This window comes from Macaca fascicularis, chromosome X, assembly GCF_037993035.2.
Source record: "Macaca fascicularis isolate 582-1 chromosome X, T2T-MFA8v1.1".
Lineage (NCBI taxonomy): Eukaryota > Metazoa > Chordata > Mammalia > Primates > Cercopithecidae > Macaca > Macaca fascicularis.
In genome coordinates this window covers 134,300,351-134,444,529 of record NC_088395.1, presented here as the reverse complement: position 1 = coordinate 134,444,529, position 144,179 = coordinate 134,300,351, and the positions used below count along the sequence as shown (strand labels likewise).

At 36.0% G+C, this 144,179-nt stretch overlaps 1 long non-coding RNA gene and 1 pseudogene across 1 annotated transcript; one reads left to right on the top strand and one right to left on the bottom strand.

Annotated features, from left to right (window-relative positions):
- Nucleotides 1–43,944: 43,944 nt before the first annotated feature.
- LOC135969148 (uncharacterized) lies at nucleotides 43,945–94,174 on the bottom strand. The gene is made up of 3 exons (XR_010584214.1): nucleotides 94,080–94,174; nucleotides 93,853–93,986; nucleotides 43,945–44,798 (listed from the first exon to the last, which is right to left on the bottom strand). It is a non-coding gene; the product is annotated as an uncharacterized lncRNA (long non-coding RNA).
- LOC102139762 (actin-related protein T1-like) lies at nucleotides 46,914–50,221 on the top strand (annotated as a pseudogene).
- Nucleotides 94,175–144,179: the final 50,005 nt, after the last annotated feature.

Below are 144,179 nucleotides of genomic sequence, written 5' to 3'. Positions count from 1 at the left end.
CCTTCTGGCTGTAAGAGATAAGAGTCTTCTTCTGCCTGTAATCCCAGCACTTTGGGAGGCCGAGAGGGCGGATCACGAGGTCAGGAGATCGAAACCATCCTGGCTAGCACGGTGAAACCCCATCTCTACTAAAAAATACAAAAAACTAGCGGGGCGAGGTGGCGGGTGCCTGTAGTCCCAGCTACTCGGGAGGCTGAGGCCGGAGAATGGCGTAAACCTGGGAGGCTGAGCTTGCAGTGAGCTGAGATCCGGCCACTGCACCCCAGCCTGGGCGACAGATTGAGACTCCGTCTCAAAAAAAAAAAAAAAAAAAGTCTTCCTCTATGCTACCAAAAAGGCCATGACTTTTGCCCTCTACCTTATACTGTTTATTAATCATGTTTCATTGTCTTTTTCCAATGCAATAATGTCACTCAGCAAGAGTCATCAAATTCCATTGTCCTTGTAATTACAACTGTTTCAAGCCTCTGAAATACAGCACTTACCAATGTATTCTTTCTCACTAGTGTATCTGTTTGCAGCTCAATATTGGTAAACTTTTTTAACAATTACACCTCTAGAGAAGTCTAGGTGCTATGTATTGGGTCTTCCTTGGCATTGCCACCTGGCTAGTGAATGATTTTGATCAGAATCCCATTTTGCATTCTGCTTCCTCAGACCACTTCTGGGACCAAACATTTTATGTTATGTTCCCTGGGAGACTGGAAGACAGACATTAAGACAGATATTTGCATGCAGAGAATATGTTAATGAGTGCTATTTGCAGCAATAGCTGGGAGGAAGTGAGAAAAGTAAAATTAGGCAGAGCCATAAGTGTAACTGTGGTACATTTGCATAACGGGCCTCAGCTACATGGCGATCCCTGGACCTGGAATGGGTCTTCAGAATTGTTGCAAATTGAATCAATGAGGCCAGGACAATGGAATCCCTCTTTAGGTGCCACTGGGTTCCTGACATTGGGTGTGGACTGTCCCTGGGGAAGCAGAACAACTTTTGGCAAGTTGGTTCCCTTTAGCTGAAAAAACTCCTGGGGAAAGCCTTAGCTGGGAGTCATCAGCAAGCAACACTCCTGCAAAGTGTAGGTGAATACATTGGTGCTGAAGGATGAGATCTGGACAACACAACATAGTATCCACTACAATACTTCAAATAGTCAAAACACTTATCTGCCATGGTGTCTCTGTACTCTTTTCTGTTTCAGTTGAAATTCTTCCTATGTTGCTGCTTGCAAGCTCATTTCGTTACCAAGACAGTGGTGAGTTTCAGTAAAATATATATATTCATGTTTATCTTTCCCATTTCTCAAGTTCCAGTCTTTAAATCAGTACTCCCCATACTAAGAAGACTATCAGGATTTTATTGGGAACTTACTAAATTACAGGCTCATAGTTCTAATCATTCCCAGGTTCAGAATCAATAGGTCGCCTAGCTTTTGTTGTTGCTGTTAGTGTTGTTTTTGTTGTTTTTATTTATAATTACTTTTTCTTTTAAAATGCACGCTGGGAGTTTCTGATATAACTATCAGAATCTGGCATTTATGAATTATTTACGAATGACTGATCTAAGATAATCCCCTGGGAAGCTTTTAAAATATGGGGATCCATTTTATCTTGTAACAGAAGAGCATTCAATAGTTCCACAACTATTCTAGAAGTTGTAGGCATAGGCTGGTAATGATTCTTCCACATTTATTTTGTCATGTTTGAAACCAATGCATGCGTTTGGGATTAGGTATATAGTGTATGGCCATTTAATAGAACAAACAAAATCCATTCAGGTTTAGAATACATGATTTAATCATCTGCGTGGAATAGTTCAGTAAAATGTCTATCCCAAAGTCCCACAGTTAGCAGCCTAATTTTCTGTCCCATCCTTCATTAGGGATACAACACATTCTCATTAGCATAGTAATTTACTGTGGCACACTGATTCTAAAGCAAGAGAAAACAAAAGGGGAGGAAAAGGAAGTGGTATAAAAGTTTGCAAAAGAGCCAAAGAAGAATATCATTTCTATAGTTAAAGGGTTCAGAGGAAAACAAAAAGGAACAAAAAAAGAAACAGCTCTAACAATTTACATTTGGGACCAACATTTTCTTAGCAGTTAAAAAAAGTAAGGGTAGTCTGAAAGTCATTCTACATTTAACTTATAATACTGATAGATAGATAGATGGATAGATAGATAAGCAATTTATTCCATTATTAACCTTTTCTGACTTGTTATTTGATTGCTGATTTAAATTTTTCTGTCTGTGCTGAGGAAAACAGTAGGCCTGGAGCAAATAGAGATACTCCTTTGGGATCAGGTATTTGTATATTTAATAATATTTTATAGTGATCAACACACCTAAAGCTAAGACATTTAATTTTAACATCCAGACATGAATGAGAGATTTTAAAAGCCAATAATAGAGTCTTAATTGCATTATGCTTCTTTGAAATTACATTGTACCAAATAGAATGAGAAAGAGGCTTTCCTAGACACTTGGATATTTATTGGAAATAACATTTTATGTTTTTCACTGGACCTTATAACTGGAGATTCTGGTAAGCTGAGAAAATGGGAATTTTCTCTTAATTTCACTAGTGCAATAAACAAAACTATAATTAAGGACCTTCATGGAGTCCATTTCATTCCCCTGCCACTTCCACCAGAGCAAGTGATGGAATTTATGACTTAGATACCTGAAGATGGTTCACATCAGAGGACTCTGTGCAGACACCCCATAGTATGAGCCCAGAGACCAGTAGATGCACTGGGTGGCTAGATCCAAAAGACAAATAACAAGCACTGCGGTTCATCTCTCAGGAAGCCACATTCCTAGGGGAAGGGGGAGATCACTACATCAAGGAAGCACCCTGTGGGACAAAAGAATCTGAACAGCAACCCTTGATCCCCAGATCTTCCCTCTGACATATTATACCCAAATGAGAAGAAACCAGAAAAACAATTCTGGTAATATGACAAAACAGGTTTTCTTATCACCCGCAAAAGATTACAGTAGCTCACCAGCAAGGGATGTGAACCAAGGAAAATATCCCTGAAATGCCAGAAAAAGAATTCAGAAAGTCAATTATTAAGCTAAACAAGGAGGCACCAGAGAAAGGTGAAGTCCAACTGAATAAAATTTTAAAAAATGACACAAGATATGAAGGGAAACATCTTCAGTGAAATAGAGAGCATAAATTAAAAATAATCACAACTTCTGGAAATAAAGGACACACTTAAAGAAATGTGAAAGGCACTGGAAAGTCTCAGCAACAGAACTGAACAAGCAGAAGAAAGAACATGAGTGCTCAAAGACAAGGTTTTCAAATTAACCCAATTAACCAAAGACAAAAAGAATTTTTAAAAATGAACAAATCTTTCAGCAAGTTTAGGATTATGTTAAACAACCAAACCTAGGAATAATTGGTGTTCCCAAGGAAGAAGAGAAATCTAAAAGTTTGGAAAATATAGTGGAAAGAATAATTGAGAAAAACTTCCCTGGCCTTGCTAGACATCTAGACATCCAAATTTAAGAATCTCAAAAATCACCTGGGAAATGCATCACAAAAAGGTTATTGCCTAGGCACATAGTCATCAGGTTATCTAAAGTCAAGATGAAAGAAAGTATCTTAAGAGCTGTAAGGAAAGAGCACCATATAATTTATAAAGGAAAATCTATCAGATTAACAACATATTTCTCAGCAAGCTAGAAGGGATTAGGGACCTATCTTCGGCTTCCTTAAAGAAAACAATTATCAGCCAAGAATTCTGTATCAAGTGAAATTAAGATTCATAAATGAAGGAAAGATACAGTCTTTTTCAGACAAACAAATGCTGAGAGAATTCACCACACTAGAACTGCTAAAAGGTGCTCTAAATCTTGAAATAAATCCTGTAAATACAGCAAAATAGAACCTCCTTAAAACATACCTCACACGGGACCTATAAAACAATAACACAATTTAGATAAAACAAGGTATTCAGGCAACAAATAGTATAATAAATAGAATAGTACCTCACATCTCAATATTAATATTGAATGTAAATGGCCTAAGTGCTCCACCTAAAACAAAAGAATGGAAGAATGAGTAAGAACTCACCAACCAAGTGTCTACTATCTTTAAGAGACTCACCAAACACAAAAATACTCACATAAACTTAAGGTAAAGGGACAGAAAAAGATATTCCATGAAAATGGACCCTGAAAGCAAGCAGGAGTAGCTTTTCTTATATCAAACAAAACAAACATTAAAGCAACAGCAGTTAATAGAGACAAAGAGTGACATCATAAAATGATAAAAAGACTAGTCCAACAGGAAAATATTGCACTCACAAATATATATGCACCTAATACTGGAACTCCCAACTATATTTAAAAATGACTACTAGACCTAAGAAATGAGATAGACAGCAACACAATAATAGTGTGGGACTTCAATACTCCACTGACAGCACTAGACAGGTTATCAAGACAAAAAGTAAACAAAGAAACAATGGATTTAATCTGTGCCTTAGAACAAATGAACTTAACAAATATTGAGAGAACATTCTACCCAACAACTGAAGAATATACATTCTATTCACAGCAAATGGAACATTCTCAAAGATAGATCTTATGATAGACCACAAAACATGTCTCAACAAATTTAAGAAAAACAAAATCATATCAAGTACTCTCTCAGACCACAGTGGAATAAAATCGTAAATCAACTCCAAAAGGAACCCTAAGAACCATGCAAATATCTGGAAATAAAATAACCTACTCCCAAATGATCATAAGGTCAAAGTAAAATCAAGTTGAAAATTTAAAAAATCTTTGAGCTTAATGATAATAGTGACATAATCTATCAAACCCTCTGGGATACAGCAAAAGCAGTACTAAGAGGAATGTTCATAGCATTAAATGCGTACATCAAAAATTCTGAAAAGAGCACAAATAGACAATCTAAAATCACACCTCAAGGAACTAGAGTAACAAGAACAAACCAAATCCAATCCAAGCAGAAGAAAAGAAATAACCAAGATTAGAATGAAACTCAATGAAATTAAAACAAACAATAAAACAATACAAAAGATAAAACAAAAAGCTGGTTCTTTAAAAAGATAAACGAAATTGATAGGCTACTAGCGAGATTAACCAGTAAAAGTAGAGAGAAAATCCAAATAAGCTCAATTAGAAACAAAACAGGAAACACTACAACCAATATCACAGAAATACGAAGGATGATTCAAGACTAGTATAAACACCTTTACACACATAAACTAAAAAACCTAGAGAAGATGGATAAATTCCTGGAAATATACAACTCTTCTAGATTAAATCAGGAAGGTATAGAAACTCTGAATAGACCAATAACAAGCAGTGAGATTAAAATGGTAATAAAAAAATTGTCAAAAAAAAAACTGTCCAGGTCGAGACAGATTTACGGTTGAACTCTATTACACAAGACAGAGAAAGAGGGAATCCTACCTAAATCATTCCATGAAGACAACATTACTCTAATACTAAAACCAGGAAAAGACACAAAAACAACAACAAAAAAAACTGGCTGGGCGTGGTGGCTCACGCAGGTAATCCCACCACTTTGGGAGGCTGAGGCAGACAGATTGCCTGAGGTCAGGAGTTTGAGACCACCCTGGCCAACATGGTGAAACCCCATCTCTACTAAAAATACAAAAATTAGCCAGGCGTGGTGGCACATGCCTGTAATCCCAGCTACTCGGGAGACTGAGGCAGGAGGATTGCTTGGGCCTGGGAGATGGAGGTTGCAGTGAGCCAAGATCATGCCCCTGCATTCCACTCAAGTCTGGCTGACAGAGTGAGACTCTGTCTATTAAAAAAAAAACAAAAAACAAAAAAAAACACTATAGACCAATATTCCTGATGAATATAGATGCTAAAATTCTCAACCAAATACTAGCCAACTGAATCCAACAGCATATCCAAAAGGTAATCTACCATGATCAAGTGGGTTTCATATCAGAGATGCAGGGATGATTTAACGTATGCAAGTTAATAAATGTGATAACCACATAAATAGACTTAAAAATGAAAATCAAATGATCATATTAATAGATGGAGAAAAAGCATTGGCAAAATCCAACATCACTTTATGATTAAAACCATCAGCAAAATCAGCATAGAAGAGACATACTTTAAGGTAAAAAAAAAAAATCTCTGACACACCCACAGCCAACATTATACTGAACGAGGAAAAGTTGAAAGCATTCACCCTGAGAACTGGAACAAGACAAGGATGTTCATTCCCACCACTTCTATTCAACATAGTACTGGAAACCCTAGCCAGCACAATCAGGCAAGAAAAAGGAATAAAGGCATCCAAATTGGTAAAGAGAAGGTCAAACTGTCACTGTTTGCTGATGATATCATTGTATAGTAGAAAACCCTAAAGACTACTTCGAAAAGCTTCTAGGACTGATATATGAATTCAGCACAGTTTCAGGATACAAAATGAATGTACAAAAATCAGTAGCTCTGCTACACACTAACAGCAACCAAGTGGAGAATCAAATCAAGAACTCAACCCCTTTTACAATAGCTGCAAGAAAATAAAATACTTTAGAAATATGCCTAATCAAGGAGATAAAAGTCCTCTACAAGGAAAACTACAAAACACTGCTGAAGGAAATCATAGATTACATGAATAAATGAAACACATCCTATGCTCATGGATGGGCAGAATCAATATTGTGAAAATTGCCATACTTCCAAAAGTAATCTACAAATTCAATGCAATTCACATCAAAACACTACCATCATTCTTCACAGAACTACAAAAAAAAATCCTAAAATTCGTAAGGAACCAAAAAAAGAGCCCACATACCCAGAGCAAAAGGAACAAATATGGAGGCATCACATTACCCGACTTCAAACTATACCATGAGGCCATAGTCACCCAAACAGCATGGTACTGGTGTAAAAACAGGAACATAGACCAATGGAACAGAATAGAGAACCCAGAATTAAAGCCAAATAAGTACAGCCAACTGATCTTTGACAAAGTAAACAAAAATATAAAGCGAGGAAAGGACAACCTATTCAACAAATGGTGCTGGGATAATTGGCAAGCCACATGTTGAAGAATGAAACTCATGTCTCACCTTATACTAAAATCAACTCAAGATGGATCAAAGACTTAAATCTAAGACCCAAAACGATAAAAATTCTGGAAGATAACATTGGAAAGACCTTTCCAGACATTGGCTTAAGCAAAGACTTCACAACCAAGAACCCAAAAGCAAATGCAACAAAAACAAAAATAAATAGATGGAACTTAATTAAACTAAAAAGCTTCTGTACAGAAAAAGAAACAATCAGTAGAGTAAACAGACAACCCACAGAGTGGGAGAAAATCTTCACAATGTTTACATCTGGCAAAGGACTAATTAATATCCAGAATCTGCAAGGAACTCAAATCAGCAAGAACAGAACAAACAATCCCGTCAATAAGTGGGCTAAGCAGTCATCCCATTACTGGGTATGTGCCCAAAGGATTATGAATCATCCTGCTATAAAGACACATGCACATGTATGTTTATTGTGACACTATTCACAATAGCAAAGACTTGGAACCAACCCAAATGTCCATCAGTGATAGACTGGATTAAGAAAATGTGGCACATATACACCATGGAATACTATGCAGCCATAAAAAGGATGAGTTCATGTCCTTTGTAGGGACATGGATGAAGCTGGAAAACATCATTCTCAGCAAACTATCGCAAGGACAAAAAAACCGAATACCACATGTTCTCACTCATAGGTGGGAATTGAACAATGAGAACACTTGAACACAGGAAGGGGAACGTCACACATGGGCACCTGTCATGGAGTGGGGGAGCAGGGGAGGGATATAATTAGGAGATGTACCTAATGTAAATGACGAGTGAATGGGTGCAGCACACCAAAATGGCACATGTATACATATGTAACAAACCTGCACATTGTGCACATGTACCCTAGAACTTAAAGTATAATAATAAAAAAAGTGGGTTAAGGACATGAATAGACAATTATTTTTAAAAAGTTATGGCCAGCAAACATATTAAAAAATGCTCAACATCACTAATAATCAGATAAATGCAAATCAAAACCACAATGTAATACCACCTTACTCCTGCAAGAATTGCCATAGTCCAAAAATCAAAAAATAAGAGATGTTCGTGTGGATTTAGTGAAAAGGAAAAAATAAACAAAATAATGGGATTAGCAGAAACCTGGATGGAATTGGAGACCATTAGTCTAAGTGAAGTAACTCAGGAATGGAAATCCAAACATTGTATATTCTCACTCATCAGTGGGAGGTAAGCTATGAGGATGCAAAGGCAGAAGAATGATACAATGGACTTTGGGGACTTGGGGGAAAGGGTTGAGGGTGGTGAAGGATAAAAGACTACACATTGGGTACAGTGTATACTGCTCTGGTGATGGGTGTGTTAAAATCCCCGAAATCACCACTAAAGAATGTACTCATGTAACCAAACATCACCTGTTCCCCAAAACCTATTGAAATAAAAAAAAGATAAGCTAGCATTGAGAAATAAATCAAGACAGCCCACTACATTTCCTATGTAATGAAAACTGTGTTATTCCCAGTTTTCCAAGGAGTACTATTGCTTCCGGACCAGGTTTGTGTATTTATCCAAAATAAATCAGATGCTCGTGCTAAACTTAAAAAATATATATATATATCCAGGGGCCAAAGGGAGATCTTTGCAGAACAGAGACAATGACGTTCATTGGCTGACACAGAGAAGCCCACAAACCTTGACCATGAATGTTTCTCGGAACCCCAGAAGCCCCAGTGATTCCTCCACAGAATCTAAGAGTGATCGTGCAGGAGAGAGCAGCTCCACCAAGATGCAGTCAAATGCCCCAAAATGTCAGAAAGTGGAACTGGGTCCTCAGACAGGTGCAGAACCAGCCCCAGTGCAGCCAGGTCCCCACCACCCTGCATAGCTGCCCCTCGAACTTCCCCAGGATCCACAGCTTCCCCAGAGGGAGGTGATTGTTGTGGTCTTAGAACCAGGAATGGTCCTGCAACTGCCCGTGGGAGAGGAGGTTCTGGTTCTGCACTCACAGAGAGCCCTGCAGCTCAGCCGCTCCATGTGCTTCTCCTGATGGTCCCTGAGCAGGTCTGATATCCTTGAAGGATCTCTTGTTCCCTGTTCATGCCTGCTGGCTCATGCTGATAAGCACAGAAACCACCTGAGAGATCAACGTTGAAGATGGATCTGTGAGAACCCAGAGAGCAGAGAATGTGTGTGTGGCACCTGCAGTAGCAAAGGGTGAGGCTCCACAAGGCTCCTCACACCTGTTGGGACCCCCAGCAAACCCCATGCCTGGAATCAGCCCTTCTTCCCTGTACATCCTGAACTTCAAACCTTGCTACAGAGAGGCAATGCCCCAGGACTCCTCTCAGATGCCCAAGCCTGGTCTCTGGAGAAAGGCTCTGCCTGAAGAACTCCAATTGGATCTCCATGTTGTGAAGCCACTGCCCAGCTCTTCCCTAAGACCTCTTCCTCCCTTGCGCTGCCCAGGGCCCAGAATTTGCCCAAGGTTCAACACAGGCTAATGTGCAAGACCCAAAGACATCTTTTCCAAGGCTTATGGGCCAAGAGCCCTCAGGCCCCAGACAAGAATCAGAAATGCACTATTAAGAATCAAGCACGCCTGCTTTCTCATGATGTCTCCCTGCACAGACATCTCTGCACATTGACGGAGGGAGCCACTGCACATACTGGATAAGTGGAGAAATGTGGTGTCCTCTCACCTGAACCACTCACCTTTACTTTGCTCTGCTTCCGCTGCTAAAAAAAAAAAAAAAAAAAAAAAAAGCAAGCTAAGGTTTGGGAAAGAAAATATTTGCAAATCTCACACACATGCAAGGACTCCTACCCAGGATATAGAAAGAGTTGTCAAAACTCCAATGGGGAAAAAAATGATTCTGTTTTAAAACCAGCAAAAGACTTGAACAGACGCTTCCTCAAAAGGGATGTAAGGAATCACTTCAAAAGGTGTTCAACATCTCTCCCCTGGGGGAAAGACACATCAAATACACCTTGAAATACAACCAGGAAGCTATTAGAGAGGCTACCGTGACAATGACTGACCATGCTGGGGGCTGCAGAAATTGTGGAGCAGCTGGAACACTCTGACAGTGCTGATTGGAATCAAAATGGTACAACCCATCAGGAGAATAGTTGATTGTTCCATATTCAATGCAATGGGCACTCATCACTGAAGTCAGCCATCCCACACTAAAACAGTTGTTCTAGAGAAATTAGAATTCATGTTGACAAGGCTGAGGACAATGGTTTTTAGCAGCTGTTTTCACCATATCCAAAATGTGGAAGGGGATTTGTCATTTCTTCAATAGTAAATAGAAACACAAACTGTGACCCATTCCTACAATTAGGTGCAATTCAACAATAGATGAGATTTTTGTTTCAAATTCAGTTCTGAAGTGTGATATTTGATTCACTTGTTGAAATAATTGATGGCATGTTTAGAAAATTAGTGGGGGTTAAAATTATTTTGGAACTGTAACTTTTGGAAATCTACATGGGTGACAAGAATATCTGACCAAAATTAACTTTCCAATGGAGATGGGGTTCAGATATATCTTTATCATTGTGGTTTGAATTATATTTGTAACAATCATGGCTAGATTTCTTGGGTTAATGAAAATGTTAGAAATATTTTTAAAAAGATAGAATTGAGAGATAAGGCATCATGCTTGGAAGTGGTGTGATGAAAAAATTTTATGCTACTTTATTATTTGTTCCTAATAATTATAGTTATCATGTAATAAATGATTTTATGAGCCAAGAACTATTCTATACCTGTATTTTCTCACTTACTTTTTTAGGTAGCCAAAATTATGTGCATTTTTAAAGAGAAAAAATTGATCCTCAGATAATTTAAACTGCTGGCTTGCTTAAGTTTACATACCAAGGCGGTGGTAAATCTGGATTGAATCTTTATTATATCTAACCCCAGAGCTTATGACTGGAATTGTGTACTAGAGTTGTAGAAGGCAATATTTGTAAATGTTCTCCTGGTTATACTAGCCAAGGAATTCCAGAAAGAAGGGGTGATGTGAAAGTTACAAAAAATGAAGGATCCCAGACTTCTAGTTATTAATCTGCTGTGTAAAAAGCTTGAAAGCAGTCATTCTCTTCCACAGAAGAAGAAAGCTGAATATACATAAATCAATAAATATTCTTACATCCATTAGAGAAGTGAGATGAAAGGGCAAACTGCTCCCCTAAATACTGAAGACAGACAGGTGAATACAGAGAACTGTAACTTATTAGAGTAAAAATTCATGAACAGAAATCTTCATGAGAATGAGTACTGGGGTAAAGAAACCTAATCCGTACTTCATAAATTGCTGAAAGCTCAGTGGGGTGGTTTGAGAGTTAAAAACACTACCTCTCTCCCACACACTTTTTTAAAACAATTTTATTTAATTTTATTTTTATAAATTTTTTTTATTTCTTTCTTTCTAAAAAATTTCAGTAGCTTTGGGGGTGCTGTATTTTTTTGTTACATGGATGAATTATATAGTGGTAAATTTGGAGATTTTAATGCACCCATCACCTGAGTAGTGTACATTGTACCTAATGTGTAATTTTTTATCTCTGGCCTCTCTCCTGCCCTCCCACTTGTGAGTCTCCAAAGTCCATTATATCACTCTATATGTTTTTGTATACTCCTAGTTTAGCTCCCACTTGTAAGTAAGATCGTATGGTTATTGTTTTTCCACTCTTCTGTTACTTCACTTAGAATAGTGGCCTCTAGCTCCATCCAAATTGCTACCAAAAAAAAAAAACCCACTATTTTGTTCCTTTTAATGGCTGAGTAGTATTCCATGGTGTACATATACACCACATTTTCTTTTTTATCCACTCATTAGTCCATAGGCACTTAGGTTGGTCCATATCTTTGCAATTGTGAATTGTGCTGCTATAAACATACAGGTGCAAGTGTCTTTTTCTGTTTTTTAATTTTTATTTTTTATTTTTATTTAACGTAATTGTTTTTTAAATTTTACTTTAGTCCCAGGATACATGTGCAGAACATGCAGGTTTGTTACATAGGTATATGGGTGCCATGGTGGTTTGCTGCACCTATTAACCCATCATCTAGGTTTTAAGCCCCACATGCATTAGCTATTTGTCCTGATGCACTCCCTTCCCTCACCCCCGCAACCCAACAGGCTCTAGTGCGTGACGTTTCCCTACAACGTGTCCATGTGTTCTCATTGTTCAACTCCCACTTCTGACTGAGAACATGCAGTGTTTGGTTTTCTATTTCTGCATTAGGTTGCTGAGGATGACAGCTTCCAGCTTCACCCATTCCCTACAAAGGACATGATTTCATTCATTTCTATGACTGCATATTATTTCATGGTGTGTATGTACCACATTTTCTTTATCCAGTCAATCATTGGTGGGCATTTGAGTTGGTTCTATGTGTTTGCTGTTATAAATAGTGCTGTAATAAACATACGTGTGCTTGTGTTTTTATAGCTGAATAATTTATATTCCCTTGGGTATATACCCAGTAATGGAATTGCTGGGTCAAATGGTATTTCTGGTTTTAGATCCATAAGGAATCCCCACACTGTCTTTCACAATGGTTGAACTAATATACATTTCCACAGTGTAAAAGCGTTCCTATTTCTCCACAGCCTCTCCAGCATCTATTGTTTCTTGACTTTTTAATAATCACCATTCTGGCAGGCATGAGACAGTATCTCCTTGTGGTTTTAATTTGCATTTCTCTAATACTAAGTGGTAGTGAGCTCTTTTTCATATGTTTCTTGGCCACATACATATCTTCTTTTGAGAAGTGTCTGTTCACATCCTTTGCCCACTTTTTCATGGGGTTGTTTGTTTTGTTCTTGTAAATTTCTTTAAGTTCCTTGTGAATTCTGAATATCAGACTTTTGTCAGATGGGTAGATTGCAAATATTTTCTCTCATTCTGTAGGTTGCCTGTTCACTCTGATGATAGTTTCTTTTCCTGTGCAGAAGCTCTTTGGTTTAATTAGATCCCCTTTGTCAATTTTAGCTTTCGTTGCAGTTGCTTTTGGCATTCTTGTCATTAAATCTTTGCCCATACCTATGTCCTGAATGGTATAGCCTAGGTTTTCTTTCTTCTTAATTTTTTGCAGTTTTGGGTTTTACATTTAAGTCTTTAATCCATCTGGAGTTAATAATAAGGTGTAAGGAAGGTATCCAGTTTCAGTTTTCTGCATATGGCTAGCCAGTTTTCCCAACACCATTTATTAAATAGCGAATTATTTCCCCACTACTTGTTTTTGTCAACTTTGTCAAAGATCGGATGGTTGTAGATGTCTGGTGTTATTTGTAAGGTCTCTGTTCTGTTCCATTGGTCTGTATATCTGTTTTGGTACAAGTACCATGCTGTTTTGGTTACTGTAACCTTGTAGTATAGTTTGAAGTCAGGAAACGTGATGCCTCCAGCTTTGTTCTTTGCGCTTAGGATTGTCTTGGCTATACAGGCTGTTTTTTTTGGTTCCATATCAAATTTAAAGTAGTTTTTTCTAATTCTGTGAAGAATGTCAGTGGTAGTTTGATGGGAATAGCATTGAATCTATAAATTACTTTGGGTAGTATGGCCATTTTCACAATATTAATTCTTCCTATTCAAGAGGATGGAATGTTTTTCCATTTGGTTGTGTCCTCTTTTATTTCACTGAGCAGTGGTTTGTAGTTCTCCTTGAAGAGATCCTTCACATCCCTTGTTTACTGTATTCCTGGGTATTTTATTATCTTTGTAGCAATTGTGAATGGGAGTTGATTTATAATTTGGCTGTCTGCTTGTCTCTTGGTGTGTAGGAATGCTTGTGATTTTTCACATTGATTTTGTATCTTGAGACTTTACTAAAGTTGCTTATCAGTTTACAGAATTTTGGGGCCGAGATGATGGGAATGGGGTTTTCTAAACATGGAATCATGACATCTGCAAAGAGAGACAATTTGACTTTGTCTCTTTCTATTTGAATACCCTTTATTTCTTTCTCTTGCCTGATTGCCCTGGCCAGAACTTCCAATACTATGTTGAATAGGAGTGGTGAGAGAGGGGATACTTGTGACAGTTTTCAAAGGAAATGCTTCCAGCTTTTGTACATTCAGGATGATATTGGCTGTGGGTTTGCATAAATAGTTCTTATTATTTTGAGATTTTTCATCAATGCCTAGTTTATTGAGAGTTGTTAACATGAAGGGATGTTGAATTTTATTGAAGGCCTTTTTTGTATCTATTGAGATAATCATGTGGTTTTTATCTTTGGTTCTGTTTATGTGATAGATCATGTTTAATGACTTGTGTATGTTGAACCAGCCTTGCATCCCAAGAATGAACCTGACTTGATCATGATGGATAAGCTTTTATGTGCTGCTGAGTATGGTTTGCCAGTATTTTATTGAGGATTTTTGCATCAGTGTTCATCAGGGATATTGGCCTGAAGTTTTCTTTTTTTATTTTTTTATTGTGTCTCTGTCAGGTTTTGGTATCAGGATAATACCAGCCTCATAAAATGAGTTAAGGAGGAGTCGCTTCTTTTCGGCTGGTTGGAATAGTTTCAGAAAGAATGGTACCAACTGCTCTTTGTACCTCTGGTAGAATTTGGCTGTGAATCCATCTAGTCCTGGGCTTTTTTTTTTTTTTTTTTTAATTGGTAGGTAGAAATTGATTAATTTTTTCCTCAATTTCAGAACTTGTTATTGGTCTATTCAGGGATTTGACTTCTTCCTGGTTTAGTCTTGGGAGGCTGTATGTGTCCAGGAATTTATCTATTTTTTCTTGATTTTCTTGTTTATTTGTGTAGAGGTGTTTTTGGTCCTCTCTGGTGGTAGTTTGTATTTCTGTGGGGTCAATGGTGATATCCCCTTTATCATTTTTTATTGTGTCTGTTTGATTCTTCTCTTTTCTTCTTTTTCATTCCAGCTAGTGGTCTATTTTGTTAATTAAAAAAAAAATTTCCTGGATTCCTTGAATTTTGAAGGATTTTTTTGGTCTCTATCTCCTTTAGTCCTGCTCTGATCTTAGTTATTTCTTGTCTTCTCCAAGATTTTGGATATATTTGCTCTTGCTTCTGTTTTTTTCCTTTTTCCTTTTTTTTTCTGTGACACTAGGGTGTTAATTTGAGATCTTTCTAGCTTTCTGATGTGGTCATTTAGTGCTGTAAATTTCCCTCTTAACACTGTCTTAGCTGTGTTCCAGGTATTCTGGTATGTGGTCTCTTTGTTCTCATTGGTTCCAAAGAACTACTTGATTTCTGCTTTAATTTCATTATTTACCCAGGAGTCATTCAGGAACAGGTTGTTCAATTTCCATGCAGTTGTGTGGTTTTGAGTGAGTTTCTTAATTCTGAATTCTAATTTGATTGTGCTGTGGTCTGAGAGACTATTGGTTATGATCTCAGTTATTTTGCATTTGCTGAGTGGTGTTTTACTTCCAATTATGCGGTTGATTTTAGAATAAGTGCCATGTGGCACTGAGAATAATGTATATTCTGTTCTTTTGTGGTAGAGAGTTCTGTGGACATCTATTAGGTCCACTTGATCCAGAGTGGAGTTCAAGTCCGGAATATCCTTGTTAATTTTCTGTCTCATTGATCTGTCTAATATTGACAGTGGGGTGTTAAAGTCTCTCATTATTATTTTGTGGGAGTCTAAGTCTCTCTGTAGGTCTCTAAGAACTTGTTTTATGAATCTGGGTGCTTCTATATTGGGAGCATATATATTTAGGATAGTTAGCTTTTCTTGTTGAATTGATCCTTTTACCGTTATATAATGCCCTTCTTTGTCTTTTTCGATTTGTGTTGGTTTAAAGTCTGTTTTGTCAGAGACTAGGATTGCAACCCCTGCTTTTTTTTTTTCTTTCCATTTGCTTAGTAAATATTTTTCATCCTTTTATTTTGAACCTATGTGTGTCTTTGCCTGTGAGATGAGTCTACTGAATACAATACACTGATGAGTCTTAATTCTTTATCTAATTTTCCAGTCTGTGTCTTTTAATTGGATCATTTAGCCCTTTTACATTTAAGGTTAATATTGTTATGCGTGAGTTTGATCCTATCATCATGATCCTAGTTGTTATTTTGCATTTTAGTTGACACAGTTTCTTCATAGTGTCATTGGCCTTTATATTTTGGTGTGTTTTTGCTATGACTGATACCAGTTTTTCCTTTTCATATTTAGTGCTTCCTTCAGAAGCTCTTGCAAAACAGGCCTGGTGGTGATGAAATCCCTCATCATTTGCTTGTCTGAAAAGGATTTTACTTCTCCTTTGCTTATGAAGCTTAGTTTGGCTGGATATGAAATTCTGGGTTAAAAATTTTTTGTTTAATAATGCGAAATATTGACCCCCACTCTTTTCTGGCTTGTAGGGTTTCTGCTGGGAGATCTGCTGTTAGTCTGACGGGCTTCCCTTTCCCAGAAAGACCTGGTCTTTCTCTCTGGTTGCCCTTAACATTTTTTCCTTCATTTCAACCTTGAAGAATCTGATGATTATGTGTCTTGGGGTTGATCTTCTTGTGGACTATTTTAGTGGGGTTCTCTGGATTTCCTGAATTTGAATCTTGGCCTGTCTTGCCCAGCTGGGAAAGTTCTCCTGGATAATATCCTGAAGTGTGTTTTGCAACTTGGTTCCATTCTCCCCATCTCTTTCAGGTACTCCAATCAATCATAGGTTCAGACTTTTTACATAGCTCCATATTTCTCAGAGGTTTTGTTCATTCTTTTTTTCCTTTTTTCTCTAATCTTGTCTGCCTGCCTTATTTCAGGAAGATGATCTTCAAACTCTGATATTCTTTCCTTCACTTCATGGATTCAGCTATTGATACTTGTGTATGTTTCATGAAGTTCTCATGCTGTGTTTTTCAACTCCATCAGGTCATTTATGTTGCTCTCTAGACAGGTTATTCTAGTTAGCAGCTCCTGTAACCTTTCATCAAGGTTCTTAGCTTTTTGAATTGGGTTAGAACATACTCCTTTAGCTCAGCAGAGTTTGTTATTACCCACCTTCTGAATCCTACTTCTGTCAATGTATCCATCTCATCTTCCATCCAGTTACGTCCCCTTGCTGGAGAGGTATTGTGATCATTTGGAGGAGAAGAGGCACTCTGGTCTTTTGCGTTTTCAGCATTTTTTCATAGATTCTTTCTCATCTTCTTGAATTTGTCTAGTTTTGATTTTTGAGCTTGCTGACTCTTGGATGAGGTTTTGTTGGGGACAAAGTGCCTGGAGATGTCACTTGAGGAGGCTGAAGAACAACAAAGATGGGTGTCTTCTTTTTCCTCTGGGATCTCTGACTTCAAGGGGCACTAACCTGATGCCAGTAGGTATGCTCTTGTATAGGATGTCTCACAACCCCCTTGTTTGAAGGTCTCTCCCACTTTGGTGGCACAGGGAGCAGGACTCATTTAATGAAGCACTTTGGCTGTCCCTTAGTGGAGCGGGTGTGCTGCCCTGGGAGGAAACCCACTCATCAGGTCTGCCTGGATTCCTCAGAACTATCAGGAGGAAAGACTAAGTCTGCTGCTCTATGGAGACTACGGCCACCTCTCCCACTAGGGGCTCAGGCCCAGGGAGATCAGTTTTCTGCTCCTGAGCCCCTGACTCAAGTTGTTCGAGTTCCTGCATTGAGGCCTCACCCAGTGAGGAGGGATGGGTCAGAGTCAGGCCTGAAGAGGCACTCTGGCCACAGTCTGCCACAGCCAGTGTGTTGGGCTGTCGGGGATACTTCTTGGGACCAAGCTGTCCAGCCTCCCTGGCTCCAGCAGGGGAAAAGCACAGCCTGGAGCTATAGAGATGGCTGCTGCCTTCCCCTGCCTTTCCCCTCCCATTCCTCCCCCTACCCCCAGTTTAGTCCCTTAGGCGGCTAGCAGTCCTATTGTTGGCTGCCACCCCTCCCCCCAGGAGCTCATATGGCTTAGACAGCAGGTAGCCACAACTGTGGTGATGGTTGCCCCTCCCCCCAGGAACATGGCAGGCTTAAGTAGATTCTAGCTAAGTGGCTGTTGAGAATCTAGGTGGCTCTCTGATTGGGACCCTAGGCCCTGATGGTGTGGGCTCATGAGTGGGATCTTCTCACCTATGGGTTGCACAGTTCCATAGAAAAAGCATGGTTTTTCAGGCTGGGTAGCAGGGTCACTCACTGCCTCCCTTGGCCGGGGGATAGGGACTCTCCTGCACCATTTGGCTCCCAGGTAGGCCACACCACACTGCTCTTCCTTCCTTTCCATGGGTCACGCCAGGCACCTAGTCAGTCCTGACAGCAGAACCTGATACCTTGGTTGCCAGTGCTGCATTCACATGCTGTTTTAATTCTTTTCGATGTGAGCCTCCGATCGCCACTGTTTATAGTCAGCCATCTCTGCCCTGTCCCGCTCCCACACACTTTTATAAGTTTTACTTGTAGGAGCCCTAAAAGATTCTCACAGTTAAAGACCAAAGAAAAAAGAAAAAAAGAAAAATGCAAAAGAAAAATCCTCATACTTCTCTCAAGGCAGGAGTAAAGTAGCATTTATGAGATACATTCAGAACATTCTGCTCTTCTTAACAAGGACTGACCTCAAAAGAACGTATTTCACCAGAACCTAACTAACTGGGTTGTTGCCGGAGCTTAAATTGCCTCAGGGAGGAGATAAAACCAGCTCTTGCCCACTCTAGCCTCTCATATAGAAGGAAAATACTCTAGGTTAGCTGCTTCAGTGAAGAAAGAGGAGCTGAAAAGCACTTGTGAAGATAACAGCCCACTAAAAGACTGAGACCTAATGATATAACTTTAGAATGTGTCCCCTCTGGCTGGGCGCAGTGTCTCACGCCTGTAATCCCAGCACTTTGGGAGGCCAAGGCGGGCGGATCAGGAGGTCAGGAGATCCAGACCATCCTGGCGAACACGGTGAAACCCCGTCTCTACTAAAAATACAAAAAAATTAGCCGGGCGTGGTGGCGGGTGCCTGTAGTCGCAGCTACTCGGGAGGCTGAGGCAGGAGAATGGCGCCAACCTGGGAGGCGGAGCTTGCACTGAGCCGAGATCGCACCACTGCACTCCAGCATGGGCAACAGAGCGAGACTCCGTCTCAAAAAAAAAAAAAAGGAAAGAAAAAAAGAAAAGAATGTGTCCCCTCCTCCTACACCTTACCAACCTTACCAGAGTATCAGAATGGCTCCTAAATAATCATCCAGGGACACAACTAAATAGAATGGTAGATATAGGACCTTACTTGGAAGAAAAATCTCTAGGGAGTCCCAAAGACAGCAGGAGAGACAAAGCAAGGACACCAGAGGAAATTTTTGCCTCTGACACCAACAGATATAACAAACAGTAAACATAGTTATAACCCTTATCCAGATAAACATAATATCTCTCACTAAAGTTCTATTTACCTAAATTTCTTTTCACCGAATATCATATATGACTCTTAACAAAAAATAAGGTATAATTTTTTTTTAAGTCTGAAAAGAGAGAAAGCAAGAGAACCAGACTCAAATGCGGCAAAGAAGTTGGAATTATCGGACAAAAATTTAAAACAAGCATGATTCATATTCTAACGATCCTAATGGGAAAAGTGGACTATATGCAAAAGCAGATGGGTAATGGAAGCAGATATATGAAATCTCAAAGAAAGAATCAGAAAGAAATGCTACAAATAGAAAAAAAAAAAAAAAAACCCAGAATATTATGAGAAATGAAGAATGGTCTCATCAGAAGGCTAAATAAACATGGCCAAGAAAATAATCAAGGAGCTTAAAGAAACTTCTGAAACTGAAATGCAAAGAGAAAAAAAGAGTGAAGAGACAGAATGGTTTATTCAAGAACAGACGGACTATTACAAAATAAGTAAATACACATAGTGGGAATATCAGAAGAAGAAGAGGGAAAGACAAAGAACAAATGTTTGAAACAATAGTGACTGAAACTTTCCCAAATTAACAACAGACTTCAAACAACAGATCAGAACACTATTCAGGAAAAATATGAAAAACAAACAAAATCATACCTAGGCATATCATATTCAAACTGTAAAAAATCAAAGACAGAAAATCTTAAAAGAAGTCAGGGTGGGGGAAGCATTTTTCCTATAGAGGAATACCTAGATCAGACTTCTTTTCAGAAATCACGCAAGCAAGAAGAGAGTAGAGTTAAATATTTAGTGTTGAAAGAAAAAAAAAATACATCATTAGAATTTTGTATCCAGTAAAATTATCATTCAAAAGTGAAGAAAAATCATTTTCTCTGAAAACCAAAAATGTAGGGGATTTGTTGCTGGTAGACCTGTTTCACAAGAAATATTAAAAGAAATTCTTCAGAAAAAGGGAAAATGATATAGGCCACAAACATGGATCTACATAAAGAAAGGAATAGCAATAGAGAAGATATAAATTGAGGTAAAATAAAATCTTTTGCATTTTCTATTCTTGACTTATCCAACAGAAAACAGTTTGTTCCAAATAATAACAGTAACACTATAGTCTATATTTGTGACTTATGTGTAGGTATAATGAATGACAACAATGTATAAGGGTTAAGAGAGGGAAATTTGGAATACTATGGTAAGATTATTTTCTGCCTATATAAATTTATAAGGTATAAGTGCAATTTTATTACATGCATAGATTGTGTAGTGGTCAACGCACAGCTTTAAGGGTGTACATCACACAAATAACATGCATTTTACCCATTAAGCAATTTCTCATCTTGCACTCGCCCTCCCACTCCTTCATCCTTCAGAGTCCCCATTGTCTGTCATTATACTCTCTGTATCTATTTGTGTGAATATTTTAGCTCCCATTTATAAGTGAGAACATACAATATTTTTCTATCTGTGTGTGACTTGTTTCACTTATAATAATGGCCTCCAGTCCCATGCATGTTACTGCAAAAGACATAATTTCATTATTTTTTTATGGTTGAATAGTATTCCACTTTGTATATAAACCACATTTTCTTTATCCAATTATCTATTGATGGACACTCAAGCTGATCCCATATATTAGCTATTGTGAACACTGTTGTAATAAACATATGAGAACAGGTATCTGTTTAATATATTGATTTATTTTCCTTGAGGTAGGTATCAAATAATGAGATTGCTGAATTGAATGACATTTCTAATTTTAGTTCATTGACAATTCTCTATACTGTTTCCCATCAAGGTTGTACTAATTTACATTCCCTCCAACAGTGCAAAATAGTTCCCTCTCGACATTACATAGGTAAACTTGCATCATGGGAGTTTGTTGTACAGATTATTTCATCACCCAGGTATTAAGCCTAGTACCCATTAGTTATTTTTTTTGATACTCTCCCACCTCCCACCCCCATACTCTGATAGGCCCCAGTGTGTTTTCTGCCCCTCTTTGTATCCATGCATCGTCATCATTTAGCTCCCACTTATGGGTGAGAACATGCAGTATTTGGTTTTCTGTTCCTCTGTTAGTTTGCTAAGGATAATAGATTCTTTGCTATTATAAATAGTGCTTCAATAAACATATACATGCATGCATATTTATAATAAAATGATTTCTATTCCTTTGGGTATATCCCCAGTAATTGTATTTCTGAGTCAAACGATAGTTCTGTTTGTAGCTCTTTGAGGAATCACCACACTGCTTTCTACAATAATTGAGCTAATTTACACTCCCACCAACAGTGTATAGGCATTTTCTTTTCTCCAGAACCTTGTCAGCCTCTCTTATTTTTTTATTTTTTGATAATAAGCCATTCTGACTGGTGTGAGATGGTATCTCATTGTGGATTTGATTTGTCTTTGCATTTCTCTAATGATCAGTGATATTGAGGTCTTGATTTTTTTTCATAGGCTTCTTGATCACATGTATGTCTTCTTTTGACAAGTGCCTGTTTATGTTTTTTGCCCAGTTTTTAATGGGATTGTTTGCTTATTGCTAGTAAATTTGCTTAAGTTTCTTATAGATACTGGATATCAGACCTTTGTCAGATGCATAGTTTGCAAATATTTTCTCCCATTTTGCAGGTTGTCTGTTACTCTATTGATAGTTTCTTTTGTCATGAAGAAGCTCTTTAGTTTAATTAGATACCATTTATCAATTTTTGCTTTTGTTGCCACTGCCTTTGGTGTCTTTGTCATGAAATCTTTGCCTGGTCCTATATCGAGAATGGTACTGCCTAGATTGTCTTCCAGGGTTTTGTGGTTTTGGGTGTTATATTTAAGTCTTTAATCCATGTTGAGTTGATTTTTGTATATTGAGTAAGAAAGGGGTCCAGTTTTAATCTTCTGCATATGGCTAGCCAGTTATCTCAGCACAATTTATTGAATTGAGAGTTCTTTCCTATTGCTTTTGTCAACTTAGTTGAAAGTCAGATGGTTGTAGGTGCAAGGCGTTATTTCTAGGCTCTCTGTTATTCTAGTTCAGTCTATGTGTCTGTTTTTGTACCAGTACCATGCTGTTTTGGTTATTATAGCCCTGCAGCATACTTTGAAGTTGGGTAATGTAATGCCTCCTGCTTTGTTCCTTTTGCTTAGAATTGCCTTGACTATTCGAGCTCTTTTTTTGTTTAATATGAATTTTAAAATAGTTTTTATCTAGTTCTATGGAGAATTTCATTGGTAGTTTGATAGGAATAGCATTGAATCTGTAAATTGCTTTTGCCAGTATGGCCAATTTAATGGTACTTATTCTTCCTATGCATGAGCATAGAATGATTTTCATTTGTTGTATCATCTCTGATTTCCTTGAGAAGTGTTTTGTAATTCTCATTGTAGACATCTTTCATCTTCCTGGTTAGCTGAATTCCTAGATATTTCATTCTTTTTATAGAGATGGTAAATGGGATTGGGTTTCTGATCTGACTCTTGGTTGACATTGTTGATGTATAAAAGTGCTAGTGATTTTTACACGTTGATTTTGTATTCCGAAACTTTGTTGATGTTGTTTATCAGCTTTCGGAGTGTCTGGGCCAAGACTGTGGGGTTTTCTAGATATAGAATCATGTCATCTGCCAACAGGGATAATTTGATTTCCTCTCTTCCTGTTTGGATGCCTTTCATTTCTTTTTCTTGCCTAATTGCCCTTTACAGGAATTCTCATACTATGTTGGATAGGAGTGGTGAGAGAGAGCATCTTTGTCTTGTGCCAGTTTTCAAGAGGAATGCGTCCTGATTTTGCCCATTTTATATGATGTTGGCTGTGGATTTGTCATAGATGGCTCTTATTATTTTGAGGTATTTTCCTTCAATACCTAGTTCATTGAGAGTTTTTAACATAAAGGGATACTAAAGTTTTTATTGAAAGCCTTTTCTGCATCTTATTGAAATAATCATGTGTTTTTTGCCTTTAGTTTGTATATCTGATGAATCACATTTATTGATTTGCATATGTTGAACCAACCTTGTATCCAGGGATAAAGCCTACTTGATCGTGGTGGATTAGCTTTTTGATGTGCTTCTGAACTTGGTTTGCTAGTATTTTGTTGAGGATTTTTACATCAATGTTCCTCAAGGATATTGGCCTAAAGTTTTCTTTTGTTGTGTCTCTGCCAGGATTTGGTATCAGGATGATTCTGGCCTCAGAATAAGTTGGGGAGAAGTCCCTTCTCCTGAATTTTTTGGAATAGTTTCAGTCGGAATGGTACCAGCTCTTCTTTGTATGCTGGTAGAATCTGGCTGTAAATCCATCTGGTCCTCAGCTTTCTTTGGTTGGTAGGCCATTTATTTCTAATTCAGTTTCAGAGCTTATTATTGGTGTGTTCAGGGATTGAATTTCATCCTGGTTCAATCTTCGGAGGGTGTGGGTCCAGGAATGTGTTCTTTTTTTCTAGAGTTTCTAGTTTATGTGCATAGAGGTATACATACTAGTCTTTGATGGTTATTTGCATTTCTGTGGGATCAGTGGTAATATCCCTTTTGTCATTTTCAAATGCCTTCACTTGAATCTTTTTTCTCATTAGTCTAACTAGTGGTCTATTGATTTAATTAATTTTTTTCAAATAATCACCTCCTGAATTTGTCGATCTTTTGTATGAGTTTTCATGTGTCTATCCTCTTCAGTTCAGCTCAGATTTTGGTTATTTATTGTCTTCTGCTAGTTTTAGTATTGATTTTATCTTGTTTCTCTAGGTCTTTTATTTGTAATGCTCCACTGTTAATTTGAGACCTTTCTAACTTTTTAATGCAGACATTTAGTGCTATGCATTTCCCTGTTAACACTGCCATAGCTGTGTCCCAAAAATTCTGGCATGTTGTATCATTGCTCTCACTAGTTTCAAAGAACTTCTTCATTTCTGTTTTAATTTTATCATTTACTCAAATGTCATTCAGTAGCAGATTGTTTAATTTCCATGTGATTGCATGATTTTGAGCAATTTTCTTAGTCTTGATTTCTATTTTTATTGTGCTATAGTCCAATTGTATGTTTGGTATGACATCAGTTCTTTTGCATTTGCTGATGATTGTTTTATGTCTGATAGTGTGGTCAATTTTAGAGTATTTGCAATATGCCAATGAAGAGAATGTATATTTTGTTGTTTTCATAAGGAGAGTTCTGTAGATGTTTGTCAGGTCCATTTGGTCCAATATTGAGTTCAGATCCTGAATATCTTTGTTAATTTTCTGCCTCAATAATTTGTCAAATACTGACAGTGAGATGTTGAAGTCTCTCACTATTATTGTGTGGGAGTTGAAGTTTCTTTGGAGGTCTCTGAGAATTTGCTTCATGATTCTGGATTCTCCTGTGTTGGAGGTATATATATTTAGGATGGTTAGGTCTTGTTGAATCAAAGCCTTTACCATTATGTAATGCTCTTCATTGTCTTTTTTGATTTTTGTTTGAGGTCTCTTTTGTCTGAAATTAGAATTGCGTCCTCTGCTTTTCACTGTTTTCCATTTGTTTGGTAGATTTTTCTCCATCCCTTTATTTTGAGACTATGTGTGTCATTGCACGTAAGATGGGTCTCTTGAAGACAGCATGCCATTAAGTCTTGCTTGTTTATCCAGTTTTCCACTCTGTACCTTTTAGTTGGGGCATTTTGCCCATTTACATTCAAGTTAAGTATTAATATATGTGGATTTGATCCTGTCATTTTGTTGTTAAGTGGCTATTTTGCAGAATTATATTTGTGGTTGCTTTATAGTGTCACTGGTCTGTGTAGTTAAATGTGTTTCTGTAGTGGCTAGTAATGGTCTTCCCTTTACATATTGAGTGCTTCTTTTAGGAGCTTTTATAGTGCAGGTCTGGTGGTGACAAATTCCCTCAGCATTTCCTTGTCTGAAAAGATATTATTTCTTTTTTGCTTCAAAAGTTTAGTTTTGCAAGATATGAATTTCTTGGTTGAAAATTCATTTCTTTAAGAATGTGAAATATAGGTACTCAAACTCTTCTGGCTTTTAGAGTTTTTGCTGAGAGGACTGCTGTTAGCTGATTGGGCTTTCCTTTGTAGGTGATCTGTCCTTTCTCTCTAGCTGTCTTTAATATATATATTTTTTCATTTTCACCTTGGAGAACCTGATGATCATGTGCCTTGGGAACGATTGTTTTGTCAAGTATCTTATGGCGGTTCTCTGCATTTCTTTGAATTTAAATGTTGGTCTCTCTACCTAAGTTGGGGAAGTTCTTACGGATGATATCCTGAAATACATTTTCCAAGTTTCTTCCATTCTCCCCATCTTTTTCAGGGATGCCACCAAGTCATAGATTTGGTCTCCTTATATAAGCCTATATTTATTGGATATTTTGTTTGTTCCTTTTCATTTATTTTTCTTTATTCTTGTCTGTCTTATTTCAGAAAGCCCGTCTTAAAGCTCTGAGATTCTTTCCTAGGCTTGGTCTGTTCTGCTCTTAATGTTTTCAGTTGCACTATAAAATTCTTGTAGCATGTTTTTGAGCTCTATCATGTTGTTTACATTCTTTTCTGTACTATTTTGTCTGTCAGCTCCTGTAGCATTTTATTGTGATTCTTAGCTTCCTTAGATTGAGTTTTAATATTCTCCTGAATGTTGATGATTTTCATTTCTATTTATATTCTGAATTATATTTCTGTCATTTCAGCCATCTCAACCTGATTAAGAATCCTTGATGTAGAACTGGTGTGATCATTTGAAGGAAGGAAGACATCTGGCTTTTTGAGTTGTTAGAGTTTTTGTGCTGGCTTCTTTCTAATCTTTGCGGGCTGGTGTTTTTTCAGTCTTTGAAGTTGCTGACCTTTAGATTTTTTTTCTTTTATCCCGTTTGATGACCTTGCAGGTTTGATTGTGGTATAGGGTGAGTTCGGTCAACTAGCTTCATTTCTGGAAGATTATAGGGGGCTAAGGCTCAGCTCTGGACACCTGCAGTACATGCTCTAACTATGGAGGACAGATACCAGTCTCTGGTTGTTCTCTGGCTCCTTTAAGTTAGAAATCTGCTGCACTGAAAGATCTAAGGTACCCCCTGACCACTGTTCACAATACTGTAATGGGTGGTGGCAGGGGATCTCTCCTCATTTGTGCGTGTCAGCTGCAGGGGCAGCATCAGTATGATGTGGTGCACACTCATCAGCTGCAGCAGGATGCAAGTGGGTGCCAAGGTGCTGGCCTCCATGAGGGCAATCACAGCAGCAGAAGTGGCAGCCTGGCTTAGGGCAGTGGGGTATCCCCACCCCCACTGGCAACTGTGCATGCATTTGCGTTGTAGATAGTCTTAGCATGGGGGTGGGGCATTCATGGGCACAGGACTGTGTTCACCCTCTGAGCATTCATGTGGCCAGCAGTTACCTCTCAGATCAGGGGAGGTCTTTCTTTTCTTTGTGCCTAGTTTTGTTCCAGCAGCACTATAGGCATGGGGCAGGACACTGGCAGGGATTTGGGGGATGGTACTGGTAGGAGTGGGGCTGGTGGGTTTCTGCCCACCAATGTGTGAAGGACAATGGTAGTGCAATGGGGAGGGGAGCAGGTTGCACTCATGCTGGCAGCAATGACACAGTAGGGTGCATGTGCACACATACCCTAGTGGGGAAGAGAAGTCAAGGTCCATACTTGCACACACATGCAGGCAAAGTGATGTGGGAGATTGCTACGGGCTAATGTGTGCAGCAAAGTGGCATGGGGGAGACCTCAGTAGAGGGAGGGTGTAGTCAGGCTGCTGTGTGTCTGTGGAGACCACTCAGCTAGAGCACTCTGCCAGTCAGGTGCAATCTGCCAGCACAAGTGCTGTGATGTGGACACCCAGGAGGTACCTGGGGGTTGCACTACAAGCAGGTGCAGCCTGACTGGGCCTCCAGGGAAGGCCAGCAGACCAAGGCCTGCTCAAGTCAAATTGGCCCTGTCTCATGGGCAAGACCACCCTGCAGAGTTCAGGTCTGACAGTTCCCCTACGGATAAAGTCTCCTATGAGAGCAAGTGGAGCCTAGCAGGATGGGTGTCCCTGACTGTGCTCCATGACCAACGCTCCCACATCAAACCATCTGGGCTTTGCACTGGCTGAAGTTCTGCCCCTACCACTTCTCTAAGCAGCTCTTCCTGCCAGCTCAAGTGTCTGTGGTGATCGAGGGGGTCTCCTTCTGCCGGGATTCCAGAGGCCGGTGGCATAAGTGAGTTGCTTTTTGCCTGTTCAACTCAGTCCTTCCCTAGGAGTTGGTAGGGGCCAGGAACAAGTACTGGTGCATGGTAGCCCTGTGCAGTGTTCTCAGGTTCTTTGCCTTTTGGCCCAGCATCTGTGTCTTCTCTCCATCCACCCTCAATGCTTTACCACTGAAGATCTGCTAGAAGTGTGCTAGTCTTTCCAATGTCTTGATCCCTCAGTGGGAAATGTTCCTCCTGGCTGCATGTAGTCAGCCATCTTTGCCTCCTTCCAGTTCCGTATGGTTTTAGTATGCCAAATATGTCTTTTGGATGTCGGGGGGGACCTAATATCTAAGAAGGTTCATCAGGTCATAAAAGGCTTAATTTAAAATTTGACTTTAGAAAGCTTATCAAGTATTTAAAACACTTTACATTGCAAAATAGAATCTCAATCGCTATGTCATTTATTTAGACAAAATAACTAAAAAAATTCAAAAATGTAAAAATCTTTACTCAATAATAAAGGAGAGATTCAGCTTTTCAAACAACAAGACCCAATAAAGACAGTATGAGAACAACTGAATCTGTCTCTTTTCTCTCCCCTCTTTTTCCTATAGCTTAAACAAATATTATTTATCATCTCTCAATATTATAGGTAAATCTTGTTCAAAAGGAGAAAACCAAATTTTATCTTTGTGCTAGTGTATTATTAAAGTTAAGCCTAATTTTAAATAAAATCTCATATATGAAACTATCTAATTTTAATTTGAGCATAAGGTAAGATTTTAATAAACATTTTATAACTCTTTACAATTTTTTTTTGCAGAGCAGATCAATGCCTAATAAAACCCTGTTATTCTGACACATGAGCCCAGATTCTGGCCATGTATCAGCATACATTTATTTTAATGTTTAATGTATGCAGAAAGTAAATAACACCTTTTTTAATTTTAGCCAAATTGCTCACACACAGAAGTGCTATAAGCTTAATCTTTCATAAACCTTCCACAATTCGCTTAAACCTTCAGTTTTCTTCTTCCATTTAAAGAAAAACAATCCTTAAATTCTCTCAATTAAAATAACTTTTTCTTTTTAAAAAACACATTCTTGTGCCTTTTAATCAAAAACACATAGTTTATATTTTTAGTGTAAGCAATTTTGATTATACATCAGGTGCACAGTCTCGGCTACAGGACAGAACCACACATAATGTCGGACTCTTTCTAGCATATTTAAAGTCTATGGCTAACTACAAATGTTTCCAGGCCTTACCTAAAATCTAACGGCTTTGAGGCAGGCAAGTCAAACAATTATCAAAAGTCATAGAAACAGTTTGTGATTCTAAACTGTCTAGTAAAGACAGTATCTGACCTGACTACTTTAGACCAAATGCCTAAAGTTTGAAGACATTTTTATTTTAGTTTATCAATAATCATTAAAAGTGTCCTTATTTACCAAAGTTTACTTACTAAAGTCATGTGAACTAAAAGGCAATAAAGTTTTTATTTTTGACACAATATTTTATTTAAGCACTTATTTTTCTTTAAGCCAATTAATTAGAGCTCATTTATATAATCATTAAACACAAACACAAAACACATATAAGTTTTTTTTCCTCCAGTTTTTAAGTTTTTCTTTACTATTTTAAAATAAGATTATCAGTCCTTTGATTACCTGTTTCCTGCAATAAAAAATTGTCAGCTACATTCATACAGCCAACAGACACATGAAAAAATGCTCATCATCACTGGCCATCAGAGAAATGCAAATCAAAACCACAATGAGATACCATCTCACACCAGTTAGAATGGCAATCATTAAAAAGTCAGGAAACAACAGGTGCTGGAGAGGATGTGGAGAAATAGGAACACTTTTACACTGTTGGTGGGATTGTAAACTAGTTCAACCATTATGGAAAACAGTATGGCGATTCCTCAAGGATCTAGAACTAGATGTACCATATGACCCAGCCATCCCATTACTGGGTATATACCCAAAGGATTATAAATTATGCTGCCATAAAGACACATGTACACGTATGTTTATTGCAGCACTATTCACAATAGCAAAGACTTGGAATCAACCCAAATGTCCATCAGTGACAGATTGGATTAAGAAAATGTGGCACATATACACCATGGAATACTATGCAGCCATAAAAAAGGATGAGTTTGAGTCCTTTGTAGGGACTTGGATGCAGCTGGAATCCATCATTCTTAGCAAACTATCACAAGAACAGAAAACCAAACACCGCATGTTCTCACTCATAGGTGGGAACTGAACAATGAGATCACTCGGACTCAGGAAGGGGAACATCACACACCGGGGCCTATCATGGGGAGGGGGGAGGGGGGAGGGATTGCATTGGGAGTTATACCTGATGTAAATGACGAGTTGATGGGTGCAGCACAGCAACATGGCACAAGTATACATATGTAACAAACCTGCACGTTATGCACATGTACCCTACAACTTAAAGTATAATAATAATAAATTAAAAAAAAAATTGTCAGCTAGGGAACTCTGAATTTATATATTTTAAAATTTCCAACCTTTGGGACTGCAAGTGGTTTTTGGCTACATGGATACATTGTATAGTGGTGAAGTCTGAAATTTTTGGTGCACTCATCACCTGAGTAATGTACATTATACTCAATTTGTAGCTTTTTATCCCTTAACCCATTTCTACTCTCCCTGCATCTGAGTCTCCAATGTCCATTATACCACCGTATATGCCTTCGCATACCTATCGTTTAGCTCCCACTTATAAGTGAGAACATGCAGTATTTTGTTCTTCATTCCCAAGCTGTTACCCTAGAAGAATAGTCTCCAGTTCCATATGAGTTGCTGCAAAAGACATTATATTTTCTTATTTATGACTGAGTCATATTCCATTTCGTATATATACCACATTTTCTTTTTCCATTTATTCATTTCTTGGCACTTATGTTGGTTATATATCTTTGCAATTGTGAATTGTGTTGTGATAACCATATATGTGTAGATGTCCTTTTGATATCATGAGTTCTTTACTCAGTAGTGGGACTGCTGGATTGAATCATAGGTCTATTTTTAGTTCTTTGAGAAATCTCCATAGTGTTTTCCATAGAGGTTGTACTAATTTTCACTCCCACTAGCAGTGTATATGCATTCCCTTTTCACCATATCCACACAAACGTCTATTATTGTTTTTGTTTTTGTTTTGCTTTTAAATAATGGCCATTTTGGCTGGGGTAAGGCAGTCTCTCATTGAGGTTTTAATTTACATTTATCTGATAATTAGTGATGTTGAATTTTTTTCAAATATTTGATGACTTGTATATCTTCTTTTGAGAAATGTCTACTGTTATTTTTCCACTTTTTGATGGAAATATTTGGTTTTTCCTTCCTGATTTTTTAAGTTCCTTGTAGAGTCTGGCTGTTAGTCCTTTGTTAGATGCATAGTGTGAAAATATTGTCTACGATTTAGTGGCCTGTTTACGCTGATGAATATTTATTTTGCCGTGCATAAGATTTTTAGTTTAATGAGGTCCTATTTATTTATTTTCATTTTTGTTGCATTTGCTTTTGGAGTCTTTAGTCATAGATCTATTGCCTAGGATAATGGCCCAAAGAGTTTTACCTAAGTTTTCTTCTGAATTGTTATGGTTTCAGGTCTTAGATTTAAGTCTTTAATCCATCTTGAGTTGATTTTTGTATATGGTGAGAGATAGGGATCCTGTTTTAATTTTTTACACATGGCTATCCAGTTTACCCAGCACCATTTATTGAATAGTATGCCATTTCCTCAATTTATGTTTTTGTATGCTTTGCCAAAGATAAGTTGATTGTAAGTGTTTGGCTTTATTTCTGAATTCTATATTCTGTTATATTGGTCTATGTATATACTTTTATACCAGTACCATGCTGTTTTGATTCCTATAGCCTTATAGTATAATTTGAATTTGAGTAATGTGATGCCTCCAGATTTTTTTTTCCTTAGGATTGCTTTGACTATTTGACCTCTTTTTTTTTTTTTTTTCCACATGAATCTTAGGAGTATTTCTTCAAGTTCTGTGAAGAATAATATTGGTATTTTGATAGAAATTGCATTGACTCTATAGATTGTTTGGGGCAGTGTTGCCATTTAAATAATATTGATTCTTCCAATTCATGAGCATAGGATGTATTTCCTTTTGTTTGCATCATTTATGATTTCTTTCATCAGCGTTTTGTAGCTTTCCTTGTAGAGATCTTTCTCTCCCTTGGTTAATATATTTCTAGATGTTTTATTTTTATTTTTTTTTTTTGTAGCTATTGCAAAAGGGATTAAGTTTTTTGTTCAATTTTCAAGTTGGTCGTTGCTGGTGTTTAGCAGTGCTACTGATTTTTGTGCATAAATTTTGTAACCTGAAACTTAACTGAATTAATTTATCAAATCTAAAGGTCTTTTAGAGGAGTCTTTAGACTGTTCTAGGTATACAATCATACCATAGGCAAACAGATAGAATCACTTCCTCTTTTCTAATTTGGATGCTCTTTATTGCTATCTCATGCCTGTTTTTTCTAGCTCAGATATCTTCTTGGTACCCCAGCTCAAGATGTTTTTATGACTCAAACCAATAGGACAATTTGCTGAGGTCTGTGAGCTGCCCCCCTTCAAGAGAATCGCCAATTTCCCAAAAATTGTGTGAAATGTAAAGTTTATTTTGCTGTTTATTTTATTGATGTTTATGTTATTCCTGTTTATTTTACTTGCTTCCAACGAGTAAGGTAAATTTTTCTGCTTCCATAATGATGGAGGACAGGCAACTGCTCTCTGAAGTTTCAGCTGATTTCCAACAGTGATAGCTAGTTCAAGTTTTTGTTTTTGTTTTTGTTTTCCTGATTCTAAGATGATAGAAAATAGTCTTGGCCTGGGGTTCCATTCCTAGGTAAGTAGCTAAATTGGGCTTTTTGTTTTTTTCTGATATTGGAAACTCCATAATGACTAAAAGTTAGCAGTGACAACCAGCAGGTCTTAATTTCTTCTTACCATTAGAGCTCTCAGCAATTATATTTTTTATTGTTGTTGTTATTTTGGTCTTTCTCCTATCAGATTTGACCAACTCTAAATGACTTGGTCAAATCTGAATGAGAATTTCAAATTATGGGGAATGAGGCCTATGAATTGGCTACAATGCCTTGAGCTGCAAAAAGAAAAAAAGAAAAAGAAACAAACAAAAAAACAAAGAATGATGTGTTTAGTTTCTATGTTCACTTAATTCCTTAGACAAACGATTTTCTTCCTTTTACTTTTCTTCTACCCTATTCATCCTTCCTCCTTTGTCACCTTTGGCATTAAGAAAAATCTAGAGAAGGCTTCCAATGACTCATACCCTTTAAAGAACTCAAAACAAAAGTGCTACTCACACTTTTGAGGGTGTTGTGTTTTTTGTTGAGGTCATGGTCAAGAGTCATGGGTAGATTCTCCTTAGGCCTAAAGCTCTGCTTTCTTGTATTGCATTACCTGACTCTTTGGCTTTTGGGGGTACCAGAGATTACCTTGTACTGTGAGAGGATTTGAGTTTGACATGTGTAATGGTGGATGAGAACAACAAATTTGGGTGTGGCTGAGGACAGTTTACAGAAAGTGGTCTTAGTTGTTTTATTTTTACTCTAGAAAGTTGTTTGGAACCCTACTTCCAGTCTAGACATTCATTCTACAGAGTCTTTCCCGTTGCTTTTTCTCCAAAAATTAAGCTCAATTGGCTTGTCTGCACATTTGCATGAGAAACTGAACTGTCATGTTCATAGATAAATGAGAGACTGTGTTTCCTCAGTTCTGAAGATAAAGGGCATTTTAATCCTCCCAGTCAAAAGTTTCCCCTGGGTGACTGATTGCCGAGTGGGAGTGTCTGGTTTGTGGAACATCTGCAATGTGCAATGACCCTACAGGAACCCCCAACAAAATTATTCTCCAGAAAATGCTAGTAGCTTGTCACTCTGCATTTTAAGCCCTCTCATGGGTGATAGACCTCCAGAGAGAGAAACTGAGTCATATTAAGGAGCAGAAACAATTCAGTGATGACACACTGTGGAGTCCTGCCCACAATTAGCACATTTTGATCCACTACACTAAACCCTAGGCCACAGCACAGTTCCTCATTTTAAGAGAAAAAAGATGGGAAAAATTATCTAAGAATGAGGAAAGACAAGTAGAATGACCCCCTTTTGGGCACCCCATTGTTTTTATGGCACCTCTACTAGCAAGTGTTTGTGTAAGATTAAAATTTTGAGGGCATGTCAGCTTTCCTAGTACTGCAGCAGGTTTATATATTACAGTATTTTATGCACATTTTAAACTGATGAGCAAATTACATCAAAATTCAAAGCCCAAATGTCAACTTGCAGCTATAGAAGTCCTAAGATCTCTATCTCTCTCTTTTTTTGGCTTGATTTACATCTGCTGTTATGTTTCTACTGAGCTAAAAATCACTGTTTAGACACAATTATTTCATTTCACTTTTATTTTGGCAAACAAATCCATTTGTATTAATATTTCATGCCTAAAGTTCTTTTTTTTTAAAATTTATTTATTATTATTATACTTTAAGTTCTAGGGTACATGTGCATAACGTGCAGGTTTGTTACATATGTATACTTGTGCCATGTTGGTGTGCTGCACCCATCAACTCGTCAGCACCCATCAACTCGTCATTTACATCAGGTATAACTCCCAATGCAATCCCTCCCCCCTCCCCCCTCCCCATGATAGGCCCCGGTGTGTGATGTTCCCCTTCCCGAGTCCAAGTGATCTCATTGTTCAGTTCCCACCTATGAGTGAGAACATGCGGTGTTTGGTTTTCTGTTCTTGTGATAGTTTGCTAAGAATGATGGTTTCCAGCTGCATCCATGTCCCTACAAAGGACACAAACTCATCCTTTTTTATGGCTGCATAGTATTCCATGGTGTATATGTGCCACATTTTCTTAATCCAATCTGTCACTGATGGACATTTGGGTTGATTCCAAGTCTTTGCTATTGTGAATAGTGCCGCAATAAACATACGTGTGCATGTGTCTTTATAGCAGCATAATTTATAATCCTTTGGGTATATACCCAGTAATGGGATGGCTGGGTTATATGGTACATCTAGTTCTAGATCCTTGAGGAATCGCCATACTGTTTTCCATAATGGTTGAACTAGTTTACAATCCCACCAACAGTGTAAAAGTGTTCCTATTTCTCCACATCCTCTCCAGCACCTGTTGTTTCCTGACTTTTGAATGATCGCCATTCTAACTGGTGTGAGATGGTATCTCATTGTGGTTTTGATTTGCATTTCTCTGATGGCCAGTGATGATGAGCATTTTTTCATGTGTCTGTTGGCTGTATGAATGTCTTCTTTTGAGAAATGTCTGTTCATATCCTTTGCCCACTTTTTGATGGGGTTGTTTGTTTTTTTCTTGTCAATTTGTTTGAGTTCTTTGTAGGTTCTGGATATTAGCCCTTTGTCAGATGAGTACATTGCAAAAATTTTCTCCCATTCTGTAGGTTGCCTGTTCACTCTGATGGTAGTTTCTTTTGCTGTGCAGAAGCTCTTTAGTTTAATGAGATCCCATTTGTCAATTTTGGCTTTTGCTGCCGTTGCTTTTGGTGTTTTAGACATGAAGTCTTTTCCCATGCCTATGTCCTGAATGGTACTACCTAGGTTTTCCTCTAGGATTTTTATGGTATTAGGTCTAACATTTAAGTCTCTAATCCATCTTGAATTAATTTTCGTATAAGGAGTAAGGAAAGGATCCAGTTTCAGCTTTCTACTTATGGCTAGCCAATTTTCCCAGCACCATTTATTAAATAGGGAATCCTTTCCCCATTTCTTGTTTCTCTCAGGTTTCTCAAAGATCAGATGGCTATAGATGTGTGGTATTATTTCTGAGGACTCTGTTCTGTTCCATTGGTCTATATCTCTGTTTTGGTACCAGTACCATGCTGTTTTGGTTACTGTAGCCTTGTAGTATAGTTTGAAGTCAGGTAGCGTGATGCCGTAAAAGTTATAGCATCTTTGTGTTTATGAGTGTGCGTATGAGTATGTACGTGTATTTGTAATGTATTACCGACCCCAAGGTACTCAATTGGCTTAAAATTTAAGAGTACTCATTAAATAATATACTCATATGCTTTACAAGTTCACATGACTTAAGTAAAATATTTAATAAATGAATAATCTTTCTTTAAAGTTACTGGTAAAACAATATTAGACATTTCTTGAGATATGTCAGCATACATTTTGTTTGCATTTATTGATCAAGTAATTTCATATTTATCCCTACCAAATATTTTAAGGTGTCAAAATTTGGCATAAGGATTTAAAATTATAAACTCAGCTCAAAATGGAATTATTTTTGCTTCTGTAATTTTTGATAAAGAGACATTTAATATTGTTGGTTTAATTTAAAAAGCTTAATCCTGAGTTATTGGTAAAATACCCATATATTTACCCTTAAGTTTCTTACTTAGATAAACACTTGAAATTCATAGGCTATACAAATGGCTAACAGGAAAATAACTTTCAATAATGACTATCAGAGTTTCCATAAATAATATAAGTAAACAATTGTATTAGCCCATTGTCATGCTGGCTAATTTATAAAGGAAAGAAGTTTAATTAATTCATTGTCCTGTGCTGCTGGGAAGGTCTCAGGAAACTTACAATCATGATGGAAAGCAAAGAAGAAACAGGCACCTTCACAGGTTGACAGAATGGAGTGAGTGCAAGCAGGGGAAATGCCAGACACTCATAATACCATCAGATCTCATGAGACTCACTCAAATCTCATAAATATGTGAAGGCCACCTAATTTGGGTGACTCTGAAATACTACTGGTGTTGTCCACACTGAGCCTCCAGTATTTTATCAGTTATAGCTTAGGTTATCACATCCTGGCACTAGTTCCCATAGAATTTTATACTTGTGGGTTTTTTTCTTGTAAATTGTAATTTTCTGTATTTGCTTTTCTGTCTCTCTAATTTTGAAGTGGCAAATTACCCTATGACCTCACTTTTCTGATGAATTTCAGAAGTGTTAATTTCAATTTGTTTAAGTTTTTACTTGTTAGGATAGAGTGCTTATTGGGATTTTGAAATCTGGTGGTTTGAAGCTTATCTTTCAACATGGTGATTTATTTTGGATCAGGTTAAGATCAAGACAGAATAGTTTAGGATTAGTTGATACAGCAAAGCAAGGATTTGAAGCAAATGTTTCAAATAGTCTTGGGGTATAAACTGTTTGATGTTCTCTATTGAAGAGTTGATTAATCTTTTCAAAAGTATCTGGAATTAACAACACAGATATTTTCAACTTTTTTCTTCCCTAGGAAGAGTTTCACGGAATAATGTAGATATTTTGACGATGACTGAGAAATAATGAAGTCAAATCAATATTGAAATACTGTTTTGATTTTCATTATACAACTGCAGTATCAAGACAATTTGACTTATCCATAATGGCACGAAAGTAGCGCAGTGGAACTGAATAGAATTTATCAATAATCCCACACATAAATGGTCAATTGGTTTGTATAAAAGTGACTGACGAGATTTAATAGGGAAAGAATAGCCTTTTCAACAAACAGTGCTGAAACACTTATATATCTATATCCTTACACAAGAAAGAAATATTGATCTATACTTCTTTACACCCTAAACAAAAATAAAAATTGCTCACAGACTGAAACTTGAAACCTAAACTACAAAACTTAAAGAAGAAAACACAAGAAATCTTTATGATCTTGAGTTAAGCAAAGATCTGTTATATGTGACACCAAAAGCATGATCCATTACACAAATTGATAAGTTGAATTTCATTAAAACTTTAAACCTTTGCTCTATGAAGAACATCATAAAAAATTGAAAAGATAAGCTATAGACTGAAAGAAGATATTTTCAACTCAAATATATGATAAAATACTTGTTTCTGTATTGTATAAAGAAATATCAAAATTCACTAATAAGAAAACAACTCAGTAAATAAACAGGTTTAAGAGCATTTAATAAAAAATATACTGATGGCAAATAAACACATGCAAAGATGATCAACATCATTATTAATTATGGATATGCAATTAAAAAATTGATGAGATAAAATTTCATATGTATTAGAACCGCTAAAATTAAAAGAACTAGCCATCAATTATTGTAAGTATGTGGAGCACTAGAATTCTCATACTCTCCTGGTTGGAATGTAAAATGGCACAACCACTATAGAAACTAATTTGACAGTTTTTTTTTTTTTTTTAAGCAATCATACACCTAACTATGGTCCACTAATTTTGCTCTTAAATGTTTGCACAAAATAAATTAAAGTGTATATCCACATCAAATGTTTACAAGAATATCAATAGAAAGCTTATTTTTAATAGCCAAACTTGAAAACAATGTAAATGTCCATCATCAGGTGAATAGATAAACAGCGGTATGACCATAATAGAACACTACTCAGTAATAAAAATACGTTCAACTTTTGATACATGTAACAACATGGTTAAACCTCAATATAATTGTGAGCAAAATAAATTTCATAAAAATTAGTACATACTGCATAATTACATATATGTAAAACTTCACAAAATACAAGGTAATATGTATTGACAGAAAGCATATCAGAGGTTGCCTGAGTAAGGGGAGAAGTGCAGAAGGGAAGGATTATAATGAGTCATGAACAAACTTTTGGGATTGATAGATATGTTCATTATGTTTGTATATGGTCTTGTGTGTATATACATATGTAAAACTTTTCAAACTTTATATTTAACTATGTTCACTTATTGTGTGTCAATTATACTCAAATTGGTTTAATAAAATGGAATTCTTTTTCTCCAAAAGTCCCTAGGCCCAGCCGTTATAACAGAAAGGTTTAACAAAAAAGAAATAATTAAGTCTGTTTTATAAATCTATTCCAGAATGTATAACGAGAAAACACTCCACAACTTACGTTATAAAGTCTGCGTGTATAAAGCTGATATCAAATCCTGATAAGTGGAGTTCAACAAAAAAAAAATTACAAGCATCTCTCTTTTATGAATATACATGAGAAAATAATTAACAAAGTATTTTAAAAGTCAAAACAAAAATATTCAAACCCTATAACACATTATGTCCTCATCAGGTTTATATCAGAAATGTAGATTGTTTTAAAATTTGCACTTCAATCAATGTTTTTTAACAAGTTAATAAATAATAGAAAAAAAATCACATTAAATTTGATGGTATTAAACACTGTTAAATAGTATGTGATAAAATTCAGCATTCATTCATTATAAAAAACTTGTAACAAAATTAAAAAGTGGAAGATGATTTTTTAATCCTAATAATGGGTAACATTAAAAAATTCTGTATAGAAACCATCATACTTAAATGGAATGAAACTGAAGGCATTCATTTTAATTTCAGTAAAGAAACAAAGGTGTCTTGTGTTATCATCCCTCTTTATCATTGTGCTGTAAGCTAATAAATAGAAAGCTATAACAAACAGAAACTAAGCATAGAATTTCAGTTAGCCACAGATGACAGTGATATGCTGAGAAATAAAATAATCTATAGGCAAATGATTATAGGTGACATGAGAATTTAGCAAAATTCGTGGATGCAGAATCAGTATACAGAAAGAAACTGTATTTCTATGCAACAGTAAGAATCTCTTCTTGCAATTTTTAAAGTTTGATCTGCAGTAACATGAAAAATAAGTCATAAGAGAAAATATAAAAAAAGACTTAAAGATAACTTTGCCAAACAGATTGAAGCATAAAAATAATATTAGTAGAGGCTATTTTATCATTCTTACCAGCATCATTCCTTGGTCCAAAGCCTATGACAGTTGTTGGTTATGAAACATCTTTTGCAGATGCAAAGGTACATTTTACTAACATTTTATTAAATGGTTCTGAAGATTTGGGTCTTAGAAAGTAGGAAAGGTAGACTTGCTATGTCTCTGTACAATATTAAGCTTTATTTCAGTATCGTTTTATACTAATTTATTATTTTATATCCTATTGTGTGGTTGTTGCTAAATCTACTGCTTTTAAGACAGGATTTGCCATGTAGTCTGAGATATCATTTATGCAACACCTAAGAATCGAAAACTGAAACGGAAATACTGGTTAGCTCAAAAAGAGGTTTCTTTTATGAATGCAATTCAATGTCTTCTCATCACGTGTTGGATGCTAAATGCTGTGAATGGCTTGATTTTGCATTTTATAATCAGAATTAAATATTGACTCTTTAAGATCAAAGAAAAACAATATTAAATTCTAGGTAAATAATCACATTGGTTGAACTGTAAATCCCTTGTGATTATACTTTCATAGTACACAGTCAATATTCTTTTAGAAAATAGGTATCTTATTTGAATAATAAATAAGTGATATATCTTCAAATAAAATTATTTTTCTTTCTCTTTTTTGCTTATTATAGTTTATCTGATGTTGATACTTTTGTCCTTTTTATATTTCTAAGGACATACACATTAGGAGGGTAAGACACTACATTAATACATGAAATTTTGTTGCCACACAGTACATATTTCTGGTGAATTGTGTTTTACGTGTAGTATTCAGTTAGGGGGTACACAATTACATTAGATTAATTCACTATTAATGTTTGAATTCAACAAAAGGGAGTAACACAGAAGTGTGGACAAACTGCAATGTTATCTCATCCTATGCATTCACTTTACTAAGTCTCTATTTAAATGGCATTTATGAAAAACTGCATGAAGAAAGTTAAATACAAAGATAATTCCTAGGGAAATGGTAATTTTCACATGAAGTGCAGTTACTTTGTACCTACAAATTCAAAGGAAAGAATGATGCTCAACCAAAGTATAATTTAATTTATCTCACCATTTTAGGAGGTATTGATAATTGTAGGAAAGAAAAAACAATACTAGATTCTTAGTAAATCACTGTCCCAGAAATAAACATAAAGACTGAAAAAGTTAAGTGGGGTTAGAAGTTGTTTTACTCCGTATTCTACCTTCTTTACTACATGAAAAGTTTCTAGATCAAGGGAAAATGACAGTTATTCTGGATGCATTTGAATGAATATATTTATAATATTTGGTTATCTATTTAGCTTTCATAATGATTTTTGAGAGTTTCTATTCTAAAGAAAAAGAATTACTTGCCAAAATAACTTGCCTTCATATAACATTTTCTCAGGACAGCTAAGCTCATCTTCAATGTGATCACATTTGTCTGTTCTCAGACTGTTGAGGAAGCTGAGGTAGAGATACAATTGACATTTTCAAACCTTTGCAGTACAGAACTTGGCTACCCAGGGGACTCATTCCTTTGAGAGTAATTATTTTATACACTGTTGGTTTATCTTTTGTTGTTATTTCTGCAGCACAGCTCTGTGAATACAAACCACCAAAATCTTTAGCTGTACTGCATTTTTACCCTTCTATGAGATCAAATGAATCTTTAGATGTTCCCTTCAACTTCTTAAAAATCACCATCAGTGCATATTTAATAAGAGGCTTATGGTATGATGAAATATAAAACACATTCTTGGTACAATTATTAAAACTATATAAGATAGCATCCTAAGTCTACGATGAGTGGACTAGTTAAATTTCCACCTTTTTATTGTAATTATTATTTGGCTTATCTATTTATTCACCAAATGTCAAGTACCTACAATATGTGGATGACATTGCACTATATGTATTTTTAATTTACTAAAATGAATATGAGTGTTATTTTCCCAGAAACTGCCAGTGATGTTTTTTAATCTTCTACATTCATCATACATACATGTCTAGATCAGTACTCATCCAGACCCTTGTGCAGGTCTTCTGAGCTTTCTCATCATGCAGCTCTGATCAATCCAGTGTTTTTCTCCATGAATTGTAGACATCCTATGCCCTCTCAACTCCAAATTCTCTCTGCTCAAGTCACCAAGACTATTGGAGTCTAACTGAACTTTCCCTCTCTTCTCTGTGGCCAGGAAATTCACTACAGGTAGGAAACTGGACAGTCATAGGACTGCCTTTATTTGTTTCTGTTTTCACAGGGATTCATGGCATCACTACCAATTAATTAAAGTTTGAAAACTTTTATTTAAAATGCATTGTCATTTTTCCAGTTGTTTGCAGTGGGAAAATGATACATATTATTCCCATAGCTTTATCATGCCAAAAAGAAGTAAAAAACTGTGGTTACATACCACTCTGTCTAACCTGTCCATTATAGATGTCTGTTATCATATTGAGGACTTTATACCTCTATGTTATGATAGACAGGTTGTAATTTTCATTTTTCATAATTTCTTTCTCAGCTTATGGCGTCAGAGTTGTTTCCTTCCTAAAATATATTGAGAAGGTTTCCTGTCTATATATATTCACAGAGTATGTGTAAAATAAATATTATTTCTTTTTATACATTGCTTAATACAATTCAGAGTGAAACTACCTGGATCTGGAGTTGTCTTTGTGGGAAGGGATGTGAATATAAACTTAATTTATGTTAATAAATATAAAGTATTTAGTATATTTATTTTTGAGATAAGTGTACTATATTTACTTTTTGTAAGAATTTTTTTTTTTTTTACTTCAACCTAGTTGTTAGATTAATTGGCAAAAACCGTGTATATCATTTTCCAAAATTTCATTTAGACAGGAAGAATAAGCTCTAGTGATCTATTGCACAGCATGGGGACTATAGTTAATAATAATGTATTGTGTATTTCAAAATTGCTAAAATAGTACATTTTAAATGTTCTCACAACAAAGAAATGATATCTTTATGAGATGATAGGTATGTTAATTAGCTCAATTTAATTATTGCACAAAGTACACACATATGTATATAACATCACATTGTACCTCATAAATATATGCTATTATTGTCAATTAAAATCAAAATTGAACTAAAAAATATACTATTCCTTTATTATTACTTTTTATAAATATTTTATTTTTTAAAAACAAAAATGACCTTATTATATACAATTAATTTTATAACAAATTGTTTTGTTAAACACATCAAACAACAAACTTCAAATACTATTGATCTGCCACATGATTTTTCCTATCTGTCCAATGCTCCTTTGGATGGCTAAACCTTCATTCAAGTCACTTCTGATGTTAGACACTGTAGTTGTTGTTGTTGTGTGTGTGTGTGTGTGTGTGCATAAATTAACAATCTATATTTTAAAAATAGTCTAGGTTTCAAGCAAACTTGTGAAGAAAGTGCAGAGAATACCCATATACTCCTTTCCCAGCAATACATTACCTGTCCCTTTGAAGTTCCGTATAACTGTGATACATTTCTCACACTCAATGAACCAGCAATACCAAAAATCAACCAAAGTTTCTAGTACACATTAGAGTTCAATCTTGGTCTTGTATATTCTATGCATTTTGACAAATGTGTGATGATATGTAACCACTATTACAATATCATAGAGAATACTTGTACTGTTTAAAAAAAAAAAACCCTGTGCTCCACCTATTTATCCCTTCTTCCCCACCAAAACCCTTGTCAACAGATGACTTGTTAATATCTCCATAGTTTTGCCTTTTCTAGAATGCCATATAGTTGGAATCATACAGTACGTATATTTTTAGATTGGCTTCTTTCACTTATTGTTATGCACTTGTTTGTTTTATGTCTTTTCATAGCTTGGCAGCCCATTTTTTTCCTCTGAATAACATCTCATTGTCTGATTACCACAATTTATTTATCTATTCAACTATTGAAGGACATCTTGGTTGCTTCCAAGTTTTAGCAATTATAAATTTGTATGAAAGTTTTTGGATGGGCATAAGTTTCAAATCATATGGAAAAAATAACAAGCAGAGGGACTGCTGGATCCTATGGTAAGAATACATTTAGTTTTGTAAGAAATTGCCAGTGTCTTCTAAAGTGGCTGTACCATCTGCATTCCCATCTGCAGTGAATGAATATTTCTGTTGCTCTATTTTCTCACTAGAATTTTGTGTTCTCTGTGCTTTAGATCTTTGCCATTCTTACAGGTATATAGTGCTACTTCATCACTGTTTTGTTTATATGCCTTTATTATTACATTTAATGTTTATAGGAATTGCAATGAAGTGACCTTTTTCATTCCTGATGTTGGTGGTTTGTATCTTCTCTCTCATGTCATTATCAGTTTTGCTAGATTTTTATAATTTTATTAACATTTTCAGAGAACAATTGTTTATCTTTATATTTGTCCCAATTATTTATTTCCTGTTTTATTTGTTTTAGTTCATTCCTTCACTATTTCGTTCCAACTACGAACATTAAATTTCTTCTTTCTCAAGCATCGTTAAATAGAAGTTTATATTTACTTATAATAATTATGTTTTATAAAATAATAATTTAGCATTTATGTATTTCCTTTTAAGCTCTATTGTCACTACATCTCAAAAAAAATTGTATATGTTATGTTTTCACTATACATGTGAAAATATTTTCTAATTGTTCTTTTGGGTTTTTTTAACCCCTATTTTGTCTCTATATTTTGATATTGAATATATATTTTGATATTGAATTCCAAATTAAATGTCAGAGAATATTCCCTATATGATTTCAGATTTTGGTAACTACTTTCCACCTGTTTTATATCTTAATATATGGTTCATTTTAGTAAACAGCTTCATGCTAATTTTTAATGAAGGTGCAAAATATTGTGCAACCTCCTCCTATATCTAGTTACAAAATATTTTTCTCCCTTAAAGAAAATTGCACTAACATTAAGCCCTCACTTGCTGTATTAGCCCTTTTTCACATGATATAAAGTGATAACCTGAGACTGGGTAATTTATAAACAGAAGAGGTTTAATTGACTCACATTTCTGCATGGCTGGGGAGGCCTCAGGAAAGTTACTATTACAGCAGAAGGCAAAGTGGAAGCAGGCACCTTCTTCACAAGGCAGCAGGAGAGAGTGCAGGGAAAACTGTCACTTTTTTACCATCAGATCTCATTAAAACAGCATGAGGGAAACCACCCCCCAATCCAATAACCTTCCACCAGCTCTCTTCCTCGACATATAGGGTTATAATTTGAGATGAGATTTGGGTGGAGACCCAGAGCCAAACCATATCATTCTACCCCTGGTCCCTCCTGATCTCATGTTCTTTCCACATTTTAAAACCAATCATGCCTTCTCAATAGTCCCCCAAAGTCTTAACTCTTTCCAGGATTAACCCAAATGTCCAAATCCAAAGTTTCATTTGAGAGAACAAGTCCTTTTTGCTTGAGAGCCTGTAAAAACAAACAAACAAACAAACAAACAACCATGTTAGTAACTTCAAAGATAGAATAGGGGTACAGGCATTAAGTAAATGTTTCCATTCCAAATGTGAGAAATTGACTAAAACTAAGGGGTTGCAGTCCCCCTGCAAGTTCAAAACCCAGCAGGGCACTCATTAAACCTTAAAGCTCCAAAATCTCCTTTGACTCCATGTCTAACATCCAGGTCATTCTGATGCAAGGTGTGGAGTCCCATTGCCTTGGGCAGGTTCACCCCTGTGGCTCTGCAGGAACAACTTCTTTAACTGCTTTAATGGACCAGCATTAAATGCCTGTGTCTTCTCCATGCTCGTTGTGCAAGCTGTCAGTGGATGTACCTTTCTGGGGTCCAGAGGATGGTGGCCCTCTACTCACAGCTCAACTACGCAGTGTCACAGTGGGGAATCTGTTTGGGGGCTCTAACCTCACATTACCCTTCTATACTGCCCTAGCAGAAGTTCTCCATGAGGGCTCCACCCCTGCAGCAGACTTCTGCTTGGATATCCAGGAGTTTCCATATATCTTCTGAAATCTAGGTGAAGGTTCCCAAAGCTCAGCTTTGTCTTCTGTGCACCTGCAGCCCACCAACACCATGTTGGGGCTTGCACACTATGAAGCAATGAGCCAAGTTGTACCTTTGCCCCTTTTAGCCATGGCTGAAGCTGGAGCAGCTAGGATGCAGGACACCATGTCCCTGGGCTACACAGAGTAACAAGGTCCTGGGCCTGGCACACAAAACCATTTTTCCCTCCTAGGCCTCTGGGCCTGTGATGGGAGGGGCTGCCATGAAGATCTCTGACATGCCCTGGAGACATTTTCCTCATTGTCTTGGTGATTAAAATTCAGCTCCTTGTTAATTATGCAAATTTATGCAGCCAGCTTGAATTCATCCCCCGAAAATGGATTTTCCTTTTCTACCACATGGTCAGTCTGCAAATTTTTCAAACCTTTATGCTCTGCTTCCCTTTTAAACATAAATTCCCATTCCAAACCATCTCTTTGTGAATGCATATGACTGAATGCTGTTAGAATAAGCCAGGTGACCTCTTGAATGCTTTGCTGCTCAGAAATTTCTTCTGCCAGATACCCTAAATCATCTCTCTCAAGTTCAAAGTTTCACATATCTCTAGAGCAGGGGTAAAATGCCATCAGTCTCTTTGCTAAAGCACAGCAAGAGTGACCTTTGCTCCAATTCCCAATATATTTATCATCTTCATCTGAGACCACCTCAACCTGGACTTCATTGTCTATTTCTCTATCAGAATGTTGGTCAAAGCCTTTCAGCAAGTCTCTAGGAAGTTTCAAACTTTCCAAAACCATCTCATCTTTTTCTGAGCACTCCAAACTGGTGTTCATTACCCAGTCCAAAGTCACTTCCACATTTTCAGGTTATCTTTATATCAGTATCCCACTATCCCAGTACCAGTTTTCTGTATTAGTCTGTTTTCACACTGATATAAAGATACTACCTGTGTCTGGGTAATTTATAAGGAAAAGAGGTTTAATTGGCTCACAGTTCCACGTGGCTGGGGAGGTCTCGGGAAACTTAAAATTATGGTGGAAGGAAAAATGGAAGCAGGCACCTCTTCACAAGCCAGCAGAAAACAGAGTGCAGTAGAAATTGTCACTTTTTTTTCCATCAGACATCCTGAGGCCTTCCTCAATATCATGAAAATAGCATGAGGGAAAACGCCCCCATGATCCAATCACCTCCAATCAGATCCCTTCCTCGACACATGAGGATTACAATTTGAGATAAGATTTGGGTTGGGACACAGAGCCAAACCGTATCGCATGCTAATCCCCTCTGCTGACAGAACCTGGCAAACACCAATTAGCTTTATATTTCTGTGAGTACAGACTCTTATTCTGAATAGTTCATGGAATCATACAATATGTAACCTTTTGTGTGTGGTTTCTGTTAGCATTTTCAAGGTTTATCCATCTTTCAGAAGTTCTGTGTAAACTATATTTATGGCTTATTATTCATATATATATATCTCAATCACAATTTGTTCATCCATTCATCCATTAATGGACATTTGTGTTTCCATCTGTTGGCTATTGTCAATAGGGCTGTTAATTAATATTTCTAAAATATTATTAGTTTGAGTAACTTCTTTTCATTTTGTGGGTATATACCCAGGAGTGGAATCATTAGGTCAAATACCAATTCTATGTTTAACTTTTTAAAGGCCTGCCAAAATACTTTTTCTACAGCACTATGTTTTGAATGTCCTCTCCAAAACTCATGTTGAAATTTAACTGCCATTTTGATGGTATTAAGATGGGGACCTTTAAGAGAGGACTTGGTTATGAGGGTAAAGCCCTCATGAGTAGGTTAATGCTATTATCATGGAAATTGGTTTGTTATTACCAGATTGGGCTCTTGACAAAAGGATTAATACTGTTCACATTTTTTCTCTCCCTATGCCTTCCACTATGTGGTGACCCTCACTAGGTGCTGGCGCTATGCTTTTAGCCTGCCCAGCCTCTAGAATTGTGAGCCAAATAAACATTTTTTTTTAATTACCTGGTCTGTGATATTTGTTATATCAGCAGAAAATGAATAAGATATGCAGTGACTGAACCATTTTATATTACCACCAGCAATAAATGAGGTCTCCAATTTCTCCACATCCTCAATAACACTCAATATTTCCTGTTGTTCTATAACAGCCATCTTAGTGATTGTGAAGTAATATCATTGTGGTTTTGATTTGCATTTCCTTTTTCACTAGTCATCAATGAAATGTAAGTCTAAACCATAATGAGATGCCACTTCACACCTACTATGATGCCTAGAATCAAAAATGCATTAATTAGCATTGGCAAACATGTGGAGAACCTCACCCTAGAATAAAAAATGTATTAATTAGCCTTGGCAAACATGTGGAGAACCTCACCCTAGAATAAAAAATGTATTAATTAGCATTGGCAAACATGTGGAGAACCTCACCAACTCTGCTGTTAGGAACTTAAATGTCTCAGACACTTTGAGAAAAAGACTAAAAATTCCAGAAATAATTATACTTAGAGTTACCATATATGACTCAGCTTTTCCACTTAGATATATAACCGGAAGAAATGAAGATATAAATTCACACACAAATATATATAAGATTGTTTCAAGCAGCATATTTTATAGTAGTCAAATAGTGAAAGAAATCCAAATGTCTATCAACTGATAGATGGATAAACAAAATGTGTTATATGCGAACATTGAACGAACCTTGAAAACGTTATGTAAAGCGAATGAAGCCAGTCACAAAATACCATATATTGTATAATTGCACTGTAAGAAATATGAAGAACTGGTAAATACATAGAGATGGAAAATACATTAGTGGTCATTTAAGGATCTGGAGGGTGGTTTGAAGAGAAGGTGATAGCTAAAGAATATGGGGTTTCTTTTTAGTGATAAAAATATTTTGATTCACTTTTGTAATGTGCAGATGTTAGCAAATATGCTAGAAAACATTGAGTTATATAATTGCAAAGGGGTAAATTGGTTGTTATGTAAAATTATCTCAATAAAATTGTTTTTGAAAATGTAACAGAAAAAAATGTACATTCTAAGTGCCTGCTGGAACTGAGTTGCAGGTATCTCAAATCAGAAATTCACCTGTATCTAGTGCTTAGTTTTTCTCCTTCAAAATGAAATGTATTTTTGTCATTCCACAACAAGCAGTTCAGCAGAGCAGAAAGAGAAGGACTCTGGGACAAACCTATGGACTGGCAGCTTCACTTTGTTCTATAACTAGAGGCCTCTTCTTTGGAGTCACAGACTTATCAAAGCTCTCTATAGGTATGGTTTGCCTTCCTTGGTTTCCTATATGACAAATTAGGAAATACTAGTTGCTCAAAGACCCCTGCCCTCTCATGCTTACCAAGACAATTGTGGCCTTGTCTGGATTGTTACACAGAGGGCAATCATCCCTGAAATCGTTTCAGCAGATCCTGGGTCTATAGAAAGGAGACAAGACTCAGGGATTGAGGATGGGGTATTTTGGTGGACTGGAGGCTTCCAGCTAGCTCTGCCTGAGTCACAACCTGAGAATTTTGGAACCCTGTGGCCTTAAAACTTACAAAGGTGTCTGTTTTCTCATAAAGTAACCTAAGTGTTCTTTCTTTATTTTGGGGAAGTCCAGTAGAACATGCTACAGACATGTTTAATCCACATGTATTAGATGTGCCAGCTGTAATTTTTAACAATGGTTCAAGACTCTGCAAAGCCGGCCTGTCTGGAGAGATTGGATGCCACCATGTCAACAACTGCATCTTGGGACGTCCTAAATGCAACATGCCTTCAGCAAGACCCAACCAGAAGAGGTACTTCAGGGGGCAAGAACCCTTGTACAAGTAGGAGGACTTATATCCGCACTACCCCAATGAGTGTGGGCTGGTACCAGGATGCGATGACATGGAGAAACTCTGGAAACATCTCTTTGAGTGAGAGCTCAGAAAAAATCCCAGTCAACAGCCTATACTTATGACTGAGCCCTCTTAGACCCCTAGAGAAATTTGAGAAAAGCTTGCAGAAATGATGTTTGAGAACTTCAGTGTCCCTGCTTTCTACTTGTCTAACCATGCAGTGGCAGCACTCTGCCTCTGCCTGTGTTACAGGCCTGATGGTGGATAGTGGAGATGGGGTCATTTGCACTGTCCACATCTATGAGAGTTACTCGCTGCCTCGTGCAGTCACCAAGCTCTTTGTGGCAGGGAGGGACATCATAGAGCACCTTACCTGGCTCCTCTTTGCTAGTGGGTATACTTTTCCTTGCATACTCTACAAGGCTTTGGTAAATAACATCAAAGGGAAGCTGTGCAACATCGCCTTAGAGTCACATAAAAAGCTATGCAAGAGGTCGGAGACATCCTGAGAGAATACAAACTGCCAGATGGGAACATCATCCACATTGGGGACCAACTGTACCCAGTGCCCGAAGTTCTTTTTGCCCCGACCAGCTGGGAATCCACAGCCCGGGACTCTCAAAAATGGCCTCCAGCAGCATCATGAACTGTGACACTGACATCCAGAGAATGCTTTTGCAGAGATTGTACTGTCTGGGGGCCCCACTCTATTTTCTGGGCCAGAGGAAAGGCTTATGAAAGAAAGCTTCCAAAGGTACTCACATCAAAATTACAGCTTCTCCTGCTCAATGCTTCTTTTTGTGGATTGGTGTATCCATCATGACCTCTCTGAGCAGTTTCAAACAAATGTGGGTTACCTCTGCAGATTTTAGTGATTATGGGACATCTGTGGTTCGGAGAAGATGCTTTTAAAGATCCTTGAGTTCAGGGAACAACTTGATGGGTGAGATCACAGAAGCACCAGTGGGAGGTGCCACTGTCCTTCAGGCTTTTTCAGGACGTTGAATAAAAGTGTTTTCACATTTTGTGTTTCCGTATATTTTTCTTTGCACATTGTTGTAAATATTGTACAAGTATCTACTTGAGTCCCCGCTAAATTCTTTTGGCTATATACCTGTAAGTGTATTTTATGGGTCATTTACTAATTCTTCTTTTAACTTTTTGAGGACTGCCAGAGTGCTTTTCCAGTACCCTCACTGCTTTACACTCCCATCATCAATGTAAGAGTCTGTTTTATCCTCCTTGCTGACAACACTGCTAGTTTTTTGCTTTTTGAATAATAGCCATTGGAAAGTGGTATCTCATTGTGATTTTTATTTGCATTACCATAATGGTTAGTGATGTCTAGCATTTTTATGTGCTTATTTACTATTTCTATATCTTCTTTGGAGAAATATTTAGTCAGTCCTTAGCCTATTTTTTAATTGGCTTGTGTGTAGTGTGGCCATCTAGTTTAGGAATTCTTTATATAGTCCAGATATTACACTGCTATTATATATACGAGTTTTGTTCTCCTATTTATTGGTTTGGCTTTCTACTCTCTCGATATTATCATTTGATGCACAAAAATTTATTTTGATAAAGTCCAATTTATTTTTTTCCATATTCATTTGGTATCATATTTAAGAAACCATTACCAATTTCAAGGTCATGAAGATTTACTCCTAAGTTTTCTTCTGAGAATCTCATGGTGTCAGTTCTTACACTTAGGGTTTTTATTCATTTTGAGTTAATTGTTTTTTTATGCAGCATGAGATAATTTTCCAGCTTCATTCTTTTGTATATGACTATCCTGTTTTTCCAACACTGTTGAAGATACTGTTTTTTCCCATTGTATGGTCTTGACACCCTTGTTGAAAATCAATTGAACTTATATATATAGGTTTATTTCTGAACTCTCAATTCTATTCCATCAATATATAAGCTTATCTTTATGCTATGACCACACTGATTTTATTACAGTTGCTTTAGAGTAAATTTTCTAATTAGGAAGTGTGAGTTCTCCAATTTTGTTCTGCATTTTCAAAATTAATTTGGTTATTTGGGGTTCCTTGAAATCCTTAAAATCCAATAGATTTGGGTTTTAGCACAGGTTTCTCCATTTTTGTAACAAACACCATTAAAATTTTAATAAGGAATGTATTGAACTTGTATATCACGTTTTTAGTATTGTCATCTTAACAATGCCAACTATTCCAATATATGCATAAAAGATATATTTTGACATATATGGGTATCTTTGACATTTTTCAGCAATGTTTTCCAGTTTTCAGTGTACAAGTTTTGTTCCTTTTAAGTTCATTCCTAATTATGATTTTATTCTGTTGTAAGTTGAATTAATTCATTTTCTTTTCAGGCTGGTCTTTAGTAATGTATAGAAATACAACTGATATTTGCTTGTTGATTTCATAGCCTACAACCTGACTAAATTTGTTTACTAGCTCTAATGTTTCTGTGTATATGTTTATTCCTTAGAATTTTCTACATGTAAGTACATATCGTCTGTAAACAGAGATAATTTTGCTTCTCCCTTTCCAGCTTAGATGCATTTTTAAATCTTGTTCTTGCCAAGTTGATCTGGGTACAACTTTCAGTACTATACTTGAATAGGAACTGTGAAAGCAGCCATCCTTTTATTCTTCCTGATCTTAGGGTCAAATCTTGTAGTCTCTCTCTATTGAGTATGATGTTAACTGTACATTTTTCATATGTGGTCTTTGTCATGTTGAGGATATTTCTTTATATGTCTAGTTAATAGATTGTTTACATTATAAAAAGGTTGTGGACTTTGCCAAAAGCTTTCTGTGCATCATTTGAGATTATGTTGTTCATGTTTTTTTAATGTGTCAACTTTTTCTTCATTCTGTTGGTGTGGTGTATTACTTTGATTGATTTACATATGCTAAACTGCTTTTGAATTCCTGGGATGAATCCCATTTTGTTGTAATGAATAGTCCTTTTAATGTGCTGCTGATTTAGGTTTGTTAATATTTTGTTGAGAGTTTTTACATATATATTCATAAACAATATTAATCTGTAATTTTCTTTTTTGTAGTGTCTTTGTTTAGCTTTGGTGTTATGAAAAATTTGGCCACATAGAATGAATTATTTTATATTTTGAAAGCTTTTGAGAAGAATTGGTATAATTCCTCTTTAAATGTTTGGTAAAATTCATGAGTGAAGCTACCTAGTCCTGTTCTTTTCTTTATTGGGAGGTTTTTGAATAGTGATACATTCTCTTTAGTGGTTTTCAGTACAGTAAGATGGTTATCCAATTTGTTCCTGTACAGTTATTTATAGCATTCTCTTATGATCCTTTTCATTTCTGTAGATAGTGGCATCCCTCTTTCATTTTGTTGTTAACAATTGGAGTCTTCCTAAAATCTTATCAATTTTGTAGCTATTTTCAATGAACACAGTTTTAGTTTCTTTGATTTATTCTATTGTCTATTTCATATTTTTATTTGTCTCTGCTCTAATATTTATTATTCCCTTCCTGCTGATATATTTAGGTTTATTTTAACCTGTTTTTAGTTCCTTAAGATTTACGCTTAAGTTATTGATTAGTAATCTTGCTTCTTTGTAATTTAGATGTGTATGGTTATATATTTCCCTCTGAAAAGTGCTATGTCTGCATCCCATAAGTTTTGTTGTGTTTTTATTTTCATTCTTCTCAATATATTTTAAAAATCTCTTAATTTCTTCTTTGACTCTTCATTGTTCAATATTGTTGCTTAATTTCCAAATATCTATGGGTTTCCAAGTTTTCCTTTGGTTATTTATTTCCATTTTTATTTTTCTGATTAGAAAATATCACTTATAATATTTCAGTCTTTTTATATGTATTAAGACTTGTTTTGTGGCCCAGCATATATGCTATCCTGGAGAATTTTCCAGATGTACTAAAGAAGAATTTATAACTTGCTGTTGTTGTGTGTAGTGTTCTGTATATATCCATTAGTTCTAATTCATTTATGTGTTGCTCCAGTCTTACCTCTCATTCATTTTCTGTTTGTTTTTTCTGTCCATTATTGAAAGTGCGGTATTGAAGTCTCTACTTAATATTGTAGAACTGTTTCTAGCTTCAGTTCTGCTCATTTTTTTTTCTTTTAAACTATTTTTTATTTGTAACCAAATGATTTCATACAATGCTTCTAAACAGTGACATTAAAAAATTTCATTACATATAAATAAGACTATAAATTTGATCAAAATTACTAGAATAAATTGTCTACTTCTACAGTGTTCTCATATCAAACAGAGTTGATGAACAGTATATAAATTCTCAAAGTCCAGTATTTAAAAACTCAGGTATTTGACTAACTTTAATAAAGTTTGTTAATGAAAATAAATGTATCTCCAGCCCATATATTAAGAGAATTATTATTCTCAATAACTTTTCTAGAAAAATAAGTTTGATATTTTATTCTCCTATTTTTACAATTCTGAGTATGAAATTTTAACCTTTAAAATATAGTCAGGCATTTCTACCTTTCTCTCAACATGACACCAACAGAAACACAAGTTGCTAGAGAGGAACTAATGTGATAATCCAGTGTTAGTCACAGTGAATTACAGGAGGAGGTACCCATGTCGCTGCAATTTTAATATGCAATTTATTTTTCCTTCCCTAATGTGGATAACTAACGGAGCAAGAGTAGGGTAGTGAGTCTCATGACCATTTTCTTGGTACATTCATTTTTTTTTCTGGACAAAATAACACCATATTGGAAAAGGAAAGAATATCAATTCAAAAAACTGATATGCAGAACTAGGGGTTGCATTCACCAAAATTGGGTTTTACTTCCTTACATTTTTTTCATGTGAAGAAGAGGATGCTTAATGATAATCAGAGGTAGCCATGTCGAAAGGCCCTAGAACTTTTCTTTCAGATCTGATGCTTGTTCTGAACTACATTCTCAAAGCTGGCAACAATTAGTGCATTGTTAGTTTTCTCCATACTGACAGCACACCTCTCATATGTCCACCTAGAAAGTTAGCACCTTAGGCAATCACAGATTGCTATACAAGATAAAGCTGTTCTGATGGGCCTTCAGGATACCTGGATCAACTTTTTGACACTTATTGACAGGCATACATATGTAGATCTGTACTTCTGAGAGATTTCAGGACAAAAAAATTATTTATATTTTTCTTGAAATATTAGAGTCAATTTCTCAGCAAACCTTTCAATTGTCTGTTTTCGTGATCATGGTATCTCCCCTGCCAGGTAAGTATCAACTGTCTGTTTTCAACTTACTGTGTTTTCAAACAAGCCATGTGAAAAAATACAACAGTATTGGTAGGAAAGATGAGGAATGAAAACATGGTAAGTCCATGTTAGAACTACAGATTCTGTGACCCTAACTATCTCCAAGCTATAAACCAAAGGCACAGCCTCAGTGAACCCAGACACAATGGCTAGAAGACCAATTCTATCAATTTTTCCCCATATACTTTTGAGCTATATTGGTTGTGAGTATATATTTATAATAATTATTATATATTCTTAATGAATTGAGCCTTTTATCAATGTGATATGTTCTTAATCTCTTGATAAGTATTTGTATACTGTTGAAATAAATCTTTTCTGACTTAAAATCTCTTTTGTCTGATATTAGCATAGTCACTCTCTTTAGGTTACTACTTATGTAAAACGTCTTTTTCACCTCTTTAGTTTTAATTTTTTGTGTCTTTGTAGGTAAAGAGAGTGTCTTTTAAGCAGTGTATATGTGTAATGTTTTTATCTATTCTGTCCATATTATTTTTAATTGAAGAGTTTAATTCATTTTTATTTAAAACAATTACTGATTAGGAAAACACTTATGTCATTTAGCTACTTGTTGTCTGCATGTCTTATTTATACCTTATTTTTCAATTTTTCCATTATCTTTTTTATATTTGTTTTATTTTTTATAGTGCACAATTTTCATTCCCTTCTTTTTTCCATTTCTTTATATTTTCAGTTATTTTCTTAGTGGTTTCCTTGGCAACTGCAATTAACATCTTAATCTTATACAATAAACTTAACGAGCTTGAATAATAATGCTGTTTCAATAGTACACAAACACTTTATTTCTATACATGTTTGTCCTCCATTGTTATTGTCACAGATGACATTTTTATACATTGTGTATACATTAACATTGATTAATAATGATTGTTTTATGCACTTAACTTTTAATTGTATAGGAAAAAAGAGGAGTTAAAAGTCAAATGTGCAATAATTCTGGCTTTTATGTATACCTATGTAGTTACTGTGAAAGAAAAATATCTTGGGTCCCCAAAACCACTAAGCTAAAGGAAAAGTCATGCTGGGAACTGCTTAGGGCAAACCTGCCTCACATTCTATTCAAAGTCACCCCTCTGCACTTGAGATAAATGCATATCGGATTGCCTGCTTTGGAGAAATTAATCAGAAATTCAAAAGAATACAGCCACTTGTTTCTTATCAACCTATGACCTGGAAGCCTTCTCCCCACTTCAAGCTGCCCCGCCTTTCCAAACCAAACCAATGTTCATCTTACATATGTTGGTTGATGTTTCATGTCTCCCTAAAATCTACAAAACCAAAATGTGCTCTGACTGCCCCGGACACATGTTGTCAGGACCTCCTGAGGCTGCATCACAGGCACACATCCTCAGCCTTGGCAAAATAAACTTTTTAAATTAACTGAGGCCTGTCTCAGATTTACAGGATTTACATTTTTGTAACCATGGAGGGATTCTGAGTGGAGGCACCCCTGTCCTTTGACACATCTCCCGTCAGTGCTTGGTACCAGCGTGAGCTATCTTTATGGCTCACATCAATAGGACAATTTGTTGAGGACTGGAAGCGCCCCCTCCAGTGAATCCCTGATCTCCCAAAATTTGTTCAAGATCTCAAGTTTATTTTGCTGTACAACTCCTTTTTTTTGGAATTTTACTTGTTTCCAATGCAAAGAAGGCAAGTTTTTCCTGCTTCCGTGATGATGGAAGGCAGGTAACTCCTGTATGGAGTTTGAGCTCACTTCCAACAGCAAACATGAGATTTTTCCCTCCTCCTAGGATTGTGGAGAGCAGTCTTCAGCCTGAGACACACCCCTAGGTAAGTAACTTGTTTGTGGTTTGTCTTGGCTAAAGTTCAAATTAACAACCAGCTGTTCTTAATTTCTCCTTACCATTAGACCACTAAGAAATAAAAGTCAAGGGATCATTTGTTTTGCTTAACTGCTTAACTGTTTTTGTTGTTGTTGTTTGTTTCTGTTTTTGTTGTTGTTTCAGCCTTTTCCCCTTTCGGTTTGACCAACTCTATCCGACTTGATCAAATCTGAAGGAAAGTCCCAAATTTTGGGGAATGAGGCCTCTGAAGTGACTAAATTCCCGCCAAGAAAAAAAAAAAAAGAAAAAAAAGTATGGTGGGGGGAGAAAAACAGCCAGCAAAAGGAAAAAAATTTAAAGATTGTTTATTTTGACTACTTAAGGAGCTTTATATACATAACAAGGCCAACGTTTTGCTAGCCAGACCAAACTGAAAGAGCAATGGCTGTCACCCCACACTGAAGTTAGTTCTATAGCTCACGTTCTTCCTTCTTCTCTCTTTTTTTCTTTTTTCACCATGACAGCCTGGGTTTGATTCCTAAATCAAGCCCTTTCTTGTTTGATATTTGGTACTTCTGAAATAGCAGCCATTTGTCCTAGCTGAAATATGGAAATTAAATTTAAAAACCTTTTTTTAAAGAAGTATAATAGTTAAAAGTCAGTTTAATTAAAAACTAACATCCAAGATGTGTGTGTGTATGTGTGCATGTGTGTGTGTTTGTATTTAAAAGGCCTTCATGTCTTTGTTTTTTATTTATCTCCTAAAACCTTGTCTTTTTTTTTGAGCAAAGTTTTTTTTCTTCTCAGTTGACTGAATTTTGTTTTCTTCATTTACTTCTGCTGTCTGTCCTTTCTTTTGCACCCTCTGCTGCATGAGGGACCTAAAATAGTTTATAATAGCCTGAGCTTCCTTAAAGAAAATGGAGAAGGCACCAAGACTCCCTTTGGCGAGAAACATCTGTTTTTCCTTATGGAACCCCAATAATGTAAACAGAGAAGTTTATCTCAGTTCTTAAACTGCTTGATTTTGTATTGCGTTACCTGATATTTTAACTAAAATAGTTACTGCAACAGAGCATACTTCGGTTTTTAAGGAAGAATGTAGTTTAGACACGTAGAAATGTCTTTGTTAAAAAAGTTAAGTACACTATAAAATCATCATGTTGTCTAGCCTCATAATAATTCTCCCTTTTTGGAGACCCAGGATTCAGTGTGGGCTCTGCTCAGAGCTCAGTGATCCACCTAAAAGATAGGTAGTCTCCATCTAAATAAAATTAGTCTCTTTATAAAATCCTATCATAGATTTCTATAAATTTTATGTTTGACTTGGTACCAATCTTTAATATCCCCCTGGCACCACCAGACTTATTCTTTCTATACATTGAGATGTAGATTTTGCTATATGATTTTTTATCTAAGAGTTGTTTCCTTCAATATACAGATTTAGGGCCATTTACTTGATAACTGACAGAGTAATAAAACAGGTCATCAAGAGTTTGCTAGTCTAAGGAAAAACAAGGAGGTTTTAGGAATCTATAATATGTACTTCTATCTGTATGCCTAATACAGCTATGTATTTATGTTTTGTGTACACAATGTTTCATTACTGAAAATATATAAAAGAGATCTAACTAATTGGCTTAAGAAAATAAAAGTGCTTGAATCAAATACTTTATCAGGAAAAAAGACTAGTCAAATGCTTTTTCAAGTTTATGTTACTTAAGTAAAATCTTTTATAAATAAGCTAGCTTTAAAATTACTTGTAAAGTAATAGTAAAAATGTCTTAAGAATTGCTAGCATACATTTTTGTTTGCATTTATTAATCAGGAAATTTCATACTTATCCCTGCCAGATAATAAAAGGTGTCAAAATTTGGCACAGGGGTTATAAAACTATAAACCCAGCCCCAAACAAAATATCTTTGTTTGTGTAATTTTTATAAATAAGGCATTGATATTGGTTTAATAATAATAGCTACATCTTGAATTTAGTAAGATTACCATAACTTCTAACATTGTAGCTTTAGGTGATTCAGTCCACAGGTGGTAAGGTTTGTTATCCTCTCTGTTTCAAAGCTAAACTATAAATTTCTCCCAAAGTTAGTTCAGCCTCCACCCAGGACTGAACAAGGACAGCTTGGAGGTTAAAAGCAAGATGGAGTAAGTTTTGTCAAATGTTTTTCACTATCTCAGTTATAATTTTGTACTAGAGGTTCAATAACTTCAAATGATGACTATTGCAGTTTTCACAAATAATCTAGGCAAACAATTAAAATGAAATAATGATAAATACTTGTAGACAAATGTCATAAGAAATTAAATACTATGTATTTTATTATTTGAGTATTTCCCAATAAAATATATTTGTAGAAAAACATTCTTTCTAAAAAAAGTATGTCCTTTTAAAATATAATTCAAAGGTTTTTAAAGATCATGTATAAAACAAGGTGAGAGGAACGTGGAAATAAGAGAGATGTAAAGAAAATTATAAAAATAAAGAGGTTTTGTTTTGGTAAGAAATAATATGAAATTATTTAAGGAGAAATAATTTCATATGAGAAAGAATCTCGTATGGTAAATTTAGCCCTAGAGTAAAATGACTAGTTGTTTAAGAAAGTGGGATGTTCAGGACATGCCAGAAAGTCCAAGAATTTCATGAACAGTCTGTGTAAGTCACAACAAAAGGATTTATAAACAATGACACAAAAAGTCTTATATGATCAAGTTGTCATATTATTACTAAGTTTTGCTTTGCTTAAGAACAAAACTGAGATTAATATTTTTAAATTAAGGTTATTACATTAATATATCTCTCTGTATGCACTTTTAAAGTACTTATGACTTTGAGTTCCAGGGCTTTGACTTCTGGGTCTAAAAAGGACACCAAGTCCTACTAAATTTTAAACACTGACAGCAATTAAAGCCCAATCTTCAGGCCTGGTAGAAGATGCCATTCAAAATAAACTGCATTCCTGAGACACAGGCCCCAAAATTAAATCTACTCAACTCCTCAAGGCCCAGGGCCAAAAATTAAAGCTACTCAACCCCTCAAGACCTGCGTCATGGAAGCAGTGGTATGTGAAATTGTAAGGACCAATTTTGAGACATAAAATAAGTTCAGTTTCTCTATAAATTAATTATTAATAATGTCAAAAGCACACTGATTCAAGACCAGCATATGGGCCTGATATGTTTTGGCTGTGTCCCCACCCAAATCTCATCTTGAATTGTGGCTCCCATAATTCCCTCATGTTGTGGGAGGGACCCAGTAGAAGATAATTGAACCATGAAGGAGGTTCCCCCATAGTGTTCTTGTGAATAAGTTTCACAAGATCTGATGGTTTTATAAAGAGAAACCCCTTTTGCTTGGCTTTCATTCTTCTCTTGTCTGCTGCCATGTGAGGTGTGAGCTTTACCTTCCAGCTTGATTGTGAGGCCTCTGCAGCCCTGCAGACTTGTGAGTCCATTAAACCTCTTTCTTTTGTAGATTGCCCAGTCTCAGGTATGTCTTTATCAGTAGCATAAAAACAGACTAATACAGGGCCCCTGTGTTAGATTAACAAGGCTTTCTTGCAGCATTAAGTGACTCCATAATAAAGGTTATAAAGTGTACAAAAGGATTATAAAAGTTATATCTTATGGTCAACATTAAAATTGTATAGATTGTTTACAAAATTTTAAAAAACAAATTTGGTTGGCTTTCTGTTGTGTTTATTAGGGCTTATTATTTTGAGAATTAACTCTCAAAGAATGAAGGTTTTTTGCCTTTTATTGAAATCCTTGAGTTATGACTTTTTTCAAATGAATAACTTATTTTACAATGACCTGTGGTATCAGGTGTTTTAAACCTTTGTGTATTACTTCGTTTTCATGCTGCTGATAAAGACATAGTAATTTATGAAGAAAAAGAGGTTTAATGAACTCACAGTTCCATATGGCTGGGGAAGCTTCACCATCATTGCAGAAGGTGAAAGTCATGTCTTACATGGCAGTAGGCAAGAGAGAATGAGAACCAAGTGAAAGGGAAAACCTCTTATAAAATCATAATGTCTCATGAGACTGATTTACTACCATCAGAACAGTATAGGGAAAACTGCCCCCATGATTCAATTATCGCCCACTGGGTCCCTTCCATAACACCTGGGAATTATGGAAGCTACAGCTCAAGATGAGATTTGGGTGGGGACACAGCCAAACCATATGACTTTGCTCTTTGACAAACTTTCCAAATTCAAATTGTAAATTATGTCTTTTTCTGACCTAATTATTCCTTTAAGATATTAAGTTCTCTAAAGTCCAAAAATGACATAATTTGGCTTATTTGGTATAAAAATTATACAGGAAGAATTGTCAAATATGAAATGATGTTTAGTTTTCTTTGGGCTGTATTTGTATAAATATGTTATTGGTATGTGTTCCAAAATCATGAGAAACTCCTGTAATTCTGATGTGACTTAGTGTACATTATCAGTAATAATTATTATTGTTATGTTAAATTATTGTGTGCCACAGAGATAACACATTTCCTTGTCAATTGTGTCTTTCACTATGGCTGTCCTAAAACCTTTTATCATCCACAGACAATTGTCTTGCTTTGGTCCTCCTTAGAAGGTGGTTTTGTAATCAACTACGAAACTCTAACAGGTGCTCTTATAGACAAGATTCTGGTAGCTTTAGAGATTGTGACATCAGAATAGAACTTTCTGGATAGAAATAGAATAAAAACTTTCAGGACTCATGGATAGATGAAATGTTCATGAATATCCAGCAGAACAGGAACTAACTACATGGACTGAAATAATAGAAAACTGAAATAATCTTTTTGACTTTTTGCTTAAAAACTTGCTGATGCTTTGTTTTGTTTTTTTTTTCTCAGAGTCAAGGAAACTTGTCTTTTGAGCTATTAACAGCCTTTAACAATTTCCTATACTCCTATGAACAAAATTTAGAACATATTTGTTTTATCTCTACTTGATTTCTCCAGTATTTGCAAACTATTTGTGAGTATTCTGAACTTATGGCAATATAGTTATTTTTATAAGTGCAATAAGAATCTGTTTTCACTTATAACAGGAAACAATCGGAGAAACTGGTTGCTTTACAAAGGCTTTGACTGGAATGGTGTCCTTTCCTTTAAGGAATCAAACTTAACTTATGGAGCCAACAAGAGCCCTTGAGAAAACTGGCCTCATACTTGTCTACACAGTCCCTGAAAGAGTTCCTGACCTGTGATAAGTAAAGAATATCACTTTCTGACAGACCTAGGAGCCCCAACTTTTATCTTAGGACCTCAAGAGGAGAAGATCACCCAAATCATAGGTATTTGTACTTTAAAAAAAGTCTTATCTGAGATTCCTTCTATGAAAGAGTTCACCAAAGTCAATGTAAAAGGCTATGTAAAAAATAATTATTCTGGCTGCAGTGTGTACAAATAATTAGGCCAAGTATACTAAAGCAAACCAGTTGCACCACGATTTGTATTTAGCAAAAATGGAAAACTGGAGAGAGAAAAATTTTGTTTTAAAAACTATAGTACACTTGTTTTTAGATTCTAGTATTGCCTAATGCTTTTAAAATTTTTATTATTTTCTACAGTTTGGACTGAATTCTAATTTTTCTTGGCTACAAGACTTTAAAATATTGTTTTCTTTTTTTTTCCTTCTTCACCCACCCATTTTTCCTAATTTAGGGCCACTGAAAACTAAGCTGTACTTTCATAAATCCCTGCAAACTGACACTAGACAGCTTAAATTTCAGAAGACAATAATTGCAACCTATTTACGTACATAAGCCACTTTCATACCTGGTTACTGATATATGGACTTCAGAGTGATCTGGCCTATATCAAATCTCCAGGATTGTTCTTTTGTTTTGTGTTAATTTTCTCCCTTCTTCCACCTATTTTCTTTTCACAGGACATGAACCTTTACAGCCTTCTAAATATAAGCTTTCCTAATAACTCAGGACCTACCTGTCTAGGAATAAACTATCCTAGCTGCAAGAGATTAGACAAAATCTGAGACCAGAGACTCATTTTTTAAAATGCTTTCTCTAAAATATTTTTAAAAAGAAAAGGAAGGAGGCTGGGCGCAGTGACTGACACCTGTAATCCCAGCACTTTGGGAGGCTGAGGCAGGCGGATCATGAAGTCAGGAGATCGAGACCATCCTGGCTAACACGGTGAAACCCTGTCTCTACTAAAAATACAAAAAATTACGTAGGCATGGAGGCACATGAGTGTAGTCCCAGCTACTCGGGAGGCTGAGGCAGGAGAATCACTTGAACCTGGGAGGCGAAGATTGCAGTGAGCTGAGATCATGCCACTGCACTCCAGCCTCAGTGACAGAATGAGACTCCATCTCGGGAAAAAAAAAAAAAAAAGAAAAAGAAAAAAGAGAAAGGAGGAAATGTGAAAGGAAAATATCTTGGGGCCCCCAAATCACTAAGCTAATAACAAAGTCAACTGATCTGCTTAGGGCAATCCTGCTTCCCATTCTATTCAAAGTCATCATTCTGCTCTTGTGATAAATATATATGTGATTGCCTCCTTTGGAAATGCTAATCAGCAACTCAAAAGAATGCAGTCATTTGTCTCTTATCTACCTATGACCTGGAAGCCCTCTCCCCACTTCGAGTTTTTCCACTTTTCCAAACTGAACCATTGCTTATCTCACATATTTTGATTGATGTCTCACGTCTCCCTAAAATGTATAAAACCAAACTGTGCTCTGACCACGTTGGGCACATGTCATTAGGACCTCCTGAGGCTGTGTCATGGGTGTGTGTCCACAACCTTAGCAAAAGAAACTTTCTAAATTTACTTTCTAAATCTGACCTGTCTCAGATTTTGGGAGTTCACACTGCCTTTACCAATGTTATTTTTTTAAATATACCTTTGAATTACTGTGAAGATTTTTAGGGAAGATTTACTAATAGTCAACTCTTTCAGCCTTTTTAAAACCTGGGAATACCTTAATTTTTCTGTCATTCTTGAAGGATAGTTTCGCCACATATAGAATATTTGCTTAATTTTTTTTTTCTTTCAGCACTTTAAATATATTGTCTTACTGATATTTTTCTTTCTTGGTTTCTGATGAGAAATCATTTCTTAATCTTATCGAGGATCCTAAGCATAGACTTATCTTTCTCTTTCAGTGATTTGACTATACTGTGTGGATTTGAGTATCATACCTAGAGTTTGCTGAGATACTTGGATATTTAGATTTATGTCTTCCATTACATTTAGAACATTTTCAACCATTGTTTCTTCAAATATTTTCTCATCTTCTTTTCCTCTCTCTTCTCCTTCTGAGACTCCAAAAATGCATAATTAGTATGTATATAGAGTCCCACGGGGCCCTTGGGTTATGTTATTTTTCTTTATTCTTTTTTATTTCTATGTTTCTTACTAGATAATTCCAATTGCCTTATCTTTAAGTTTGCTGATTCTTATTTTGAGTATGCTCAAATCTATCATTGAATGTCTCTAGTGAATTTACTTAAGCTATTGTACTTTTCAGCTAAATAACACCTATTTGGTTCCTTTTCATAACTTCTAGTAATTTATTGACATTTGTTACTATTCATATGTCTTTTTACTAATTTTTTGATTCTATGTCCATGGTTTAACTCTTTGATCATATATAAAACAGATGATTTGATATCTTTATCTAGTAATTCCAGTGTCTTGGTTTATAAAATATAATTTTATCTAGTATTTTTCCTGTTAGTGAGCCATGTATTTCTGTTTTTGTGTAGGCTTTGTAATCTTTTATTAATAACTAAGTACTTTGAGTATTCTGATGAGGTAATTTGGGAAATCAAATTCTCCTCTTCCCCAAGGATTAGTTTTGAGGCTTCAGTAATTCATTTTAATGGTAACCTTTTCAAACTATTTTAGAAAATGCTCTATGGCATGTTGTATGTGGTCACACACACACACACACACACACACAAACTGGGACAATTTAACCTACATGGTTAAATTCTGCTATGGTGTGAATGCATATCATATACAAAATCCATGTTAAAACTGAATCCATATTGTGGTGATATTATGAAGTGGGTCCTGTTGGGAAGTATTTAAGTCATGAAAAGTCTTCCCACATTAATGGATTAGTACCTTATAAAAGGATAGGAAGGATATAGCTTAGGCCCCTTTTGTTTCTTCCACACTTCTACCATTTGAGAAAACAGTGTTTGTCTCTTTTGTTCTTTTCACCCCCTCCATCATTCAAGATAGAACAATAATTCCCTCACCAGGGAATGCTATATATAAATACAGAGAGAGAGAGAACAAAGTTGAATATTAGACATAAATTCAACTATATCAATACAAGTATCAAATGTGAATGTATTTTTTGTTTCTTCGTTTTTTACTCTTAGGTTAAGGGATACACGTTCAGATTTGTTAACTTGGTAAATTGTATGTCATAGGGGTGTGGTGTACAGAATATTTCATCACTAAAGTGATAAGCACTTTAGTACCCCGACAGGTAGTTTTAATACCGGTAGTTTTAATCTACCTGTAGATAAAACTACCTACAGGTAGTTTTAATCTACCTGTAGATACCCCGACAGGTAGTTTTAATATCCTCACCATACTCCCACCCACCACCCTCAAGTAAGCCCTGGTGTCTGTTGTTCCCTTTTTTGTGTCCATGTGTACTCAACATTTAGTTCCCACTTATAAGCGACAACATGCGATATTTGGTTTTGTTTTCACACACTAGTTCACTTAGGATAATGGCCTCCAACTCCATTCATATTGCTGCAAAGGACATCTTATTCTTTTTTATGGCTGTGTAGTATTTTGTGGTGTTTATGTAATAAATTTCTCTATCCAGTTTACTGTTGATGGTCATTTAGGTTGATTCCATGTCTTTGCTTTTGTGAATAGTGCTGCTATCAACATAGGTGTGCATATGTCTTTATGGCAGAACAATTTACATTTTGGGAGCTGTATACCCAATAATGGGATTGCTGGGATGAATAGAAGTTCTGTTTTAAGCTCTTAGAGAAATTGTCAAGCTGCTTTCTACAATGACTGAACAAATTCACATTCCCACCAGCAGCATATGCGTTTCATTTTCTCCACAACCTTACTAGCATCTAGTATTTTTTAATAACATTTTGACTTTTGTGAAATGGTATCTCATTGTGGATTTGATTTCCATTTCAAAAGTTATGAGTGACATTGAGCATTTTCTCACCTGGTTGTTAGCCACGTGTATGTCTTCCTTATAAAAGTGTCTGTTCACGTCATTTGCCCACTTTTTAATGGGGTTGTATGTCTTTTCCTTGTATGTTTGTTTAAGTTCCTTATAGATTCTGGATATTAGGCCTTTGTCTGATGTTATTTTTCCCTATTTTTCAGGTTGCCTGTTTACTCTGTTGATAGTTTCTTTTGCTGTGCAGAAACTCTTTGGTTTAATTGTATCCCATTTGTCAATTTTTGCTTTTGTTGCAATTGCATTTGGCATTTTTATCATGAAATTTTTGGTAGTTCCTATGTCAAAAATGGTATTTCCTAGGTTATCTTCCATGTTTTTTATAATTTTTGGTTTTATATTTAAGTCTTTAGTTCACCTTGAGTTGGCTTTGTTCTCTGGCTCCTCAAGGTTAGGAACCTGCTGCACTGGAGGGACAGAAGTGTTCCTGGTATGTTGGTCACAACACTCCAATGGGTGATATTAACCAAAATGCTTTATCAGGGCAGTGGTTGTTGGATTTGTGGGTCATTCAGGTAAGTCAGCAGCCACAGCAGTGCAGTGGGGTGCATACTCATTTGGTAGGACTGGAGTGGGGCTGCAGCATTCCTGTGTGTGATTACATCGGTAGTGGTGGTGGCAGTGGGGGCAGGGTCCTGGTGAGGGTGTGGTCATCAGCCTCCATGGATGCCTTCATACTGGCAATGGCAGTGACATGGGTGTGGGTGTGGGGGAGGGGGAGAGGTTTGTCTGCCTCTTTACACATCTTTTTGCTGGTGATGGCTGTGCAGCCAGGTGCCCATGTATCAGCATCATGGGGGTTGATTGAGTGTGTTCACACAGACAGCAGTGTCATGAAATGTAAATATATTAAACTGATCAATGTAAAGAAAGATTGTCACAATGAAAAAAACAAAATGCAATTATATACTTTCTGGAGAAGACACAGGTTATATTTTAAGAAAGAAATGGGTTGAAAGAAAAGAAATAAAAATATATGTCATGCAAACAGCAACAATAAGAATGATGGTGAGTCTATAAAAATAAAAGTAAACAATAGACTGTAAAAAAAAGTGTTGCTAAAAATAAAAATGCACCAAAATCAGTATAATTTATATATGCCAAGGTAGAACAATTAGAAAAAGAAATAAAATAATTAATCCCCTTTACAATAGCAACAAATAAAATTAAATAACTGAGAAATAAACAAAAAAAATGTACAGTAAGAAATATAAAACACTAATGAAAGAAATTGGAGAGGACACAAAAGATGCTCCATGTTCATGGATTAGAAGAATCAATATTGTCAAAATGTTCATACTACCAAAAGCCATCTACAAATTCAATGTAATCTCTGTCAAAATACCAATGACATTCTTTAAATAAATAGAAAAAAACAGTGCTAATATTATATGAAACCACCAAAGACCCAGAATAGCTAAAGCTATCATGAGCCAAAAAAAAAAAAAAAAAAAAATTAAAAAAAGCTGAAACTGGAGGAATCACATTACCTGACTTCAAATTATATACAGAGCTGTAGTGACCAAAACTGTGTGATTATAGCATAAAAACAGCCACATAGATCAATGAAACAGAATAGAGAACCCAGAAACAAATCTATATGCCTACAGTAAACTCATTTTTTACAAAGGTGCCAACAACATACATTGGTGACAAGACAGTGCCTTCAATAAATGCTGCTGAAAAAACTGGTTATCCATATGCAGAAAAATAAAACTAGACCCCTATCTCTCACCATATACAAAACTCAAATCAAAATGCATTCAAGACTTAAAGCTGACACCTCACACTGTGAAACTATTGCAATAAAACATTTGTGAAATTCTCCAGGACATTTTTCTGGGCAAAAATTTTCTGAGTAATGCCCTGTAAGCATAGGCAGCTAAAGCATAAATGGACAAATGGAATTACATCAATTAAAAAGCTTCTTCACAGCAAAGGAACCTACCAAAAAATGAAGATGCAACCCACAGAATGAAAGAAAATATTTGAAAAATACCCATCTGACAATAACCATGATATATAAGGATTTCAAACAACTCTATAGAAAAAAAACAAACAAACTAATAATCTGTTTTTAAATGGGCAAATTATTTGAATAGGCATTTCTCAAAAGAAGATATACAAATGGCAAACAGGCATATGCAAAGGTGTTTACTGATTATCAGACAAAGGAAAATCAAAACTTCAATGAGGTATCATCTCACCCAAGTTAAAATGGCTTTTATCCAAAAGACAGGCCACAACTAATGCTGGAGAGGATGTGGAGAAAAGGCAATCCTCAGACCTTGTTAGTGGGGATGTAAATTAGTACAATGACTATGTAGAACACTCGGAAGTTTTTCAAATAACTAAAAATAGAGCTACCATATGATTTGGCAATCCCACTCTTGGATATGTACTCAAAAGAAGGGAAATCAATATATCAATGACAGATCTTCTCTCCAATGTTTGTTGCAGGACTCTTCACAACAGACAAGATTTAGAAGCAACCTATGTGTTCATCAGCAGATGAATGGCTAAAGAAAATGTGGTATTTATACACAACGGAGTACTATTTAACCATAAAAATGAATGGGATCTTTTTATTTACAACAACATGGATGAAACTGGAGATCATTATGTTAAGCAAAATAAGCCAGGAACAGACAGACAAGCATTACATATTCTCACTGATCGTGATATTTATAAATCAAGACAATTACACTTATGGAGATAGAGAGTAGAAGGTTGTTATCATAGGCTGGTAAATGTAGTGGGTGCGTGGGGTGGGAGGTGGGGATTGTTGGTGGCTATGAAAACATAACTTGAAAGAATGAATAAGACCTAGCATTTGATAGCACAACAGAGTAACTATAGTCAATAATAATTTAATTGTGAACTTTAAAATAAATAAAAGAGTATGATTGAATTTTTTTTTGTAATGGAAAAGATAAATGCTTGAGTGGATGGATGCCCAGTTTCCCATGATGTGCTTATTAAGCATTGGATTCCTATACCAGACTATCACACATATACCAGAAATCTATATACCTACTGCATACCCACAAAAATAAAAATAAAAAATAAATAAAAATAAAGAATAGCATTGTATAATGATGAAAGGGTCAATCCATCAAGAAATTATAACAATTAAAATGTATATGAACATGTCATCAGAGGCTTGTCAGCACAGACTGACATAATTGAGAAAAAACATAGACAATTCAATGGTAATAACCAGGCACTTCGATGCCCCCACTTACTCTAATGAATAAAACAACTCAGCAGAAGAGTAACAAAAAATAAAATATTTTAAAACACTGTATGAAAACTAGACAACATATCTATGGAGCACTCCACTAGCCAACAACAGAGTACACATTATTTTTCAGGGTACAAGAAACTTTCTCTATTATAGGCCATGAAACAAACTCAACAAAATTAAAAGGATTATTATCTCAAAATTATACCCTATAAACACATTGAAATTCAATTGTAATTTGATAACAGAAAGAAACTTGGGTAGTTCATAATCTTTGGGGACTATTGAAGTCACTTTTAAATTACAAATGCATCAAAGAGGAAATCACAAGAGAATACCTTGAGACAAACTAAAATAAAAATACAATATACCAACATATAAAATGCAGATAAAGCAATGCTTATAGTATAATTTGTAACTGAACACCTCTATTTATAAAAAAGAAGAAAAACTTCAAATCAACAACCTAATACCTACTATAAGACACTGGGAAAACTGTAATCCCAGCACTTTGGGAGGCCGAGGTGGGCGGATCACAAGGTCAGGAGATCGAGACCATGGTGAAACCCTGTCTCTACTAAAAATAGAAAAAAAAAAAATTAGCCGGGCGCAGGGGCGGGCGCCTGTAGTCCCAGCTACTCGGGAGGCTGAGGCAGGAGAATGGCGTGAACCCGGGAGGCGGAGCTTGCAGTGAGCTGAGATTGCGCCACTGCACTCCAGCCTGGGCGACAGAGCGAGACTCCATCTCAAAAAAAAAAAAAAAAAGACACTGGGAAAACAATAGCAAACCAACACCAAAATTAGTAGAATGAAGAAATAAAAATTAGAGCAGAAATAAATAAAATAGAAATAAAAAACAATAGAGAAAGCCAGTACTAACAAAAGTTGGCTTTTAAAAATGATCAGCACAACTTTGACTGAACTGACTTAAAGTAAAAATGTGTAAATTACTGAAATTGGAAAGGAAAGAGAGAGTATGAATACCAATTTACAAATATAAAAATAATTATTAGGGAATACTATGAAGAAGAAAGACACAAACTATTGAATTTAATTTCAGAAAAAAAAAAAAGCTGGATGTGTGGAGAAAGAATCTGTGTGCAGTGTTACTGTAAGGGAAGTGAGTATGGGATTTTGCATTGGAATTCATTATGCTGGTCTTGCTATAGTCTAACAGAGAACTGGGCAGAATTCTCAGTCCTTAACTTTAGGCTGGTGCCCACAAAGGAAGCGTTTAATACCCAGCCTGGTCCAGAGGAAAATTTACCACCCCTGTGGGAGGAAACCAAAACCTGACTCACTTCACCAATAGGTGAATAAAGTGGTCTGGTTTCAGCGAGGCCATAGTGACCCTGGTCCTTGGATGAGCCCCAGTGCTGTGCTGGTCTGGGAGGCTGTATGCTCAGGGCACACCCCATCGTGACAAAAACTGTTGCCGCCCACATCACCCCTCCCTCAATTACAGACATTGTAGTGTGGAGAGAGACTTCTTTTACTTGGGAAAAGGAGAGAGAACAGTACAGGGACATTGCCTTGCAATATAGTACCAGCCCTGCTGCAGTAAAACATAGCACTGAGCACCAGTGTCCCAGATTTCAGGCGTTCGCTTCAGAATGGCATTTCTAGATCCCAATCTAAGATGAGGAAGGAATCCCCTGCCACAGTGAGATGGACTCATGTCATGGTCCACCTTACCACAGGCTGATGAATGTGGCCTCAGGCCTTGAGGAAACATCAGCAGTAGTCAGTCAGTAACAGCCATGGGCCTTAGGTGAGGTCTGGTACTTCATTGATATGGAAGGGTGTGGGATTCAAGTGCAACCCAGTACAGTGCCAGCTCTAGTGGCCATGGGTGTGCCTGTGTCTCTGTTAGCTTCCTCGAGTTCATAAGGGCTGGGTATCTGTGAGTCTACAAGGGTCACGACATTTCTGTCTTACTGCATCCTCTAGTGCTAAAGTGGCTACAGTGTTCACAGGCGCAGGAAATTCAATAGTAAATCCTCTTTGAATTATTGGAAGACTCTCTGAACAAAAAGGTACTAAAAAGGCCATATTGTAATAACTGGTATAAAGACCCAACTTGTTAATACACAGATATTGATGAACATCTACAAGCATCAAGAACATTCAGGGAAATATGACCTCATCAGAAAATCTAAATAAAGCACACAGTAGCTGACATTAGAGTGACAAAGACGTATGACCTCTTAGACAGATAATTTAAAATAGCTGTCTTGCAGAAGCTCAGTGAACTTCAAGAAAACCTAGAGAAACAATTCAGAAATGTATTAGAAAAGAATAACAGAGATTGAAATAATTTTTTTAAAATCACACAGAAATTCTAGAGCTGAAAAATACAATTGAGAAATTGAAGTATGCATCGGATATTTTAACCACAAAATTAATGAAACAGAAGAAAGTATTAATGAGCTCTAAAACAGGCAATTTGAAAATACACAGTCAGAAAGTTAAAAAATGAAAAAAGTGAGAAAGAATGAAAAATGTTCATAAGATCTAGAAAATAGAGTAAAACACGAAATCTACAAGACATTGGTCTTAAAGAGGGCATAGAGAAAAATATAGGGGTAGAAAGTTTCTTTAAAATAAACAGTAATGGAGAAATTTCCAGTAAAAATATCCAGATACAAGAATGTCAAAAACACAAAGCAAATTTAACTCAATTAAAATGACTTCAAGGCATATAATAACCGAGCTTTCAAACGTCAAAGAAAAAGAAAGAATACCAAAAGGAGCAAGAGAGAAGAAGCCAATAACATATAAAGAAGCTGTGATACATTTGGCAGCATATTTTTCTGTGAAAACCTTACAGAGAAGGAGGGAGTAGGTTGATATATTCACAGTGCTGAAAGGGGAAAAAAACTCTCAACCAAAAATATTGTACTCAGCACAGTTATCCTTCAAACATGAAGGAGAATTAGACTTTCCCAGACAAACAAAAGCTGAGGAAATTTATAACCACCAGACCCATTTTATAAGAAATGCCAAAGAAAGCTTTCAGTCTGAAATAAAAGGATGTTAATCTGCAACAAGAAGAAGTCATCTGAAGGTGTAAAACTCACTGGTTAAAGCAAATGCACAGACAATTCTGAACAGGCTAATACTGTATTTTTGGTGTGTAATCAATTCATATCTTCAGTGTGAAGACTAAAAGAAAAATCTGTCAAAAATAATAATAGTTATGCAATTCTGTTAAGAAATAGGTTACATAAAAATAAAATTTGAAACAACAAAATGTCATAAAGGGAGAGATGGATTTAATTTGTAGAATATTTTAGTTTTTTCTTTGCTTGTTAGTTTCTTTTCTTTGTGATCAAAGTTAAGTTGTCATTAGTTTAAGATAACTTGTTGTAACTGTAGAATATTTTTTGTAAGCCTCATAGTAACCACAAAGCAAAAACCTATAGTGTTTATACTAAAAATAAAAAGAAGGAATTAATTAAACCACTGGAGAAAATTAGTTTAAGTAAAATTAAGTAAACAAAAATGGCAGAAAGGAAGAAGCAATGACAGCAGTTACAAAAACTATAAAACAATAAATGGCAATAGTTTTTAATTATAAATAATAATATTAAATATAGATGGACTAAATTATCAAATTAAAAGACATAGAATGGCTGAAAGAAGTTTAGAAAAACAGGACCCAACTATTTGATTGCTACAAAAAAAACCTCATTTCACTTATAAAGAAATACAAAGGGCCGGGCGCGGTGGCTCAAGCCTGTAATCCCAGCACTTTGGGAGGCCGAGATGGGCGGATCATGAGGTCAGGAGATCGAGACCATCCTGGCTAACATGGTGAAACCCCGTCTCTACTAAAAAATACAAAAAAATTAGCCGGGCGAGGTGGCGGGCGCCTGTAGTCCCAGCTACTCAGGAGGCTGAGGCAGGAGAATGGCCTGAACCTGGGAAGTGGAGCTTGCAGTGAGCTGAGATCCGGCCACTGCACTCCAGTCTGGGTGACAGAGTGAGACTCCGTCTCAAAAAAAAAGAAAGAAATGCAAAGGTTGATTCCATGTGTTTCCTATTGTGAATTGTGCTGCAATTAGCATATGAGTACATGCCTTTTTGGTACAATGATTTATTTTCCCGTGGGGATATACCCAGTAATGGCATTGCTGGGTTGAATGGTAATTCTGTTTTAAGTTTTTGAGAAATCTCCAAACTGCTGTCCACAGTGTCTGAACTTGTTTACATTTCTGCCAACAGTGTATAAGTGTTCCATTTTCTCCACAGTCTTACCAGCATCTGTTATTGTTTTTACTTTTACAAAATCATGTGCTTTACAGCAACATAAATGCAGCTGGAGCCCATTATCTTACAGAAAATCAAATACTACATGTTCTCACTTGTAAGTGGGAGCTAAACATCAGATACATATGGACACAAAGATGAGGGCAATAGACACTTGGGATTACCAGAGGGGGCAGAAAGGGAAAGGAGCAAAGGCTGAAAAACTAACTGTTGAGTACTATGCTCACTACCTCAGTGATGGGATCATTCGTATCCAAAACTTCAGCATCATGCAATATAACGAAGTAACAAATCTGCACATGTATGCCTTGAATTTAAAATAAAAGTTGAAATTATTAAAAAGACACACATAGCTTGAAAATAAAAGGATGTGGAAAAAATATTACATGCAAATGGAAATTTAAAAAGAGCAGTAGTAGTTATACTTTTATCAGATAAAATATATTTTAGTAAAAACTGTGTATAAAGAGATGGAAAAGTTATATAAAGAAGATAATTCAGGAAAGGAAAATAACAATTTTATTATTCCCTTTTATTCAACATAGTACTGGAAGTTCTAGCCAGAGGAATTAGGCAAGATAAATAAATAAAGGACATTCCAATTTGAATGGAAGGTATATAATTGTCCTTTTTCACAGATGACACAATGTTATATTTAGGAAAACCTAAAAACTCCACACAAAAAAAATATTGGGACTGATAAATGAATTCAGTAAAGTTGTAGGATACAAAGTCAACATATAAATATCAGTAGGATTTATATATGCCAACAGCAAACAATCTGAAAAATAAATGAAGACAGTAATATTTTTTACAATAGCTGCTATATATACATATTTTATATGTAAGATCTTTCACTGGTTTAGTTAAAGAAATACAGTGGCTGAGCTAATTTACATTTCTGCCAACAATGTATAAGTATTAACTTATACACTGAACAAATTGAAGGGGACACAAAAAAGTGGGAAAATATTCTGTGATCACAGACGAAAGAACTAATGATGTTAAAATGCCCATACTATGCAAAGTGATTTACATATTAAATTCCCTCCCTATCAATATACCAATCATATGCTACACAGAAATATAATAAATACTAAATGTTTTATGAAACCATCAAAGACCCTGAATAGACAAAGCAATCCCCAGCAAAGAAAACAAAAACAAAAAACAAACAACAATAACAACAAAAAACTGGAGGCATCATACTACCTGAATTCAAAATATACTACAAAGTTACAGGAACCAAAACATCACATTACTGACATAAAAACAGACACATAGACAAATAGAACAGAATTAAAAAAAAAAAAAACAGAAATTCACACACTTAAGCAAATGCATTATCGACAAAACCACCAAGAACTAACAATGGGGAAAGAACAGTCTCTTCAGTAAATGGTGCTGAGTAGAATGGCTATTATCAAAAGCACAGAAAATAATAGATGCTGGTGAGAATGCCAAGAGAATACAGAGAAAGTAAAATGTTTAGTGAGAATGTAAATTCACACAGCAAGTATGAAAAACAGCATAGAGGAATGGATAAAGAAAATATGGTATATACACACAATGAAATATTATTCAACCATAACGAATAAATCCTGTAATTTTTCAGTAGCATAGAATTGGAGGTAGTGAGGAGTTTGGTGTTTACTAGAGACAGAGAAGGGTATGGGGCAAAAGGAAGATGAGCAGCAGTTGGTTAATGGGTTTAAAATATATTTAAACAGAATTAATAAGTTCTAGTGTTTTATAGGAGGATGAGGTGAGAATAGTTAATAAAAATTTATAATACATTTCAAAATAGTTGAAAGAGAAGATTTTGAATATTTGGAATATTCCATACACAAAGAAATTATAAATATTTGAGGTGATAGGCATTTCAATTATCTTGATCATTACATATTGATATGGTTTGGATGGGTCCCCATCCAAATCTCAACTTGAATTGTATCTCACAGAATTTCCACATGTTGTGGGAGGGACCCAGGGGGAGGTAACTGAATCATGGGGGCTGGTCTTTCCCATACTATTCTCGTGATAGTGAATAAGTCTCACGAGATCTGATGGGTTCATCAGGGGTTTCTGCTTTTGTTTCTTTCTCATTTTCTCTGTCTGTCGCCATGTAAGAAGTGCCTTTTGCCTCACGCCATGATTCTGAGGCCTCCCCAGCCATATGCAAACGTAAGTTGAATTTCTTCCCACTCTCAGGTATGTCTTTATCAGCAGCATGAAAACAGACTAATACAGAAAATTGGTACCAGTAGAGTGGGGTGTTGCTGAAAAGATACTAGAAAACGTGGAAGGGACTTTGAAACTGGGTAACAGGCAGAGGTTGGAACAGTCTGGAGGGCTCACAAGAAGAGAGGAAAATGTGGGAAAGTTTGGAAGTTCCTAGAGACTTGTTGAATGGCTTTGACCAAAATACTGATAGTAATATGAACAATAAGGTCCAGGATGAGGTGGTCTCACATGGAGATAAGGAACTTGTTGGGAACTGGAGCAAAGGTGACTCTTGTTATGTTTTAGCAAAGAGACTGCTGGCATTTTGTCTCTGCCCTAGAGATTTGTGAAACTTTGAACTTGAGAGAGATGATTTAGGGTATCTGGCAGAATAAATTTCTAAGCAGCAAAGCATTCAAGAGGTAACTTGGGAGCTGTTAAAGCATTCAGTTTTATAAGGGAAGCAGAGCATAAAAGTTCAGAAAATTTGCAGCCTGACAATGCAATATAAAAGAAAATTTCATTTCCTGAGGAGAAATCCAAACCAGCTCTAGAAATTTGCATAAGTAATGAGCTGAATTTTAATCCCCGAGACAATGGGAAAAATGTCTCCAAGGCATGTCAGAAGTCTTCATGTCAGCCCCTCCCATCACAGGCCGGGAGGCCTAGATGGAAAAAGTGGTTTTGTTGGCCGGGTCCAGGGTCCTTGTGCTGTATGCAGCCTGGTGACTTGGTGCCTTGTGTCTCAGCTGCTCCAGCTGTGACTGAAAGGGATCAACATACAGCTCGGGCTGTGACTTAACAGGGTGAAAGCCCCAAGCCTTGGCAGCTTGTGCGTGGTGCTGAGCCTGCCAGTGCACAGAAGTAAAAAATTGATGTTTGGGAACCCCCACCTAGATTTCAAAAGATGTATGGAAATGCCTGGATGCCCAGGCAAAAGTCTGCTGCAGGGGCAGGGCCCTCATGGAGAACCTCTGCTAGGGCAGTGCAAAAGGGAAATATGTGGTGGGAGCTCCCACACACACAGTCCCTACTGGGGCACTGACTAGTGGAGAAGAGGATCACCGTCCTCCAGATTCCAGAATGTTAGATCCGCTGACAGTTTGCACTTGTACCTGGAAAAGCCACAGGTACTCGATATCAGCCTGTGAAAGCAGCGGAGAGGAAGGCTGTACCCTGCAAAGCCACAGGGGTGGAGCTGTTCAAGACCATGGGAACCCACCTCTTATATCAGAATGACCTATAAAGAAACTACCATCAGAGTGAACAGGCATCCTACAGAATGGGAAAAAATTTTTGCAATCTACTCATCTGACAAAGGGCTAATATCCAGAACATACAAAGAACTCAAACAAATTTACAAGAAAAAAACAAACAACCCCATCAAAAAGTGGGCAAAGGATATGAACAGACATTTCTCAAAAGAAGATATTCATACAGCCAACAGACACATGAAAAAATGCTCATCATCACTGGCCATCAGAGAAATGCAAATCAAAACCACAGTGAGATACCATCTCACACCAGTTAGAATGTCAATCATTAAAAAGTCAGGAAACAACAGGTGCTGGAGAGCATGTGGAGAAATAGGAACACTTTTACACTGTTGGTGGGATTGTAAACTAGTTCAACCATTGTGGAAAACGGTATGGCAATTCCTCAAGGATCTAGAACTAGACATACCATATGACCCAGCCATCCCATTACTGGGTATATACCCAAAGGATTATAAATCATGCTGCTATAAAGACACATGCACATGTATGTTTATTGCAGCACTATTCACAATAGCAAAGACTTGGAATCAACCCAAATGTCCATCAGTGACAGATTGGATTAAGAAAATGTGGCACATATGCACCAAGGAATACTATGCAGCCAGCAAAAAGGATGAGTTTGTGTCCTTTGTAGGGACACGGATGCAGCTGGAAACCATCATTCTCAGCAAACTATCGCAAGAACAGAAAACCAAACACTGCATGTTCTCACTCATAGGTGTGAATTGAACAATGAGATCACTTGGACACGGGAAGGGGAACATCACACACCAGGGCCTATTGTAGGGAGGAGGTAGGGGGGAGGGATGGCATTGGGAGTTATACCTGATGTAAATGACGAGTTGATGAGTGCTGACAAGTTGATGGGTGCAGCACACCAACATGGCACAAGTATACATATGTAACAAACCTGCACGTTATGCACATGTACCCTAGAACTTAAAGTATAATTAAAAAAAAGAAAAAAAAGAAAACTACAATGTATTATTGGTAAAAAAGTAAGTTCAAGTTAATTAAGGAATATCTGATGGTCTTAAGTTGGAGGTATAAATAATGTGATGTTGTAAATTCTTCTCTAATTAACCTGTAAATAGATTCAACAGACTTGAAATTTTAATTCTATAAGGTGTTTCCTGTGTGTGTATGCACAAATGTGTATGTGTGTGCGGTAATTTACCAACTGATTCCAAATTTTTATGAACATTTAAAAAGCCAAGAATAGCCAGAATAATCAAAGAAAGGGAGTCTGCATAATTGCTATCAATAGGATAGTTGCTATCAAACCCAAAATCTAAGTGGGTTTTATATATACATTTATTTTTCACTCTATAATATGGAAGGAAATGCAGGAGTTGTGGCACCTTCCATCTTGTGGCTTTGTCATGCCCTGCAGTCCCAGAATTCCCCTATTGGTGCCTGTTTCTCTGACTGGGAGTTGTGGAAAGATAGAACTAAAATCACACAGGATTTTTTTAATGGGCTATTCCTTTGTGTTACATACATATTTCAGCTTACCTTGTATTAGCCAGAAATATGTCTCGTGACCTCATCTAAAATTATAAATGAGGCTGTGAAAGTTATTTAGTTTTAACTTCCTGGAAAAGAAGAGAAACACAAATACTAGAGATCACCAGTATTGAAGTTGCTAGTAATTGATGCTACAATAAATATTAGAAATATTATTTTTTTCTGGGGAAAATGCTGTATTAATTATATCTTCATGTCTCTTCAGGTTTCATATCACAAGACTATTTCCTAAGAATTTAAAAGCCTGACACTTCAAAATGGAATAGACTTGATTTGCTGATTTATCAGTTATTACGTAAAACTTCTAAGAACATTCTTACAGCCTGAAGACTAATTATGAAATTCAATTTCACTGTGAGCTTGTTTTTTTGTCTATCTACTGTTCAGGGGATCAAGAGAAAGAAATTTAGGCAAAAGTGGTCAAAGCACTAATAATGCAAAGTTTGTGAAAAATGAAGCAAAAGTCCCAAGAAGAGAAATGTTAATGCAAGTGAGCCAAAATTTATTCTAACTCTTCAGCAATTAAAATATTTTGCATATGAAAAAGAAAGACCACGGGAACCCACCTCTTATATCAGAATGACCTATATGAGAGACCTGGAGTCAAAGGAGATCATTTTAGAGCTTTAAAATTTGACTACCTCACTAGATTTCAGACTTGCATGGGCCCTGTAATCCCTTTGTTTTGGCCAATTTCTCCCATTTGGAGTAGTTGGATTTACCCAATCCATGTACCTCCGTTGTATGTAGGAAGTAACTAGTTTACCGTTGATTTTACAGGCTCATAGGTGTAGTGTCTTGCCTTGTCTTAGATGAGTATTTGGACTGTGGACTTTTGGGATTAATGCTGAAATGAGTTAAGACTTTGGGGGAATGTTGGGAAGGTATGATTGGTTTTGAAATGTGAGGACATGAGATTTGGAGGGGCCAGGCATAGAATGATATGGTTTGGCTGTTTCCCCACCCAAATCTCAACTTGAGTTGCATCTCCCAGAATTCCTACATGTTGTGGGATGGGCCCAGGGGGAGGTAATTGAACCATGGGATCCAGTCTTTCCTGTACTATTCTCATGATAGTGAATAAGTCTCACAAGTTCTGATAGGTTTTTCAGGGGTTTCCGCTTTTGCTTCTTTCTCATTTTCTCTTCCCGCTGCCGTGTAAGAAGTGCCTTTTGCTGTGCGGGAGCTCTTTAGTTTAATTAGATCCCATTTGTCAATTTCCACTTTTGTTGGGATTGCTTTTGGTGTTTGAGTCGTTAAGTCTTTGTCCATGCACATGTTCTGAATGGTATTGCTGAGGTTGTCTTCCAGGGTATTTATGGTTTTAGGTTTTACATTTAACTCTTTAATCCATCTTGAGTTAATTTTTGTATAAGGTATAAGGAAGGGGTCCAGTTTCTGTTTTCTGCATATGTCTAGCCAGTTTTCCTAGCATCATTTATTAAATAGGGGATTTTTTCCCCATTGCTTGTTTTTGTTAGGTTTGTCAGTGAAAGAAAGTATTTTCAGAGTGTACAGGCAACCTACAGAATGGGAGAACATTTTTGCAATCTATCCATCTGACAAAAGTCTAATATCCAGAATCTACAAGGAATTTAAACAAATTTACAAGAAAAAAACAAAAAATAAACCATCAAAAAGTGGGCAAAGGATACAAACAGACACTTCTCAGAAAAAGACATTTATGTGGCCAAGAAACATATGAAAAAAAGCTCATCATCACTGGTTATGAGAGAAATGCAAATCAAAACCACAATGAGATACCATCTCAGGCCAGTTAGAATGGCAATTATTAAAAAGTCAGGAAACAACAGATGCTGGTGAGGCTGTGGAGAAATAGGAACGCTTTTACACTGTTGGTGGGAGTACAAATTAGTTCAACCATTGTGGAAGACAATGTGGTGATTCGTCAAGGACCTAGAACCAGAAATACCATTTGACCCAGCAATCCCATTATAATCTGAAAGGATTATAAATCATTCTACTATAAAGACGCATGTACACGTATGTTTATTGCAGCACTATTCACAATAGCAAAGACTTGGAACCAATCCAAATGCCCATCAATGATAGACTGGATAAGGAAACTGTGGCACATATATACCATGGAATACTATGCAGCCATACAAAAGAATGAGTTCATGTCCTTGAAGGACATGGATGTAACTTTAAGTCATCATTCTCAGAAAACCAACACAGGAACAGAAAACCAAACACTGCATGTTCTCACTCATAAGTGGGAGTTGAATAATGAGAACAAATGGACACAGGGAGGGGAACATCACACACTGGTGCCTGTCAGGGTGTTGGGGGCAAGGGGAGGGAGAGCATTAGGACAAATACCAAATGCATGTGTGGCTTAAAGCCTAGATGATGGGTTGATAGGTACAGCAAACCACCATGGCACATGTATACCTATATAACAAACTTGCACATTCTACACATATATCCCTAACTTAAAGTAAAATTTAAAAAAAGAAGTGCCTTTTGCCTCCTACCATGATTCTGAGGCCTCCCCAGCCATGTGGAACTTTAAGTCCAATTAAACCTCTTTTTCTTCCCAGTCTCAGGTATGTCTTTATTAGCAGCATGAAAATGGACTAATACAACATCTATCAAAAAACACATGTGCTTCATAAATATATCCAACTTCTTTTATCAATAAAAAATAATAAATTAAAGCCAAAAAGACTTATGTTTAGTAGAGATTGAATCAAAATTTTCCAACAATTTAAACCCTTCACCAAGGGGATTCATTGAGTTCTACAAGACATTTAAGGCATTAATACCAATTCTTTACAAACTCTATCAAACAATAGCAGAGAAGAAAATACTTCCCAACTAATTCTGAGGCCAGTGTTTGATAAATATCAAAATCAGATGAATATATTACAAGAAAAGAATATTACTGGCCAGTATCACTTATGAATATAAATGAAAACAATCTCGGAAAAATACTAGCAACCTGACTTCACCAATGTTTAAAAGAATTACCCAATATGATCAAATGGAACTTTAGTTAGAAATTCAAGATTGTTTCAACCTCCAAAAATTAATTAATGTAATATACCATATCAATAGAATAAAATAAAAATTATATGATTATGTAATTTCTGTAATAGTTGCAGAAAAATAATTTGAAAAACCCAACACTTCATGTTAAAAATACTCAATAGACACTATCTATTGTCATCTGCACTAGAGTTTTTAGGCTTTTGGCAATCAAGGACAGAATACGTAACTGAGAATGCTGCTAAACAAATTCAGACCCCAGCTTATCTTTGCCTGTGCTTCCTCACTTAGTCTAAGAAAACCCAGGCTGAGGTCTCAGGAGGAGATCTCCATCCTTTTTCCAGAGAATAACAGGATGGCCATGTCCTGGGAATTATTGACCTTCAAAGACATGTTTGTGGACTTTGTCCTGGAGCAAAGGCAGTAAATGGACTCTCCTCATAAGAATCTTTATAGGAATGTCATGCTTGGCAACTACAGCCACGTGGTGTCCAAGGGGTATCTGGTTGCCAAACCAGATGCTATCTTCAGATTGGGACTGGGCAAAAAGTCCCGGATGATAGATGGAGAAAATGCAATGAAGATCTGTCCCAAAATCTAGCAAGTTGATGAGCAGATAGATTACTAAAAAGAAAGCCCAGATAAAACTCTGTGGTAAGCTGCACTCATAGGAAAGAAACACTGAAGGATTAAAATGGTCAAGAATGTGGAAGATGTAGAAAAATCATTTATCTGAGAAGAGACTGTTTTTGATAAGACAAAGACTCTTTAAATATTATTCATGGGGAAGATGTTCAAAACACAATTTAAACATTCATAGTCAAAATAGAGGCTATGTAAGAAAGAAAGATGAGAGATGTAAGGTGTATTGGAATTCTAATTTTGATGCCTGTGCTAGTTTTGCTGTTGCATCTCATTCTGCAACAGTTATGGCCAGAGTGCATAGTAAGTGCCTAGTTATGATAAAAAAAAAAAAAATGACATTACATTTATAGATAGAAGACATGAATGGAAACATATTCCAATTAACAGCAATCAGGTTCGGTATTTATTCACAGTTTCAGGCATCCACTGGAGATTTTGGAACATATCCCCATGGATAAGTGGGGACTACTGTACACTGTTACATTATGCATCAAAAATTTGCTGAGAGTAAACATGTAAACCTAATAGATATCAAAACACTGCAGATATCATTTAGCCTTTATTAGGTATAATAAAAATCAAAGTTATAATATTCAAAGAATGCTGTAAATGTTACAAATTATTTTTTAAAATACAAAGTAAACATAAAAAACACTCAATAGACTATGAATAGAAAGATCCTTGCTTGATTTGATAAAGTAGATGCATAAAAAACCAACAGCTAACATTATAAGTAATGGGGAAAGATTGATTTTTTTTTTTTTTTACTAAGATCACAAAAAAGGTGTTTACTCCCACTATATCTATTCAACATTACACTGAGTTTCTATCCAAGGTAAGTAGACAGGAAACATTTATGAAAACATACAGCTATAAAAATAAGACATAAAACTATATTTTCACATGGCATAATATGGTGTATTAGTCTATTTTCATACTACTATGAAGACATATCTGAGACTGGATAATTTATACAGGAAAAAAAAAGGTTTAATGGACTAACAGTTTCACATGGCTGGGGAGAACTCACAATCATGGCGGGAAGTGAAGAAGAAGGGAGCAAAGCCAAGTCTTACATGGCAGCAGGCAAGAGAGCCTGTGCAGGTGAACTGCCCTTTATAAAACCATCAGATTTCGTGAGACTTATTCACTATCATGAAAACAACACAGAAAAATCTGCCCCATGATTCAATTATCTCCCACAGGGTCCCTCCCACAATATGTGGGGATTATGGGAGCTACAATTCAAGATGAGATTTGGGTGGGGACGTAGCCAAACCATATCATCTGATATGTAAAAAGTCCTAAGTTGTCTATTGAAAAACTATTAGAAGTGATAAATGAAGTCATAAATGTTGCAACATATAAGATAAATATGCAGAATCAAACGTATATCTATATGGAAGCAGTAAGAAAACTGAAAATGACCTTTAAAAACTAATTAAGTTCATAGTACCATTAATAAAAATACTTAAGAATACATTTAACAGAATTGCAAAACTTGTACTCTGAAATGACAAGTGTTAAGAAATTAATGAAAACCTACCTAAGTGAATATATATCTCATGCTAGTGAATTGTAATAGTAATTTTTCTTATGATAGCAAATGGATATAATATTTACTGCAATTTTCAGAGATAGATGAGCTGATTCTAAATTTATATAGAAATTGTTGGGACATAGCCAATACAATGTTGAAAAAGATGTACAAAATAGAAGGGCCCACACTTTTCAATTTTTAAAATTACTGATTTTAGAAATTGCTACAAAGCATCAAAAGTGTGGTACTGACATAAGAACATACATCTAAATCAACAGAATACAACTGAAAGTTTAGAAATACACCCTTACATTATGGTCAATTGAGTTTTGACAAAGATGCCAAGACCATTCAATGTGGGGAAGAATAGAGTTTTCGACAAATAATTCGGGACAACTTGATATCCACTCGCAAATATAGGAACCTAGCTACCTCACACTGTGATATGGTTTGGCTGTGTCTTCACTGAATCTCATCTTGAACTGTAGCTACCATAATTCCCACGTGTTGTGGGAGGAATGGTGGGAGATGATTGAATCATAGGGGTGGTTTCCTCCATACTGTTCTTGTGGTAGTAAATAAATCTCGTGAGATCTGATGATTTTGTAGTGGGAAACCCCTTTCTCTTGGCTCTCATTCTCTCTTGTCTGCTGCCATGAGAGACGTGCCTTTTGCCTTCTGCCATGATTGTGAGGTCTCCCCAGTCACATAGAACTGTGAGTCCGTGAAACTTACATTTTTTTTGTAAATTACTCATTCTCAAGTAAGTCTTCATCAGTTGTATGAAAACGAACTAATACAGTTAATTGGTACCAGTAGAAAAAGGTGCTACTGTAAAGTTACCTGAAAATGTGGAAGCAACTTTGGAATTGTGTAACACGAAGAGTTTGGAACAGTTTGGAAGACTCAGAAGAAGACAGGAAAATGTGGGAAAGGTTGGAACTTCCTAGAGACTTGTTAAATGGTTTTGATCAAAGTGTTGATAATAATATGGGCAATGAAATCCAGGCTGAGGTGATCTCAGATGGAGATGAGGAACTTGTTAGGAACTGGAGTAAAGGTGACTCTTGCTATGTTTTAGCAAAGACACTGATAGCATTTTGCCCCTGCCCTAGAGACTTGTGGAACTTTGAACTTGAGGCAGATGATTTAGGGTATCTGGTGAAAGAAATTTCAAAGCAGCAAAACATTGATGATGTGACTTGGGTGCTGTTAAAAGCATTCAGTTTTAAAAGGAAAACAGCATGAATGTTTGGAAAATCTGCATCTTCACAATGCAATAGAAAATAAAATCCCATTTTCTGAGAATAAATTCAAGCCAGCTGCAGAAATTTGCAAAAGTAATGAAAAGTAATGGCTCTCATTCTCTCTTGTCTGCTGCCATGTGAGACATGCCTTTTGCCTTCTGCCATGATTGTGAGGCCTCCTCAGCCATGTGGAACTGTGAGTTTATGAAATGTATATTTTTAAAATAAATTACCCAGTCTCGGGTATGTTTTAATCAGCGGTGTGAAAATAGACTAATACACATCATATACAAAAATTAACTCAAAATAAACAAAAGACCCAAATGTAGAGTGTAAAACTATAAAACTTTTAGAAGAAGGAATAGGTGCAAATACTTCTGAACCTGGATTAGGCAATTGTGTTATATATATGACTTCAAAAACACAAGGAACGAAATAATAATACATAAATTATACATTATTAATTTCTTTTAAAAATTTGTACTTCAGAAAACACCATTAAGAAAGTAAAAAGAGAGCCCATCAAATGGGGAAAAATATTGAATGAAATCACATATAGGTGGCTTATGGAGGACGGAGCAGAAGTGATAGTTTTAAGATGGCTGACTAGAGACATTAGACACTTGCCCTCTCTACAAGGAAGGATTCAGATTGAAAATAGATCATCAGACTTTGAATAGAACATCTGGGAAAGAACACTAGATTCCAACAAAGATGTCACAGGAAACACCCGAGGCACAGAAGGAGAAGGAAGTGAGCATCCATTTTGGCTGAGATTGGCTTCTGCACAGTAAAATAAACTATCAACAGAGTAAACAGACAGTGTACAGAGTGGGAAAATATCTGCAAACTATGCATCTGACAAAGGTCTAATATCCATAATCTATAAGTAACTTAAACAAATCCACAACCAAAACACAAACAACCAGATAAAAAGTGGGCAAAGAACGTAGACACTTTTCAAAATAAGACATACATACTCTTTGAAAAGACATACATACACTTTCAAAAGAAGCCAACAAGCATGTGAAAAAATTCTCAACATCATTAGTCTTTGGAGAAATGCAAATCAAAACTACAGTGAGATACCATCTCACACAGTAAGAATGAGTATTACTAAAAAGTCAAAAAATAACAGATGCCAACAATGCCATGGAGAAAAGGGAATGCTTATACACTGCTAGCGGAAATGCAAATTAGTTCAGCCATTGTGGAAAGAAGTTTGGTGATTTCTCAAAGAACTCAAAGCAGAATTACCATTCGACCCAACAATCCCATTATTGGGTATATACCTAAAGGGATATAAATCATTTTACTTTAAAGACACATGCATGTGTATGTTCATTGCAGTGGTATTCACAAAAGCAAAGACATGGAAATATCCTAAATGCCCATCAGTGGTAAACTGGCTAAAGAAAATGTGGTACATGTACACCATGGAATACTATGAAGCCATAAAAAAGGAGCAAGATTACACTTTTTTTTTTTTTTTTTTTTTTTGGCAGCAACATGAATGGAGCTGGAGGCCATTATTTTAAGCAAACAAATGCAGGAACAGAAACCCAAATACTGCATGTTCTCATTTATAGGTGAGAACAAAACATTTAGCACATATGGTTACAAATAAGGGAACAACAGACACCAGGGCTTACTTGGTGGTAGAAAGAGTGAGGAAAGTGAGGATCAAAAAAAAAAAAAAAAAAAAAAAAAAAAAAAAAACTACTTATCGAGTACTATGCTTATCACCTCAGAGACAAAATAATCTGTACACCAAACCCGTGACATACAATTTACCTACACTGCCAACCTGCACCTGTACCCCTGAAATAAAGTAAAAGTTAAAAAATTAATTATAAAATATACTAAAATGATTTTGTCTATTAACTTTGTATACTGTGACCTGGAAAAATTTGTTTTTAATTTTTATGAGATATAATTCACACATAATAAATTCATAATCCTAAGTTACAGAATGCACTGACTTTTTATATATATGAAATTTTACAACAATCATTACTAATAGCAGAACATTTTGTTAACTCCAAAATAATTTCCATATCAATTAAAAATCACTCTCATTTCCCTCTACCCTAGCGCCTGTGAACTGCTAATATACTTTCTGTGTCTATAAATTGGCCTATTCAGGATATTTCATATAAAAGGAATTATATCCTATGTGTCTTGACACTTTAAGTAGGCATCATGTTTTCAAGTTTCATCCATGTTGTAGCATGTATCAGTACTTCATTCTTTTTTTTTTTTTTTTTTTTTTTTTTGAGACGGAGTTTCACTCTGTCCCCTGGGCTGGAGTGCAGTGGCGCGATCTCTGCTCCCTGCAAGCTCCGCCTCCCGAGTTCACGTCATTCTCCTGCCTCAGCCTCCCGAGTAGCTGGGACTACAGGCGTCCACCACCATGCCTGGCTAATTGTTTGTATTTTTAGTAGAGATGGGGTTTCACCATGGTCTCGATCTCCTGACCTCGTGATCCACCCACCTCGGCCTCCCAAAGTACTAGGATTACAGGCGTGAGCCACCGTGCCTGGCCCAGTACTTCATTCTTATATATGGCTATGAACTGTTGCTCACTTTATGGAGATGCCAAATTTTGTTCATCCATTTATCAGTTGATAGATATTTGGGTTATTTACACCTTTTGGTTGTAAATGCTGTTATAAACATTCATGTTCAGGTTTTTGTCTGAACATATCATTTCATTTTCCTTGGTTACATGTCTAGGAATAGAATTTCTCAGTCATATGGCAAATCTAGATTAATTGTTTCTTAAAGTTATTAATTAGATTTCCTTCTCACTGGCAATGTCTAAGAGTTCAGATTTCTCTAGATTCTTGCCAATATTTCTTATTGTGTATCTTTTTTTGATTACAGCCATCTTAGTGGGTGCTATGTGATATCTCATTGTGGCCAAAGTTTATATAGGTCGTTTTTTGGCAGGGTTGGTACTTTAGGCTTTGCTATGTAAATAATCGTGTCTCTTGTAAGTAACATTACATATTCTACATTTCCAAACTTTATGCCCTTCATTTATTTTTCTTGCCTTTTAGAACTAACTATGACTGACAGTGCAAGACCCAATATTTATGATGAGAACAGATATCCTTATAGTCTCAAGATAAAACTTACTTGACAATGACCTTTTGTATTTATTGCTAGACTTTTCTCTTTAAAATTTGTTAAAAACGTGTTCTTTTCTATCATGCTGGATATTGAATTAACATTTTTTCTTATATGTTTTAGTTTTGTTATTAGAATAACTCTGGTCTTATAAGATGTGTTGATAATTGTCTTCACTATTCTTTTCTGGAAATTTTTGGTTTGGGTAAAATAAGTACTTTCATTCTTTAATTATTTGGTTGAATTTACCAATAGCCACCTATGCCAAGCATTTAATTTGATGAAATATATTTTAATTATGAATGCAGTTTTGAATTTTTTTAGAAAAGGAGTACTGTGACTTTATTGATTCTTGTGTGAGCTTTGATATTCTTTCTGTTTCAAAAAATGTCTCTACTCCATCTGTTTTATTAAAAGTATTTTTCATGCTTTATCTTTTTGGAACATTTTGAGAAGAAATGATATTATTTTTAAGTGTTTCGTAGGATTTAGAATTGAAACCATCCGGTCCTGAGCTTTTATTTGATATATTTTTAATTATTCATTCAATCTCCTCACTCATTATGAGTCTGTTTAGATTTTCTATTTTCATGATTTGGTGTCAGTAGGTTTTATGTTTTCAGAAATGTATTCATTTATTTTATGTTATCCAATTTTTTGACATATAACTTTTACAATAGTCTCTTATGTCCATTGGTATTTCTGTGGTATCAGTTGTAATATTCCCTATTTCATTGCTGATTTTCTTTTCCTTTTCTTCTTTTTTATTCTAGCTAAATATTTGCCAATTTTGTGATTCTTTTGAAAAAATAAACTCTTAATTTTGAGGATATTTTCCATTATTTTTCTAGTCTCTCATTTATTTCTGCCCTGACATATATTATTTCTTTCATTTTACCAACTTTGTGCTTAGTATTTTTTTTTTTATTTTAATTCCTTGAGATGTAATGTTAATTTGCTTATTTGAGAGCTTTCTTCTTTTTTAAGACATTTATGGCTATGAACTTCCCTCTTCTAACTGATTTTGCTAAGTTCCATAAGTTTTGATATGTTGTGTTTACATTTTTTTGTCTCAAGATATTTTAAAACTTTTTCATTTGTTATTTGATCCAATGGTTGTTCAGGAGTGTGTGTTTTAATTTCCACATACTTGGAAGTTTTCCAATCCAATTGTTATTGGATCCAATCCAATTGTTTTCCAATCCAATTGTTGTTGTGGTTAGAAAAGATATTGATAAAATTTCAATCTTCTTAATTCTTAAGGCTTGTTTTGTAGCCTAATGCACCTACCCTGAATAATGTTCTCTGTGTGTTTGATAAGATTCTGTATTCTGTTGCTATTAGTTGGAGTGTTCTCTTAGGTCCATTTGATCTAACATAAAGTAACAAGTCCAATATTTTGTTTTTATTTCTCTATCTGGATGTTCTATTTATTGATAAAAGTGTGTTATTTAAGTGCGCTACTATTATTGTATTGCTGTCTCTCTATTTCTACCAACATTCTCTGTACCTATAGATATGTGTGTGTGTGTGTGTGTGTGTGTGTGTGTGTATATATATATATATATATATAAACTTTATTTCTTTTTTTGGTTTTTGACTTGAAGTCCATTATGTCCAATACAAATATAGGTATTCCAGCTCTCTTTTGGTTTCCAGATGCATAAAATATCTCCCTTCATTATCAGTCTATGTATGTCTTTAAAAATGATGTGAGTCTTTTGTAGGGAGCATATACTTGAGTATTTTTTAAACCATTTAGCTATTCTTAAAGGTGTCCAATAAATCCTGTAGGCTTTATTTATTTCTTTTCATTCTATTTTCTTTTATTTCCTGTGATAGAACATTTTCAAATGACCTTTGGGTTCACAGAATCTTTATTCTGCTTGATCAATTCTGCTAATACTCTCTATCATATTATATTTTTATTTAATTAATTGTATTCTTCAGCTCTAGAATTTCTGCTCTGTTATGATTTCTCTCTGTTAAACTTTATTTTTGTTCACATATTGTTTTTGTATTTGACTGAATTGTTTATCTGTATTTTCTTGTAGCTTACTGAGCTTCTTAAAACAATTGTTTTGAATTCCTTGTTAGAAAATCCACAGATCTCCATTTTTTTGAGATCAATTACTGGAAAATTACTGTGTTCCCTTGGTAGTGTCATGTGTCCTTAGTTTTTTATAATTTTGTTGCCTTGCATGGATGTCTGTGCAATTTATTGAGAAATCACCTCTTCCAAACTTCTCACACTGCTTTAATTGGGGAACGACTTTCACGTACTTGTAGGTGTGAGTGATGGCTGGGTGAGTGGAGGGTGGGGGAGTACAGCAGTTCCAGCTCTGGGAGGGTGCATCAGTGTTGTCTCCATGTAGGTTTGTCATCTGAGGTCAGTGTCAATGAAGATTTTGGGGGTCTTCAGCACATAAGATGGTAGTTGTCTGTGGTGGCAGTAAGGACCGGTGGAATCTTCTGTGGCAAAAGCTACTGACATACTCTTGATCTCTTTTTCTCCTACAAGGAAGCTGGAGCCTAGGGTATCCCTCTAAAAGCCAGGTACACCACATGGGTGGACTTGTGATAGTAATGTCACTAGGGTCTATGCATGAAGCTCACAGAGCAGCCATAGACTTGGGATCAAGAACACTGGCATGCATGGAGAGACCACAACTACTGGAATTAATGCAGCAGTGGCACCAGTGCACAGGGTACAGGCAACCCCACTGCTGCTTTGGTAATAATGTACAAAGTATGGGTGCTTGTGGTACAGCTGGGGATCTGGAACCCAGAGCATGGGTTTTCACAGACTATATTGGCTCTGGTTCCTGATCATGGGAGCTCTTGCTCCAGGGTGGCCCTGGTGTCCTAGACATAAGTAATCATGGGAAGATTGTGGTTCTGGGGTCTGGGGTGCACATGGGGTTTGGGAGATGGTTGCTCCAATTCCAGGGCAGCACAATAGCATCGCCTTCTTGGGAGGGATGGACACGGCAGCATTTCTCTCTTAAAGGGGTTCCACAACTTTAATGGCTATTGGACTGCCAGTGTCCTCTACAGATCAGAACACTGGATACTACGGTGGCCCCTACCAGGTGGCTGGTATTAATAGTCCTTACCCTTTTTCTTTGTTTATTATTATTATTATTATTATTATTATTATTATTATTATTTAAGGTAACTTTGAGTTATTTAATCTTGCTTAAATATATTTTGGTTAGTGGACACACTGTTATAGGTCAAAAGGTCAAAATGTATCCCTTTTCAAATTAATTTATTGATGCCCTATATTCCCATACCTCAGAATAAGACTATATTTGGTGATAGGGCTTTAAAGGGGATGATTAAAGTAAAAAAGATCATGTGGATGGACCCTGATCCAATATGACTGGTATCCTTATAAGAATAAGATATTAGAATATCAACAACACACAAACTGAGGGAAAACCATATGAGATCACGGCAAAAAAGAGGGCATTCGTAAGCTATAGGCAGGTGCCTCAGTAAAAATCCAACTTGGTGACACTATAGTCTCAGCTTTATAATCTCCAGAATTGTGGGAAAACTAATTTCTGCTGTTTAAGCTATCTAGTGTGTACTATTTTGTTAAGGTAGCATTACAATCTAATTCATACACTTTGATTTTAAGATTTTACATTTATTGTGGCTTTTTATGACCCCAAATATTGTCTATCATGGTGACTTTTTCTGTATAAGCTAGAAAATGACATGTATTTGGATGTATTAAAAATAAATTTTATAAATTCTAACTAATGCAATTACCTAAATTATTTTCCTTCTGTTATTCTGTTAATAATTTGAGAAGAGTATCGAAATCTCCAACTATTATTTCAAATTTGTGTGTTTATCCTTTATTAATTTTTGCTTCATGCATTTTGAAACTCTGTGATTAAATTATGAACCCATTTAGAATATTATGTCCTTATGAAATAGCACTTTTTATCTCTATTTTTTCTAATATTAACATAGCCACTCCAGCTTCTTTTTGATTAGTGTTTGTATAACATACTATTTTCATTTACTTTTAACATATTAATGTTCTTATATTTAAAGTTTGTTTTACGTAAACCACATGCATTTGAATTTTGCTTTCATATACATTATGATAATCTATTTTAGTTAGAAAGTTTGGCTCTGTTCTTTACAATATGTTAGCTGCTAGCTACATGTACCTATTGAGTACTTGAAATATGACTAGTCTCGATTTAGATGTGTCATAAGTATAAAAGAAACATGGGATTTTGGAGACTTAGTCTGGAAACAAATGGTATGCAATATCTTATTAATACACTCTTCTACTGATTATATGTTGAAATTATAGTATTTTAAATATACTAGGTTAAATAAAATATATTTCTAAAGTTAATTTAATTTTCTATGTTTACATGAATAATATGAATACCAGAAAATTTAAAATGCTGTATATGATTCACATTATAGTTCTTTGAGACAATGCCTGTTTTACCATTGGGATTTAATGTACTTATTGATATTTCGTGGTTTAAATCAGTTATGTTACTATTTATTTTCTCTTTCATATGTTATTTGTTCATTTATGTTTACCTCATTTCTTGCTTTATTTGGAAATAATGGAAAGTTAATTTTATTTTTTCCCACCAAATGTATTACTAACTATATTTCTTTTGCTTTTTATTGATTGCTATAGAAATTTCAATATACATGTTTAGTTTATTATAGCCAACCTTTAATTAATATTATATTGCTTAATTGCCTTACAATTGAAAATTTCTATTTCACCTTCTCATCCTTTGGGTTACCAGGTTATATATTTTAATTTTATAATCTGTATAATTTTACTTTAGTCAACTATCTTGTAAAGAGATCTTTAAAATGAAAATGTTTTATACTTACCTTCCACAAATCTTTATATTTATGTGTTTTTGTATATAGTTTCTAGTACTATTTATATTTTTATGAATGCCCAGATTTCCACATGTTTAATTTTATATTTTTCTGAACATTTTATTAACATGTATCTGTGTGTGTGAAGGTCTGGTAATTACTAACACTTTATCTTTTATCTTAAAAATATTTATCTTTAATTTCTGAATGCTGTTTTTGTTGGGTATATATTTCTAGGTTGACAGTAATTTACTTTAAAAATGTCATACATTCTCTCATGGATTTAATTATTTTTAACATGAAGCCTACTATTGTTATTATCTTTTTTTTTGTATATATGGTAATCTTTGTGTATTGTCTTCTTTCTCTGTCTATATTTAAAATTTTCTCCTCAGTGTTTTCAGCAATTTGATTATGATTTGCCTCAGATGGTTTCTTCATGTTTTTTGATGTAATTTTAAGAGCTCTAGTTTCGATCAACATTTGAATATATTTTAGATTTGACCAACTCTACCCAACTAGGTCTAATCTGAATGAGAATTTGTGTTCAACTTACCTTACGTAACGTGTGGATTTACTGAACATGAGAATAATACATACTTGACTATTTTCCTACCTGCATCTTTTATCTTGCAACATATGGATTCAGTAATGTAACCATACCCTCCCTCTTTTCCTTCTGGCACACTTTTCCTTTAAATATTGGAGCCCTCAAAATAATCTTTGAAGAAAGGCATAGACCACAGACTGTTTCTGTGATTTATGTTTTCCTTTCTTCTGGGCATGTACTTAGTTCTACCAAAATAAACTTCAAAACTGATTGAGACCTGTCTTAGATCCTTTTCAGTTTACAAAATGGCCACTAACGGAAGGGACTCTGAGTGGAGGTGGCTTTTGACAAATCTCCTATGGGTTCATGGCAACAGCCTGGACTATCTTTATTGCTCAACCTCAAATTGTCTTTATTGCTCAAAGACAATTTTCCAAATTCTGGGAGCTTCCCCCTCCACAGAATCCACGATCTCACTAAACTCGGTTGAGAGCTAAGGTTTATTTTGCTGTAGGGCTCCTCGTTTTGGAGTTTTACTCACTTCCAACAAGGAAAGCAAGTTTTCCCACCTCCATCATGATGGAGGACAGGCAACTCCTTTCTGGAATTTCAGCTCATTTACAACAGGGAAGGCAAGTTTTAGTTTTTTCCTGCTTCTGAGATGGTAGAGAGCAGTCTTCAGCCAGGGCACCATTCGTAGGTAATTAGCTAAACTGGCCTTCTGTCTTGAAAATTTTCCTTAAAGACTATAAGTTAAGATTTCACAACCAGCCACGAATTAATTTCTGCTTACCTTCAGAGTGTTTTGTTGTTGTTTTCATCTTTCTTGCATTGGATTTGACCAACTCCACCCAACAAGGTCAAATCCAAATGAGAATTCCAAATTATGCGGAACCAGGGTTTTGAATTGGCTAAAATTCCCTGCAGCTGCAAAAATAACAAATAACAAACAGTGATCAAAAACATTTTTTTGACTTCTTGAGGGATTTCATTTACGTAAGAAGGTTGCCTTTTACTAACCAAGCTGCCTCTAGTTTGTCTGGTTTTCTTCTGAGAAGAACAGTAGTGGCCATTTCATGCTATATTTCAGTAGCTAAGATTCTGCTCTTTTCACTGTGGCAGCCTGGATTTGGCTGTTAAATAAAGTTCTTTCTGGTTTGATATTTATGTTAATTTAGTATATCAGCTGTTAGTTCTAGCTAAAATAGAGTAGTGAGAGATTTGAAAGAATTTTTTAGGAGATTTATAGTTAAAGTAAACTTAATTAAAAGCTGGTATCCACACTACACACACACACACACACACACACACACACACACAGGCTTTATCTTTATGTTTCTTCTCTTTTTATCCTGCTTTTGGGAATATTTTTTTCCAGTGGACTGAAGCCTTTTTAAAGAAAACACCATGTGCTTTGTTTCTTTTTAAACTTCCTTTCTTGAAAAACTATTCTTTCATTTACTTTTCTTCCACTTTATTCCTCCTTCCCCTTTGCCATCTTCTGTACCAAGTGAAAAGACCTAGAGAATGCTTCTAATCACGCAGACTCCTTAAGTAACTCAGAAAAAAGATGCCACTCACCCCTCTTTTAGGATCTTCTGATTTCTTTGTGAAGTCACTAGAGCCAAAGGCAAATTCCCCTCAGTTCTAACTCTGTGCTCTTTTGCATTGTGTTACCTGATCTTTTTAGCTTCTGAGGGTATCAAAAATCACTTTGCATTATGACAAAATTTTTTATCTTGGTATTTGTAATAGCATGGTAATTGATAAATTTTTGGAAATGATTAAATGGCAGTTGTTTACAGTAAATAGTTATTGCTACAGGGGCTACTCTTTGTATGTTTAAGATAAGAAAGACTGCAGTTCAGACATGTAAAGAAATATTTTTATAGCAAAGTACTTTTATAGTAAAGGTATGACATGGCATAGTCCCATGATATCTCTCTCTCTTTGGAGACCCAGCAGTCAGTGTGGGCTCCTCTGAGAGCTCAGTGGTCCAGTTAAAACATAAAGACTAAATTTAGAACTACCTATTTAAATAAAATTGGTCGCATTATAAAATCTTTTGGTAGATTTTTATAATTTTATGTTTGACTTGGCATACATTTTTAATCTTCTTCGAACACAACCAGACTTTCTCTCTCTATATTTTGATATGTAAATTTTTGCTATCTGAGTTTCACCTTAGAGCTGTTTCATTAGTATGCAGATTTAGGGTTATCTGGCTGACAATTGCCTCGGATAGTGTAATAAGTTATCAAAAAATTGGAAGTCTAAAATAAGAAAGAAAAAAACGGTCTTCTAAATTTATGATATCTGTGCCTGTCTACGTGTCTGTGTATGTATTTATGTGTTCTGTATGTGATGGTTCACTGCTCAATATAGATATATATATGTGTGTTCTAATTAGTTGGCTTAACTAGTAAAAAAAAATGTTATCAAAAAGTAGAAATTTTAATCCTAAATGCTTTTTCAAGTTCATGTGACTTAAGTAAATTTTTAATTAATAAGCTGAATTTAAAATTTTTGGTAAAATAAAATTAGAAATGTCTTCAGAATGGTCAGCATACATCATTGTTTAGATATATTGGTCAAATGGTTTTTTATTTTATCTCTACTAAATATGATAAGTTGTCAAAATTTGGCATGAGGGTTATAAAGCTATAAATGCCTCCCAAAACAGAATTGTATTTGTGTATTTTTTTGATAAATAAGATATTTTAATATTGTTGGTTTAATAAAAACAGCTAAATCCTGAGCTGTTAGTAAAAGACCCATTTATGCAACCTTAAGTTTCTTACTTAGGTAAACACCAAAAATTCACAAGCTCTAATATGATTAACAGAGAAATAACTCCAAACAATGGCTATTGCAATTTTCATTTAAAAAAAAAAAAACTAGGTCAATTATTACTAAATAATAAATCAATTAAGTAAATGTAAATGAATAAATGAATAAATGCTTGAAAATAAGCTTTTCAAATAATTTAGAATCTAAGGCTATATTAAATTAAATAATAGACATTTATTAAATATCTGGGTCATTTCTAATTAAAATATATATATATTAGAGAAAAAAATTCTAAAAAATATATTCTTATTAAAGAAAAGTAATTTTATATGAGAACAAGTCTTGTACAGTAAATTTCTGTCCTAAAATGAAATAAGTAGCTATTTAAGGAAGATTATATTTAAGATAAAACACAAAGTCCAAGTTTGTTGTCAATTACTTGTTTAAGTACTAATAATGTTTGAATAAAGAGGAATTAAAAACATCTTTTTGATTAAGTTGGCTATAATTAAAAGAATATCATTTATAATAATTTTTCTAGAGACTGAGTTTTGATATTAAAAATACAGTAATACATTAAAAATTGGTTAGAGAAAATTTTTACAAGGTATTAATTTACTCAAAAAATTATAAAATAATTTTAATCCAAACATTCAAGTTTTATTGGTTCTTACTCTTTTCAGGTTTTTTCTCCTTTTTGAGAAGACCTGAGATAATAACTTTCTCCTTCAACTTTTTCTTCAGCTCCCGTAATTTTTTCCTTAGGTTCTAACTGCTGTTGTAGCCTAATGTTAAAAATGTTTTATTCTAAAGGTATAAAGAAAATGTTTTCTTCCAATATAACATTCTGTACTCATCTTTTCTTAATATGTCTAAATTGTTCTATGAAACCAAAAATATTCACTTATTACCCAGGATGCACTCCTCCAATGTCTAATTAATTCAAGTACTATTTTCATTAGTTCTGACTTGCAGGTTATCTAAAAGAACTCCCCATAGGGAAAAGTCATCACATTGCCATAGGTCTTTTTTTTTTTTTTTTTTTGCCTTTTGGTAAATAGCCTAATTATCAGAATAATTTTTTATGTCATCATTATTAAGTTTTTGATTCACTTAGCAAAACTGAGATTAAATTTTTTTAAAAAAAATAAGATTATTACATCCATGTACCACTGTGTATTTCTTTCAACGTCCTTGTGCTGTCAAGTTACAGGGCTTTGACACCTGGGTCTAAAAAAGACATCAACTCTTGCTAAATCTTAAATATTGACAGCAGTTAAAGCCTCATCTTCAAACTCCAGAGAAAATGACAATCAAAATAAACTGCATTCATGAGACACATGAACATACAACTATTCAACATGTTTAGGCCCGTGTACTATTACAAGAGTTGGGTGCATGAGATTGTAAGGGCCAAGTTTGAGAGATAAAATTATTTCAGAGTTTTTCTATAAATTAAACACTAACATAAAACGCACACTATTGCAAACCAGTGTCTGGACCCCTGTGCCAGGTTAACAAGGTTTTCTTTGAACATTAAACCACCATTTCATAAACAATTGTAAAAGATTATAAAAAGGTTTATGAAAATTATATCTTATGGTCAAGATGATTAAAATTTAATTGATTTATTTGCAAGATTTGAGAGACAGATTTAATTAGCCTCACATTGTCTTTATTATGACATTGTTTGGGAAAGTAAGTCTCCTCTTTCGAAGAGTAAAGGTTTTTGCTCTTTTTTGGAAATCATAGAGTTATCACCTTAGCTAAATGAATGATTTATTTTACAATGACCTGTGACTCTATTTTTTGACATGAAGTGTTTTAAACCTTTGACATTTGATAAACTTTACAAAATCAAATTCTAAATTCAATGTTTCTTCATTATTTTATTTTGTAGTATAATAATATTCTATTGTTTTGTATAATAAGATAATACAGAAATCATTGTCAAATATAAAACAATGCTCAACCTTTTTTGAATTGTATTTATATGTGTGTTATTAATTTTTGTTGCAAACTTGTATGAGATTCCTGTGATTCTGATATTTCTTAATGTATACTCTGAAGTATTATAGTAATTATGATTATTATGTTAAATTGTTGTATGCCTCAGAAATAACCAAGTTTTCTCATGAATTTTGTCTTTAACTATGGCTGTTCTAAGACTTTTGTCATCTACAATTGTTTTACTTTGATACTTTTATAGGGAAGTTAATAATAAGCTATAGTACTCCGAGGAGCACTCATAAATATAGGTTCCTGATAAATTTAGAGTTTGTGTCATTGGAATAGAGAAAAACCTTCCAGGACTCTCATGGATAACTAATGTATTCATCAGGATTGCTAATCCAATACTGAGCACAATAGTAGTAAACTGCATGAATTGAATAAATAGAAGAGTGAAAAAAAAAATTTTATGACTTTTTGTTTAAAACATTTGCTGATACTTTTTGTTTTGTTTTTCAGAGCCAAGATAATTTTTTCTTCTTTTAAGCTACTTACAGCTTTTAACAATTGAGTAAAATATGCTCTTATGACCAAAATGTAAAACATAATTTGTCAGCTTCAAAATTTGGGAGTTTTTTGTGAGAATTCTTAATTTATGACAATATAGTTACTTACGTAAGTTAAATAAAACTCTGATTTCTCGTATAACAGGACATGTTGGAGACACAAGTTATTTTACCAAAGCTTGGAGTGGAATGGCATATTTTCAGATGGCCTTGAGAAAATGAGGCTGACTTACAGAGACAATAAAAGCCCCTTGGAAAAACGCCTCATTCCTTGTCCTTTACAGGGTCCTGACCTGTGGAAAGTAAAGAATGTTACTTTCTGACAGGCCCAGAAACTTGAAATGTTCTTGGACCTCAAAAAGAGAGAAATTCACCCAATTCATAAAGGTATTTGCAGGCACAGATAAATCCTTGACTGATCTTAAGGCTTTAAAAAAGGTTTAATCTTAGATCCCTTATTAAAAAGATTCCAGCAAACTCATCTTTTTTTAAAAAAAAGAGCTTACATGGCATATTATTATTATTGCTGCATTTCATGCAAATAACCATGACAAATATGAGACTAAACCTTATTTTAAAAATAAATTGATCCTTCTACGAGTTTGCCTTTTACAAATTGGGGAATTTAATAGAGAAAAGTATGTTTCTAAAAAACTACAGTATACCAGTTATTAGACCCTAGTTTTATCCAATATTTTTCAATGTTTATTATTTTTCTGCAATTTGAACTGAATTCTAAAATTTTTCCAGCTACAAGTCTCCAGAGTAATGTTTTCTCCTTTTTCGTTTTTCTTTCCATTTTTCTTGCTGATTTAAACTCACTAAACATCAAAGTTGTGCTTGTCTTGAAGCCCTGTAAATAGAAGCTAGACAAGTTAAAACTCAGAAGAAAATAAGAGCAACTTATTTATATACATAAACCACATATGGCTTGTGTCAGTTTTCCAGGCTTGTTTCCCCTTTCCGGTTACTCCTCCTTCATTGCTGTTTTCTGTCTTTCTTTCCATCCTAATTTGTCTTCATGAGATGTGAGACTCCATAACCTGCTAAAAATAAGCTTTCCTTAAAACATGGAATCTATCCGTCTAGGAATAAAGCATCCTAGCCTAGAAACTCACTTTATTCTCAGTGCTTTCTCCAAAAGATTTAATAAAGAGAGGAGGGAAAAATGTGAAAGGAAAAGACAGTCTTAGGACCCCCATATACTATGCCCAAAGGAAAAATTGAGTTGAAAGCTGAGTCATGCAAGAAACTGCCTTTCCTTTTGTTCCTAAGCAAATAGCTACAGATAAAAGGCCAGGTAGCTTCACAGGTAGCTACTCTATATTCACCTTATCTTATGTAAGGTGCAGATTTACTGAGCTTGAGACTAATACATACTTGACTATTCCATTCTCTGCTCCTTTTCTCTTGCACCATGTGGATTGAGTAATGTGACTGTACCCTCCCTTTTCTTCCTCAATTCTCCTTTTTCCTTTTAAATACTGAAGACGTCAAAATCATCTATGAAGAAAGGCACAGAACACAGACTGTTTCTGTGATTACTGTGTTCCTTTTTCTTGGGCATTTCCTAAATTCTGGGGAAATAAACTTCATAATGTATAGGGATCTGTCTCAGATACTTTTTGCTTTACACATTCTACAGTAGTTGAACTAATTTAAATTCCTACAAACTGCCTAAGCTTTCTTTTCTCCACAGCCTTGTCACCATCTACTGTTTTTTGACTTTTTAATAATAGCCATTCTGATTGGTGTGAGAGGATATCTCATTGTGATTTTCATTTGTATTTCTCTGATGATCATGATGTTGAATTTTTTATTCATACATGTGTTGGTTGCTTGTATGTCTTCATTTAAGAAGTGCCTGTTTATGTTTTTGCTTACTTTGAAATGGGATTATTTGTTTTCTTCTTCTTAACTTTTTTATATTCCTTATAAATCCTGGATATTAGACCTTTGTCAGATGCATGATTTGTGAACATTTTCTCCCATTCTGTATGTCGTCTGTCTACTCTATTGACAGTTTATTTTACCTTGCAGAAGATCTTTAGTTAGGTCCCACGTTCAGTTTTCTGTTTTGTTACATTTGCTTTTGAGGACTTAGTCATAAATTATTTCCCAAGCCCAACGTCCAGAATAATGTTTTTTAGATTTTGTTCTAGGATTTTGTAGTTTGAGGTCTTATATTAACATCTTTAATCCAACTTCAGTTAATTTTTGTATATGATGAAAGGGAGGGTAGTTTTTTCTATATGGCTAGCCAGGTTTTCCAGCATCATTTATTGAATAGAGAGCCTTTTTCTACACTGTTTATTTTGGCCAACTTTTTCATAGGTCAGTTACGTGTAGGTGAGTGGCTTTATTTCTGTATTGCCTATTCTGTTTCTTTGGTCTATGTGTTTTTATATCAGTACAATGGTATTTTGGTTACTGTAGCCTGTGAAAGGAAAATAAATCTCATGACCCCCAAATCACTAAGCCAAAGGGAAAAGCTGAGCTGGGAACGGAGTCAGGCAAACCTGTCTCTCATTTTATTTCTAAATAAGATAGCTACAAGTATAAAAATGTACATACCTCCCTCACAATTTGCCCATAAGGAAATTTCTTCATGAACCTCAATATCTTTGCCCTAAAACAGTTCTGTTGTTTTATACCCTGGCAATGTAAATTGATAGCTTATCGTCATTGGTGCTGAACAAAGGGCAGAACTCAAAGTCACCTGAGAAAAATGTGTATGTGTTGCTTTCTTTTTTTTTTTTTTTTTTTTTTGAGACGGAGTCTCGCTCTGTCGCCCAGACTGGAGTGCAGTGGCGCGATCTCAGCTCACTGTAAGCTCCGCCTCCCGGGTTCACGCCATTCTCCTGCCTCAGCCTCCCGAGTAGCTGGGACTACAGGCGCCCACCACCGCGCCCGGCTAATTTTTTGTATTTTTTAGTAGAGACGGGGTTTCACCGTGTTAACCAGGATGGTCTCGATCTCCTGACCTCGTGATCCGCCCGTCTAGGCCTCCCAAAGTGCTGGGATTACAGGCTTGAGCCACCGCGCCCGGCCGTATGTGTTGCTTTCTATCCCTTATTGTTTATGTAAAAATGCAGATTCACTGAGCCAAGCTAAGGCATAAGTAACTATTCCTTTACCCCCCTCTCACATGTAAATTATGTATTCAGCTAAAAGCTGATCAAAGACCGAAAACATTACAACCTTTTACCTCTTTCTTGTCTACTTATAACCTGAAAGCCCCTGCTTTGAGCTGTCTCACCTTTCTGGACCTAACCAATGTAGATCTTACACATATTGATTGATCCCTTATGTCTCCCTAAAGTGTATAAGAACAAGCTATACCCCGGCCAACTTGGACACAGGTCATCAGGACCTTCCAAGGCTGTGTCACAGACACATCTATAACTTTGGTAAAACAAGCTCTCTAAATTGATTGAGACCTGTCTCAGATATTTTTAGTTCACCATCCATATAGTATAGTCTGAAATACTGTAATGGATGCCTCTGGATTTAATCTTTCTGCTTAAAATTGCTTTGGCTAGTTGGACTTGTTTTTTGGTTCCATATTCATTTTAGAATAGTTTTTTTCTAACTCTGTAAAAAATGACGTTGGTAGTTTGATTGGAATAGTATTAAACCTGTAGATTGCTTTAGGGAGTATGGCCATATTAAGAGTATTGATTCTTCAAATCCATGTGCATGAAATATTTTTTCACTTGTTTGTGTCACTTATGATTTCTTTCAACAGTGTTTTATAGTAATCCTTGTAGAGATCTTTTACCTTCTCGGCTTGATGTATTCGTAGTTATTTTATTTGTGTGTGTCTGTTGTAAAGGGGATTGCATTCTTGATTTGGCTCTCAGCTTGAACTTTATTGGTGTATAGAAATGCCACTGACTTTTGTGTATAGAAATGTTATATTAATTTTGCATCCTGAACCCAAACTAGTGTGTCAATTCCAAGAGCCTTTGGGTGGAGTCTTTAAGGTTTTCTAGGTATATAATCATATCACCAGTAAAAAGAGATAGATTGACTTCTTCTTTTGTTATACAGATGCCATTTATTTCTTTCTCTTGACTCTGGCTAGGACTCTAACTGTAGGTAAGATTTCCAGTACGATGTTGAATAGTAGTGATGGGTATGAGCAATCTTGTCTTGTTCCATGTCTTAAAATGAATGTTTTCAATTTTTTCCCATTCAGTATTATGTTGGCTGTCGGTTTGTCATAGATGAATCTTATTATTTTGAAGTATGATCTTTTGATACCTAGTTGTTGAGGGGTATTATCAAGAAGGGACAATGTTACCAATTTTGGCAACTAGCTCATTCTATCAGTCACCTCATTTGACATACCCCCTACATTTTGAATTGCATTTTTAGTACTGTTTTTATGTTTTGGCACTATAAGATAATTTTTTATATTTTCTTCCCCAGTCCTAAAATCAGACATTTTTCAAATGTGCTCTGAGTCCTTTATTTATTATTTTTTTATTCAAATAATTATCTGATTTTAATTTTAAAATAAAAAATAATTTACATTGTAATTATTTTTAATGAGTTCAGAGAAACATGTTATCATTCAAAGCTTCATAAATCAAAATTAAAACATGTATTTAGTTTTTTCCAAATCACACATTGCCACCTTTTACCATCAATTTATTCTTTTCTTTTTTCTAATTAAATTTTTTATTTTTTTATTTCAATAGGTTTTGGGGGAACAGGTGGCATTTGGTTACATGAATAAGTTCTTTAGTAGTGATTTCTGAGGTTTTGGTGCACTCATTAACTGAGCAGTGTGACTGTATACAATGTGTGGTCTTTTATCCCTCACCACCCCCAGCCTTTCCCCCACGTCCATAAGTCCAATGTATCATTCTTATACCATTGCGTCCTCATAGCTTAGCTCCCACATATGAGTTCTTTCTTTTAACTGGAGGATGATATTAGAAACCAAGATCTAAGATCTACGTTTCCACTTTGCTACTGAGATGTCATTACTTCTAGGCCCTCTCAGCTGACAGATCAAGAAAATATATGTTTATATGCTAACTATGCACATGTATGTTTTTCTATATAACATCATTTGTATCTACATCAAGCTAAATAGTAGTTTATACTGATGTCTTAAACTTCAATTAATAGCACATAGATCATACTAGCCTCTTGCCTTTACTTATTGGTAACCTCTCACTTCAACAGTGAGAAACCTGGTGCCTGCTATCTAGTATCCATTCATTTAATTGTTCAACTTTGGCATACATATAAAGTGGTATCAGAATTGTTTACCTGTACTTCTGAAGGAAACAACCTTATTGACTAGATTACAGAGCTTATGTACAGTGTCTTTTGCATTTAGTCTTACAAACTCATTTCCAAAGTTGTCTAGGTCAGCAATATTTACCTCCACCCTCTAAGATGACAGTGTTTTATACATTAGTAACACAGTGAGGTTATTTAGTAACATTCTGTAACCAATTTGGAAATTCCCCCAATCTCCTAGGATACTGTTTTTCTCCAAAAATTTACATCCGTTTGAAAGTCATTAATTGTGCTATAAAGTCTTGCATGTTTTTACAAATACATAATGTCATGTATTCACCACTACAGTAGCACACTGTAGGATGTTTCTCCACCCTAAAAATTTATGTGTGCTTCACTGAGTCAACCCTCCCATTTTCCCCTGATGCCCTGGAAATCACTGATCTTTTTACATTTTCTATGGTTTCCTGTTCCAGAATGTCCTATAAATAAAACTATGCAGTACGCAACCCATACACATTGACTTCTTTAACCAAAATAGGCACTTGATTCATCCACGTGTTTCAATGTAACAATATTGATTTCATCATGGAATAATATTATACATACATAGATATACCACTGTTGTTTATTTCTTCATTCATTGAATGGCATTTTGGTTTCTTCCAAAAAGCTACAAGCTGAATAAAGTAGCGGTAAACATTCCTGTTCAGCTTGCAGCTTTTTTGTGGACATAACATTTCAAATCACTTAGTAAAATACAGGTATACCTTGAAAATCTTGTGGGTTCAGTTCAAGACCATCACAATAGAGGGAGTCACATCAATACTTTGATTTATTAGTGTATATAAAAGTTATGATTACACTACAGTCTATTAAGTGTGTAATAGCATTGTAAGCATACCTTAATTTAAAATATTTTATTAGTAAAATTGCTAATAATCATCGGAACCTTCAGGAAGTCATAATCTTTTTGCTGGTGGAGGGCTTGGCCTCAATATTGATAGCTGCTGACTGATCAGGGTAGTGGTGGCTTTGGAATGGCTGAAGCAATTTATTAAAATAAGACAACAGTCAAGTTTTCTGCATCAATTGACTCTTTCTTTTATTAAAGATTTCTCTGTAGCGTGTAATGTGGTTTGAAAGCATTTTACCCACAGCAGAACTTCTTTTAAAACCATAGTCAATTCTCTCAAATCCTGCCATTGCTTTGTCAATTAAGTTTATGTAATATTCTAAATTATTTGTTATCATTTCAACAATGTTCACTTCATTTTAACCAGGAGAAACCACTTTCTTTTTTTTTTTTTTTTTTTTTTTTTAAATAATGGGGTATTTAACAATCCCTGGCATCTTAGTCAATGAAATATGATATTCTTGGTCAATCTTTTTTTTTTTTTTTTTTTTTTTTAGTTTTTAGTTTATTTTATTTTACTTTAAGTTCTGGGATACAAGTGAAGAACCTGCAGGCTTATTATATAGGTATAGGTGTGTCAGGTGGTTTGCTGCACTTATCAACCCATCATCTAGGTTTTAAGCCCCACATGCATTAGCTATTTGTCACAGTGCTCTCCCTACCCTTGCCCCCAATTCTCCAACAGGTCCCAGTGTATGATGTTCCCATCCCTGTGTCCATGTGTTCTAATTGTTCATCTCCCACTTATGAGTGAGAACATGTGGTGTTTGGTTTTCTGTTCCTGTGTTAGTTTGCTGAGGATGATGGCTTCCAGCTTCATCCATGTCCCTGCAAAGAACATGGTCTCATTCTTTTTTTATGGCTGCATAGTATTCCATGGTGTATATGTAACACATTTTCTTTATCTAGCCTATCATTGATGGGCATTTGGGTTGGTTCCATGACTTTGCTATTGTAAATAGCGCTGCAATAAACTTATGTGTAAGTAACTGCAGATGTGGTAAAAATAACAAGACAAGGCCGGGCGCAGTGGCTCACGCCTGTTATCCCAGCACTTTGGGAGGCCGAGGCAGGCAGATCACCTGAGGTTGGGAGTTCAAGACCAGCCAGACCAACATGAAGAAACCCCGTCTCTACTAAATTACAAAATTAGCCAGCGTGATGGCGCATACCTGTAATCCCAGCTACTCGGGAGGCTGAGGCAGGAGAATCACTTGAACCTGGGAGGCGGAGGTTGCAGTGAGCGGAGATCGCCCCATTGCACTCCCGCCTAGGCAACAAGAGCGAAACTCTGTCTCAGAAAAAAAAGAAAAAAGGAAGGAAGGAAGGAAGGAAGGAAGGAAGGAAGGAAGGAGGGAGGGAGGGAGGGAGGGAGGGAGGGAGGAAGGAAGGAAGGAAGGAAGGAAGGAAGGAAGGAAGGAAGGAAGGAAGGAAGGAGCAAGACAATTGAAATTAGAAGTAGGGCCTAAATACACGACTGACTTGATACAATCTCATGTTAAACCTTTAACAGCTTTAACTGTTTTTAAAAGCTTTTTACTTTAAAAGCTTTAAAGGGTTGTTTCTTCAGAAAGAACTTTCTTTGCTTATTCATAAGAAATAACTCTTTACCCATTATAGTTTTAACATGAGAGTGCAGCAAGTCAGTCATGTATTCCCGCTTCACTTCTAATTTCAGGTGTCATGCTATTTTTACCACATCTGCAGTTACTCTCTTCTCTGAAGTGTTTAACTCCTAATAAAAGTCATCCATGAGGGTTGCAATCAATTTCTTCCAAACTCCTGTTAATGTTGATACTTTAACCTCCTCCAATGAATAATAAATGTTCTCAGTGGCACCTAGAATGTTGAATCCACTCCTGAAGATTTTCAATTTCCTTTGCCCAGATCCATTAGAAGAATCAATATCTATGAGAATTATATCCTTATGGAATATATATCTTAAACTATAAGACTTGTAAGTCAAAGTGACTCTTTGATCCATTGGCTGCAGAATGGATGTTGTGTTAGTGGATATGAAAATAACATTAGTTCCCTTGTACATCTCCATCAGAACTCTTGGGTGACTAGGTGCCTTGTCAAGAAGCAGCGATATTTTGAAAGAAATCTTATTTTCTTGGCAGTAGGTCTGAACAGTGAGCTTAAAATAGTAAATTGTGCTGTAAACAGAGTGCTGTCATCCAGGCTTTGTTGTTTCATTCATAGAGCACGGGCAGAATAGATTTAAAATCATTCTTAAGGCCCCTAGTACTTTTGGAATGATAAATGAGCATTGGATTTAACTGAAAGTCATCAGCTACGTTAGCTTCTAACAAGAGAGTTAACCTGCTCTTTGTAGCTTTGAGGCGAGGCATTGACCTCTTCTCTAGCTATGAAAGTGCTAGATGGCATCTTCTTCCAATATCAGGGTGTTTTATCTACATTGAAAATCCATTTTTTTAGTGTAGCCACCTTCAACAGTTATTTTAGCTAAATCTTATGAATAATTTGCTGTAGCTTCTATATCAGCCCTTGCTGCTTCACCTTGCCCTTTTATGTTATGGAGATAGCTTCCTTCCTTAAATTTTGTGAACCCAACTTTGCTAACTTCAAACTTGTTTTCTGCAGCTGTCTCACCTCTTTCAGCCTTCACAAAATTGTAGAGAGTTAGAACCTCATTCTGAATTAGGTTTTGGTTTAAGGAGTGTTGTGGCCAGTGGGTCTCCTATCCAGACAACTAAAATTTTCTCCATATCAGCAAATAAGACAATTTTATTTTCTTACAATTTGTATGCTCACTGGAGCAGCAATTTTAATTTCCTTCAAGGACTTTTCTTTGCATTCCCAACTTGGTTAACTGTTTGGTACAAGGGACTTAGTTTTCAGCCTGTCTTAGCTTTTGCTATGTCTTCCTCAGTAAGCTTAATGATTTCTAGCTTTTGATTTAATGTGAGAGAAGTGTGATTCTTTCTTTAACTTGAACACACAGATGCTATTATAGGCTTATTAATTAGCATAATTTCAATATTAACCCATCTTAGGGAATATGGAGGCCTGAGGAGAGGGAAAGGAATGGAGCAGTGACCAGTTGGTAGAGCGGTAAGCACATACATATTTATAAATTATGTTCACCATCTTATGTGGGTGGTATTCAAAGTCTGGCACTGGAAGCCTTATATTGGGTCCTCCTCCTCTCCTAGTGTTCTAGGGAAAAGCCATCTTTGTGTAGTCCCTGGTTCTTCTGATGGAAAGCACAAATTTAAAATACCACCATAATAGAAATTAAATTCGAATATTTTTACTCACAAATCCTGGGCAGTGAAGGCATAATGAGTCAGAAGGGCAGTCTTCTGTTACCAAGTCAAGAGGCAGAAATGAAGAGTCATGGTAACTGGCAGTATATATTTAAGGAAATAGACTATGTGTCAGTTTAAGTTCATGGACAAATAACTGGACAGTCCGTTTAAAGTAAGCAGTCAGAGGCACAGTGGCAAGCCTAATCTGTCAGGTGAAAGAGATGCATTTACAGTGTTTTCTCTGGCCACCATCATGTGAGTGTGGTATGGAATTGGATACTGTGTCAAAGGTGACTGAGCCCTGTTTCTCATATGAGAAAGTTAAACTTGTAATGAGAGTGGAAGCTGAGGCAAACAAAATAATGAGTTCACTACAGCCTGATATAATGAGTAAGTATTCCTTCTGCTTCTATATTCTAGAAGATATTGTGGAGAATTGTAATTTCTTCCTCATATGTTTGGTAGAATTCTGCAGTAAACCCATCTAGGCCTGTTTCTTTCTTTTTAAAAATATTTTACATTTTTTATTAAATTTATTTAAAAGATAATGGCTGTTCATATTGTCTATTTTGCTCTTGTTTAAATTTTGCCAAATCATGTCTTTCAAGAATTTGGTCCATTGAATCCAGGGTATGAAATGTGTTGGCCTAGAGTTGTTCAATATGTTATGATTAACCTTTTAATGCCCATTAAACCTGTAGTAATGATCCCTCTTCTATGACCGATACTCGTAATTTGTGCCCTCTCTTTTTTTCTTAGTGTTAAATTGAGTTTAGATTAAAGCTGCCTCCTTACATATTTTAAGTTCAGCCTAAAGGTTTTTCTGTACCTTGTGAACTACAAGTGGAAGTGTAAACAGAGTGTAGCCCACAACTGTGCCAATTACTGAATTTTGGCCAAATGTAGCCAACTCTTCAGACAGCATTCAAATAGGGCAAATGCTGAGCTGTAACCAATCCAGTTGTTTCTGTATCTCACTTCAGTTTTCTGTACATTATTTTCCTTTTTCTGTCCATAAATTGTCTCCCACCACGTGGCTGTGCTGGAGTCTCTGAGCCTACTCTGGGTCAAAAGGCTACCCAATTCACAAATCATTCATTACTCAAACTCCTTCAAATGTAACTTGGCTAAAGTTTTTCTTTTATCATTAGCCTTGCAAGAGGCTTATCAATTTTATTAAGGCTAGATGGCTTATGATTACTAAATTAATCCTATTACTTATTATAGATCTGTCTCTATTTTATATTTATTCTTGAGACATTTTTGGCAATTTGGGTGTTTGTAGGAATTTTTCTACTAGATCTAGATTATCTAATTCTTGGTCATGCAATTGGTCATAATATTCCCTTACTATTCTTTTTATTCCTGTTAGGCCATAATTAATGTCCTTAGTTCATTTCTGATTTTAATGATTTGAGTGTTATATACATTTTCTTATAGTCCCTCTTGCTGTTTTGTCAAGTTTGTTGAGCTTCTTATTCAACTTTGTCTTTGTTAATTTTCTCTAATATTTTTCTTTGTCTGTTTCATTTACCTCACTCCAATCTTTATTTCTCTCCTTCTAGCTTTAGATGTACTTTTATCCTCTTTATCGACTTTTTAAAAGTGTACTGTCAGTTTACTGATTTCAGATATTTCTTATTAATATGTCATTTACAGCTATAAATATATCTGTGCACTTCTTTCACTGAATTTCATATGTTATCATATGTTGTATTTTTATTTTCAGTTGTCTAAAGAACTTTCTTAATTTCCTTGTGATAATTTTATTTGACCCACTGGCTGTTTACTAGTGTGTTGTTAATTTGCACTTATTGTGAATTTTTAAGTTTTCAATCTGTTATTTTTTGTTTCATTTTATTGTGTTTGAGAAAGATACTTTTTACAATTTGAAACTTTTAAAATGTACTTTGATGTCTTAACATGTGGTTTATCCCGAATAATTTCCCATGCAAACTTCAGAAGAATGTGTACTCTACTATTCTGGGATATAGTATCCTATAATGAGTTAAGTCTATGTGGTTTATAGTGTTATGTATATCTTCCACTCCCTCTATTGGTCTTCTATTTGATAAGTTTATTTATTATTGAAAATATCATGTTGAAGTCTCCGTCTATTATTGTAGAACTTTCTATTTTTCTCTTGACTTATGGCAATTTTTTCTTCATGTACTTGGGGGCTCTATTTTTAAGTGTAGATATGTTTATAATTTTTATATCTTTTTAATAAACTTACAGTTTTTTCAATCTATAATATCCTTATTTGTCTCTTGTAAAATTATTTACTTAAATTTCTTTTTGCATTCTTTCACTTTAACTTATTTGTATCTTTGGACACAAAAGAAGTTTTTGTTTATCTGGGAATGTCTTAATTTCTCCCTTTTTTTTTTTTTTAGAATAATCTTGCCAAATATAGAACTTGTTGTCAATAAATATTTTTTAAATTTTTTTAGATTTTTTTATTCTAAATTTCTAGAATTATAGTATTTTCCCATTACATTCTGACTTTCATGGTATCTTCTGAGAAATTGGTTGTTAGTGTTATTGAGGATCCCTTAGGCATAACAAGGTGCTTTTCTCTGGCTGTTTGCATAGTCAGTAACTTGATTATGATGTATATTGTTGTGGATTTCCATATATTTATCTTATTTGGAGTTTATTGAACTTATTAGATGTTTAGATTTATGTATTTTATAAAATAAGAGAAGTTTTTCGCCACTGTTTTTTGAAGTAGCCTTTGTGACCTACCTTGTATCTCCTATCTTCTGTTAATGTTTTTTATGCTTTTCTCCCCTCCTCAGATACTTTCAATTAACTCTTCTTTAAGTTGGTTAATTCTTCTTTTTTGCTCTCTCAAATGTACTTTTGAAATCTTTTAGTAAATTTTTATTTTCACCTATTGTACTTTTCAGTTTCAGAATTCCTGTCAGTTCCTTTCTATAACTTTTGTCTTTATTGATATTCTCTATTTATTGAGACATTATTCTGCTATTTTATTTGCATTCTCATCTGTGACTTTCTTTGATCTCTGAATATATTTAAGACAGTTAATTTAAAGGTTTTTTTTTTCCTAAGTCCAATGTGTGTGATTTGTTATGAACAATTTCTATTAATGAACAATTTCTATTAATTTATTTTTCGAGTGGGCCATACATTCTCTCATTTTTTCCTCATTCTCTCATGTTTCACAAATTTTTGTTAAAAACTGAAAATTTTAAATAATATAATGTAATACGCAGGGATAGCAGATATTTCATCCTCCTCAAGATGTTGTTGTTGTTGTTGTTGCTTGCTGGGTCCGTACTAACTTTTTTGTTTAGTGACTTTTCTAAACTGTTTTTGAAAACTGTATTTTTTTTGGTCATATATGGTCTCTGAAGTTCCTCTCGCTTGTGGTTACTTAGTGGTCAGGTAAAGATTTCTTTAAACATTTGAGGTAAATTTTATTTAAAATAGTAACCTTAATCACTCTCCCAATCTTTGCCTTTTGAATGTCTATTGAAGTTGAAGCACACCTTCAATACATAGACAGGCCTTTTATAATTATGCCTTAGCTTTCACTTCCCATTTATGATGATTAGCCTCAAAATCAGCTGTAAGTGAAAGTTTTGGGGGGCGGAGCAAGATGGCCGAATAGGAACAGCTCCAGTCTCTAACTCCCAGCGCGAGCGACACAGAAGACCGGTGATTTCTGCATTTTCAACTGAGGTACTGGGTTCATCTCACTGGGGAGTGCCGGACGATCGGTGCTGGTCAGCTGCTGCAGCCCGACCAGCGAGAGCTGAAGCAGGGCGAGGCATTGCCTCACCTGGGAAGCGCAAGGGGGAAGGGAATCACTTTTCCTAGCCAGGGGAACTGAGACACACAACACCTGGAAAATCGGGTAACTCCCACCCCAATACTGCGCTTTAAGCAAACAGGCACACCAGGAGATCATATCCCACACCTGGCCGGGAGGTTCCCACACCCACGGAGCCTCCCTCATTGCTAGCACAGCAGTCTGTGATCTAGCGGCAAGGCAGCAGCGAGACTGGGGGAGGGGTGCCCCCCATTGCTGAGGCTTAAGTAGGTAAACAAAGCTGCTGGGAAGCTCGAACTGGGTGGAGCTCATAGCAGCTCAAGGAAACCTCCCTGTCTCTGTAGACTCCACCTCTGGGGACAGGGCAATAACAAACACAGCCGAAACATCTGCAGACGCAAACGACTCTGTCTGACAGCTTTGAAGAGAGCAGTGGATCTCCTAACACGGAGGTTGAGATCTGAGATGGGACAGACTCCCTGCTCAAGTGGGTCCCTGACCCCTGAGTAGCCTAACTGGGAGACATCCCCCACTAGGGGCAGTCTGACACCCCACACCTCACAGGGTGGAGTACACCCCTGAGAGGAAGCTTCCAAAGCAAGAATCAGACAGGTACACTCGCTGTTCAGAAATATTCTGTCTTCTGCAGCCTCTGCTGCTGATACCCAGGCAAACAGGATCTGGAGTGGACCTCAAGCAATCTCCAACAGACCTACAGCTGAGGGTCCTGACTGTTAGAAGGAAAACTATCAAACAGGAAGGACACCTACACCAAAACCCCATCAGTACATCACCATCATCAAAGACCAGAGGCAGATAAAACCACAAAGATGGGGAAAAAGCAGGGCAGAAAAGCTGGAAATTCAAAAAATAAGAGCGCATCTCCCCCGGCAAAGGAGCGCAGCTCAACGCCAGCAACGGATCAAAGCTGGACGGAGAATGACTTTGACGAGATGAGAGAAGAAGGCTTCAGTCCATCGAACTTCTCAGAGCTAAAGGAGGAATTACGTACCCAGCGCAAAGAAACTAAAAATCTTGAAAAAAAAGTGGAAGAATTGATGGCTAGAGTAATTAATGCAGAGAAGGTCATAAATGAAATGAAAGAGATGAAAACCATGACACGAGAAATACGTGACAAATGCACAAGCTTCAGTAACCGACTCGATCAACTGGAAGAAAGAGTATCTGTGATTGAGGATCAAATGAATGAAATGAAGCGAGAAGAGAAACCAAAAGAAAAAAGAAGAAAAAGAAATGAACAAAGCCTGCAAGAAGTATGGGATTATGTAAAAAGACCAAATCTACGTCTGATTGGGGTGTCTGAAAGTGAGGGGGAAGATGGAACCAAGTTGGAAAACACTCTTCAGGATATCATCCAGGAGAACTTCCCCAACCTAGTAGGGCAGGCCAACATTCAAATCCAGGAAATACAGAGAACGCCACAAAGATACTCCTCGAGAAGAGCAACTCCAAGACACATAATTGCCAGATTCACCAAAGTTGAACTGAAGGAAAAAATCTTAAGGGCAGCCAGAGAGAAAGGTCGGGTTACCCACAAAGGGAAGCCCATCAGACTAACAGCAGATCTCTCGGCAGAAACTCTCCAAGCCAGAAGAGAGTGGGGGCCAATATTCAACATTCTTAAAGAAAAGAATTTTCAACCCAGAATTTCATATCCAGCCAAACTAAGTTTCGTAAGTGAAGGAGAAATAAAATCCTTTACAGAGAGCAAAAGCTTAGAGATTTTGTCACCACTAGACCTGCCTTACAAGAGACCCTGAAGGAAGCACTAAACATGGAAAGGAACAACCGGTACCAGCCATTGCAAAAACATGCCAAAATGTAAAGACCATCAAGGCTAGGGAGAAACTGCATCACTAACGAGCAAAATAACCAGTTAATATCATAATGGCAGGATCAAGTTCACACATAACAATCTTAACCTTAAATGTAAATGGACTAAATGCTCCAATTAAAAGACATAGACTGGCAAACTGGATCAAGAGTCAAGACCCATCAGTCTGCTGTATTCAGGAGACCCATCTCACACACAGAGACATACATAGGCTCAAAATAAAGGGATGGAGGAAGATTTACCAAGCAAATGGAGAACAAAAAAAAGCAGGGGTTGCAATACTAGTCTCTGATAAAACAGACTTTAAACCATCAAAGATCAAAAGAGACAAAGAAGGCCATTACATAATGGTAAAGGGATCAATTCAACAGGAAGAGCTAACTATCCTAAATATATATGCACCCAATACAGGAGCACCCAGATTCATCAAGCAAGTCCTTAGAGACTTACAAAGAGACTTAGACTCCCATACAATAATAATGGGAGACTTCAACACTCCACTGTCAACATTAGACAGATCAACGAGACAGAAAGTTAACAAGGATATCCAGGAATTGAACTCATCTCTGCAGCAAGCAGACCTAATAGACATCTGTAGAACTCTCCACCCCAAATCAACAGAATATACATTCTTCTCAGCACCACATCGTACTTACTCCAAAATCGACCACGTAATTGGAAGTAAAGCACTCCTCAGCAAATGTACAAGAACAGAAATTATAACAAACTGTCTCTCAGACCACAGTGCAATGAAACTAGATCTCAGGACTAAGAAACTCAATCAAAACCGCTCAACTACACGGAAACTGAACAACCTGCTCCTGAATGACTACTGGGTACATAACGAAATGAAGGCAGAAATAAAGATGTTCTTTGAAACCAATGAGAACAAAGATACAACATACCAGAATCTCTGGGACACATTTAAAGCAGTGTGTAGAGGGAAATTTATAGCACTAAATGCCCACAAGAGAAAGCAGGAAAGATCTAAAATTGACACTCTAATATCGCAATTAAAAGAACTAGAGAAGCAAGAGCAAACACATTCGAAAGCTAGCAGAAGGCTAGAAATAACTAAGTTCGGAGCAGAACTGAAGGAGATAGAGACACAAAAAACTCTCCAAAAAATCAATGAATCCAGGAGTTGGTGTTTTGAAAAGATCAAAAAAATTGACAGACCACTAGCAAGACTAATAAAAAAGAAAAGAGAGAAGAATCAAATCGACGCAATTAAAAATGATAAAGGGGATATCACCACTGACCCCACAGAAATACAAACTACCATCAGAGAATACTATAAACACCTCTACGCAAATCAACTGGAAAATCTAGAAGAAATGGATAATTTCCTGGACACTTACACTCTTCCAAGACTAAACCAGGAAGAAGTTGAATCCCTGAATAGACCAATAGCAGGCTCTGAAATTGAGGCAATAATTAATAGCCTACCAACCAAAAAAAGTCCAGGACCAGATGGATTCACAGCTGAATTCTACCAGAGGTACAAGGAGGAGTTGGTAACATTCCTTCTGAAACTATTCCAATCAATAGAAAAAGAGGGAATCCTCCCTAACTCATTTTATGAGGCCAACATCATCCTGATACCAAAGCCTGGCAGAGACACAACAAAAAAAGAGAATTCTAGACCAATATCCCTGATGAACATCGATGCAAAAATCCTCAATAAAATACTGGCAAACCAGATTCAGCAACACATCAAAAAGCTTATCCACCATGATCAAGTGGGCTTCATCCCTGGGATGCAAGGCTGGTTCAACATTCGCAAATCAATAAACATAATCCAGCATATAAACAGAACCAAAGACAAGAACCACATGATTATCTAAAAAGATGCAGAAAAGGCTTTTGACAAAATTCAACAGCCCTTCATGCTAAAAACGCTCAATAAATTCGGTATTGATGGAACGTACCTCAAAATAATAAGAGCTATTTATGACAAACCCACAGCCAATATCATACTGAATGGGCAAAAACTGGAAAAATTCCCTTTGAAAACTGGCACAAGACAGGGATGCCCTCTCTCACCACTCCTATTCAACATACTGTTGGAAGTTCTGGCTAGGGCAATTAGGCAAGAGAAAGAAATCAAGGGTATTCAGTTAGGAAAAGAAGAAGTCAAACTGTCCCTGTTTGCAGATGACATGATTGTATATTTAGAAAACCCCATTGTCTCAGCCCAAAATCTCCTTAAGCTGATAAGCAACTTCAGCAAAGTCTCAGGATACAAAATTAATGTGCAAAAATCACAAGCATTCTTATACACCAGTAACAGACAAACAGAGAGCCAAATCAGGAATGAACTTCCATTCACAATTGCTTCAAAGAGAATCAAATACCTAGGAATCCAACTTACAAGGGATGTAAAGGACCTCTTCAAGGAGAACTACAAACCACTGCTCAGTGAAATAAAAGAGGACACAAACAAATGGAAGAACATACCATGCTGATGGATAGGAAGAATCAATATCGTGAAAATGGCCATACTGCCCAAGGTAATTTATAGATTCAATGCCATCCCCATCAAGCTACCAATGAGTTTCTTCACAGAATTGGAAAAAACTGCTTTAAAGTTCATATGGAACCAAAAAAGAGCCCGCATCTCCAAGACAATTAAGTCAAAAGAACAAAGCTGGAGGCATCACGCTACCTGACTTCAAACTATACTACAAGGCTACAGTAACCAAAACAGCATGGTACTGGTACCAAAACAGAGATATAGACCAATGGAACAGAACAGAGTCCTCAGAAATAATACCACACATCTACAGCCATCTGATCTTTGACAAACCTGAGAGAAACAAGAAATGGGGAAAGGATTCCCTATTTAATAAATGGTGCTGGGAAAATTGGCTAGCCATAAGTAGAAAGCTGAAACTGGATCCTTTCCTTACTCCTTATACGAAAATTAATTCAAGATGGATTAGAGACTTAAATGTTAGACCTAATACCATAAAAATCCTAGAGGAAAACCTAGGTAGTACCATTCAGGACATAGGCATGGGCAAAGACTTCATGTCTAAAACACCAAAAGCAACGGCAGCAAAAGCCAAAATTGACAAATGGGATCTCATTAAACTAAAGAGCTTCTGCACAGCAAAAGAAACTACCATCAGAGTGAACAGGCAACCTACAGAATGGGAGAAAATTTTTGCAATCTACTCATCTGACAAAGGGCTAATATCCAGAACCTACAAAGAACTCAAACAAATTGACAAGAAAAAAACAAACAACCCCATCAAAAAGTGGGCAAAGGATATGAACAGACAGTTCTCAAAAGAAGACATTCACACAGCCAACAGACACATGAAAAAATGCTCATCATCACTGGCCATCAGAGAAATGCAAATCAAAACCACAATGAGATACCATCTCACACCAGTTAGAATGGCGATCATTAAAAAGTCAGGAAACAACAGGTGCTGGAGAGGATGTGGAGAAATAGGAACACTTTTACACTGTTGGTGGGATTGTAAACTAGTTCAACCATTATGGAAAACAGTATGGCGATTCCTCAAGGATCTAGAACTAGATGTACCATATGACCCAGCCATCCCATTACTGGGTATATACCCAAAGGATTATAAATTATGCTGCTATAAAGACACATGCACACGTATGTTTATTGCAGCACTATTCACAATAGCAAAGACTTGGAATCAACCCAAATGTCCATCAGTGACAGATTGGAATAAGAAAATGTGGCACATATACACCATGGAATACTATGCAGCCATCAAAAAGGATGAGTTTGTGTCCTTTGTAGGGACATGGATGCAGCTGGAAACCATCATTCTTAGCAAACTATCACAAGAACAGAAAACCAAACACCGCATGTTCTCACTCATAGGTGGGAACTGAACAATGAGATCACTTGGACTTGGGAAGGGGAACATCACACACAGGTGCCTATCATGGGGAGGGGGGAGGGGGGAGGGATTGCATTGGGAGTTATACCTGATGTAAATGACGAGTTGATGGGTGCAGCACACCAACATGGCACAAGTATACATATGTAACAAACCTGCACGTTATGCACATGTACCCTACAACTTAAAGTATAATAATAATAAATTAAAAAAAAAAAAAAGGTTTTGTTTCTTCTCAGCACTTTTCTGACCATGCCTATGGCTATGATTGTGTTATGGCTTTCTAAATATCCTGTTATATTCAAGAGTTTTTCAAAGCCCTTTGTCCCCAGAATAACACTCTCTCCAGCTTTTCCACCCAAGGCGTGTTCATTGCTTGCCTTAACTCTAATACCTTGCACCAGGCAGCAGTGGCTTGTTCATTTGCCTTTCCCTGTTTTTTGTTTGTTTGATTTTTCTGAATACACTCTGCTTAGCTGCTTTTCTGCCATCAGAGAGTTCCGAGTTAGCCAAAACAATAGCAAGAACCTTGTGGAAGTTCTTCAAGGAAATCCTAGAGGGATCATATCAGACAAGCACCATTACTTGTGAATGAGGTCTACTCTGTTCTCTCTAGAGTCAGGTACCTTTATTGAGAATACTAATTGCCATCTTCAAGATTATTTCCACACTAGGGATAGGGTTATGCAAAGCTGGCCTAAGATTCCACAAAGCTTTACTGTTTTCTTCACATCACTCCTTACTTAATTCAGTGTCTGCTTGGTTGCTGTAATTTTTTTTACTATTTTTCAGTATTCCAACAAAGTTGATTCTGACAATTTTTGCTCAATTTTTTAGTGTTTCTGTGGAGAAAAAGGTTCTTGGAATTTCCTACTTTACAAATTTTTCTTACATTGCTGTTTGATATTTTTATTTATGATTATTTCCTTTTGATTATTTCTTAGAGATTTCCCCTCTCTCCTTTCATCATTTGTACATTCTTGCATGTTTTTGCCATTCCATTACAGCCCTAACATATTAACCATTGTTATTTTAAATTCCTTTTCTGGTAATTATCAAGTCTTTGTTACATCTAAGTTGATCATGATGCCTGATTTGTCTCTTCAGACTGCATTTTTTTGCCTTTTGGTATGTCTTGTAATGTTTTTGTTGAAAGCTATACATGTTTGTCACATAGATTCCGACTCTGTAAAATATCTAAAGTATTCATTCTGAGGCAAATATGAGTGACCAATGGCCCATCACACAGCCCTCAGCAGATCCTGAGAACATGTGCCCACAGTGGTCAGGGCACAGTTTGGTTTTATTCATTTTAGGGAGACATGAGACATCAATCAGTATGTGTAAGATGTACATTCTTTCTGTCTGGCAGGGTGGGACAACTCTGGAAGTAGGGACTTCCGGGTCACAGGTAGATGATAAGAAACAACAGGTTGCATTATTTTGGGTCTTTGATCAGCCTTTCACTGAATACATAATTTACATGTGAAATGGAGTAGAGGAATAGTCACTTATGCCTTAGTCTGACTCCAGCGAAAATGCATTTTTACATAAACAATAGGGCAGCGGAAACAATCAGATATGCATTTGTCTCAGGTGAGCAGAAGGATGACTTTGAGTTCTGGCAGTCCTTTCTTTGGCACCTGTGAAGATAATCTATCAATTTACATCGCCAGGGTGAAATTCAACAGAACTGTTTGAGGATAAAGATCTTGAGGTCCACAAGGAATTTCCTTGTGGGTAAATTGTGAAGGAGATATGTAGCCTTTTTTTTTTCTCTTTGTAACTATCTTATTTAGGAATAAAATGGGAGGCAGGTTTGCCTGACACCCTTTGGCTTAGTGATTTGGGGGTCCGGAGATTTATTTTCCTTTCACACGTTGTATTTAATTATAGGGATTAAAGTAAGTTCATAGTGTAAACATTTATATTACATGGCTAGGAGTTGGGCTATGTTTAATGCTTGTTCTATCTGTAGGAGGCAAAAGCTTTAAAATCCTCTTGTGTCTCTGTTTTTGTCTCTTCTCTTGACTTTCAGCTTTCCTGAGTACTCCTTAGAGATTATTGCATTTTGCAATTCATTTTTCCCTTATCCTTTTTTATTATACTGGAGCCTGTTGATGTGGTGGTGAGCTGTGGCGGATGTAAAGTTCTCTGTTATCTTATGTTAAATCTCAGTATTTTAATAAACTTTTCTCTGAACTGTGACCCTCACAGTTGTTTCTTCAGGGGTATGGCCCTTCCTTCTTTGGTGAAACAGAAGCCTAGGAGAAAAGGAATGGGGATAAGGCTCTGGTAAAGTCTTCTTCTCTCTAGAGTTGATCTTTCTTATAAAAGTCTTTTGACATGTTTTACAAGGATTATTCTTTCCATCCTCCTGTCAGATACAAGAGGAAAATCTTTCTCAAATCCTCACTGTGAGAATCTGTTGATATTCCTTGAGGTAGAAACCCACGAAGATTTATTTATTTATTTATTTTAATTTTCGCACTAGTTTACAATCAGCCCCAACAATTTTTCAAAATTAGCATTTGAATGTTCCAACTAATTTATGCCTCTAGTGGCTTTTGCTGCAGGTAAGCAGGTCACAGCTGTAACTCTGGATTTTCCTGTTTCTCTAAATTTTCTAGTGGTGGTCTGCCCTGCAGCCTCAGTTCTTTGACAAGGCAAATAAAACTCACTTATTTTTAGTTTGTTCCACTTTTTCTTGCTGTGGGGATAGGAGTGATGATTAGCAAACTTTTTACTTAATAGAGGTAGAATCACAAGTTGCATGTGTTTTTGCTTTTGATTTTGTTTTCTTATGTTCCATTTTCCTATCTGCTCTTTTGAAGCTATAATTTCATATTTGTTAGACCACTTGATAATTTCTAGAAATCAATGTGGTTATGTTAATTATTTAATTTCAAAGATATAAGTTCAGAGATACATATTGGCAGTGGCTGACAACAAATGCCTCATATATTTTGTCTACTTTTGTAGTTGTTAACTGTGTTTGGGGTGGTCAAATCTGGAACCTATTATTCTCCCATGAGCAGAACATATTTCTGGTTGTTGTTGCAATGGTGTTCCCTTTCTAGCTTTTCTCACAGTATATGTTTAACCTATCTCTCTTTTCTCTATTGTACATAGAACCCAAGTGTAGGAGTGCCTGAGATCTTATTTTGTATCTGTACTCTTTACTTAGGTGACCTTATCCATTAATCTAGATTTGAATTGAAATCTATATGCTACAGATTGTGGAATTTTCCCTCAAGTCATGATATTCTCTGAGTTCCAAACTTGAAATATACTTATATATAATTATATAGCTTGGCTATCTCTCTATTTGCTCAAACATTTATCAACAAGTACTAGGATTTTTGGCTAGTATTATATATATCCTTATCTCCACTAACCCCTCCTCCATATCTCTGGACTGGACTGTACTAGATTTCTATCACATTTCTCTGCTCTCTTTATGCAACTTCATAATGCATTTACTCATAAAATAAAAATCAATCTTTAAAAACATACTTTGGGTAATATACTTCCACCTTTCTAAGCTCTTTCAAAGACTTCTTTTTTTTTTTTTTTCCTTTTCAACATTAATTTTAGGTTTGGGGCTAGTTGTGCAGGTTTGTTACACTGGTAAATTGTGTGACACAGGGGTTTGGTGTGCAGATTATTTCATCAGAAAGGCAATGAGCATAGAACCCAGTATCTATGTATTAGTCCATTCTCCCACTGCTATGAAAAAATACCAGAGACTTGGTAGTTTTTAAAGGAAAGAGGTTTAATTGACTCCCAGTTCCGTATGCCTGAGGAGACCTTGGGAAAATTATAATCATGGTAGAAGGCAAAGGAGAAGCAGGCACCTTCTTCACAGGGTGGCAGGACAGAGTGTGTGCAAACAGGGGAAATGCCAGACACTTACAAAACCATTAGATCTCGTGAGAATTCACTCATTATCATGAGAACAGCATGGAAGAAACCACTCCCATGATCCAACTACCTCTACCTGTTCCCACCCTTGACATGTGGAGATTATGAGGATTACGATTTGAGGTGATATTTGGGTGTTGACATAGAGCCAAAGCATATCATTCTGCCCTGAGTCCCTCCCAAATCTAATGTCTGTATTTTCACATTTCAAAACCAATCATGCCTTCCCAACAGTCCCCTAAAGTCTTAATTCATTTCAGCATTAACTCAAAAGTCCATAGACCAAAGTCTTATCTGAGACAAGGCAACCCCTTCTGCCTATGAGCCTGTAAAATCAAAAGCAAGTTAGTTACTTCCTAGATACGATGGGAGTATAGGCATTGGGTAAATGCCCCCATTCCAACAGGAAGAAATTGACCAGAAGCAAGGAGTTACAGGTTCCATGAAAGTCCAAAATCCAACAGAGCAGTCATTAAGTCTTAAACCTCTACAATTATCTCCTTTGACTCCATGTCTCACATCTGGGGCCTGCTAATGCAAAAGGTGGCCTCTCACAGCCTTGGGAAGCTCCTCCCCTCTGGCTTTGCAGGGTACAGCCCACTGCCCTGGCTGCTTCCATGGCTGGCATTGAGGGCTTGTGGCTTTTCCAGGCACACAGGGCAAGCTGTTGGTGTATCTACCATACTGGGGTCTGGAGAACAATGGCCCTCTTCTCACAGCTCCACTAGGAAGTGTCCCAGTGGGGACTCTGTGTTGGTACTCCAACCCCACATTTCCCTTCTACACTCCTCTATCAGAGGTTCTTCATGAGGGCTCCACTCCTGCATCAAACTTTCACCTGGACATCCAGGCATTTCCATACATCCTCTGAAATCTAGGCAGAGGCTCAATTCTTGACTTCTTTGCACCTGCAGGTTCAACACCACATGGGAACCTCCAACGTTTGGGACTTGTACCCTCTGCAGAAATGGCCTGAGCTGTTCCATGGCCCCTTTTAGCCATGGTGGGAGCTGGAGTGAGTAGGTTGCAGGGCACCAAGACCTGAGGCTGCACACAGCAGCAGAGCCCTGGACCCGTTCCATGAAACCATTTTTTCCTCCTAGGCCTCTGGCTCTGTGATGGGAGGGGCTGCCACAAAGTTCTCTGGCATGCACTAGAGACATTCCCAGAAAATGGGTTTTTCTTTTCTATCACATCATTAAGCTGCAAATTTGCCAAAATTTGTGTTCTGTCACCTCTCAAATACTTTGCTGCTTAAAAATTTCTTCCACTAGATACTCTAAATTATCTCTCTCAAGTTCAAAGTTCCACAGATCTCTAGCACAGGAGCAAAATGCCACCAGTCTCTTTGCCAAAGCATAGCAAGGGTCACCTTTGCTCCAGTCCCCAAGTAGATCCTCATCTCCATCTGAGACCACCTCAGCCTGGACTTTGTCATCCATATCACTATCATCATTTTGCTTAAAATCATTCAACAAGTCTCTAGGAAGTTCCAAACTTTCCTACATCTTCCTGTCTTCTTCTGAGCTCTCCAAACTGTTCCAAACTCTGCCTGTTACCCAGTTCCAAAGTCACTTCCACATTTTTTGGTATCTTTACAGCAGCACTCCACTACCTGGTACCAATTTACTGTATTAGTTCATTCTCACACTCCTTTGAAGAAATACCTGAGACTGGGTAATTTATACAGGAAAGAGGTTTAATTGACTCACAGTTCTGCATGGCTGGGGAGGCCTCAAAATCTTCAGAGCATAGCAGAAGGCAAACAAGAAGCCATTACTGTCTTCATAGGGTGGCAGGATGGAATGAGTGCAAGTAAGGGAAATGCCAAATGCTTGTAAAACTATCAGATCTCAGGAGAACTCACTCTCATGAGAACGGCATGGGGGAATCCACCCCGATGATCCAACTACCTCCACCAGGTTCCACCTTTGACATGTGGGGACTATGGGGATTTCAATTTGAGGTGATATTTGGGTGGAGACACAGACCCAAACCATATCAAGGTAGTTTTTTGATTCTCACCCTGCTCCTACCCTCCACCTTCAAGTATGACCCTGTGTCTATTGTCTCCTTTGTATCCATGTGTACGTAATGTTTAGCTCCCACTTGTAAGTGACAACATGTGGTATTTAGTTTTGTTTCTGCATTAATTTACTTGGGATAATGGCCTCTGGCTCCATCCATGTTGCTGCAAAGTATTTAAGATTTTGTTCTTTTTTATGGCTGCATAGTATTTCATGGTGTACAAGTACCACATTTTCTTTATCTAGTTCACCTTCAATGAGACTTTAGGTTGATTCCATGTCTACTCTTCAAAAGTTTCTTATCACATTTAGGATAAAATATGTATTGTATATTATGTGCCCCAAGATGATGTAAAAGTTGTCCTATTTTATCTTTCCGATCACACCCAACTCCACTACCACCCTTCTTTTACTTTATTTACTTAATTTCCTAGAGCTGCCAAATCAAAAATTGAGTGGAAATGGGAAGGCCACTTACAGTATTTCCTACCATTATTCTGAGAAAGACTTTCCTATAAATCTGTCTCCCATTATATTATAAGCTGGTCATTTTACCACAACATATAGACACAACTGTCACATAGTTGGAACATAGTACATGTTTTTGAATGAATAAATGCAAAAAAGATAAAGACAATATTCTAATTTCAATAGATAATAAAGGGCAGATAAATTTCAATCTGTATGTGCTATATAACTATGCTATTACTTCTCTTATTTTACAATGACCAGAAAGTAGAAATCAATAAAACATGGCAAAGTAGCATAATAAAAGACAAAATTATTGTAAAGGTAAAACAAATATTAGAATTTCACACATATTATTTATCATCTTAAAATCAAGGAGATTAAACAAAATGTTAAAATAATAACATTTTAGTATTGTGTGCTTATTAGGTAAATATACAAAAAATAAGTTACTTTTAAGGAACAAATATAACCTAATTGTGTGCAATATATTTTAAGATATGTAGAATATAGCAGCAAAAAAAAAAAAAAGATAAAATCCCTGTCATCTTGTATATTATATTATAGAGGAATAAAAGAAAAATACAAATGTAAGTAATAAAAAGATCAGTCTTCCTGGATTTTCTGAGACTGAGGAGATTTCCCGGACATAGGACTTTCAATGCTAAAATTCAGAAAGTCTCAGGCAAATTAAGATGAGTTGGTTACCTTTTGTGGTAACAAATGCCATAGAGAAAAAGTAACAGGGATAAGTTATGGGGCTTGCTCTATTATAAAGAGTGATACAAAATAAAGTATCATCATCTGATAAAGTGTATATAAATCAATATTTGAAAAAAGTAGAATGTGAGATATATATGTATATAGATAAATGTAGTTTGTGTGTGTGTATGTGTGTGTAACTATATATGTGTGTGTATTTGTATATCAACAAGCACAAACTGGAAAATACAATGGAGAAAATGTCCTTTTAACATTACAACACAAAAAGGTAAGCACCAGGCATGAAGTATACAATTTAAAGTATATAGAGTTTCAGCTGTTTTGAGTATATTCACGCAACTGTGCAACTGTCACCACTAATTTCAGACTATTTCATCAACCTCAAAATAAATCTCTTAGTGGTTAGTGGTCACTCCTTATTCCCCTGATCCTCATGTCTATATATTGCCTAATTTTGACATGTAATTTTAACCGAGTCATATAACATGGGACCTTAGGTTTCTCACTACTTCCAGTAAGCATATTTTCAAGGCATATACATATTACAGCATGGTAAGTATTTCATTCATTTTTTTGGCTGAATATCCCATTGCTTAGATGTAGCACATTTTACTTATCCATTCCTCAGCTGTTATACGTTCGTTTGCTTTTACTCTTTGGCTATAATGAATAATGTTGCTGTGAACACTGATGCACAAGTTTTATGTGGGCATATGTCTTCATTTATCTTGGGTACATACTTAGGAACTGATGTGCTGAATTATATTATAACTCCATGTTTAATATTGTGAGGAACTTCCAGACTGTTTTACAAAATGGGTATACTTTTTTATATTCCAAGTAGCAATGAATTACGGTTCTGATTTCTCCAACTCCTGGCCAGCAGTTGCTATTTTCTATCTTCTTTTATTATAATCATCCTAGTGTGTATAAAATAGTAGTACATCACTACTATTTTTAATTTGCATTTCCCTGACGATTAGTGATGCTGACTGTCTTTTCATGTGATTTTTGAACATTTATGTATTTTCTGTCTACAAATGTCCACTTAAATCATTTGTCATATTTAAATTACCATTGCTGAATCTAAGGTAACAAAAATGTATACTTAGAGTTGCTTCTAAATGTGTTATTGTTTTAGTTTTTCATTTAGATCTTTGATACATTTTGAGTTAATTTTTATATATAGTTGAAGGTAGCGTTTTGAACTTCATTCTTGTGCATGTGGTTATGCAGTTATCCAACATCAGTTGTTAAAATACAATCTTTTCCTGAGTTTACACTCGTCTTAACTCAAATGACCAAAAATATATGAGTTTATTTTGAGATATTCAATGTTATTACGTTGATATATACATATTTATTTTCATGCCAGTACCACACTGTCCTGAATATTGTAGCTTTGTAAATGTTTACATCAGGAAGTTTAAGGCCTCAAAATGTGTTATTCTGCAAGATTGTTTTGACTATTCTCAGTCCCTTGCATTCCAGTATGAATCAGCTTTTCAACTGCTGCAACAAGAAAGCTAAGATTTTGGTAAGAGTTACACTGTATCTCTAAACAGATTTGGAAAGTATTGCCATCTGGCAATAATAACCCTATTTTAGGAAGATAGGATACATTTAAATTTATTTGGTTTTATTTAATTTCTTTCAAAAATGTTTTGTGATTTTCATTGTACAAGTCTTACAAATACCTCGTTGAATTTATTCTTAGGTATTTTGTTCTTCTGTTTTTAGCTATTACTTTAGGTTCTGAGGGTACACGTTCAGGTTTGTTACATGGGTAAATCGCGTGTCACTGAGGTTTGGTGTGTGAACGATCACTTTGTCAGTTAGTGAGTATAGTATCTGATAGTTTTTCAACCCTCACCTTCCTACCCTCTCTGTTCAAATAGTCCCACTGTTTGTTGTTTGCATCTTTGTGTCTGTGTGTACTCTGTGTTTAGCTCACACTTATAAATGAGAACATGTGGTATTTGGTTTTCTGTTCCTGCATTAATTTGCTTAGTATAACAGCCTCCTGTTGGATTCATATTGCTGCAAAGGATATTATTTCATTCTTCTTTATTGCTGTGTAGTATTCTATGGTTTATATGTATCACATTTTCTTTATTCAGTCCACTGTTTTGGTGCTATTGTAATTGGGATATTTTAAATTACAGTTTTATATTGTTCATTGCTATTATAGAGAAATAACAATAGATTATTGTAAATTGATTTTTTTGTCTTGCAAACTTACTATGTGTGTATGTACATGTATATGTGTTGGGAGGTTATTCTTTGAGACTTTCTATATTCAAGGTCATGTTTTTAGATACTTCTCTCTTCTTAATCTGAGTGTTTTGTAATTCATTTCCTTACCTACCTGTTTTGGTAGAATCTCCAGTATAATGTTGAATAGAAATCACAAGAAAATCTGTCTTCATCATTTATTAATATTAAAAAAAACGCTGCAGTCTTTCACTATTATGTATTTTTTTAAATTTATTTATTATTATTATACTTTAAGTTCTAGGGTACATGTGCATAACATGCAGGTTTGTTACATATGTATACTTATGCCATGTTGGTGTGCTGCACCCATCAACTCGTCAGCACCCATGAACTCGTCATTTACATCAGGTATAACTCCCAATGCAATCCCTCCCCCCGCCCCCCTCCCCATGATAGGCCCCGGTGTGTGATGTTCCCCTTCCCGAGTCCAAGTGATCTCATTGTTCAGTTCCCACCTCTGAGTGAGAACATGCAGTGTTTGGTTTTCTGTTCTTGTGATAGTTTGCTAAGAATGATGGTTTCCAGCTGCATCCATGTCCCTACAAAGGACACAAACTCATCCTTTTTGATGCCTGCATAGTATTCCATGGTGTATATGTGCCACATTTTCTAAATCCAATCTGTCACTGATGGACATTTGGGTTGATTCCAAGTCTTTGCTATTGTGAATAGTGCCGCAATAAACGTACATGTGCATGTGTCTTTATGGCAGCATAATTTATAATCCTTTGGGTATATACCCAGTAATGGGATGGCTGGGTCATATGGTACATCTAGTTCTAGATCCTTGAGGAATCGCCATACTGTTTTCCATAATGGTTGAACTAGTTTACAATCCCACCAACAGTGTAAAAGTGTTCCTATTTCTCCACATCCTCTCCAGCACCTGTTGTTTCCTGACTTTTTAATGATCGCCATTCTAACTGGTGTGAGATGATATCTCATTGTGGTTTTGATTTGCATTTCTCTGATGGCCAGTGATGATGAGCATTTTTTCATGTGTCTGTTGGCTGTATGAATGTCTTCTTTTGAGAACTGTCTGTTCATATCCTTTGCCCACTTTTTGATGGGGTTGTTTGTTTTTTTCTTGTCAATTTGTTTGAGTTCTTTGTAGGTTCTGGATATTAGCCCTTTGTCAGATGAGTAGATTGCAAAAATTTTCTCCCATTCTGTAGGTTGCCTGTTCACTCTGATGGTAGTTTCTTTTGCTGTGCAGAAGCTCTTTAGTTTAATGAGATCCCATTTGTCAATTTTGGCTTTTGCTGCCGTTGCTTTTGGTGTTTTAGACATGAAGTCTTTTCCCATGCCTATGTCCTGAATGGTACTACCTAGGTTTTCCTCTAGGATTTTTATGGTATTAGGTCTAACATTTAAGTCTCTAATCCATCTTGAATTAATTTTCGTATAAGGAGTAAGGAAAGGATCCAGTTTTAGCTTTCTACTTATGGCTAGCCAATTTTCCCAGCACCATTTATTAAATAGGGAATGCTTTCCCCATTTCTTGTTTCTCTCAGGTTTGTCAAAGATCAGATGGCTGTAGATGTGTGGTATTATTTCTGAGGACTCTGTTCTGTTCCATTGGTCTATATCTCTGTTTTGGTACCAGTACCATGCTGTTTTGGTTACTGTAGCCTTGTAGTATAGTTTGAAGTCAGGTAGCGTGATGCCTCCAGCTTTGTTCTTTTGACTTAGGATTGTCTTGGAGATGCAGGCTCTTTTTTGGTTCCATATGAACTTTAAAGCAGTTTTTTCCAATTCTGTGAAGAAACTCATTGGTAGCTTGATGGGGATGGCACTGAATCTATAAATTACCTTGGGCAGTATGGCCATTTTCACGATATTGATTCTTCCTATCCATGAGCATGGTATGTTCTTCCATTTGTTTGTGTCCTCTTTTATTTCACTGAGCAGTGGTTTGTAGTTCTCCTTGAAGAGGTCCTTTACATCCCTAGTAAGTTGGATTCCTAGGTATTTTATTCTCTTTGAAGCAATTGTGAATGGAAGTTCATTCCTGATTTGGCTCTCTGTTTGTCTGTTACTGGTGTATAAGAATGCTTGTGATTTTTGCACATTAATTTTGTATCCTGAGACTTTGCTGAAGTTTCTTATCAGCTTAAGGAGATTTTGGGCTGAGACAATGGGGTTTTCTAAATATACAATCATGTCATCTGCAAACAGGGACAATTTGACTTCTTCTTTTCCTAACTGAATACCCTTGATTTCTTTCTCTTGCCTAATTGCCCTAGCCAGAACTTCCAACACTATGTTGAATAGGAATGGTGAGAGAGGGCATCCCTGTCTTGTGCCAGTTTTCAAAAGGAATTTTTCCAGTTTTTGCCCATTCAGCATGATATTGGCTGTGGGTTTGTCATAAATAGCTCTTATTATTTTGAGGTACGTTCCATCAATACCAAATTTATAGAGCGTTTTTAGCATGAAGGGCTGTTGAATTTTGTCAAAAGCCTTTTCTGCATCTATTGAGATAATCATGTGGTTCATGTCTTTGGTTCTGTTTATATGCTGGATTATGTTTATTGATTTGCAAATGTTGAACCAGCCTTGCATCCCAGGGATGAAGCCCACTTGATCATGGTGGATAAGCTTTTTGATGTGTTGCGAATCCGGTTTGCCAGTATTTTATTGAGGATTTTTGCATCGATGTTCATCAGGGATATTGGTCTAAAATTCACTTTTTTTGCTGTGTCTCTGCCAGGCTTTGGTATCAGGATGATGTTGGCCTCATAAAATGAGTTAGGGAGGATTCCCTCTTTTTCTATTGATTGGAAGTTTCAGAAGGAATGTTACCAACTCCTCCTTGTACCTCTGGTAGAATTCAGCTGTGAATCCATCCGGTCCTGGACTTTTTTTGGTTGGTAGGCTATTAATTATTGCCTCAATTTCAGAGCCTGCTATTGGTCTATTCAGGGATTCAACTTCTTCCTGGTTTAGTCTTGGAAGAGTGTAAGTGTCCAGGAAATTATCCATTTCTTCTAGATTTTCCAGTTGATTTGCATAGAGGTGTTTATAGTATTCTCTGATGGTAGTTTGTATTTCTGTGGGGTCGGTGGTGATATCCCCTTTATCATTTTTAGTTGCGTCAATTTGATTCTTCTCTCTTTTCTTCTTTATTAGTCTTGCTAGTGGTCTGTCAATTTTGTTGATCTTTTCAAAAAACCAACTCTTGGATTCATTGATTTTTTGGAGGGTTTTTTGTGTCTCTATCTCCTTCAGTTCTGCTCTGATCTTAGTTATTTCTTGCCTTCTGCTAGCTTTCGAATGTGTTTGCTCTTGCTTCTCTAGTTCTTTTAATTGCGATGTTAGAGTGTCAATTTTAGATCTTTCCTGCTTTCTCTTGTGGGCATTTAGTGCTATAAATTTCCCTCTACACACTGCTTTAAATGTGTCCCAGAGATTCTGGTATGTTGTATCTTTGTTCTCATTGGTTTCAAAGAACATCTTTATTTCTGCCTTCATTTCGTTATGTACCCAGTAGTCATTCAGGAGCAGGTTGTTCAGTTTCCATGTAGTTGAGCGGTTTTGATTGAGTTTCTTAGTCCTGAGATCTAGTTTCATTGCACTGTGGTCTGAGAGACAGTTTGTTATAATTTCTGTTCTTGTACATTTGCTGAGGAGTGCTTTACTTCCAATTACGTGGTCGATTTTGGAGTAAGTACGATGTGGTGCTGAGAAGAATGTATATTCTGTTGATTTGGGGTGGAGAGTTCTATAGATGTCTATTAGGTCTGCTTGCTGCAAAGATGAGTTCAATTCCTGGATATCCTTGTTAACTTTCTGTCTCGTTGATCTGTCTAATGTTGACAGTGGAGTGTTGAAGTCTCCCATTATTATTGTATGGGAGTCTAAGTCTCTTTGTAAGTCTCTAAGGACTTGCTTGATGAATCTGGGTGCTCCTGTATTGGGTGCATATATATTTAGGATAGTTAGCTCTTCCTGTTGAATTGATCCCTTTACCATTATGTAATGGCCTTCTTTGTCTCTTTTGATCTTTGATGGTTTAAAGTCTGTTTTATCAGAGACTAGTATTGCAACCCCTGCTTTTTTTTGTTCTCCATTTGCTTGGTAAATCTTCCTCCATCCCTTTATTTTGAGCCTATGTATGTCTCTGTGTGTGAGATGGGTCTCCTGAATACAGCAGACTGATGGGTCTTGACTCTTTATCCAGTTTGCCAGTCTGTGTCTTTTAATTGGAGCATTTAGTCCATTTACATTTAAGGTTAATATTGTTATATGTGAACTTGATCCTGCCATTATGATATTAACTGGTTATTTTGCTTGTTAGTGATGCAGTTTCTTCCTAGCCTCGATGGTGTTTACATTTTGGCATGTTTTTGCAATGGCTGGTACCAGTTGTTCCTTTCCATGTTTAGTGCTTCCTTCAGGGTCTCTTGTAAGGCAGGCCTAGTGGTGACAAAATGTCTAAGCATTTGCTTATCTGTAAAGGATTTTATTTCTCCTTCACTTATGAAACTTAGTTTGGCTGGATATGAAATTCTGGGTTGAAAATTCTTTTCTTTAAGAATGTTGAATATTGGCCCCCACTCTCTTCTGGCTTGGAGAGTTTCTGCCGAGAGATCTGCTGTTAGTCTGATGGGCTTCCCTTTGTGGGTAACCCGACCTTTCTCTCTGACTGCCCTTAAGATTTTTTTCCTTCATTTCAACTTTGGTGAATCTGGCAATTATGTGTCTTGGAGTTGCTCTTCTGGAGGAGTATCTTTGTGGCGTTTTCTGTATTTCCTGGATTTGAATGTTGGCCTGACCTACTAGGTTGGGGAAGTTCTCCTGGATGATATCCTGAAGAGTGTTTTCCAACTTGGTTCCATCTTCCCCCTCACTTTCAGACACCCCAATCAGACGTAGATTTGGTCTTTTTACATAATCCCATACTTCTTGCAGGCTTTGTTCATTTCTTTTTCTTCTTTTTTCTTTTGGTTTCTCTTCTCGCTTCATTTCATTCATTTGATCCTCAATCGCAGATACTCTTTCTTCCAGTTGATCGAGTCGGTTACTGAAGCTTGTGCATTTGTCACGTATTTCTCGTGTCATGGTTTTCATCTCTTTCATTTCGTTTATGACCTTCTCTGCATTAATTACTCTAGCCATCAATTCTTCCACTTTTTTTTCAAGATTTTTAGTTTCTTTGCGCTGGGTACGTAATTCCTCCTTTAGCTCTGAGAAGTTCGATGGACTGAAGCCTTCTTCTCTCATCTCGTCAAAGTCATTCTCCGTCCAGCTTTGATCCGTTGCTGGCGATGAGCTGCGCTCCTTTGCCGGGGGAGATGCGCTCTTATTTTTTGAATTTCCAGCTTTTCTGCCCTGCTTTTTCCCCATCTTTGTGGTTTTATCTGCCTCTGGTCTTTGATGATGGTGATGTACTGATGGAGTTTTGGTGTAGGTGTCCTTCCTGTTTGATAGTTTTCCTTCTAACAGTCAGGACCCTCAGCTGTAGGTCTGTTGGAGATTGCTTGAGGTCCACTCCAGACGCTGTTTGCCTCAGTTGAAAATGCAGAAATCACCGGTCTTCTGTGTCGCTCGCGCTGGGAGTTGGAGACTGGAGCTGTTCCTATTCGGCCATCTTGCTCCGCCCCCGCCCACTATTATGTATTATATTAGCTGTGGATATTTCATAGTTGCCTTTTATGGTAGTAAAGATATTTATTTCTGTAACTAGTTTGTTGAGTGTTTCTATCAGGAGAGGGTGTTGGATTTCGTCAACAGATTTTTTTGTTTGCCTATTAAGACTATCATGCTATTTTGTTCTTCATTCTATTAATATTGTATATACATTGATTGATGTTATCATGTTAAACCAAACTTTCATAGCTTGGATAAATCCCAATTTTATGGGAATCTTAATGAAAGTTTTCAGTTGAGAAGTTTCACATCTATATTCATAAGAGATGTTAGTTTCAGTTTTATTTTCTTATAAAGTCTTTGTTTTTTCAACCAGGGAAACACGGGCTTAATTGAGTGAATTGGGACCTGATGCTTACAGTGAATGATTTGTGAAGGATTGGTATTGTTTAAGTGTTTGACAGAATTCAACAATGAAGACAGTTGGTCCTGGGCTTTTCTTTGTGAAAGCTCTATTTTTCTTGTTTTAAATAATTCAATTTATTTACTTGTATAAGTCTATTCAGATTTTCTGTTGCTTCTTGAGTAAATTTTGATACTGTATATTTGTATACTAGTTTATCTACTTGTTCTAGATGATTTAATTTGTTGGCATCAAATTGTTCATGGTATTTTCTTATAATTCTCATTATTTGTACAAAATCAGTAGCAATATATACTCTTTATTATTCTTTATTTTAGAAAATTTAGGTTTTTTTTTTCCCAAGATGGCAGATTGGAGGCATTGTTCGCATGCTTCTCCCACTTGGAAAGACAAAATCATGTGCAGAGATTCATGCGGGGATTTTTTCAACAATGGAACTTAACAGGAAAACTAAAAGAAACCATGGATCCTTTGAAAGAAATAGCAGTCTGCAGTGTACTCCATGAACCAGGTGGAAAACTGGCTTCAGAGTGTGAGAAGACGATAACCTGCCTTCAAGATATACACCCTCACTGTGGAACCTGACAATCCAGATCACAGGGGAAAGCCTCAACCATACTGAGTGCTAGAGCTGATTTACTGATCAGTGGGGGAGTATATGAGAAGGAGTGGCATCGAGACGTGCTTTTGGTGTGCATTCCCCGTCTCCAGAAGGGACGGAGGTAAGTCATTCCTGATACTACTTCACAGGGGATCTTGATAAAGGCTGTCTGCTAATTCAGACAGCAGTCATAGGTTAAGAAAAGTTTCCAGATGTGATTCAGGATATAGTCTAGAACCAAGGGGAGATTGGCAAGTGGGCTGTAGCCATGGACATAGGAGCTAGGTGCTCTTGCTTCATGGGCAGACAAGGACGGGCATAGTCTGTAAGCTGTGGTTTCTGTCTCCCTGAGGAAGGTTTATGACCTGGGGAAGTTTTCAATTCTGAGCACAGACTGCCTGAAACCTAGCTAGCTGTTGCTAGTGAAACACTGTGCTGTTGAGACCTGCCTTACCAAGTGTGTGGGAGCTGGGCGGGGCTTACTGCCACCTGCTACTACCTGCTTCCCTGTGGATTCTTCCATGCAGCACAGGCAGCTGTGTTCCTTCCTGCATTATTAATCCAGTGGCCAGAGAACTGCCCTCCAATCCCTATTATTTAGGCTGCTGTTTGCACCAGCATATGAAGGGCCAGAGCACAGGACTTGCCTGATTCAGTCCTTACTTGGCTTTGCCCCTCCACTAACCCTGGTAGCTTAACAAAAATGACAGAAACTTTGAAACCTGATGGTGTCATCCGTTGTCTGAGACACCAGAGTACCTCCCGAGGGTAACATAAGGCAAACACAAATCGCACTGCTACCACCATAACTGGTGATCTTTTGCAAGTGCAAACTCCCGACTGAAAGCCAACTGACACAGTCCATTACAGCATCTGTAGGCAGAATAACACTGCACCCAGGAAGAAGAAAAGTTGTGTTTGTGTTCTCAGCTACCATGTACCACCCACAGCTTGCCTGCACCACCATGGCTAACCAGGAAGTCTTGAGTCTGTCCACATGACCAGTACATTATTACTACACCTGGCATATGAAAAAGCCAACACATTAAGGCTATATATAACCAAAGAATTTTACAGTCCGTGTCACTCAGTTGCCATCCCCTTCAGAGCTGGTGTTCATACCCACTGCTGGGAGACTTGAGAGCAGGTCACATCACCACATCCTTTGTACACATTCCCCAGCATCAGCCTGGAGTGTGGCAGCTGTACTGGGTGGCTGGACCCAGAAGAATAGCAACATTCACAGTAATCTGACCCTCAGTGTGTTCCACTCCTGGGGGAAGGGAGAGTGTACCACATCAAGGGAGAACCTCTTGGGACAGAAGAATCCAGACAGCAGGTCTTGATTCCCAGGACTTTCCACTTGTGGGAAGTTTCTTTCAACAGAGACAAAGGTGCAGTACTGGGCTCAGTGCAGAAAGTCTGTGTTTCCAACACAGAAGTGAGACAGCCCTGGTACTAGTGAAGGATCTTGGAGAAGGGGACTTCTTCTTCCTATCACCCACCATTAAGAGTACAACTGGGGCTTCTCCCATGGGAGATCAGCATGGGTGCACCTGTAGACAGCCTTTCTGGAATACTTCAGGGTAACTGAATCCCCACAAAAGGAGTGCCCTCCAGGTTCAGGCTTGAATGAGGGGTAGAATCACAATTTCTCTATGCATAGAATATCAGCATTCCTACAGATGAAGTACCTCTTTGAGCTGAATAATGGGAACACAGGGTCAGGAATGTGACTGGGAGGCAGATGGTTTTTCTCCTGGCCTGGCAGGTGAGCTGAGGTGGTTCCCTGCCTTTCTTTCTGAAAAGACTTCAGCACATTGCACTGAATGCTCCCTCAACTGCCTTGGTCAAGGCTGAGAATTCTGCACACTACTGCATTCTGCATTTATTGAACTGCTTTAGCCATAGCTGATTTTTACTCATGAATACCTCCCCTACTCACCTAAAGCCAGATCTGTTCAACTCCATAAATAAAATACTGGAGAAAAATAAATAAATAAATAAAAAGTACACAACACTGGGAATAACACAAGCTTCAAGACACATCTGCCATTCCAGGCCCATAGGAGAATGTGAACCTGCTCACACACTGAGCACATTGCTACTACAATCAGCATTGAGTAAGCCGTCATACAAAGACTCGCTGTAGGCAAGGAACTCACACAGAGTCTTCATCCCTAAAAGCATCCAGAGTTAAATTAGGTTATACTAAACTATAATCATCAAAGTTATATCCTCAAGGTAAAAAAAAAAAAAAATTAAAGTTGAGTTACAAATACATTCACAAATAATTAGAAGAAATTGTCTACCCAAATGAGAAGGAACCAGAAAAGTGATACTGGCAATATGAAAAAAACAGGGGTTTCATAATATGCCAAAAAATCACATTAGCTCTTTAGCAATGGATCCAAACCAAGAAAAAGTCTTTGAAGTAGGATATTTTAAAAAATCAAAAGATTGGTTATTAAATTACTTAAGAAGATACAAAAGAAAGTGAAAACCAACATAAAGACATTTTTAGACTGGGCATGGTGGCTCATGCCTATAATCCAAGCAGTTTGGGAGGCCTAGGTGGGTGAATAAGCTGAGGTCAGGAGTTCAAGACCAGCCTGGACAACATGGCGAAACCCCATCTCTACTAAAAATATGAAAATTAACTAGGCATGGTGTCATGTACCTGTAATCCCAGCAACTTGGGAGGTTGAGGCAGGAGAATTGCTTGAACCCAGGAGGAGGAGGCTGCAGTGAGCTGAGATCACACTACTGTACTTCAGCCTGGGCGACAGAACAAGACTCCGTCAAAAAAAAAAAAAAAAAGAAAGAGAAAATATTAAATGTTAGTATATAAATGACAAATTTTCCAAAGAGATAGATATTTTAAAGAAAAATAAATCAGAACTTCTGAAAATAAAAGACACATTTAGGGAATTACAAAATGCAGATGAAAGTTTTAATAATGTAAGAATAGAAAGAATTTCAGAGCTTAAAGATAAGGCTTTCAAACTAATCTGATCAGACAAAAATTTTAAAAAGTGAATTAAAAGAAATGAACAAATCTCCAGGAAATATGAGAATATATAAAGTGGAGGAACATAAGAATCATTGAGGGAAAATGTCAACAGAGACACAATGAACATAAACTATACTCTAGAACAAATGGACCTAACAGACCATTACAGAATGATCTACCCAAGATCTGTAGAATGTACATTCTTTTCATCAGCACATGGAACATTCTACAAGATAGAGCACAAATGACAAAACAAGTTTCAATATATTTTTAAAAATCAAAATCATATGAGTATCTTCTTAGACCACAGTAGAATAAAACTACAAATCAACTCCATAAAGGAACCCTCAAAACTATACAAATACATGAAAATTAAAGTCTGCTCCTGAATGATTTTTGAGTTAGGATTGAAATCAAGATGGACATTTTTTAAAGCTTAAGTTAATGACATTGCTAACACAAGTTATTGAAACCTTTCAGATACAGCAAAAGTAGCACTTAGAGGAAAGTTTATAGCACTAAATGTCTAAATCAAAAAGTCAGAAAGATCTCAAATTTACAAACTAACATCACACATCAAGGAACTAGAGAAACAAGAATAAACCAAACACAGTGGTAGCAGGACAAAATAGATAACAAGATCAGAGCAGTACTAAATAAAATTGAAACCAAAAAGTAATACAACAGAACAACAGAACAAAAAGTTGGTTTTTTGGAAAGATAAAATTGATAGACTATTGCTGTATTAACCAAAAAATGAAAATGGAGAAGATTCAAATAAGCTCAATTAAAAATGAAAATGGAGACATTACCACCAACACCACAGAAATACAAAAGTTCATTCAGGACTACTGTGAACACCTCTTTGCACACAAACTAGAAGAGTTACAGGAAATGGATAAATTCCTGGAAACATACAACCCTCCCAGCATGAATCAGGAAGAAATCGAAATCCTGAACAGGCAGTGAGATTGAATCAGTAATTTAAAACAAATTGCCAACAGCAACAAAAAAGTTCAAGTCCAGTTGGATTCACAGCCAAATTCTACCAGACCTTCAAAAAAGAATTAGTATTAATCGTGCTGAAAGTATTTCAAAAGACTGAAAATGAGGGATTCCTCCCTAACCCATGTTATGAATCCAGTATCATACTGATACCAAATCCAAGAAATGACCTAACAACAAAAAACTGCAGACCAATATTCCTGATAAATATAGATGAAAAAGTCCCCCCAAAATACTAGCAAAGCAACTCCAACAGCACATCAAAAATAAAATTCACTATGATCAAGTGGGTTTCATCTCAGGGATCCAATAGCAGATATACACCATGGAATACTACTCCACTATGAAAGGAGAATGAAATAATGTCTTATGGAACAACTTGTATGGAACTGGAGGCCATTATTCTAAGTGAAGTAACTCGGGAGTGAAAATCCAAATACTATATGTTTTTAGTTATAAGTGTGAGCTAAGTTATTAGGATGCAAAACCACACAGAGTGGTATAATATAATGGACATTGGAGATTCATAATGGTGAAGTGTGGAGGAGGTTGATGGATAAAAAACTATGTATTGGGTACAATGTACACTACTCAGGTGACAGGTACACTAAAATCTCAGACTTCACTACTATACAATTTATCTATGTAAACAAAAACCACTCGTACCACCAAAAGCTATTGAAATTACAAAAATTAAAAGATAAGAAAAAATAATTTTGAGTCCTCTCTTTTATTTTTTCTTGGTAAGTCTAAGTAAATATTTGTTATTTTTTGTTTGTTGTTTTTGTTCTTGAGACAGTCTCACTCTTTCGCTTAGGCTGGAGTGCATCATGGCTTACGGCAGCCTTTACCTCCTGGGGTCAAGCAATACTCCTACCTTAGTTTCCCAAGTAGCTAGGACCACAGGCACATGCCACCATGCCTGGATTTATTTGTTGTTGTTGTAGAGATAGGATCTTCCTATGTTGCCCAGGCTGGTCTCAAACTTCTGTGCTTAAACCATCCTCCTGCCTTGGCCTCCCAAAGTGCTGGGATTACAGGCAAAACCCTCCATGCCTGACCATTGTTGATCTTTCCAATAATCAACCTTCATTCTATTGATTATCTCTATTGACTTTCTACTCTGTTTTACAATTTCTACTTGAACTTTTATGATTTCCTTCTTTCTTTTGGTTCAGTTTGTTCTTTTCTTAGTTTGTATTTTTCTTCTAGTAATAAACTAGCTATGTATCTGATCTCTGCTGTAAAAAAATAGCAGAGATTAAGTTAATAATTTGGGACTGTTCTTTATTAAAGTAGTCACGTACAGCTGTACATTTTCCTCTCATCTCTGTTTTAGCTGTGTGCAATTACATTTGGCATGTTGTGTCTTCATTATCATTTATTTAGAAGTAATTTAAGGGATGGATCACCTGAGGTCAGGAGTTTGAGACCAGCCTGGTCAACATGATGAAACCGTGTCTCAACTAAAAATACAAAAAATTAGCTGGGCGTCGTGGTGCATGCCTGTAATCCTAACTACTCAGGAGTCTGAGGCAGGAGAATTGCTTGAACATGGGAGTCTGAGGTTGCAGTGAGCCGAGATGGAACCACTGAACTCCATCCAGCCTGGGCAACAAGAGCAAAATTGCACCTCAAAAAAAAAAAAAAAAAAAAATTAAAATTTTTTTGTTTCTTCTTTGGTCCATTGATTATTTAGGAGTGTGTTGTATAATTTCTACATATTTGTAAATTTTCCAAATTTTCTTGTGCTATTTCAAATTCATTCCATTGTTTGAAGAACATATTTTGTATGAATTTAATCATTTTAATATTATTAGCATTTTTGTAGCTTAATATATATTCTCTTTTGGTCAATATTCTATGTATGGTTGTCAGCTGGAATGTTCTATAGATCTCTATTATGTCTATTGGTTTTATATCTTTCAAGGCTTTTTTTCAACTTGTTGATCATCTGTCCAGTTGCTCTATTATTAAATATATGTATGTATGCACACACACATGCTATATTTTTCTGACATATTGACCCTTTTATTATTTTAAAATATCCTTTTGTTCTTTGGTAAACTTTTATTTTTTAAAGTCTATGTAGTCGGATATTGTTATAGCCACTGGATTTCTCTTTTGGTTAAAGTTTTCTGGTGTATATATTTTTACTTATTTATTTTCAACTTGTTTGTGTCTTTGAATTTAAAGTATATTTTTAGACAGTGTGTAGTTAAGTTATTTTTTATCCATTTTGCTAGTCTTTGTTTTCACTGGAGTGTTTGATCTTGTTTAAATATGGTTCCTTTTATGGTAGGATTTAGTTTAGCCAATTTGCTATTTGTTTTCTATATGTCTTATGTCTTTTCTGTTTCACTGCTCTCCCATTACTGCACCTTTTTTTGTTAAATACATATTTTCTACTGTAACATGTAAATATCCTTACCCTCCATTACTGTATTTTTGAGTTAGTTTTCTATTGGTTGCACTGAGAATTAAAATTGACATATTTTATAGCAATTTAATTTAGATTAATACAAACTTAATTATAGTAGTATCCAAAACTTTGTTTATATATCCTTACATTTCTCTCTTCTTTGTGCTAATATTGTCAAACCTACAGAGGTATATCTCTATAAATTGTATGGGTATCAATACATATTTATAAGTATTACTTCATGCATTTGTATTTTGAATTAAATAACAGAAATAATGTATTAAATACAAAATGCATTTATGTTCAATTTTATACATACACCTATGTAGTTAATACAACTGGTGCTTTCTATAACTTAAAGTAGGTTTGAGTTGCTGTCTAGTGTCCTTTTATTTTGGCTTAGATAGCTTCTATTAGTATGACATATTAGGGCAGGTCTTCAATCATCAAATTCTTTCAGTCTTTGTTAATCTTAGAATGTCTTGATTTAAACTTCAGTTTTTGGAGGATAGATTGGTTTCATATAGAATTCTTTACTTTCAATCTGTTTCAAAATTTTTAATTGTAGTGAAATATACATAACATAAAATTGACTATCTTAATTTTTTTCAGTGTGCAGTTTAGTATTGTTAAGAAAATTCACATTGTTATGATTATAGTGTTTTTTGTTTTGGCACTTTAATTATCAATGGCCTTCTGTCCTTCATGGCTCCTAATGGAAACTCATCTGTTTATTTTGGATCTCATACCTTATTCATGATAAGTCACTATTCTCTTACTGCTTCCAAGTTATGATGTCTTATTCTAGTAAGTTTAATGTTTGGACTTCCTGAGACATAATTTAAATTGACTTCTATTATTTTTCTGTGTATGGGCCATAATTTCTTGTATATTTGCATGCCTCATAACTTTTTTTGGATCCTTGTCGTATTTAATATTTTAATGTGGCAAACCTGGAAATCAGATTCTCTTTCTCTCTTATATTTGTTGTCACTCTGTTGTTTGGTTATTGTTGTTATAATAAGTTTAGTAGTTTTCTCTAAAAAAATTGTAAAGCCTGTATTCATTGTCATGTGTGGCCATATAATCATTGAATATTTTTCTTAGGTGTATGGAATGGATAAGGCTCCAAGTACCTGCTGAGGAACTTTGTACCTGGGTTGGACACAGTTTCACACTTCATCCTGACAAGTTACAAGTCTCTCTTACTCTCCATTTTCTTCTTGTACAGAGCCTCAAGATTAGCTCAAAAGTGGGAGGTTAGTACCTTATCAAATATCTCCTGATCATATTTACAACCCAGGGCATATGCAGAACACCACACACAGTGTGTGGCCTTTTACTTCCTCAGGAATATGCTGGGGATTTTGAAAGCCTGCTATAGATATTTGATTTTCCAATATTTCTTTTAAGTTTTTCATTAGCCTACTGCTTGTCACAGCTGATTTTTATTTTTTTAATTTTTAATTTTCATGGGTACAGAGTAGGTTTATACATTTATAGGGAAAATGAGGCGTTTCGATACAGACATGCAATGTGTAATAATCACATCATGGAGAATTGGGTATCCATCTTCTCAGGCATTTATCCTTTGTGTTATAAGCAATACAATTGTACTCCTTTCATTATTTATAAATATACAGGTAAGTTATTAATGACTGAAATCACCCTGTTGTACTATCAAATGGTATGTACTATTCTTTCTTTATATTTTTCATACCCATTAAACATCCCCACCTGCCCCCACTCCCACCTTCTGTACAGCCTCTGGTAACCATTTTTCTATTCTCTATGTCCATTAGTTCAATTGCTTTTGATGTTTAGGTCCCATAGATAAGTGAGAATATGTGATGTTTGTCTTTCTGTGCCTGGCTTATTTCACTTGACATAATGATTTCCAGATTCATCCATGTTATTGCAAATGACAGGAATTTATTCTTTGTTACAGATGAATAGTACTTCATTATGTATATGTACCACATTTTCTTTATTCATTCATCTGTTAATAGACAGCTAGGTTACTTCCAAATATTGAGTATTGTAAACAGTGATGCAACAGACCTGGGAGTGCAGATAATCTCTTTTATACAACATTTTTCTTTTTTAGAAGACTATACCCAGCAGTGGAATTGCTGAAGCAAATGGTAGCTATATTTTTAGGCATTGTAGAAACCTCCAGAATGTTCTACATAGTGTTTTTACTAATTTACGTATCCACCAACAGTGTATGAGGGTTTTCTTTCTTTTCTCCACATCCTTGCCAGCATTTGTTATCACCTGTATTTTGGATATAAGCCATTTTAACTACAGTGAGATATGTCACTGTAGCTTTTATTTGCATTTCTCTGATGATCAATAATGTCGAGCATCTTTTTATATGCCTGTTTGCCATTTGTATGTCTTCTGAGAAATGTCTACTCAAATATTTGGCCCATTTTAAAATCAGAGTATTAGATATTTTTCTTACAGAGCTGTTTGAGCTCTTAATATCTTCTGGTTATTAACCTTTTGTCACATGGGTAGTTTTCAAATATTTTCTCCCATTCTGTGGGTTGTCTCCTCACTTTCTGGACTGCTTCCTTTGCTGTGCAGAAGCTTTTTAACTTGATATGATCCTAGTTGTCCATTTTATCTTTTGCTTAGCTGTGCTTGTGGTATATTGCTTAAGAAATTTTTGCCCTGAACAATGTCCTGGAGATTTTCCTCAATGTCTGCTTGTAGTAGTTTCACAGTTTGAAGTCTAAGACTTGACTATTTAAACATTTTTATTTTATTTTTGTATGTGGTGAGATATAGGGGTCTAGTTTTATTCTTCTGTATGTGGATATCCAGTTTTCCCAGTACCATCTATTGAAGAGACTATTTTTTCCTCAGTGTGTGTTCTTGGTACCTTTGTCAAAAATGAGTCCACTGTAGGTATGTGAATAACATTCTGGGTTATCTATTCTGTTCCATTGGTCTAGATGTCTGTTTTTATGCCAGTACAATGCTGTTTCGGTTATTAAAACTCTGTAGCATAATTTAAAGTTAGGTAATGTGATTCTTCTGGTTTTGTTCTTTTTGCTTGGGAATTTTTACTATTCTGGGTCTTTAGTGGTTCCGTATACTTTTTGGGATTATTTTTCTATATCTAAAAAGAATGTCATTGGAATTTTGATAGCAATTGCATTGAGTTTGTAGATTTCTTTGGGTAGTATGGTCATTTAAAAATATTGATTAACCCCATACAAGAACATGGAATAACTTTCCATATTTTCATGTCATCTTAAATTTATTATATCAATGTTTTATAGTTTTTGTTGCAGAGATGTTTCATTTCCTTGGTTAAGTTAATTCCTAGGTATTTTATTATTTGACTTCTTCCATTCAAATTTGAATGCCTTTTATTTTGTTCTCTTGTCTGATTACTCTAGCTAGGGCTTCTGGTATTGTGTTGAATAACAGTGGTGAAAGTGGGCATCTTTGTCATGTTACAGATCTTAGAGAAAAGGCTTTCAGTTTTCCCCCATTCAGTATGCGAGTCTGCCATATATGGCTTCTACTATGTTGAGATATGTTTCTTCTACCCCTAGTTTTTTGAGGGTTTTGACCATAAAAGGATGTTGAATTTTATCAAATGCTTTATGGGCATCAATTAAAATGATGATATGGTTCATATCCTACATCCTGTTGATATGATGTATCATACTGATTGATTTGCATATGTTGAACCATCCTTGCATATGTTGAACCATCCTTGTATCCCAGGCATAAGTCCCACTTGTTCACAATGAATGATCTTTCTAATGTATTGTTGAATTCAGTATGCTAGTATTTGCTTGAGGATTTTTGCGTCAGCATGGATTAGAAATATTGGTATGCAGTTGCTTTTTTTGGTGTGTGTTTGTCTGATTTTGGTTTCATGGTAATACTGGCCTCATATAATGAGTTTGGAAATGCTCCCTCGTCCTTTATTTTTATAAGTGTTTGAGTAGGATAGGTATTAGTTCTTCTTTAAATGTTTGGTAGAATTCAGCAGTGAAGCCGTTGGATTTCAGGCATTTACTTACAGGCAGACTTCTTATTATGACTTTGATCTCTTAACTTGTTATTGGTCTGTTTAGGTTTTAGATTTTCTTTTTTTTTCTCATCTTTTATTTTAAGTTCTGGGGTACACATGCAGGATGTGCAGGTTTCTTTCATAAGTAAATGTGTGCCATAGTGGTTTGCTGCACCTATCAACCCATCGCCTAGGTATGAAGCCCAGAATGCATTAGCTATTCTTCCTGATGCTCTCCTTCTCCCCACCACCCCTAACAGGCGTGTGTTGTTCCCCACCATGTGTCCATGTGTTCTCATCAGTTAGCT